This window comes from Amia ocellicauda, chromosome 22, assembly GCF_036373705.1.
Source record: "Amia ocellicauda isolate fAmiCal2 chromosome 22, fAmiCal2.hap1, whole genome shotgun sequence".
NCBI classification, from domain to species: Eukaryota; Metazoa; Chordata; class Actinopteri; order Amiiformes; family Amiidae; genus Amia; species Amia ocellicauda.
The window spans coordinates 4,364,403-4,508,581 of NC_089871.1; the positions used below are offsets into that span (position 1 = coordinate 4,364,403).

Consider the following 144,179-nt stretch of genomic DNA (forward strand, 5'->3'; position numbering starts at 1 on the left):
CAGCTGGAGGGGCAGTCCTGTAGCTGTCAGCCCTGTGTAGCAGACAGCAGTGGCACAGGGGGCTTTGATTTAAAAAGTGTTGCCCTGGGGCACTCGGTTAGCTAATTACAGAAAACAGAAGCCTGCGTCTACCCTCTGTCTTATGATTTTTGATAAGGCTTCGCACACTTGTCAACAAGCGCATATTTAATTAGTGTTGATTGTTGTTAGCGTGTTCAATAATTATTAATTAGGACGGGGAGGGGCCCGTGACTTGATTGCACGCCCGGAGCGGTGCCTTCTTGTGCCGTTCCAGTCATTGATAAGTCACGTGTGTGACACAGATGCAGAACGAAAAAGAGGAAGAAATACATTTTCAAGGATTTAAGGGCATCGGAATAATTTTGCAGGAATTTCAAGAGGATGTCAGCATTAGGCTAAGTGGAAGGTGGCAGCCTTGTCGTGGTCCATCTTGGCAGCTGATTGCTTAAAGTGCTGCTTCCTCACAGTCCTGGAGTACGAGCAGATCAATGACACCGATAGCTTGCTTCCCATCTCATATCAAACAACAATATCAATATCACAAGCACTTATAACACCTGAAACTGTAAGAAGGTGATGTATAGCGATTGACAATATAAGGCATTGATACTCCTATATCTTCACCAAAATTGGGATCCCCTCTCTAATATCACGCTTCTCAGCTTGCACTCTATGCTCAGTGACTTTTTACCTTTCCAGCACGGCTCTCCTGTGACCTGGAGATAAAATACCTCATTAGCCATCACCGCCCCGGTGCCGCGGTGCCCTCCAGTTTAATGTCAGTGTCCCTTTAAAACTATGACAGGGCTTCAGTTCAGAACATGCCCTTTGCTAACTGTTGAAACAGGGGCGTCTGACAGTGCAGTAGTACAAAAAAAAGAAAAAAATACCCCCCCCCCAGCCTTCTCCTTCGCGTCCGGTCTCTCTGCCTCCTTTGTTTGGTGGTTAATGACAGCGGTGATGGAACTGTCATGGTTTGGTGAGCACGGGCTGTGAGCCAAGGCAGGAGTCAACCAAAGAGACGGCGTCATGTGAAATCTACATACTGTATTAGCCTCATGCTTCTCATCATGCACTGCATTTCTATATGCATATTTGTGTATATGCACATATGTGTGTGTATACAATGAAGCACAGTTTGAAGAGTTCTGAGGCTAATACAGGAGAAGAGACCATCGCTGTGAAGTAGCTGCTTACAGTCGAGGTTGATTATAGTCAAACAGCATTGTTCTGGATTGCTTTCTCCGACATTATTGCCTTGCCTGGCTTGGTTCCGTGATATTTCTGACACAAGGGAGCGCCGCACGAAAAGGAAATTTCCAAAGGCATGTTGGAAGTGTACGTACACAGCAGACAGAGCGTTGAGAGGGACAAGGCAGTGGGGGCAGGGAAGGGAAAGGGGGCGAGCAAAAGCGAATGGCAGCCGAAGCTTGGATGCCTTTGCGTTTGGAAAGTGTCACATCAAGTGCAAAAGCAAATCAAAAACATGTCCTGACCGCACAGCGCTTGATTATGCTTTGGCAAAGGAAAAGGCATACACGATGAACCAAGCAATCTGGAGTATTATGACTTTACACCACATGGGCTACAGCGGCGGTCTCCGGTGTATTCCTGTGTATGAGGTGCAGAACTTTATTGATCGGACATAGAAATATATACCAGGCGACACAAATAAAGCGAATGGGGGGAGTGTTCTGCAGATCGCCTGCCTTGTGTTGGAGAGGCATCAAGGAGAGTTTCTCAGGAAACCAAGGACTGTATGAAAGTAACCCAAACCTTGCATTCGACCGCCTCTTCGCATTATAATTGTCCCGGGGGTCCTTGCAAACTTTTCCGGCTCAGTCTGACTCTTGCTGTTCAGCTGAGCATGCACCCTCATCGAGAAGCACCGAGCTTCTCCTCCTATTAAAATGTAAATTCCTGCTCTGCGTACGAGGGCCAGACAGCTGTGCTCGGCAGGTGAAGAGGAGGGGGACTGCTGCAGTGATGGAGATATGTCTGCCTATCCTCCTGCTATAACCCAAAACTGAAGGACAGGCTGATACTGCTGACTTTGAACACAGGCCCACTTGTGCATGCCTTCCCCAAAAATCACCATGGAATCAGACATTTGTTACTCGTGTCAATGCAATAATATGTATGTTTTTAAAGCATCGTCCAATTCAATGTGACTTTTAAAACAAGAATAATATGGCGCTGTTGCACGCTATGTGAAGTAAACATGCTGCCCACAGCTCTCTCCCCGCGGCTTTGACAGAGCAACCCTGCGCTCATCGCGGTGCACTTGCAAAAATAGAAATAAAATAACCTTGACCCTGCAGCCAGATGGGTCCCTCTGTTGTGCAGAGCTCTCCCTGCCGGCTCTACGCGCATGCGCAGCGCTACTGAGTTTCCTCCACATGTTCATCCGTAAGGAGGGAAAGTTTGTTTTTGAAGTACATGTACAGGTAAACAGAATAAATGTAAAAACTATAATAGTATATTATTGTATTATATTTGCATTCTTTATATATACAAATGTTTTTCGTATTAGAGACGAGGTCCGTGACGTAGTTTCCAGGTGTGTTCCTGTGTCATGTGACCTGGGCCGCCGTTGACGGTACCCATCAAACATCCACCTGTAAGTTCAATTAAGAGATTTCTCAATTATATATATCTATATATATATTAAGAAATGCTTTATTATTATTATTATTATTATTATTATTATTATTATTATTATTATTATTAACACCACCCCTTAGTTTTTAAATGCTTATATTATGTCTTGGACACACAAACAGAAGTATTTCGGCCACTTTACCAAAAGTGTGCAAGAAACACAAATGTCGGGGGGAAAAAATACATGATTTAATACCATTTGTATGATATGATACGTAGTGCATTATAACTGGAGTATTATCTTAGTTTCTCAAGCAGGCGATGCGCAGTGCCTGGCAATGGGGCTGCAATACAATTCCGCTACATTTCCCCCGGTTTCATTTAATTTCCTCTGAAAAGTTTGGGCCGGAATTGATTCTGTTTGAACATAAATGCCGTCACTCCCTTTAAGAGCTGGATTTAGCAAAATAATTGGAATTCTGTTTTTATCCACCCCCCCAAGTTTATGGAATGATTTGAAATGTTAAATATTTAAATTAAAATTCAATGTATGAAATGTGATAATAATTTAATTAAACGTCGTGCTGGAGAGTCCAAATGTAAAAAAAAAAAAAAAAAAGAAACCCATCTTAGTTGGAGCTTAACTTAATTAAGATATTCTTTATGTCTTTTTCAAAAGTAGCCGACTGTAATAGATCACAATATTGCTAATAGCCCAACAGCTGCAACGAAATGTGTTTATCAGATCTGTTTTGAATCGGAGACTCGGTGATAAGATCACATTTCCTAATGGGCGTCTGAAAATCCAATATTATTTCTTAAAATGCGCTTCCATGGCAAATGGCGAGTTTTTAACATTTATTTTTAGCTTTGCGTGTGTAGCCGCTAATGGCACAAGGCAGGTATTTGGCTGGTGCTGTCGTTTTTATGATTATTTTCATGTCCTAAAAGACGACAAGTGATCTGTGGTGCAAATGCAACGATGCACGATGCACCCCCACGTCACTCGCTCTCCGCGGTGCTTGCTCTGACGTCACTGGCCGCTGACGCCGCTTGCTCTGACGTCCCTGTCTGACGTCACTGGCCGCTAAAGCCGCTTGCTCTGACGTCCCTGTCTGACGTCACTGGCCGCTGAAGCCGCTAGCTCTGACGGGCCGGTCTGCTGCACCGTCCCCCGCCAGGGTCGCACTCCTCTGCAGATCACAACGTCTGTATCCGCAGCCAGCCAGTGCACGGCTCCGCTCTCCCATCTCCCACGTCAGGATTCTCCAACACCCCCCCCAAGGCACGGCTAGAAACTCCTTGTCTTAATTACAGTTTTATGCACAGGGTGATTAATGTGCTACTGCTTCGTGTGTTTTATAAAAATGACACATAACCTGTTGCTTATATATGGGAGCAGTGGAGTATTGTAATATGTTCTTATTTGTCCATCACTGATTGATACACCAGTGTTTGTTTTTTTTCTACATTTGATTTGAGTCATGTTCCTTAAACAGGTTTCCTTCTTTAAAAAATGTATTTTATTTAATATGTATTGAGTATGCATATATCATCATCATCATCAGCCTATATCGATCTAGTGCTGGATGAAGGATATATACATGTATAAATGCGTCGCCGTTCAGACTAATTCCCTGGTATATAGACTTCTCGCCCAGTAATCTACTGAATAACTTTCATTGGATGTGGTTTAGTAACTGAGCTAGTGCGTAGGTATCTCTGGGAGACTTTTTCCAACTGAATTATGTTTCTTCTGTGGTTCTTAAAACTCACTCAGGATGCATAATTTTTTGGATGTATTGGCCTGCAGGGAACATAAGTGCTTGTCTGCACAGTATCCAGAGAAAGAAGCGCCAGTTCATTTAAAAATGCACTAGATGGAGCTGTGATCTTTATATACCAGAGCTTCTCCGACTCCATGTTGACACTGGATCCCTAAACCTCTAACCTAAATTAGAGACACGGGGGTTGGATTTTAACGGGAAAAGTTATTGTGCGTGTATTAGTACAGTGCTTTTTTTGTGTGTGGGGGGGATAAAAACTTAGAGGCACTGTATGTCTATCCCCTATAGAGCTGTAGATGCATTTAAGCTCTTACATTAGGCAAACTAAGGTTTCTCTGGTAAGTATTTGACCTAATTATTTAGTGGTTATACTCATAAAACGTTTTCAGGTTATCAAACATTATTTCTGTTATTTGGCATCTTTTATTTTGATGTCTTTAGGTGTTTTGCTGTTCAAAAATGTACAGATTTGAGAGTTATATATATTTAAATACATGCATTGTGCTTTAATTGGCTTCTTATCTAAACTCATATCTGCAAGCAAATGCTACAAGAAACATATTTTAAGTTACTCTTCGGATTTGTTCTTGTTCATTTTGTGTTTAACTAAAGTTTGCCAGTGTTAGATTTTTGTTTGTTTTTACTGGAGGTACTTATGACATAAATGTGTTTTAATTGAAGTGTAAATGATTCGGTACGTTCTCCAGTTCACAAGCATGTATTCACGTTGAAGGTGCACAAATATGCTGTGTGTGTTGGTAAGATCACATAAAGCTTCATTATAGTTGCTTTAGCCAGTGGTTTGTTTTAATCAGTGAATTGACTTCAGATCTAAGTGTAAAGTTTTGTGGGGGGCTTGAATCTGCTTTGTTTTGATATTATGAGTGAACGGTTTTGAAGAGGTTTTTTGATGAGGAAGACAAAAGGGCAAATGTGACACCCACGCCAGCGTTAAAATACTGCCACAGTAAAAACACCCTCAGCGTTGCCCTTCCTCCCTCAATCCCACCACTCGTCTGATGTGCAGGAAAGACCAGGATTTGCAAGGATTTGATGGAGTAAGGACAGAATTATTACATCTCTCAGGGGTCTTTCCTGTAAAGGATAGCTGGGTCTAATCTGCACACCCACTTTAACTGCACTACTGCCCATTGTTTTACAATAAGCAGCATTGATTTAGCAGTTAAAAACTGATTCATTTAGCATACATGTCAGTGCACTGTTATCTGGTCCTCCAAGGACTGCTGTAAGTGTCAGATTTGCTATGGAATTAGTGACAATTAATAAGAACGCATGGCTATGGTGGAGACCACTTCCGCTGACTCTACATATGTCACCCTTACCTCTACATCGATATCCTCACATCTGCTTGTTCATCTGTAATAAAAAGAAATGTGATATTGTTTTATAATGGGGGCAACCGATTCTATAACTGTCCTGGGTGTTAACTGGTGTAATTAACTGAATATTGAGGATTATTGAAGCAGCTTGGAACTTCTGACCAAGTTTTGGGACTTTTTACGGACAATGTATTTGGTTTATGTTTGTTTGGCTCGTTGAATGACCTTTCTGAGCCATGTTGTCCCCCTAGACTGAAGGCTAACAGTAGACACCTCTGCTAATGCTCCTGTCAACAGACCTGGCTTTTCTCTCTGACTCAACTCTTCACATTTATGATAAAGCAGCTCTTCCAGCTTTTCTATGTAGACGCCCATCTGGGCATTGTCACAGATACCCCAGTGTCTTTAAACCTTCCACCATTTAGTAGTCAGTGCTGTTTCCATTCCTGATTAAATTCCCTGTATAGAGTTGCACATAGAGGTCCCTTGCTTGGCTGGAGTGAAGACCGAATGGACAGCCCCGGCGCGATGCAGTCAACTCACTGTGCCGAAGGCTCCCAGCCTCGATTGACCTGTATCAGCAGCGACTAAAGAACCTAGGACACGGAAGGGACTTAATCTTGATAACGGAACACAGAGGAAATGAGAGGCGACTGTAGGGGCTGCTCTCGCCCGGGGCCTGTCGCAGGGCGGTCACGTCCAGCCTAGGGTGACACCAGACAGAGACGAAGGACTTGCATCACAGAGGCTTAATCGGCGTCTGTCTGTCCTCCACAGGTGAGACCGCAGAGCCTGATATAAAGCCTCTTCTGAGGGTGAGAGGGAATCGTCTTATCGTCTGATCTTGGACTTAAACCATGAGAGAGAGAGCGAGAAGGTGTTGTTATCTTCTGGTATTGAGAGGTAAGGTGAATTCCCCCTTCCCCTGCCAATCTACTCCCCATGTTGTTCTCCTTGCCTTTTGACTTGAGGAGATATAGTTGCAGTCTCACCTTGCCAGCAGAAAGCGAGTTTCCTGCTATTTCCTCAGCTGACATCTTCATATATTCCTTACACATCTCCCGGGCCAATCAACGATTGCGCAGATTGATGCCCAAGTGTTTAAGGAGGCATCTGAAGGTGGAGAACCTAGTTCATTTTGTTGCTAATCCATTTAGTGGAGTTAATTTGATAGTGGACAAAACGGGGACGGTGCCGCTCATAACAATGAACTGTCAGTGTCCGCTGTGAGAGATTACTGAGCAGTGGCAGGAGCTGAAGTGGGCGCTTCCTGTATTTTGTGTGCGTCCAGGGCAAGGAGGTTATAAGACAGTGGAGGTTTTAGAGACCATGCAATTCAGCTTTGCAGTTTCTCAAGCGTGTAAAATCACTCATGTCGAAGTCCGCTGTGGTCACTGGGCCGTCTTCTCTTCCAGAACACACTGGAGGTTCAATTGATAATTTCTTTTTTAGACTCTTCAAATTAGAATTAAGTTCTTTCCACGAGCACGATCAGTGGAGGAGAAGTCGATGAAGATATAAAAATGGATATGAGCTTTTATATTCCTTTATTTATCTATCAAAAGTCATTGGAACAAACAAACTAACAAACAAGTACACAAATACTGCGACTGTGAAAGTGATTTTCAGGCCGTTTGAACCCAGAGTTCAAATATCATTGATGCAGTCTTTCTATGAGTAGTAATTGCCCAATACTGGTGTTATTGCTGATTGAAAAACCACAAGGACCCTCATAAAACCACTAAAGTGCCCTACAAAAATGATATAAAATATTCTGCTGTCCCTCTTGTCAAAATGTTGTGTTACACATTTGCGGTTCAAAGCACTCAGGTTCCAAACAAAATGATTACATCCAAAAATGCTGCTTTATTGCCATGACTGTTTGAGATACAGAAGAGGGGACTAAAGCTTAGACTAAGGACCTTTAACAAGACCTCCACATAATACCACTTCCTGTAGGTATTTCAGCGTGTGGCTGCTTTTTACACAATCATTTCCTCAGGTAAACCTTTTCATTTTCACAATAATAGAAGTACCCTTGCTGTTATGTTCCAAAAAAAAAAACCTTTGTATGCGTCTAGTTCAATAATTAATTGAGATTTTTTTTGAGTGTTTTTTCCTGTGCTTCTGTAATACATGAGATAGTGGGACTGTTACATCATTTTATACTGCCCTGCTGTCTGTGTGACTAAAAATAATAATAGCAGGCTTTCGCTGTGGCATTAGTTGTGCGTTTTATACTGCAAGTTGCATTATGTAAAAGAAAGTTGCACCGTTGTATGTGCTTGCTGCAAATCTATTTATTTTCTAGTAAATTGTTGAATTCGCAGCCTCTGTTTTCATTCAGGCTGCGGTGTGACGCCAAACTAGAAGAATGGACAAACAAACAAACGATTGCACTTCTGTTTTTGTTCACAAGCCTGAAGTGAAAGCACAGCAATAGTCACCTATGATAACTTGATTAACAGAAAAGCCAAACTAGTGTTTTTCTTTTACTTTTGGAAAGAGACAGAGGCCACTAGATTTATTTAGTCATTTAGAGTTACAGAAATGTTCTGTCCTCCTCTGATTAAGGTGTTGGTCTGAGTAAATACAACATATACATACATACAATACATGTTTTAAAATGTCGTTTAGAGGGATAATCAATTACTGAATAGGCTATATCCCTACAGCAACCAAGGCCAAGGTGCAGATTGACACACTTTGTAAGTTTAAAAATGAGAGACCCCTCCAATGTTTATTTTCTTACGAAAGGGTTAAAAGGGACTGTAATTTACAACATTTTAGGGTAAATCAATGGTTTAATACACACTGTCATATTTAGTGTAGCAGATACAAATCAGTGGGGGAAATGCACTGTTTTGCACTGTTTCTCTTCAGCCACGTTAGCTTAAAATTGAAATGCAAAACAAAAGACTGCAAGCAAAGCATTGAACTTCCTTCTCGGGTACGTTTCCCCTCCCGAAAAAATCCCTTCTGCGGTGGGTTTTGGTTTCGCCATTGGCAGAATGACATAGGGTTAACCATAGACCCGTTTCCTCACCGCAGCGTGTGACACACAAAGCCTTTATTAGTTCCCCTCAGAAAAAGAAGAGGTGCCGGCGCTCTCTGCTCAGTTAAACGCATTGTGATTTATTGTGGTTTAATTTGGATGCCCTCCATTGTTTGCTGTTTGCGGCGGGTTGCCTGCTGACAGTAATTTCGGTGGTTTGTGTGATGCTGCCTGAGCTAATAGCACTCTCCTTTACTCCATGTTTAGCCTGAATACGACAGGGGGAAGTAGGAAATAAACAGCAGTTCCTATTTACCCTGCCAATTTCACTTGACGGCGCGCGGCGTATTGAAATTAACTGGGCCCCTGTCTAATACTGCTGAAAGGGCGAGCCGGCAGTGGCAGAGATAGATTGTAGCAGGCAATTACTGCGGTCCGGCCTCTGATTAGAGAGCTGCCCGTTACGCAGCCCGCCTCACTCCTGCCTCTTACCGTGATGAATTTGGGATTGGCCTAGACATTGTTTGACTGCGCTCAGACACATTTGCCAAATCCTTCACACTCGCGCGGGGCTCCCAGTCTCCTAGACATAAACAAACAAACAAACAAACAGAGTGAAAGTTTATTTTTCTTTAGTTTTCTTTCTGTCCTTTCTCCTGTGAAAGAAGGATACTGTAAAGGATTTCTCTGATTCTGGGACAGGCATCGGATAAACACGGGGAGTCGAACCTGTTGTCCAGGAATGAAATTTCTTCGTCGTTATTATTGTGAGAGAGGGGTTGGTAAACTGCCATGGTGTGTAACGGTTTATCTTTCTCTTTCTCAGCCCCGTATTGCAGAGTTGCTTGAAGCAGAGATTGTAATCTGACTGTTTGTGTACTTAATTAAATAATGGTAGAACAATCAATTAATCATACTTCTGTTAATTAAAAAATAAACTCTAATTTGGAAATTTCCAACGGTTACCTGTTCCTGTAAATAAATGTTTTGTCCGTTTAAAAGTGAATCGAGGTGCTGCGGAGTGTGTAGGGTTTGTCCATCAGCACTCTTTGGAGAAAATACCCCTCTGCTTGTTTTTTCTTGAGAATGAAGTTTGGACTGTAACAACTGGATTGTTCTAGATTTTCACTTTTCCATTTTAGGATTCATATGTATTTATACAAAACTATAATGCAAAGCTTATTTGGACGTGACCTTTTGTGTTAGTATGGTGTGGTTCGGTGGAGCTGAAACGCTGGCTGGATTCTGACCACATCTCTCCCTCTCTCTCTGTGCCCTGCCTCGGGGAAACGCGCTGGGGACGTCTTGTCTTATTACAGCATAAAGAAAGAGTTTCAGTTATTAAGGGCGTTAAAAAACATTCAGGGAAAATAGCTTTGAAATGGGATTGGATTGGATCCCGATTGGATTTTCCATTCAAGGTATTTGTGTTGATGTTATTATTGCCACTAAAACCAAAAATAAAAACAAAGAAATGTGCTTGAAGGATCCGTGGCAGGCTTGGGAACTTAATGAGAGAAAATGCAGAGGATGTGTTTCTGGGGAAGTTCACTATAAATGGCTCTATTCTGGAAGCCCAAAAAGGTAATCGGGATCCAGGGCTTAGCCGGGCAGGTGATGCCCAGTAGGACATTGGGATCTCCTCACTCTTTGGGGTCGGTCTCTCTGCAATAGATGGACAGTAACTCCAAAACACAAATGGGACTTTATTCACAAAGGCTGAACGAGCTCTTCCTGCTCCACCATCGAGTTGCTAAGGTTAGGGTATGCTCCTTGACGATGCACTGTTCTGTGCCATGTGTCAGGAATGATCCTGAGAAGAGTTTGAACCCTACACTTCTCCCCGAGGCAGAGCAGATCACGGGACACGTGGTTTGAACACGCAGGCGCGCAGATTGGTGCACAATCCCATTTTGTTCTCCTTGTGAGTTTGTGACTTTGCAGGTGCTTTTTAAAATCAAAATATTTGCTTATTCATGCTTTTAACTACAATTTATAATGTTGTTTCCCTGGACAGTTCACTGAGATGATTGATAAACATGATGTGATTTACTGCTCTAAAATAAGGAGTTTATTTTATGGTATGAAACCCACTATTGTCTTCAGTGCCATTCACATTGTTGGTTTCCAGTATGCATGTTTAAATAAACCTGCGGCCAGCGAGTCTTCGAGGAAGCTGCATTAATGAGCTCTCTGTATACAGTATCGAGTGGTGTAAGGTTTAATTTTCTTATCGTCATGCGTGTGTATGTTATTATTTTCCTAAATGCCATTTAAAGTTGCACCACTGACTCAAACCAAAAACCCCATTCAATCGCAGCCCAGCCCAGCGTTATTAAAGTCCAGTGCAAACCTAGCATTTAAGGAGCTGCTCACGAGGAAGCTGTAAGCACTGATCCCAGCTGTGTGTTCACGGGCCCCCAAATTAATCCCAAGCAATTTTTCTGCACCACTTGTGCTACTGATAAAGAAGAAGGAAAAAAAAAAAAGCTGAAAAAAAAGCCAGTGCATTCAAATGGGCAGGTCCCCGGTGGCATTAACTTCTTACTGTAGCAGCCCCTGGTCAGGTCTGTGCAGTGGGACCTGGTGCTGCTGTCCTACGTCTGGATTAACCCCTTTCTCTTTGATTTTAAAGAGGTTTTTAAATCCACAACATGACAAAAAGACACTTGCGTAACCATGTAAGCTTTCTGTGCTCGGTTAGATCTGGTGAGGAAAGAGTTATTCCCAGGGATTCTGCGAAATCGGCAGCCCCGGTGCCAAAGAGGTACACAGTGAAGGCTAGTTGCTCAATTTTAATGGATATCAACGCCATCTCCGCTACAATAACACCAGCAACGAAAGGCGAAATGCAGTGCAATGTACCTAGACAGAAGCACTATCAAATCACTGCAGCATCACTATTATATGCCTTCTAATAAAACGAAATAGTCGGATAGCATATGCCGTCCATTGTACAGCCATAAAGGTCAGTAAAGATATCTGAGGCTACGGCAGGAAACGTGTCTTTTTTTAGTTTCTATCTTGAAGGTAACATGCATTAATGCCTCTATCAAAATCAACTGGCTTTTGTGTGCTCACTGAACCGCATTTTTAACGCGTGCATGTTTGGAATGAACTAGAAGCCGTGATATTTAGAGTTTTATCGAGAACACATTGAGATTTTTGTTTGAGTGCTCATTTGCTGATAATGCTAAGTAGTTGTGCCCACAGATATTTTAGTTACTGTATTATACTGGGTGAAGTAGCGTCAACTTATAGTTATTTTAGTCAGTTTTGGGGGCACTTATATAGCAATATTAAAGACATATTTTTAATGTCTGTGTGATGAAAGAGAGAAATCTCAATTGGTGTTAAATGTTCATACCTGATGCGTTGGCAGTTAAACTTCTCCTTTTCAAAATCCATGTGTCTAAATTGCAGTCTCTGATTTAGTACCTTAAACTGCACATTTAAAACAGGGTCTTTTATACTTCAAACAAAATTGCATGCTAACCACGTGCTGATAAAAGTGCCTGGCCTCTGCTCATGATCTAAGCATCTTTGAGCATCGCGTGTGTGTGTGTGTGTGTGTGTGTGTGTGTGTGTGTGTGCAGGTACTCCACTCATTAGAATGGGTTTTGGTACTTTGTTCAAAGCAGAGATTACAACTTTAGTTGGGAGTCTTAATAGATGGGTTAGAGGCTGCAGTGATCGGTCACTTACAAGAAAATGAGATGGCTGTTTTAAAGATAATGGTAATAGTTCATCGATTTGCCCTGGTATGTGTTGCAATGATTGTTGGAAGTGAAGCAACATACTTAAAGCAGTCCAAATGCCTTGTTGGGTCATTTTACCCCCCACCTAATTATAGACCTAATGTTTCACCTCTCAGACCTGTCTGCAGACCCAGTTCATGCCTGGAAACTAAATCGTGTGTTCATGGGAGAGTGTGCTGTGTAATTCACTGCCACGCCGTATTAATTTGAGCAGTAGATTCCATGTTTGTCTCATTTATATGATAGAAAAGTAAGCTAGATTACACTGTATAATTAAATGTAATTCCATCTTACCAATGGCTGTATTTTCCTGGCTGAGCTAAAAAAGAAAAACAAAAGTATATGCAAAATGAAACAATTGTCATTAGTTTCTCATTAAAAAAAAATCTATTCTTGCTTTTGCCTCCAAGGCTTTATTTCCTCAAACAAAGCAGCGCGGGCTGTTCATTGTGCTGGGCTTTAAGGATGGTTTGCATCTTAAAACATTTTCTTGTGTGTGTTTTTGACATTTTTAAAACCTCCTGCATGTGATCCTCCATTCTCATTACCATTAACATTTAAAATACTCCAATGTGAAGACGTGATGCTCTGCAATATGAATTAAACTGAATAACATTGTTTAGTCGTGTTTAACAAAGCTGATCTGGCAAAGTTTTATTTAAAAAAAATATTCTTGTTTTCAAGTTATAATTATTATTCTTATTACAATTGTTATTATTCTTGAAGCAAAGTTGGACATTTGAAAGGATGAAAAAAGATATCTGTGTGTGTTTTTAATATCTTCAACTCCTGTTTCATGTGCGGAATATTTTACTTCTACGGACTGGTGCTCAAGCTGGACTTGAGTTGTAAAGTAAAATACCCAATAAGAAAAGACCAAAACCATTGTAGCCCTGAGAGATGAGTCCCCACTGATACCAAAGAACAAGTAGGGCATTAAAATTCTGTATTGTTCAGTTTTCTGCGCAGTATCTTGATCGCCGTGCATCGCGCCTGTAATAAATGATAAAAAAAAAAACGTCTGGAAAAAAATGCAGTGCAACTTCACGGCACTTTTTGTTTTAGATTGTAAACAGATCTCCAGATACTGTATCTCTTATCATACGGACCACATTATACTCCACATTCTCCTGCAATCTGGATTTCCCTGCCTTGCAAACACAAGAAAACAAACACACACACACGCAGACGCACACACTCAGTCTTTTGCAAGCTTTGAAAACCAGAGGAGGAGAAGAAAGCCAGCGAGCCAGCAGAAGGGGACAAGGCATCTGTTTGAAGGCAATCTGCATGAGAAAGGTTTTTCCTTGGGTTGGTGCGTGATGCTGGGCGCGCTGACGGAGGACCCCACCTGAATGACATTTACAAATTACCCAGCCGAAAGTGCTCAGTCTTCTGACCCGTGTGTTTCTATTCAGCACAGAGTGAGATTTGCAAGCATTTTGTCATATAATTACTGCAAATCCCTTGAAAATTTCCCCCAACACTGCCCATCTGAATAGTAATGTGTGATGAGCCTGCTGCCGGAGCCGTCGCTCTCACAATGAGGAGGATGCAAAACAGCATCATTTGCAAAAAAAAAAAAAAAAAGAATCGGAGAAAGAAATCAACAAAGAAATGAGCCGGACTAGCGGGAGAGTGATGTCTGGACAGCGCTGAGCTACCCTCGACGTTCACATGCTTACACACTACATATTTATGCTGATTTATTTATTTTTCTTTTCCTTTCTTTCATTGGCAGTTTTTTTTTTTCATCTAGCTATTATTTCCATCTCCACACAATGATTTTGTCAGCAATCTTTATAGTTTGAAAGCAGCCTTTTGTAGGACAAAAATGGCAATAATACAACATCATAGTCTTCTGCATTTTTTTTTTTGTGGTGAAATATTTGTTGGTGCCAAATGATTTGTCCTAATTTCTCATGACTTATTTATTCATTACATTATTTTCAATGCGTCGTCACATTTTCAGACAAGCTTTCCCTTTCCTCGCCTGCGATCTATTCTGCGGCCCTGTACCGTGCATTCGAATCGCTTCCGTCCCTTCACGGAAGTCTAAATATCACTATTTAAGTTTTCTCTTCGCCTCTCCTGCATAGTGCTCTTTCTCTAAATCCAAGAATATCCTATTGGAATTCAGGAGACCACAAAACCTTCAATGTGGACAAAGTCATCATTTTGATGTAAAATTGGCAATATCTTTCACGTAAGAGCGGAGTAAAGGTGCAGCAATCTCTTAGAAAACCACTGTGTATTGCTTGTGTGCCTGTGTGGGTGTGTGTGTGTTCTTGCTTGCTTGTATGTGTCTTTTATTCTGATTGCACACCAGAAAAAAGAAATGTAAAGGATAATCTAATTGAACAACTTTAAAGCTGTGTGGCTGTTTCATGTAGTCCTTTGGAACGGACGTAATTTGTGCGCTGTTACCCACCCAAGCGTGTCTGCACTGAAGGTCAGCTGTCTGCAAACAGGAACATGCAGAAAATGTAAAATCAGCCTGTCAGACACGTACACACACACACAGACACACACGCAAACACAAACACAGTAAATTAGTCAATGCTTATACTGAACTTGATTGCCCTCCACTGCACTGTTTGTCCTCTCTGAACCCCCGTGAACTAGTCCCCAACTTATTACAACTGTTCCTTTATATATAAAGTATGTATTTATTTTATGTTCTGTTCTGAGTACCACAGTATTACCGCTGTGTATCTGTCGAGCCCTGGCTCAGGTGCAGGCAGAGGCACAATAATTACAGCCCCCCGTTCCTGCTAGATAGGTTTGGAAACCATTTTGCAAATGGGAGAGTTGTTTTAATATTTATTTTTACAATGAAATCACTTACGTTCTGTGCTGTGTCTTGGCCAGATAGCCCACTTGTTCTTTCTGTGAGATCTGGGTTCTGCGCTAACGGACCCATTGGAATTTCTGTCCCCATCGCTGGGAAATTACAGTCTAGGTCTGTAACAGAACTAAAATAAATAATCTTTGAAGTGCATATTTGTTCTGGGTTCTCTCCGTCTGTCTAAATATAGTTGCATGAGAATACAGAAGTGTGTGATTTTATATTATATTTATATTCATATTTTTGGGGGTGATTTTATTGTGTTTTTATGGGATCTGTGGAGCTGTGGTTTCCAGTACAGGGGCTGTGTGCACCAGTTTCCTGGAGACCTCAGCGCTGAGCTTAGTGTGTAGGGTGACATATATTTGTAGCTGGAGATCTATATGTGCGTGTGTGTTGTTGCGTGTGGGGATGCATCCATGTTTGTGTGTATAGGCGTTCAGCTGCACTGATTTGTGAGTGAGGAGAAGGGCATCAGTCATTGCGTGTGTGTCAATCTATCTCTTTCCATACACACTAAATTACTCCGAAGGGAAGAGGAGGTGGGGGGGGGCGCAGTAAATATGGTGCCGTGAGGCTGAAGAGGGTGCCGGGTGAGGATTTACTGTTGTGAGGGCAATTGAAGGGTTAGCAGAAGGGAGGGGGGGTGTGCTGTAACATCTGTCCATGATTTCTGACAGTTTTGCTTGTGACCGATCCCTGATAGTCCAGTAGATTGAGTGCCTCCCCAGATCGCTGGGGTGTTTTCCCTTAACGGGTGGATTCTGTTGTTAATTGAAACGTGTGCCGGACTGGGTGATGTCCAGCCTGCGTTGCATAATGCAGATCAGACAGAGCTGAAGATGACAGCTTTAGTCAAGAGCAGACGAATCTTGTGCGATTGACAGATTTGTATTGTATTGCTGTGTGTCCATGTATGCGTCCACCCGGAAGAGAGCTTAGATTTTTTATTTTAAGTTGCAGTTTCAACCTCAAGAGTTAGTGTCCTGCTGGCCTGGGCCCCATTCAGGTCTCTAATTGTGGACAGTGTGTTTGTCTCTGAGATGGACAGGCAGGCTGAATTCAGGAACATGCCGCGCTTCATATTCCTGCAGTTAATCTTCTGGGCTTTAGTATTGTTTTATAAAGCTCGTACTGTACTGATCTCACACTTTAGTGCTGCACATGGATGTCAGACCTTTTCTGAACAGGACATTCTGGATCTCCAAAACTGTCTGTGGACGGTGAACTTTTTTGGGTGGGGTGTAAGAGAGATCACACTCTGGATTCATTGCTTAGTATATTAATATCGTCTTTGAAAACATAGAGGGTTTGACAGCAGCAGGACATGGACAGTTTCAGGACGTTCTCTGAGCCGCCTGTGTGGAATGAATGCTGCCCTGCGCCCGACCCCTTCCCCTCTCTCTCTCTATTACCTCTCGTTGTGCTGGCCTCCTGCCTGTTAGTTGAAAACCGGCGTACACATGGGTGTGCGGCTTTCTGCCCTTAATATGCAGGGTAAGTCATTGGTGTTTATGTGTGCAATGCATCACTGTACCTTTCTAGCCTTTAAGTCCATTGAGCGTCACTTTGAATGAGGTTACCGGCTGAACAGAGTAAACAAGATCCGCCAGAGAATCGGCAGCATTCAGAATACACAATTCTCAGCCCCAAATAATGGGGCCGGCTCTCTGTACTGGCAGCACACAGCCGGTATCAAAGGAAATAAGCTCCGTTGCGTTACATTGTGTCGATGGGAAGTCGACAACAAATATGAATGCTGTGCCACAGAGCATTTTCAGCAGTTTTTGTAGTGTACTCTTCTTTATTTGGTGTACTTTTGCTGCTTTCTAAAGCTCGTGCCTGGAAACAGACCATGTTTATATGAGAGATAGTCTGCCTATTTTGATTACTCACTCTAAATAAAAAGGTGCCACTTAAAAACATGAAAAGGTATTTGTATTTTTTGTACAGATTTAGTACTGATGTCTTCGTTTGTGACACTGTAGGGAACGTGTACTTGTACGCTGCGTGCCCAATGTGCTGCTCATGTTTTCGCTGCGTAATTATTCCATTAGCCTAATTGGACTGAGACTTGTGACCGGTACCATCGGTAGTCGAGTGTTGAAGACCTTTTCCTGCAGGACACAGAAGCAGCTGGCGAAGCCGTAACTTCCCTCCCCGCCTTTCTGCTTCCCCGGCTTGAGCTGGAAGTTGTTCGGCGACGGCCCGGGCACGCGGGCTGGCGACGGCCCCACGAGGGGGCGGGGGGGGACGGGCAGAAATCTAATATGAAAATGAAAATGTAAATGCGAGAGCAGCGAGCGGTCTTCCAGTTGCCCTAATCTCCCCTCTGCGGGGCTGAGATAGCGATCGCTAACAGGAGGCTCGCGCTGGGCTCCTTTGAAATGCAGAGCGGCTCCGTGTGTAAATTGGCGTCGCGGTGATGGTGCCGCGAGATGACACATTGTGCCGCGACCCTCTCCCCTGATTGGGGCCGAGCTCAGCAAAGGTAAATCTCGCACATCAGACAATTTCATTTTCGGCGCAGAGGGGACGCACAACACAATGCCTGCATCTTTTCAAATGATAATCCCCCCCTTTGAGGCATATCATCATTTAGATTTTTTTTTTTTAATACCAACTCATGCCTGAAGAAGAATAGCAATGTGTTGCTTGAATCGGACTTAATTTTCTACCTTTATATAAACCGCCACCTAATATTTGTTTCCTCCGTTTCCCACGGACGCACACTTGCACAAACAGATGACGTGTGGCGTCGTCTAATTACCCAGAAGCCTGCCATGTAGCGTGTGCCCCACCGTGGCAGGCCGGCAGACATCACTGGGCCGGCTCCCAGGGTCCCTCTCTTCCACGGCTCCAGCCTGGAACGCCTGTTTGTCGTAATTCTCCCTGCGCTGCGCCGTGCTCCGTCTTCGTTACACGACCCGTTTCTGAGCGCTCCTCTGTGCCACGGAGATACAGTTCAACAGGAGATTGTTGAAAAGCAGCCCGAACTACTCCATACCCCGTCACAATTTGGCTTGTCTTTCTCGCCACCTTGCGCAGTGTGTCTGCTGCCAGAGAAGGCTGAGTGGAACCCTGTGCTAAATTCAGTACATTTCACGGCAGCTCATTTTACATCTCCCTACAGTACACTATATTCTCTGTATTTCACACTGGCTTATATCGCACAGCTCCTGCACTCAATTTTACAGTATTGGCACTGGCTCTTATTAAACATATTGAGCGGGCCCTTACGGCATACCCGCTATATTTATTCTCTCTCTCTTAAAATTATGATTAAGTGATTGCTTGGCGGTGGAGTATATGGCGTAAACAGACACAATGATCTTATGGCAGTGTGTGATCCTGCTATCTTTACCTAATAAAATTATTATTATTATTTATCTGGGGTTCTAAGACTTGTATTTAGGAAAGTAAGGCAATATGAACTTGTTTTATTTTTTGTGGTGTTTCCTTCTTGCCTGTTTTATGGTGGTACAATATTATTCTCTTTTTCTTTCTTTCTTTCTTTCTTTCTTTCTTCCAGTTCTGTTCTGGATCGTCTCTAAACTGTGGATATCATAATTTTCAGATTGTACAGTCAGGCTGTCATTCAGGGATAAATGTGGTGCGTTACTCTCTGATTAATATTGGTCTCTTTGGTGCTTTGAATACTTTTCTGTAACTGTAAAACAAATAAATGATTCTTTATAAAAAACGAAAAAACCCATCAAACTATGAAGCCCCTCTTTGCCACCGCCCGTGTGCGTTTGCCAGCGCTGGGGATGCAGTGCTGTTTATTAATGACGGTTTTAGCAGGGAGATAGCGGCCCGGCGTCTCTGCTAACCCCCCTCTCACCTCGCCCGTATCAGTTTATTGATGAAAAGTGACACTGTGATTGTGCACGGGCCGCAGCGATGCACAGATGAGGGTGTCACTTCTGCCTAGGCTGATTGCCACTTTCTCCGCACCACACCGAGGAGTTAAATTGAGGGAGAAAAGGTCAGAAGCCAGTGGTCATCTGCTCTCCTCTCTCCCAAATTACTTGTCCCCTCGGAGGAGAATGAGAACAGACAAGCCTGCTCGGTGGCGGAGAGGGAAGAGCGTGGGGGAGAGCCGGAGAGGAATGTAAACGAGGCAGAGGGGGTGAAGGAGAGGAAAGAGAGAGAGAGGGAGGGAGGGAGCTGAGAGGCGGGGGATAAGATGCAGGGATATATATATATATAAAAAAAAAGATGACAGAGCAAGGCATGAAAAAGAAGGGCTCGGGGTAGAGGGCAGGAGAATGATGGGCAGAGCGCAGTGAGGAGGCTGATGATAGGGTCACCACATCAATAAGAGCATGAGAGCTGACCCCGTTCTGGGCTAACAGCCCACTCAGCCAGCCCGGGGTAGAAACGACGACAGAAACCACTTCTTTATTGCCAGTCCTCCCAACAACTGGGCTGGGATAGCGTCGGCACTTCCGGAAAATACTCTGCCGCTCACCGAGGGCTGTGCTAGTTCGTTAGTAAACAGTGTGCAGTGAAAGACAGGAGTGCGAGTGAATGCAAAACTCCCCCCCCGCCCCCCCGGCCCGAGCGGCACTCCAGTAGGTGGCGCTACGTGCCAGCCGCTGCTCAGCCACGCGCCACGTGTCACGTGGTCCGTATCAGTCATTTAGCCGCGATTGATGCCCCTGAGACCGCCTGCTCGGAAGGGTTACGGCACAGGACGGTTCACAATTAAACTAAAACTGGCTCCACTCATGAACCAGCCAAGACGGCAACAGGGCAATTAACCCACTAATACACTGGGCTATTAGATCTCCCTGTCTCCTCTCGCAGCCCGAGGACATGGGAGAGGCGCTGGATTATGTGATATTAGAAAAGATAGTTTAATGTAATGAGCCATCCTATGACTTTGACTATTAAAAATGATTTGGGGTGTGCAGCTACTGCAGGATTTCCATCCTCCCCCCCCACCCTCCTATTTCCACAGAGTGCTTAACTCTCTCCTGGATGTTTCGGAGCAGTTGACTGCAGTGCCGGGCCTCGTTTGGGCTGAACCGGTGTGAAATGGCCTCGCAACTAGAAATGTACCGGCTCTAGACGGTCCTCGTCCGCTTCCTGTTCTGTCCCCTCTACCAAAACACATGTAGGGCGTTTTCATCGTCTCTGCGACGGGAGGCATTGATTTCTGCATTTCGTCTTTTTATATTTCCTCCAAAGTGGCATGACTGAGAATCTTAAGGGAAGTGCTTGATTACTCCAGCCTCTGTTCTCCCCGAGATGCGCACTAAGCAGAACCATAAATAATTTCTTGCGGAGACAGAGTGCAGGTTCACATTAGCTTTTCTTCATTTACCGGATTTGCACTGAATTATTAGACAATGCACAACCGTGTCCAGAGAAGAGACCCTTTTCTGTGGTTCACGGTGGCCACTAGAGCACTGGAGTTTATATTTGCTCAAATGCTCAAGCTGAAAAGACGCCTGTATTCTCCATGTCGTTTGACTAAACGGTGTTTATTTTTGGTTTGAGAGAATAAAATGTCCAAAAGATCAACATACAAGTAATAGATGTCTGAATTAAACTGAAAGGCTTGCATTGTACAGTAGCAAATCCTTCTAACATATGGGTAAACTGTAGAACTTCAGAGGGAAACTTGGATTGGGGTCAGTAGGGCACAACATTGACTTTGCAGGCTTGTGTGCTGTGGGCAAGTGCCGGGCGGGGGAGGGGAATTGGTGGGGGGGTCTGTTTGTGAACGAATGGTATTTATTGCCTTAATTGCAGCCTTTCACCTGGGCTAGCTTGCCTGGTAGCTATTCGTATTGTGACAGCTCCCGTCGCCTTGTGCGTTTTTCCTTTTCCTTTTTTTCCCCCCTCTTTTTCTTTTAACAAGCGAAAGATAGAATAAATATTTACCATCTGTGTGGGTTTTTTCTCTCTCTCTCTTTTTTTTCCCTCCATGCGAGATTCCAGTGTGTTTTATCAGCTCCGGAGTTCAGCCATGGGCTTTTTTAATTTTCTGGTTTTGTGTTTTTAGCGGAGATTGACAGTCCGCGCTCTCCCCGGAGCATTGTTCTATTAATCTGTTTAATATGCTACAGAAACACTCGAGTGCTGGAACAGGCAGCCTGGTAATGGAATCGCAGCAGGTAAAACAGGCTCGCGTATCCTGACTGCGCGCGGGGCACGGGCCGTATTACCACCTCTCTGCGTGGCAGTGTGGCACCGTCCTGGGCATCGGAGGGGCACGCGGGGACTCCGGCCCCCCGCCGAGGCCCTCCGCCGCGACGGACAGATGGACAGAGCAGCAGACGGATGGGGGCCCTACCTGAGAAACTGAACTCCCCCTCCTGCCTCGAATGCCCATGTCTCGCACAGTGCGGAGGCCCCCTTTTGTCGCCGTGCACTGTCCGCTCAGAGCCGTGTGTTCGTCTCCGCTGGGGACTAATGACAAACAAATACACACACTCACAAAACACACACCACCCCCAGAGAATCTCCTGTAAAGCCAAGAAAGTTCTCCTAACTGCTGTGTATATTGGGATCTCCTTGAAACGGTTCTTTGTAACAGAGCGAGGCAGGGCTTGTGTTTCTCATTTAGGTCATACCCTGTGGATTGGGGGTATGAGAGGTACGTAGGTTGTGGTCAAATACCTGCTGCTATACAAGTATATATATATATATATATATATATATATATATTATAGTATTGGATAGGATAGTGTGTTTCCCTAATTGAGACGTAAATTAAGCAAAAGGGAAGGCGTTTTTTTAATTGACCTCAGTGATTCGTAGTCCTGTAGCTCCGCCTTTGGACACACAGTATGTGACAGGTTGATGAGATCGCACATGGAAATAAATATATATATTTATGTACTTTTTGTATTTTTTCTCAACCAACAGACAAGCGGCTAGTTAATTAACCCAGTGTTAATAGCTGTGCAGTGCGAGGTTGCAGGTACGGCACAGGGAAGCGTGGCTGTCACCGAGAGATAAGATGGCTTGTGCGTTGGCAGGCCAAGAGAAAGTTCGCTCCTCCACAACACGAGTGTGCGAGGGAAAGTAGGTTAGCTGTTGATGTTGTAAGCTGAACAAATTCTTTAGGAACAGCCTTGAAGTGATGAAGCACACGGTGTATGAGAGTGTTCGTCAAGAACCGCCCGGCAGAGCCAGAGCAAGCTTCCCATAATAGCCTGGCCATGGGAGAGAGAGATCTCTTTCTATTAGTTTTGTTCCCCCCTATAACCGTGCCACACTGAGACTGAACGGTGCAAGAAAATAGACAACAATACCTTAGCACTTCTCCCCTCGATGGAGACCTTGGTTTTCCTTTTTCTCCTTCGTGCATCTAGCTGTAAATACTGTTTGCATTTCCCTGTAAGTGTCGGGTAAACTCCTCTTTTTTCTGCCAGTTATTTGCTTGCATATCCTCCAACCTACAGATAAAAACCCAAAACGCCACTCGATCCCCAGGAGGAACAGGGGGCGTGGCGTGAGGGTGCCTCCCGGGCCGGCTGGCCACTGGCACAGGCAGATCTGTCAGTTTCCTTCCTTAGAATTCAACCTCCCAGCCCGTAATTGAGTGCCTGGTTTTATACTAAGTGATTTGTGGTCAGTCTCGGCTCGCGCTGTTTTTCACGGCGCTAAACGAAGGCCTGCTTTATTGATCGGCCTCACCTCAATCTGAGCAGGAATGAGGAGCGCTCAAAGCATTTTTGGGATTCCCGTCACAGCAACTTAATTCTCCATTCCCTCCTGCTCTCGCTTTCCCCCCTTACTTTGGTGTTCAAAAGGGGTCCGATCCTGGTCCTGCTGCCCAATAAGGGACTCTCCCATTTGGACTGGCTGTGTTCCCCTTTTCCCTATTCCTGTTCAACGTCTCGCATTGGAGAAAAACAACTGTCACAGAAGAGCTGTTGACCTCTACTCAAGTGAATGCAACAGGCTTGACTCAATGAATGCTCCCGAACCCTTATTTCTAAAAGCACTATGATCCTCTTGTTGCAGTTTCTAGTTTCAGAGCATCACTGGAAATAACAAATATTGGTATATGATTTAAACATCGTTAGCAGCACATATTACTAAAAAAGTGTTTTTCAGAACCAGACGACAAGCTCTTTAACTTCCCTGGACTGATAGAAGCCCCTTCAGTCCCTCACACTAACTTTTAATAAGGCAAGGACGGAAGAGTGGCAGTAAATCCTGGCTTTGTTGATGTCTAACGTGACGGACAGTGTCTTGTAATGGCGCTGGGAAAAAAAAACGCTCTGTTCCCGACAGGAGTCTATTGGTCCGTACGTCTTATTAATACCGCCGGCTTTATCTCCCGGTAACTGAATTTGTATCTATGAAATAAGTCGAATGCCAAAAATAAATGAGCTGGTCTAATGAAACGAAATCCTGGGGAAGCTGGAGCAGTGTGAAGTGCCGGCTGCGGATCAAAGTGAGCCAGAGGTAATTAGAATACATGCTGAAGAGGAGGCAGTGAGGAAATCAGCATTTTCCTGGAAAATTACCTGTTGAACTGATAAATAAATTAGAACCGTCTGGAGACTGACGGAACCAGACGCGCAACTTCTCTTTTTGTCTTTCCGTTTTTAAATGCGGCAGACTTTCATGTCGCGAATTTGTATTTTCGTCCTGCAACACCCCCCCCTGAGATTAAATAACAGTCTAGTTTACGAAGTACTAGACCTGTGGAATATCTCTGGGAGAACCTGGAACGTCAGGGACTGTAAATTTTCTTGGATGCACTGAAGTGTCGTAAGGAATGGCCGAGTTTGAAAGGAGCTATGAGGCGAACGGCTGACTTTTGTTCTTAGATCCGTGCTACCCGTACGTCGGGCGACATCGCATACCGGCATGTGTATCAGAGTCTCCATCAACGAGAGCGGGGCCCTCACAGGAGTCTAGCCCGTGGGTCCGGGGCCAGCTGCGGCGGCAGGCAGGCTGAGCGGCGAGGTAAATGTCAAAGCGTCAGGCGCTTGTGCGACGGCTGCCCTTGCCAGAGAAAGTGCCGACGTAGCAGATCCTGCCTTTGATTTAGATACTGAAGGCAGTTGAACAGCGAAAGCACTGAGGCATGAAGGTAAATTCTCATAATTCACTGCTGAAAGGTTAGCTGGTGGCTGCCTCTCCTCCCTGCCTTAGTTACTAACAAATGTCACCTGATTGAAATAAGTATAGCTGTCTGTGTGTGTCCTGGGTCCCCCCCCATCCCCCTCTCTTTGAAACTGATATTTTTATTTTTCCAGTAGATCAAATATACAGTAAATCTTACAGGGCCCTTTCTCCCCCCCCACACCTCTGACACGCACACACACACACAGTCTTCTGAAAGGACACTGGAGAGACTGTAAGACGAGGAGTTACACACGCCACAAAGAGGACATTTTGAGGACGTGTCAGAAATGTCCCTCTATCCCCCGTTTCATTTCCTTTCTGCCAGCTTTGTTCATTTACTTTTCTGCTGTGGGGGTCACAACATGCATCTCTGATAGAAACGATGCACCCTTTATTTTGTTAGCTCACATGCATGCCATGTCTGCCAGCAATAAGGCCTAGATAGTGTTATCGCTGTGTAGTGCATGATATCATACGTGAGAGGTCTCGTACATCTGTGTGGGTTTAAAAAAAAATACATATCCCCCCCCCCCGAAAGCCAGAGCTCTGTTTTTGGCACGAGCTCCGGTGTCGGATGTAGGCCGGACTCACACGGCACTGTATTGTAATTGATTGTCTCTGGAAGGTTTTGTGGTAATGGAGGTACAAGCACAAACAAAGCTCAACACAAGGAGGGTGGAACCTCTTTTAGGTTGTTTTTTTTCTCCTCCTGTTTTTTTTCCCTTCCCCTCTCTGCTCTCCCTCCTATCTACTTCGCATTGCTAAATGACTCCTTCACACACAATTGAAAATACTACATAAATTTTACATGACAGTTTTTTAGTTCATTACGGATCATGAGTTATTAGCTAATTTGCTCCATGAAATTCGCAGTCAATTTGAGTGAGCTGGTGTGTCAGAAATGAGCTAAATGCAAAGAGCGTTTGATGCTTGTTGCAGGGAAGTGGAGGGGGTTGTGGCTGGATTAACGTTGTGTGTTTGTTTGTGTGTGTGTGTGTGAGGGGGGGCTTCTTTGTTCTTTTGATTTAAATGTTTAATTTTTTTATTGTATGCATTTTCTTTTTCTCCATTGCACACTGTACTATTTATGTGTGTGAGGGTAATTGTATCATTGTAAAGGTAAATATAAGACCAGAAGTAGCTATAGAAATTAATTTAATCAGATTTACAGTTCATTGTACATTTTTAAAGATGGGTGTGATAACATTTTATTTCATGATTTTATTATTGCAACTAGTTTCTAGGACGTAAACTCACAGAATCCTAATCTTGTCTAAAAAATGTCTAAACAATTAAACATTGGAAAAGGGGGCCTAAAGGTGAATTATAACACACAAGCCGGCCTTTATACTTTTTAAAAGAAACAAACACAAACTCTGTCGCCGTGCCTCTGTCTCTCTCCTCTGAAACCCTTGGATTCCTCGCGACTCTAACGAGCAACTTTGTAATTATCTTTTTGTTGTTGTGAAGATGGACTGCCCTCTGTCACACGACCCCCCGCCGCCTGCCGGAGCGTGGAGGCAGTGCCCCCCGCCGGTGCTGCGAGCGCCGCGCGGTGCGTTTGGAGTTTGAGGGGGTAGAGAAATCCAAGCTGTCAGGGAATGGTGTTAGAAACCTGTTCTGACAAGGCGGCTGGTATATTTACAGTTGGCGAGGGCGAAGGCTTCATCAATCTTTGAGCCGAGCGGAGGGACGCAGTTTTCCCCCAGCACCTGCGCTCCATCTCAGCTGCTGACCTGTAACTCTGCCCTCGCTGCCGCCCACTCTGCGCCTTCCCAGCAGCACTTGCTGCACTCTCCAGCCCTCAGCCCTGAGGCAAGGGATTTTAGGGGAACAAGGGGTGGCTAGTGGCAACATTAATGTTTACTACTTATTTTTTTCCCCCTACCTTTAAAATAAAATGGGCATCTTAATTTAAAATGTGCAGTATGATGTTTCCATCTCAAGACATTTTATTTGTTTCTGCTCCTCTTAAAAACACAGCCACGCCATTTCTGAATAAATGTGTTGATACTGGTACGTTAATGCTTTTATTACTTTATTTGCCATTTTATCTGGTAATCTGGGGCTGGCATATTGTGGGGTCAAGCAGAAGGGTGTGATGGACTGCCTTCTGCTTGACCCCATGATATGTCAGCTCCCGATTCTCCCAGAGTGCAATGCTGGTCAGGTGGGCTGCATCGAGAAGCCCAGCTCGAACAGACTGTCCAAATTCATGGTAAGGATTGCAAAGAGTTGGATACAAAGATGGGAGATGTGGCCAAAACGAACTGGAGAATACAGTAAGCAAGGATCCAGTCTTTGCTTTAACCCCCTAATCTGCAGTTTGCAGTTTGCAGTTTTCCTGACAGACAGTCTTTGACTCTCCTGTGAGAAAAGCCCTACAGCCCTGTGATGGGCTCAGAGCCGGGGTATTTAGCTGGGGACCCTGGCTCTGCACACTGTCCTGACTGATCCCATCTCTTGCACTGGGTGGGAGAGAGGCACGGGCCCATTGTCTCTGATGTTCACTGGCATGTTGCATCCCTGTGATGGCTCTGATGCGATGCAAAGGCATTAGCTGTAGCTTAGTGGGAAGAGTAATATATTATACTGGAATAAAGTGCTCAACCCCGCAGGCCGGTCTGATTGGAGCTCCAACACCTGAGCTGGTTGTGTAGGTCACATGAAAGGGCCCGAGTCTGAGTCATTCCTGTCTCAGAGACTCTAATATCAGGGTGTTAGGTTCATCGCCTACCCCCACCTCTCCCTCTCCGAGCAGCACAGCAGCTTAGCACTCACAGAGGGTCAGCGAGGTGATGGGTTCAATCCCTGATTGGAGACTCATTCTCCAGGCAGCCGCCATGGCCCAGGGCTAGGCAAATCCTGCCAGCCTGAAAGAAAATTACAGCGGGGACCTGGGACAGCCCTCGCTCCCCGTGGTCCCTGTGCTGCACGAGCCTGGATGGAAAGTGTGTGTTGACGGGGATGTGGGGGGGGGGGGGGGATCGCCACTCTGCCAGTCACACGCACATCACGTGACAGTCGTCTCACAGGTGTGTATCCGAGGGACGGTGTGCGCCACAGAAAATGGGGGTCCCTCTACCGACTGGTTGGAGGGAAAAGAGAAGTGGATATTGTCCGTCTCACCAAATGGATCTCCACAGCCAGAGACTTCCTTTAAAAAATATATAATTTGTTTTCTTACCTGCCCCCTCCCTCCTTTTCCTTTTTTTTCCTCCTCACTCCTCACTGTGAGTGGACACAGAGTCTTTACTTAAGACTTTGTGTCCAGGGCTTTCGACTCACACAGTGAAACAGGAAAAAGTGGCTCTTACAGGGGGGCGAGAGGGACCTGCCTCCTTCCCCACCGCTTGGCTGTTAGATTCGCTCCTTGCTTCTCTATTTTTACCTCCACGTCACAAAATCTGTGTGCAATCTGGCTTCTGTTTGTACCTGTGGTCTTGGGGCAGGTGGAGAGCATGAAACAGTCCCCCTCGGAGCGGCCCTGTTTGCTCTGGGCGCTCCCTGTGACAACACCGAAGATCCACCCCCCCCCCCCGCAGCTGGCCCGGGCCCCTCGCTCTCGCCGCCTGCCCTTCATTTCACACCGCGGGAACATTAATCCACCCATCTGCATATGCGCCACATGCCTCTGGAGACGCGGACTGTAAAGACACGCCGGCGTGTGATTTCACATTGTTTTCTGAAAATTACAGCCTCTGATGATGAAAATCTAATTCGCGCGGAGCGAGAATGAAACAGCAGCCGGTCCTGCGGCATGGCAATGCGTGTCTGCACGGCGCCACTCTCGCTCGCACACGCGGGGAGCCTCCTAATACACCAAATTGCTGATACACATGTAAGCAAATATCATCTCAAATTATCCCCTCTCCTCAGACTGGAGCCCTGTGAAGAAGCATGTTATTTAAGATAGATGGTGCAGTCGTTTTGTCAGGGTTTGTTTTGTTTTCGATGGATTTGCAATCTGCATGGCATAGTATATATTAACTCTTCAATCTATGCCCCCTACTAGAAACACTTCACAGTGGCAGTTTTAGCGTCCGTTTTAGTTTTCCCGTATTCAAGAAAATTCCACATCCACTTTAATTCCATGGGAACACTTCCTGGAAACACGGGCCCCCGCTGTGAGGGGCCACAAAGTAACAAAACAAGATACAATTTTTAAGCAGGCTATAGAATTAAAAAACAAAAAATCTTAATTGCTAGAACTGATATCAGGAAAAGGTTGATGTTACTAGCTTGTCGAGACCATTAGCAGTAAAGTACCTGCAGGAACAGGGGTAGTTGAGCACAACCAATTAACATTAGTGTAGCTGAGGACAGAAGTTTATACACCCCTTGAAAATGTGTTTAGATGTAGCATTACTTTGACCAGTATTAGATGTTTATATGTCGACACACTGAACTGCATGTCCTATATTTTTCCTATGGGTAACTGATTGAATTCTGTATTTATTGTCATTACCAGTGTAAACATGTAACCTTTGCCACATTTAACTTCAATTACCTATCCAGTCCCTCCTTCAATATTAGCAGCCCTGCTGGACGAAGCCACGCAAATAAAGCGACAGATCTACAGTTCTAGTGCCTGATTTCATTCAATCCGTCTCCTCAGCCTCTTGTGAATCATAACATGTCCCCCCCAATCATTCAAATCCTCTCTTTTTTTTGTTTTTATTTCCAAACTTCAGCCCGCGCATACAGTAGGTAAAACATCCTCGCGAGGCAGGCGCTTAATCAGAAACGGAGCGCGCGGACTCCGTTTTTTTTCTGAACGCGGGAAGAAAAGAGAGAGAAGGAGAGGGAATGAGAGAGAGAGGGAGGCGGCGAGGTAGACGAGAGAGGCCGTGCGCTGTGCGAGAGTCTGTGTTTTTCCGCGAGGGGCTGGGGAAGTTGTCAGGCGGAGTGTGAGAGCTGGCGAGATGATAATGTGGCATGACACTTCTGAAATGAGACACTGGTTGCCATGGCAAAGAGGCAGGAGGGACAGTCTCTCAAGAGGCCCAAATAAAACAAGCTGTAAATGATGTTTGATTAGAATTTAGATCATGTAACCGTTCGGGACAGGCCTTTTGTCAGCTGCTTGGAAGCCCAGACTGCAATTCTTTGCAGGCTGCCTTCACTGATGCTTATTTATTTTCTCCCTCGCTCTTGCTCGCTCCCTTTCTCTCTTTCTATTTTTTTCCCCAACTCACCTATTTTTTTTCCCCCTTTTCCTTTTTTCTGCACCTTTTCTTCGTCTTCTTTTTTTGAAATCCGTTTCAGAGACCAGAAGCACTTCTCTCAGAACAGAATGTTAATGGGGCGCGAGGAAAATGGCCCCCTTGTTGTAAATTAGTCTTCCTCAGAAAGCCAGGCCTCCGCAATTGAAACTTCTCTTAAGTTAGCCTGCCAGCGGCTCGCCGTGACCCAGGCTTATTAATGGAGAGCGGAGACCCCATTCCGGGTGGGAATACGCCGTACCTTTTTTTCCGCGTCGAGGCAAATGCTCGCTGTTGTTGCTAAAGTCACTCTGGATTTTTTTTAATTAAGGCTCGTTGCTTAACTTGTGGCGTTAGAGTAATATTTAATAGATTGCATGTCTGTTTTTTCTGTGTATTAAGTCAAAGATTCTGTGGTTCAGGTTAGTATCTCTAGATCAAAGTGTTGGTCAACAGGGAGTGCGATTGGCTTCTCAGACTCTCCATATATCATCAATTAGGCTTTCAAATTTACGTTTATTTATTTAAAAAAACATGTTTTTCTGAAGTGCCGTCATCCATTTGGACTTTTTACAAAGCTCCAAAAGGCAGTGTGTCAAATGAACAGATTCCCTCTCCTGCGATGAAGCAGTGTCCGTATCTAATGAAATATGGAATCGGCTCAAACCAGAGCTGAGAGCTGGGCCGAGGACTGACTCTCTCCCTCTCTCTCCCCCCCTCTCTGCTAATCAGTCATATGTTCCCTGTTAAACTTGCATACACACAGACTGACGAGTATGCACACACACTTACAAAACACATGCACACATGTGAAGCGTAAAGAGTCTGCTCGCCTGTATCTCCTTTAGTATGTCTGCAGCTGTAATCTGCTTGTTAAGATGTTTACAGATAAACAGATTGCTTGCAGTCTGTAAAGGGAAAGTACAGATGTATCACTCAGAGCTTGGCTTACTGTCTTACTGTGGGGGGGGTTGCAGGATGTCTCCTGGCTGGTACAGATCCCCAGGAGAAGTGTGAAGAGGGAGACTGATTTGTATTTGCTCCAGCCCTGTAGGCCCAGTAATGCAAAATCCCATGTTTTGCTAAAAGCTTAGTGCTAGGACAGATCTGTGTGCCGTATTGCAAATAGTGCATTAGAGCGTGATTTTGTGCCCATGCATTTCCCACCTTTTTAATTTAAAACTTCCCTAAGTTATTTGCCGAGCAGCCACTGTGACCGCCACCTTTTCACCTCCTTTCTCCTCCCTCCCGCTATATCCCATTACAGAGCGTGGGCGCGGGGGGCCCCTGCCGGCTGCTGTGTACACAAGCACGGAGAGCAAACAGGTGAGGCCGAGGCGTTTTAGCCGCACCGCCCCGAGCCGGCGCCTAAACTAGCCTGCTCTTCCTGGAGGAATATATCAGGGTTTCAGTGATTACTACCTGTATTTCCACCTCTAATCGTTGGTATTTTTTCTTCACCAAATAGGCCTACATTGGGTCTTTGAAGTTTCGCTCAGACACCCCCGGCCATGGCTGTTCCACATGCGTGTGTCCACGTGCCCTGCAAGCTTCCATTAGAGTGAGGGTCGCATGGATGAGGTGCAGATGTGGTGTAGCTTGAAATGTTTTATATTGGCTACAGTTGGAGGTTCTGGCTGTTGTGAAGGCTAATAATCAAGTGGGTGTCTTGACCTTCAACTCCTCTCCCCCACCACCGAAGACAGATCGTATGAAGCCTGTTCGCTTTACTTCCCTATACTGGATGTGTAAACGGTGTTTGGAATGGAAAGCCGATTGAAATGGCACAGTCTTCAACACACACACTTGTGAGTGCATTAAAAGGCTGTTAAAGGAGGCTCGTGTGTATAAATGGTTCCACAAGTGGTACAAAGCTCATATTGAAGGTGGGCCTGGCGTTGTGTCGGGTGGCAGGGCTGCAGCACATTTGATCAATGACTCAATCAGCTATTTTATATATTCGTGAGGTACGCCCTCTCCCAGCACATCATACATTGAGGTCCCTGTACTCCTCAAAACACAGCAACCCTACATATACACATACCCCCTACACACACACTCTTTCCCTCTTTATGTAGCAGACCCCTGTGCTTTCCTCACTCGTCTGCTTTGCTAATGATGAAGCATTCAGTGAGGCCACACTAATCGCAATCGACTGCTCTCTGTCATTGTCAATTACACCGCCGCGCGCCCCTCCGACAGCCAGTGGAAGATCTCTGCGTATCAACCTGTTCCCCCTGCAGCGCGGTTTCTGGTGTAGCAGCAGGGAGCACTCTTTGGAAACTCCGGAATGTTCCAGAGGGGTTCTAGAGGATATAGGGCAGGGTTCCGTTAACGGACCATGACATGTTTTCGGTATCTGTGCTGTGGTGGGTCATGGTGTTGCTAGATGTTTGGGCCACGTCGTAGAGATCCACCATCCATGACACTGGAGTCCAGATCAGGACAATGCATTCTTCTAGTCTTGGTGTCCTTCAGGAAAACCAAACTGTAGTTTACTCATGATCTCTGAGACAGCTTTTTATCTACATAGGGAAGCAAAGTTGAGCTGAAACCACTCTATATACCCATTTTAAACTAATGCTACCCCACTGTTTCCCAGCCCGGTGGACTGACTTAATTTCACACGGTAATCTATGAATTCCAAAACTCCCCAGAAGCCTGGCAGGCAAAGATTTGCAGCTCTGTGCCTGTGATTCCCCCCTGTGTTTGGCTAATCAATGGCAGACATCATCAGCAATCACAACTGTGTGGTTGTGCAGTCTGGGGAGACGGCCGTGAGGGCTGTGGAGAGAGCAGGCTAGCTGGCACACGCCTGGCTATTAATACGGCGCCTGCTCTGAGCATGTCTGTAATGCATATTCAGTGTGATATCTTGTTTGTGACAAAGGGGACTTCATGTAGGAGAGATACAGGCTTTGAGACTGTCCCTCGGAAGCCAAGTGCGCTGCTATCGTGATATTACAATTGATATTAGTGTTAGCCGGGTGTTAAAGTTCACTTGTGACAATGAAATAGGTAGAACATTCAGAAAAGATGGAAGTCATGTCTGTCTCACTCTCTCTCTGTGTCTCCCTCCCCTCCTCCCCGCCAGAGCTCTGTTGGGTGTCTTCATGGCGTCCCAGCTGAGGTGAGGAGCACCTGCCTGGGAAGCAGGGCTCATCTGGTACCCCACTCTCTCACCCCCCCCCCCCCCCTGTTAAAACGCGGCCAAATAAAATCCGACTGTCAAAACGCTCATTAGCAGCCTCTCTTCCGCCTCTGTTGAGAAACGGGGGAGCGGCAGGTCTGTGCTCTTTCAAACGGATATCGTGAGGATGTGTGCTTAAAAATTGAGTTTCCCCTCCCTCTCTGTTTGCTTTTCCTCCATCTCCCTTTCTCCTGTTTTTAATTCCCTCTATCCCCATTTCTGCGCAAAGACAGTGCTGCCACACATCCCTGTCCTGTTCAGTTCACTGAAGTGATGGCTTGAGTTCCTCCTGCTCTGGTCTCACGCGCCCCTGTGTCCCCGTCCCTCTGGACTGGGGGCTGACATGTGTCTTTTGATTCTTGGTACATTATGACGGGATGCTTGTTCCAGTTAGTGTTAGTGTTCGAATTGTGCGTTTCCTGGATGGGCAGGAGGGTCCGGTGAAGACTGAGGTGACTCTCCGTTGGTCTACTGTTCCTGTTCTTTAGTGGCCGCGGTGTGGGTTGGCAAACAGATGCTCAAGGGATGTAGGACAAATGATTGGCCACTATGTAGAGAAGACCTTTATTTCTCTGATGCTCACATATTGAATTTGTTTGTTTAGGTGTTTGCATCCCATGCTGTCAGTTTACACAACACGCTCTAAGCATGACCGACTCTGCCAGGCCCGAGATCCAGCTCGGCATGCGTGTGACTTCAAGCAGTAAGGGAACGGACACCTATCTCATTTGCGCGAAAAACTCATGAGAATATAATACATTTCCGTCTTAGTGCTTCCAGCTATGTTATTTAAAGTAATTAACCTTAATTTACCGCAAAAAAAGGAAAAAAAAACTTTATTAGACTGCTGCCTTTTAACTGAAGCCGCAGACAGCTGAAGTCCATTTCCCTCTGCTCCTAATGGGGTCTCCATTTAATCAAAATTCATCCATCAGATTTCAATGTTAAATCATCTTTTAATTGGGAGTTACATTCTGGTTAATAGTTTTATAATTCACAAGCTCTAATAGTTTTACCGCTGGGATCCGCTCTATTTTCTCTCGTTCTCCTGCTCCTTGCTGGGCTGTTGAGACTGGCAGACTCCAGCCTGCTCCCGGCCTGCCATTAGTCCTGTATGGCGAAGGCCTTCCTCATCGCACTGCCTGTAACGGCCGTTGGGAACTAGGCCACGTTGTCCCGGCGTGTTCTGACGGTGGTGACGTGTATAAGGCTTCGGTGTTGGGGCAGCGGGTCATTCTCGGGCGTGTGATCTATGCAAACTGGGAAGAAAAAGCTTGAGATGATTGCGTGTTCCTGTTCCTCCAAAGGCATTCATGTATTTGCTCAATTCTGCCCATAAGTAACTGAAATAGGAGTCAGCTGACAGTGAGTGTAGCACGCTTCCTATTTCTCGATTTTGTATATTTTTACAGCAAGGGTATTCAGTTTTAAATCAGCAGCGTTCAAATTAAAATAGAAACGACCACAATGCAACTCCCAAGCACCATGACAGTGATCAACACGGCACTGAACAGGGGTGATTTGAGTTGGCGCTCAGAATTGGTGGCGATCTTTCAAACATCTGGCTGGACTGGAGGAGTCCACGATCAGTTTATCAATCGTCATTACTTGAAAGTGAGACCGATAATTAACGGGGGCATAACCGCAGCGACCCGCGAATGACTTCTTTCTTGTGCTGGTGTTGGTTTTGTATTTAGTATGTTTTTTATGCGATTCAACCACACAAAAGAAAGTGTAGAAATCGTCCAAATCTATATGTTGGTGAGCACAATGATGTGGAAAGGCATGAGTACTATCAATCAACAGTTTTGACAGATAAAACGCATACAAAAAAGAAACCAGAGAGGAGTTTAAGAGGAGAGTAAGTGAAAACACTATTAAGGCGTCTTGGAGCCAGTGTGATATACTTCAAAGAAAGCACCTGTTCCCACTTGAAGCCCTTTTGTTTGAAATCATTGTCGGTGTGACATTTTCTTCATGTTAATGTTTAAAAAAGATGTATATATAATATTACAAGAATCCTTGAACTCATAATCGGTGGAGAAGAATGCTTTGGGTGGCACGTGACACAACAGAAATGTGGAGGAAGGTCTTAAGCTTTCTCTCCTTCAGACGTGTGAACAATGCGATGGTTTTTAAATGGCATGTGTACGCTGAGGGCTGAAATAGTTTCGGTGGGTGGGGGGGCGCAGTAGCACTAGTCCTTTTCAAACACGGGGCTGAGTGCTCCGCGCTCCGTTATTTCGCCCTGCTTCTCCTTGCCTCGCTAAGTACCCGGGGATGTTCAGAAATGGTTTCTATTACTGTGAAGGGGAGGCGAGGTGTGCCGGAGTGTCAGTTGTTGTGCGGGAGGCAAGCGGATCGTTCTCTTTGTCTTTCTGCGTCCTACTTGGGACTTCCCATCGCTCCTTGATTTGCTATCGATCCAAACGGGTCCGCTTGCCCTCACTGCAGCGCCAGGCGAGCGGCGAGTTCGAGGCTGAATGTGTCTGTGCCGCACAAATTTAATTAAATTTAATCTCTTAATTGCCGTGATTGGCAGTACTAGGAGAAGGAGCTGTATACCTTCTCTCTGATTGGTTGATTTTTTCGAACAGAGAGGGACAGAGAGGGGCTTATTTAATTTTTCCCGTTTAAGTGCAATGCTTTATGAGATTTCAAGAATTGTCCCAAAAATATCCTCCTTATTTCATCGTTACACGGGGTTCCACACCCGAACGGCGATCCTTAAACGGCAATCCGGAATATCGGCTTCCGTAAAAAAAACCCGTTTCGGCGACGGAACCATGTGGGGCGCCGGTGTTCAAGTTATTAATTTCTTCCCTTGTGTGTCCGGCAGCGAGGACCGCTTTGTCACCGAGGTGAGCATGTGTCCTCCCCAGCAGGTCCGGGCCTGCCTGGCCGCGGCGTTCCCCGGCGGGGCGGCTGCGCTGTGATCTCACACTGCGGCCCGATCTTTTACACCAGATGGGAGAGAATCGATGGAAGGTGGAAATGAGGTGTTCTGCCTGCCTGCTTGTCTGCCTCTCTCCCTCCCTTTGTTCCTATTTCTCATTTTTTTTATTCCCCCCTCCCTCCTTTCTGCCTCCCTGAATTTCCCTCTCCTCTTCTCGGTTTCTCTGACCCCCCCCCAGCGTTGGCTCAGTCTGCGCCTCGGTGTGCGTCCGTGTTTGTGCCACTCCGCTGTCCCTGCTCCTCAGCGGCAGGTTAATCTGACCTCATGCAACAGAAGAGGAGTGATCCGGTTTTATATTTTGAAATGAGGTACATTTAAAATAACTGCAACGAGGCAGAGAAGAGAACATTTGAATAATAATAATCTAATTTAGAGAAGATGCATCCCAGGGATATTCAAGTCTAATAAGAAGACCAACATAATGTCAATAATGTCAACTTCATCTCTCTATCTTTTCTCTTTCTTTCTTTCTCTTTTTCTTTTCCTTTCTTTCCCTCCCCTCTGGTGACCTGTGCTTGCCCTCTAGGGGTTGAGACAAATTACTGCAGCGTATCTGTAGTTTGTTCTCCGGGTGTGAGTGCCAGGTAGCAGGACGAGGGGACTGTCGGATGCATCTGTCCGTACCTCGCCAGCAGGTACGTCTCCTACTGGCACGGCGTCTCGCGGTGCCCGGCCGAACATGACGAAGGCGTTCTATTTAAGGGAAGCAAAAATGTCATTTTCACTTTTCCGCACGTTTGACTCGCGTGTGAATTTTATGCTTCGTTGTGTTGGGCTTTACTTGCAGGCAGTTTGCCATGTGACGAGAAGAAAATAGACTTTCTCGCTCTTTCAGTCCATCTCTTTGGTTTCACTGCCTCTTTTTTCCACCTTCACCCCCCCCCCGCCATCTAATCCTCTTTCTACCTCCCCTCTCCTATCACCGTCTTCCACTTCCTTTCTCCCCCATCCCTCTCTGTTGCTCTGTCGCTCTGTCTGTCTCTCACTCTCCTCTCTCGCTCCCCCTCTCCCTCCCTGTCTGCTGAGCCGACAGTGCTGGCAGAGACAAATGGCCGCCGCCCAGCTTAAAAGTGACCGTTCCTGTCCTCTAGCCTAAGGAGCAGGATTGCCGAGAATCCATCATGGGGACCTGCCCCTGCCGGCTTAAAAAATATCGAGAGCGAGAGGAGGAGGGGAGGGAGCGAAGGAAATAGGTGAGGATGAGAGCATGGAAAAGAGACGAAATGGTACACATTAAAACAAGCTCCTTCCAGAACTGTGCATTTGTACAGTTTACCACTCTTCTGGTGTGAATGCAGCCTGGCACACGAGGCACGAGGACAAGCTACCAGATCCCGGTGTGTTTGAGTGTGCTCCATCCTATGCTCAGTGTTTTGCCGCAACAGTATTATCTACATATCGTAATTATTAGAGCAGGGCTCTCTGTGCAAGGAGAGAGAGAGAGAGAGAGAGAGAGAGAGAGAGAGAGAGAGGGCGAGACGGAGAGCGTGCAGTGAGTGGCCGTCCAGTTGTGTCGAGCGAAGCGGGGCATTAATCATTATCGGCGAACACCTCAGTCCCTCTCGCGTCCTGACGGCCTGTCCACCCCCGACATAAATCATAATTCCCCCACAATAGATCCCCGCTCTGCTACAGTGGGGAAAAGTGTGTTGGTTTTATCGATTCCATTTGTTCTCTCTCTCTCCCTCTCTTCTGCCTTCCCCTTTCAGCAGCCGGCCCCTTCTATATCATTATGAAACTAAACTGATTTGGAATTCATAGAATACTAAATAAACTTTACGAGTTCACTGTAGTTTTTTTTTTCTTTTCTTTTTCTTTCTCCTCCCTGTCTTTTGTGTGTGCGTGTGTGTGATGCATGAGGAGCAAGGTGGGGAAAAATGAGAACTAATGATTTAAAAATTACGCGGCGCGCTCGGTATTATTATACCTCTATTGATTTGTTTTTGAACTGCACCCAGGAATAATAGGAGGTGCTGGAGGAGATTATAAATAGCCTAGAAAAGAGAGAATGGGAAGGGGGATAAAAAAAGAGAAAAGAGAGAGAAAGGTAGGTGTGCCGGAGGGAATGGATTCTGCTCCGCCGGCCCCTTGTTGTTGTGAGCCGTGGTGATCTGCGCGTGTCAGACTGTGGCCCCCGGCGCTGCGCTCACCGCCTGCGCTGCCCGGTCAGGGAACTGCAGCGTGTAGGGCTTGGAGCGACCTTTGACCCCGGACCCCTTGCTGACCTTTTCTCGCCACAAAGGGGTATCGGATTTAGCCGGAAGGTTGTCGCTTGTCAAAGTGACTTTTTTTCTCTTCCCACTTGATTTTTTTTGTCTTTCTTTTGAAAAATAAAATAGGCCTCTTGTGTTGCCGCAGCCGACGCAATTTAAGTTATAAAACACATTGAATCAGCCTGAATAAACCCATCCGACATAATTACAGTTCACATTTAAAACAAGTGGCCTCCCTTTTGCCTTGGATGTCTTGGATGCGGTCTGATGTGGTGCTGATACGTGTGTATATATCTGTTTCCCTCCACTGTTCATTGGTAAACAGGCAGTGTGGCAGACTGTGACAATTGTGATGATTTCAGGGTCATTTTAATTAGGGATACAAATGTATGGTATAACGGTTTCATTTAGATTGTTCAAAGAGCATTATTCCAGGAAATGTAAATACATTTTGCACTGTTATGACTTTAAGGGTTAAAATTAGAGTTACATCTAGGTCTGGATTAGGGTTAGACTCCCCAGTAAACCAGAAATCTTTAAATCCGAAATTCGAGAAGGGCTACTTTTTAATAAGGGATACAGATTACAGTGTAAATGGTCTAATGTATATACTTAGGTAGTTTGGAGAGTATTCTAGCTAAATTATGTATTTAAACGAAGTGTGAAAATTAGGCTTACGTTTTGGTCCAGACTAGGGCTAGAGACCCCAGTCAGTTTAGGCTTTCATTAAGGTTAGCACTACTTTTCTATTGATTTAACTTAATTGGGTGTGGATTTGTTTTTCCATATAAAACAATGATTTAGAGTGAAAATCATTCTTTTCGGCACTGCTATACAGTATCCCAGTCCAATATTATTTATGATTTACTGATTTAAGAGATAATGAATTGCCAAATCTGTATGAAAAGAAGATTTCAATGTCTGAGAATAATTTCATGATCAAAGTAAAGGCAAATGAAAAGACTTTTGAACGGGGTCACGTGCAGTCTTGTAGGTTCACTAAATCTTTGTATTTTAGGTCTCTAGTGCTGACTAGACTTGACTTGACATATCAAATAATACAAGGGTGTAAAAAATGTTGTCTGCTGAATATCACATTCAGATTCCCTCTCCAACACAATAAATATGTATTCTCGTTGTCAGTGGATTGACAGGCACAACCCAGGTCCCTAACTGTTATGGTGACAGTTCCAAGTTAAAGGACATTGGTACCTGGGAGAGCCGAGAGCAGCGAGGAAACAGGTCTCAGTCGTATGATGTAAGCTGCAAAAGTAGCTGCACTACAGAGTGAAACACCTGCGCTGTCTGAAAGTGTTTGTTTATTGGTGTGCATTGCAATAAAATCTGAGCCGCATCTGCCCCCACTGCACCCCGCTTTTTTTTTTGCAAGTAACTGCTTCCAGATCGCTCGGCCACTTGACACCAGGCTGGACAAGAGTGGCCAGAGCCGGGGTGGGGGGCGACACCGGGCAGAGGGATATTAATGCAAAAGCGGAGGGGACAAGGGGCGCTCCCTTCCAATTACTCTGCACCCTGACACCGCTATCCGGGCGCAAACAACAGAGAAGGAAAGGATTAATTGCCTTGGACTCTGCCCCCTCTACAGGCCCAATTATGGAAACATATTGGCTCCCAGCGTTGTTACAGCCACTGCTGTGTGGGGAAATTGTGTGAAATTTCTAAAAGGTTTCAGAGGTCAGGGCGGAGAAGGCAGGCATGGGCGCTGCACGGGGGGGTGGGACTGAGCGGTTCTTGTTCTGAGCAGCCCTGGCGTCGCTAGCGCTCTGTTTAGAAAAATAAACTCGTATGTATTTATCGCATTCTTTAATTACAATGTAAGTTGGCCGCAGTGTTGTAAACGTTAGCCGATAGGGTGAACTGTGGGAGATGCGCACACCAGCTTTAGTTAATGTTGGGTTTCCGTCCACTTATGCTCCTTCGGCTTATCCTTATTTATATTTGCATTTTCCTTACTATTTTGAGCAACCAGTGCAATTAAATGTATATTGATTTAGCGGGGTGCAGTTTTTCTTGTGAGGTTCGCCCCAGTTCCCTCTCGGTAACTCAGTCCACTTGCTTATCGATCTGTTCTGCGATCTGTACACGGCCGAGCCGCCGACACAGAATGCGTTAAGTCTTTCATAAATATATATTTTTGCTAAATGAAAGTAAATAATAATGTGTCCTGGGTCGCTGTGGAAGTGGAGGACGAAATTATCCTCCTGGAAAATGTTAGGGAAAAAAAAAAAAAGGTGTCTGAACTAATGTACTTATAATGAAATGCAGTTAATATTTAATTCCACACCTTGGTGTATAATTAGACATTAATATTTCAGGTGGCAGCCAGCAGGCATTGTGGCCTATTCGGTCTCCTCGCTCTCAGGGAACACTCCGAAGCACAGGAGCCGACCTTCATGGCAAAGCATTTTGCTGGTCTCCCCTCGGTTGGCTTTTGTTCTTGTTATTTAAGTTGCGTTACGAAATCAGAAGCATCCAAATAAATGCTGCACTACTTTTTCTTCAAGAAAGAATTAAAAACTCTGTAACCTGCGGCCGCTACTGTGATATCTCTCTTCATCCGGTTTTACTTCGAAAACTATTTCAGGGGGATCAGTTTTCTGCCTTTCGGTGGCTAAGAAGGTTGTGCTTCATGCTGCGTCATCGTTTAGTGTTCGCCGTTTGTGTGGTAATGTTGTTCAGAGCGGGACAGGAAGACCAAGCCAATCAGCGGTGTCACCATGAATTGAGTCCCCCTCTCTCCCTGTCCGCACCTCGGCTGTTGCTTTTTGCCTTGTTCAGCTGTAACCTTTGCTGTTATACTTGGTCCATCTAGGCTTTGTGTGTCAAGGTTTGCTACCTTGTATCATCTGGATCCTGAAGTTTCATTTCCCTGCATATGTGTGTGTGTGTACATGTGTGTACGTGTGTGTATGTGTGTTCCATGGGAAGAAAAGCAATGCCTTCTGTTCCCAGACGTGCCGTGCCGAGCCCCTGTCTGGCTCCTCGTTCCAAAAAAGCGTTTTAATTGTTATTCCAGACTGAGGGCCGAGGACGCTAAATGAACGCCATAACTCAGGACTCCCGCTCAAGACAAGTCAATGGCCATACAAACTATTTTAATGCACGTTAAGTCAAAATATTAGCAAGATAAATCTGTACAAAAAAGCCATTACAAGCACGATCAATCCATTAAATGAGCTTTCTCACCTTGGGAGGCTTTTGGTGATCACCTTCCAGCAGAGATTCACTCTGCCACAGCAGCACACACATGCACAGGAGAGCAGACCTACACACGTGTGTCCATACAAGTGTACACACTAAACACACGCCCTGACCTGCGCTGTGCTGGTATACGCACGCTACTACACTGCGTCACAATGACACACTCTGTCCCCCACATCCTATTTCCTGTTGTAATCTGAATTGGATTAACTGCACCCACCACAATATGAACGCTAACACAGTTGCCCAAACTGACACTGGCACCCCCGTGTTCATGGATCACATGCGAAGTACAGATGCACACTCTGGCACTTTGTTACAGGCGGTTACAGTCAATATTAACACCGAGGGGAACATGTCTGGGTGCTATTTCTGCCGCCATGACGGTATAACTCCGAGTGGGCCTGTCATGTATAAATGCAGGCACCTGTCTGCAGGATTAAATGATTATGCCAGCAACAGACTGACGTTAAATATTACAATATTAGGACTACGTGAAAGTTTTAAGTGAAGTGACTGTGCAAGATCCTCTGTTTGTTCAAGAGAAACCTCTCCCAGCTGGCTTGGGTTTATAGCCTCGCTGCCTGCCTCTGCAGTCCTCAGCCCCTGCCTGCCAATGTTCATCTGTAAATTGATTTTTCCAGGATGGATTTTCAGGAATAGATTGGGAGATAGATAAATTAGTTCAGTGTCTGGTGCCCTAGTCGATATGCAAACATGGATTTGTGTGGTCGTGTTGTTGCGGTGCAGAGTGAAAACTTGCTTCTCGAACCCATCATGGCTCTCCTATATGGCGCAATTCAATTAATCCGAGCTGGTATTTTCCAGATCCAGCTCTAAATTAAAGAAAAAGCAGTAAAAAAACAACATATATATCAATGTGTGTGGAGTGGAAATGCACTATTGTGTGTTCATGGGTTACTGATGCTCCACATACACACGCAGCCCGTATAGCCCAGTGCATCCACCACGCTGACGAATGCCGGCTTCATGAATTTTGAATTAAATCGGCACTTGAAGAATTTCAAACGTGGCCTCATGTTGCACCGCAATAGGAATTCAATAAAACTACTCCACGGTACAAATAAACCCATACATTCCCGCCACCGACCTGGAGAATGAAACTCAGGTGAGAAAAAATGACTGCGCCACCAAGCAAGAGCACAACAAAAGCAAAAGAGAGAGAGAGAGAGAGAGAGAGAGAGAGAGAGAGAGAGAGAGAGAGAGAGAGAGAGAGAGAGAGAGAGAGAGAGAGAGAGAGAGAGAGAGAGAGAGAGAGAGAGAGAGAGAGAGAGAGAGATGGAGAGGGGGAAGCATTTCACAGCCCTGCACATTACCCTGCTCCTCCAGACTGGAAGGGAACATATTGCCCCAGCACATTGCGCTCGTCTCGTTCACACTTGGAGCTCATCAGCTCCGAAGGACAGAGCGCCCAGAGTAAATCACAGCCCGCTCTCCAGGTTATATTTCCCGTGGGGGCTGCAGCCAGAACGACTCAAATCAGCGAACTTTCCACTCTTTCCAAAGAGAAGAAAAACTTTCCCCCATCAAGCTGGAGAGGAAGTCAAGCACATCTTTTTCTGCGATACTTACCCCACATAATACAGTTCATTTATTCATGTGAAAAAATGATAATAATGATAACAATCGACAAAGGACGTGTTTACAGTTAGAGTCCACAGGTGATTTTTCTTTCCACGAAAGAGATAAGATGGAGTGGGTTTCTAATTCCCCCTCACGATGTCTCCTCTCGCTGTAGGTGAGCCGAGACAGCGTCGGCGGGGACGGGTGAGGAGACGGCCGTCCGCAGAGCCCCTTACGGCAGATCAAATGACTGCGCACACTCCCCCTGTCGCTTCCCCCCGCTGCCATGCATATCCTAATGTGAATAATGTTTCTCCTCAAAGTCCTTAGTAATAAATGGAGTGCCATTTCACACAATGGCAAAGTCAGGCCTGTATTGATTAACTCTCATCATCGACTTACTCCCACTTCCATGATTTACGATTGTCTGTTATTTTTACATTAACTGTCAAATTCATCTTGTCTTTCGTCGCGCGGGTCGGGCTGAGCAAACAGTAAACATTTTCAACGCCGCCGCCGCGCAGGCCCCCGATACGCTCACTGCGCCGAAACATTAACCGCTCGGCGGCGGTGGGGGGGGTTTGGGTCGTGGGCGGCACAAGCGCTTTGGGGGTTTTCGGGAGATGTTGCCATTTCGGGGAGTTCGGTTTATCTGTGTAGCTGTCAGAGACGTCGACAAAACACTTGGTGCATCTCGCGGAGGGGGGCGGCCCTGCTTGGATGCCATTCCTTCCCGCCTGCTGAGCGCTGCGCTGTACGGTTTCTGTGACTGTTACATAAGTGGCACCACACAAAAACACACTACACTTAAAAAGCAAAACAAACATGCATGCCGTGACTTAAAGAAATAGGAATAATGACAAGGTTACAAAGATTGCTCTGTGAATATCAGCAGGGGTTCGGAGTCGCCTTCGCTGTTGATTAAACACTTCACTCCTTCGCTTTGCTTTGTGTGACTGGACAGAGAGGATTAAGGTCAACGTGGCTCTGTTGGGATTTCATATGTGGATCCACTGACAACGAGGCCATAGTCACACCCTGGCACTGGTGGCGGGCAGCTGGTCTGAGTGTCTGCATCCCTCGTAGGGCATCTCCTGGGTCTGCTCTTGAGCGTGACATGGGGACGGGTAGGAAGCCCATTACTCGGCAGTTTGGTTCACTTAAGATTTAAAAAATGGAAATGCATCACTCCTTTAGGTTGTTGGCATCAGTTCATACAGCTTGTGAAGCTTGAAGGACAGTCTTATGCGTTTTCCTGCCGGCTTGTTGTTTTAAACCATTTTTGTGCCAGCGTTGTGTGTATTTATCAAGATTTGAAGTTATCTGAGCACTGTATCATTGATATCTGGCACCTTACTCACCTAACTGTAGGATCGTAAGCCTGAATATTGCAAAGCCGATCGAATGATAGGACTCCCACTATACCTCATGCTTTGTTTAATTTGCATGTGGGGAAAAAAAACAACGAAATAAATTAGTATTTCCTAGCAGACATTCAAACAAAGAAAGTAAAATTCAATTAAATACGTTTAACTTTTCATATTTAGTTGTTTACACTTGTTTATATTTAATTTAATTTTTTTCATGCCTCACTGCAAATCATACCACACTTAATTTGTGTCTTCGGCAGGCGAGGTTTTAAAAAAGTAATATGCAAATGTGTGCCATGCTTCCAAAGTGCAGAACATTTTAATAATATAATATTTAGAGTTATGACATACAAAATAAAGCTTTTAAATTGCAGGAATGTATTATTATTATTATTATTATTATTACATATCATTTCCATTGTATTTGTTCGTGTTGCAGAATTAACAGAAAGGAAGCGGAGCAAGTGAGCACCATTTAAAAAAAGGAAAGAATAAATGTCAAATTGACAGGAAAAGACACCCCTAGTAGAAATATCTGTCTATTTATGAATCAGGATTTCAAAATAAAATTGGACATCACTGCTACTCGGCGATCAGCTATCATTTTAAACACAGTGTCCGGCGCCGTCAATTTAAAACACTGCTATTTCCACAAACTAGATCTAGCAAATGTCAAGGTACACGCCGGATAAGTAATGGTAACCTCTTTTCTCCTGTGTTTTTCCTTCCCGGTCGCCTGGCTCTTTACCCCGGGAGCTTGAAGTGATAATAACAGGCGTGTGGGAAAGGTGTCCAGGTGAAGGAGGGCTCCAGTCTGTAATGGCTGTGCCGTCTGCTCCGCCGGACCTCGAGCTCGGGGTTCATTGAGATTCCATTAGGCGCCGGGAGTCGGCAGCCCCCGGTTTGCCTGACACTTGTGCCGGATCACGACAAATTGGCTCTGTCATACCAGACAATTTTGAGATGTGAAGTAAATTAAACATGTAATCAGGCAGGAAGCACTTTACAAGGCCCCTATCACTCCACTCCTGAGCTGTGCACAGTGAATTTAGAGGGGCCCTCGCGGTGCCGGGGGTTTTATTTCTGTCTCAGGTTTTTCTCTTTTTTTTTTTTTTTTTCTTTTGGTATTTCTATCCGTCGGCTTCTCGGCAGCAGCAGCAGCAGCAGCAGCAAGAACAGTCTGCTCAGAGGCGCTGTGTTTCATCTGTGGCCCGGTTCCTCCTCGCGCTGTGGGTTATGTTGGCAGTGTTTGGACCTGGGATTAGGTGGGGTGTGCCTCGCTTTCTAGCTGAGCCTCCTGTGTGGGATGTGTATTGATGCTAGAAGCTTCACTCAAATGCTACCCAGCTTTAGACTCTATGCTGACTCTGTCTTGTGGAGTTGTGGAGTCCGGTTACTGGGCTAGGAAGAGTCTCGTTGCACCACTTTGTAGGTCACACGGATTTTATTTGATTAAGACACACTATTACCGAGGGGCTGGGGACGCACGTTCGTTCCCTGGGCTGTCAAAGAGCGTGCCGTGGAGAGGTGATGTTTGTGATATTGTCATTTATTGTCGCTCTTGAAATAACTGAAAATGTGGATTGTTAGCAAAACAATTATTAAATTGGAGGAGATGATTGGATTCATGATCGTTTCATTACAGCTTTAGTTGTTGTGCCATTAGAGTCGAAACGCTAAAACGTCCGTCTCGCTGCCCGGCTCTGTGTGGGGTTTACCACGGGTGACGACGGCAATACCGGAGACAGACGGAAAGGCTGAAAAATTAGGTCCCACCTTTTAATTCAGTCTTGAGCTGATAGCATCAGACTCCGGTGGCCTATCAGGCAGGTATTACCACCAAAAGACCGTAATCATTAATGAACCCAGTATTGAGTTTATAAGGAGTTAAATGATGCAGCCCACTTCAGATAAACACACTCTGAATAAACGATTTCTTTGGTAATTGCACTCCGCCGGGCTTCGTTAATGGAGTCAATTCCTCTGATGAAAGGGTTAATGTCTTTCCAGAGGAGTCTCTCGCGCGCTCGCCGCCGTCTCGTTCCTGCAGAGATCTCGCCATTCCCCTGGTTATCTGTGCACTTAAAAAGAAAACCTAATTAGACCCAAAAAAAAGCTTTTTTTTCTAATTAGGTCCTTAACATAATTAGCAGGTAATGTTAATAACCTTCTTTAAAATCTATTAAAAAGCTGTTGGAAAAGAAGTGGATGAGGAGGAGGTCCTATGGGCTGCCGAGCTCCTCCAAGGGACCGAGCGAGAGAAGAGTGCATTCTGGGATAGCAGCTCATCAGGACCACAGTATGTTACAGTAGTCCTCACAGGAGCCACAGAACCTATTAACACCGGCTCCAATTACAGTGGGTTCAAAACGGGCTGTTCGGAAGTCCGGGTCTCCATCATTGTTGTTTTGTTTCTTATTTGTTTAATTGAATATCTTTGTTTCTGTCCAAGTCACAGAAAACCTGCTGGGGGGTTAAAATCAGCCGGATTTCAGGATCTCTGTGGAGGTGGGGGGTGGGAGGGGGTCCAGCAGGGGGTGCTGTGTATTCACTTAAGGGTGAATATGGAGAGGGGGGAAAAAAATCACTATTGGCATAAACTCTGTCAATGCCGAACCCAAGCCGTGCTCTGGTAGAGTATGCAGTCCGACGTGCAGGTTGCTGGGAGCCGCAGCGAGGAGGAGGAGGAGGATGGTGAGGAAGCAGCCGGCGAGCAGAATGTGTCCGGCCCTCATCTTTAATTAAGTATCTGAAACATCAATTTAAATGTAAATATCAGCGGTGCAGCTCCACTCAGGCGTGAAGTGGAGGGCTGGCCTAGCACTTTCATTCCTCTCTCCCAGGTCCCCTCTCACTTACTCTGACATCTGCTCATGGCTGCCAGGCTGTGTGCGTCCCCCCCGCCTCCCTTCCCGGTTTCCAGCCAGCCAGCTCACGCCATGTCCATTGTAGATAGACCGAGGGACACACGCGTGGCTCATGCTAATGTCCTACACTAACTTCTTCAGCCTGCGTTGGTTACTGTGTATGAAATTCCCAAGGCACGCAAGTTAAAGGAAGACTCTTACAGATATATATCGGACTTCTCTGTGGTGTGGTTCCGTTTTAGTAATCAGGAATCAGTCAGTGCGTCGTTAAAATGAATACATTCAATAAGCTCATATATAAATCAAAAAACTATCAAAATACCTCAGTTAGTACGTGGAAAAAAGGCCACCAAGCAGAAAGTGGACCAGAAAGATGACAGCAGCTTGTTTTACTAATCTGCGTGCCACAGTGGTCTTGGGGAATGTTTGATATGTGTCTGACTGACGATGCCGTGACACAGGTGGGCAGCGGAGAGGGGTTCTGGCGGGTTCTGTGTCTTATCCTCCCAATTCACCCTTTTTGAAGGTGCCTGGCAGACACAGCGCCGTGCGTCTGGATTTCTCTGGTGACTTGGCGAATTAGCAGCTCAAGCCTCTGTAAAATAACCTGCCTTGCTTTATTTATTTTATTTCTCTCTCTCTCTCTCTCCACTGGCTTGCCGTCAGACCTTCTATCCTGCCCACCCGACCGTCCTGCCTCCAATGCCACGACGTCTTGCCGTGGGTATTGCTCCGTGACGCGGAACGCGGCGGGAGGCTTTTGGGAAATCTGCCGCTGCGATTACCGCCCCGCGAGCGCCCGTGAACCGGAGCCGCAGGGCTTAAGCGGCTTGTGCCGAGAGAGTGAGAGGGTGCGCTCGCACAGACACGCTCACCCCTGTGGCCAAGGGGTTATTTAGTGGGTCTTGATTTCAGGTCAAATGTGCAGAATGGCTTTGGGGGAAGGGGGGGTGGTAGAGAAAAACATTTGCTCTCCAGGACCCTCAGGAGAGAATCTTTAACTGTATTCTTCTGTACTGCACTTTCCTCTCTCAACGGACAACAACACAGGGTGAGTTGCGTTCTTTCATGCAGTGGCAACACTTCCACAGGACAACCAGGTGTCTTTATTATTTGTCCAAGAAGGTCTTTCCCTTCATTAGTAAGCTGGCAATCACATCATGTCTAGAAGAAATGCAAATCATATCTTCTAGTTTTGAAGTAAAATCTTGAGTTCCCACCTTTTGTTGTGCTGTGGCACCTACACCTGCTGACGTAAACTAGACAGTATTGCTGGAACGAACTTCCTCCACAAACCAGCAGCAAAACAAACACACTTGTTTGCATATTTTGAAAGTTTTGCCTCTAACCTTTGCTATTTCTGTATGTTATTTGCAGAAACTTTAAGCCTAATAAATCCATCGTTGAAATAATGTCTGGTCTAATGCAACACTGGAGGCAAAGACTCTTTCCAGGCTGAGTGGATTACTTCCTCTCTTCAATTTGTACGAAATTAGCTCCGCAGTAGCTCGGCTGGTGAGACTCCGTGGCTTGGAGCTCAGTCTGAGCCTCCTACTGCAGACGTCTCTGGTTCAGATGTGTGGCTCTGCTGTTTGGTCTGAGACCTTGCTGTGTGGAGAGACGTGGCGGTCCTGACAAAGACAGCGCGCCTTTTGCATGTGTTGACTTTAACTCTCACACCATTAAAAAAGCAACGAAAGGAAGGAAATAAGAAATGAACACAGTAACGGGAGCTTAAATTCTACAAAGTGAGGCATCGTCGTCCACAATAAATCCCCCCATCCATCCCCTGTCCCACGTCTCTCCAGCGCCTGGCTGAGTGGCTAGCTCAGGGGCAGAGCAGTGGAGTGAGACCGCTGGCCTTTGCAGCGCTGCCTCTTAAAGATCAAGACACACCTCATAAAGAAATGTCGGGAGGTTTAATGATTTAATGGGGGGACAACCAGGGAGCAGAATCTGGTTACAGCCCCCCAAGGAATCCCAGCCCCTCATACATATTACTTTAGCCTAATGGCCTATGACTGCTTTCCTGGTGACATAAGACGGTGTTCCGGTACATAGCCGCTGTAACCCAAAGCCGAGCTGATTAAACGGCTAATATTCAATAATTTAAAAGAACGAAACGGGAAAGAGAAGCCCACACAGTGGGGAACAGAGACCTTTTCATCATTTTTTTTTTCCCTTTTGCTTTCTTTTCCTGATAGTTATAAGCTAGATCATCGTATTAAATGGTGACACAGTTGTAACGCCTTAAGAAAATCTTAGCAGAGCATGTAGGAGCTTGGCATTAAAGCGGTAGTGCGATGTTCTCTGCGAATGAATGCCACCTGAATTTGGTGCAGCAAAATCAAACCTTACCGCGTAAAGTGTGTGGTGCATCTCTGTGAAACTTTTCTATAGAAGAATGCCTTTCCCATTGGGTTCCACTTTGACATTGATTTGGTAATTATTGTATGTCGCCATGGCCGTTTTTATTTCTTAAACCCTCTTCTCTTCCTGAGCCGTGAGTGTGAACACGTGCACCACACCCCGTTTGTTTGTTGCCTGGCTTAAGCCTTGCCGTAGCCGCCTCGCCGTAAACCTCCCCGGTAAATTGACTGTGATCTAGTTAAACGTACCGTTAAATGGATGTGTAGGCGCTATAAACTGGGGCTGTAGGGGAGCATGCGGTGCAAACAGTGGCACACCTGGTTAGATAAAGTTAGGACCAAGGATTGATGTGTGAGTCCTGGGATCTGTGGTCCAGGATATGGTGGTCAGATGGGGGCACCAGCTGTGAGACCTCTTGACATCAGGACTGTAGTGAATACATGCATTTAATGTAGATTACATGTATAGTGACATCATAGCCCAGTATGGCATGGTTCCTGATTCTTGCGGATTGAAAGACCATACATAAGTAACGTAAATATAACGTAAATAAAATCCAAGCTTCATCGCGTGTTCCGTGCTCCGGAGTCAACCCAGCGATCGAACGCTTTGGCTCTCGGGTCGGGCCCTGGTTCTGCGTCTGTTTAATTAAGATCGTGGAAAGGCTGGGGGGCGGGCGGAGGGGGGGGGGGGAATCACGATCCGTGAGAAATCTGCAACTCTGCGTAGTGTTATAATTTGTGAGAGCGCCGTATTGCGACTCGGGAGGGAGAGGACTGGCCCTGGGGGCGAGGGGAGCGCGTGTCTGCCAGCCCATCGCGTGTACGAGTTGGCAGCGGAGGCAGCTTTTTGAGGACCACCCTACTCTGGTGAATAATTCCCACGCGCTTCCAGCAGACTGAGCTCGGTGGATTCTGGCAGGCCTCCGCGGCCCATTCTCTCGCAACAGGATTAGGCCTGCTTATTGCTGGCTCTTTGGAATCACCTCCACTCGGCATTGTCTGGGTACAAAACCGGCTCGCCAGTTTGGCTAGGATTCTCATTTATTTATTTGTTTTTGTGCGTTTGTTTCTTTATTTCTTTATTGATGTCGGGTAATTCATTTTGTTGGGTGGGATACAGAAATAATGCTCCAGAAATTAGACCATGACCCCGTGCGTATTAGGCACGCTTGTGTACAACATTACCTTCCATTGGACCCGTTTGAAATGATCATCGTGAAGCGTTTGTAGTTTCCATTTTCCTCCTAGGATTAAGTTAAGAAAAAAAAGGGAGGACATTTATTTTTGCTTGTTATTATTTTTTTAATTACTTCCTAAAACCGCTCAGAGAGAGAAGCCTCTTTGAATTGCATTCACTGATCTTGATGTCGTGATTTGCTGGAGTCTTAAAAGAAAATGCACGGGCTTCAAAAATGGTGCAAAAAACAATGAGGACAATGTAGCGCACTTAAGCAGCTCTTAACAGCAACCTTTAGTGACAATAAAATAACGTAGCGCATTTCTACTTTTTCCTTTTGTATTAGCCTAGAAGAAAACGTGTTATGACATTTCTCAAGAGTTCGGTTGTCGTGATGTTTGGATTGTCTTGCAGAGCTAACGTTATTTAAGTGAATAGAACTTGGAATTTTTATTTGAGTAATTGTATGTCTTTAATAATCATAATAAGTGTTTCCATCTTAGACAGGATGCAGTTCTCCCAGGTGTTACAATTGAGAGTGAAAATGTTTTTAATTTATATTTATCTTATTTAACACGAGTGAACTGATGTTGTTGTTTTTATACCTTTGTATATAGAAACAGACATCTGTGGTCGAAGTGATTGTCTGTTTTCGCTAATCTATGAATCTTGTGGGAACTTTTCTATGGTTTTCTATTGGCTGTACAGTGAAAGTTGCACCACAGACAGAGGGAGTGAGTGGGGAGACGCTTCCAAATAAGACTTTTATTATTGTTGTATACATCCAGTAATGTTTTACATTTATAGTCTTGCTGTGGGTGATGCTTAAAATGAAAAATAATGGGGGTAAACCAGCGTCAAATCCCGAGCTCTGTTCCTTGCTATGGAATTACAGGTGCTGGGTGTTTTTTTTTTCTATTCCCCGTTACACTGTCTCTGAGCAATATCTCCAGACTGCTCAGCACAGTATTTTGGTTTTAAATTGTGTCTGGTGCCATTTATGTCACATTTAAAATGCTAACGGTACAGAATGTCATTTACGGAATCGGGGCGTTTGCTCCAGAAAATTAATTCGGCTTACTCCTCTCGCCTCGCTCCTGTCTCCAGGCCAGTATTATGCTACTCCTTTGACAAGAGTAATATTTAATGAATAGGACTATTAATAAAGCCAAGGTCTCTAGGGGTCTTTCTAGGTAACCAATAGGCATAGACAAGATTACGTGTGTGTGTGTGTGTGTGTGTGGAGGGGCGTCTGTGTTTTTGTGCACACGTGAACAGGATTGTGTGGATTTTTCCTGGCTTACAATATATTGATTCTGCCTGTGTGTTTATTGTATACATGTATGTTTTTGTCTGTGTGAGATAGAGAAGGCAGAATGTGTGTGTTTTCTGGACCTTTGACTGCCTGTGTGTATTTACATCCCTCTGCTTTTGATATATGTGTGTGTGTGTGTGTGTGTGTGTGTGTGTGTGAGTGTCTGTGTGTACATGATAATAATCACGTGGTACAAGTTAATGTTCCATGAAAATAGCAGGCAGCAGTTTAATTATGGACTATGGGGGAAAATGCAGCCCATGAACTTGCTAGGTATTTAAATATTCCTTATAAAGGAATTTTTCATTTTGGTCAAAACAAATGGCATCTTTTCGGGGGGGACACAGAAATAAAGTTGTTCAGTTCCTTTATCTATGTATCTGTCTAAACTGTTTACCTTGAGTCTGCAATGCCTCTGTCTTTACTTCTGAGTTTATATAACTATATCTATATCTATGTCTCTCTCTCTCTCTCTATATATATATATATATATATATAATAATTGCAGTATATGAGACAATAATTTAAATTCTATAAATGCTGGAAACATCTTTAAATTTAGATTCTTATTGTTGTTGTTATTGTTATTATTATTTAATTTTTGCAACAATACTAATTATTGTTACAAATTAAAAAAATGGTGATTTTGGAATCCGCTTCTATGTATTCATTCTTACCCGTTAGTTGCATCAGTGTCCTTGACTGCTGATCCCAGCTTCTGTAAATCAGTGAAACAAGCAATGTGTGTGTTTATTGGTGGTATCTTAATATAAAGCAGGCTTCCTAAAATTTAAGTAATTAAATTCATAGAAAGCTCCCCAAAGCTCTACTTTCATGTATAATTGGTAATAACATATTTTCTTATTTAGTTAGGAAATTCTGAAATAGCTGATCATACGCACATGATGTATGGAGACGTACAGCGGCCTGCACAGCACAGCTCATTGCATCTGTAGTTTTAATTTGTTGTGCAAATGGAATCAAACCAATGCAACTGAAAATCCACGCAAATTAATGACTGTCTAATTGTATAGATTACTTTAATATACTACCCAGCCCGTGTTAGACGGGAAACCAGCTACAAACGGCACGAATGGATGGACTGAGGCAGTGAAGGAGTCCGCTGTTGATAATCTTCACAGAATAGATGGAGCTGTGTGTAACTGGGCCAAGTTGCGGGCCAGGCGTTCTCCCGAGTTCTCTGCGGCATATTCGTCACCCACGCCGGTGCTGTGTTTCAGGGCAGTGACTGTCACTTGTGTGGGCTGTGCGGCTTCGACCGTTGTGGGCGTGTCTGTCGGCCTCCAATCCGAGGTCTGACTACGGGCTACAGGGGTCCCTGGCTCGGATCAGACAGACTCGAGCCTCTCTTACGCTGGGGATGTTGCCGATCAGATAGGCACTTAAGAGGATGTTGACTCCAAACACACACACACTCATCGATCTGATCTTGGTTTTAAATTAGTTTAGAGTAAGTTCAATTTGGCATATTTAATCTCTGTGGCAGGTTTTTTTTTTGTGTGTGTATGCAAAAATGATTAGATGACTGCTCTTGAGGTATAATTATTGTACATTACACTTCATACAGAAAAGTCTCTTTATATTTTACTATTTACTTTTAATGATTTATTGATCTAAGGATGCATTCTGGGAAATGTACCATAGTGCCCAACGAAAGCACTGGAACCTAAGCCCGGACCTGGCCGCAGTGCCCACTCGATGCCCGTCGTTTGAGGTGTGTGTTTTAAGACTCGGCCCCTCCGTCCCGAGTCGGCCCGGTGTTCACCGCTGACCCCTGCGCGTCCTTCACAGCGAGCGCGGACCACCTCATAAGCGCGGCTGGTGGCGGCTTAAAAAACGCAGAATAATAAAAGCAGGGAGAGATCCAGTGAATTACGAGGAAATATGGCCTTCCTTTACAGCAAGGGCCGTGAATGAAGCCATTAAATTATGAGCAGTTTTTATGATGGCCCATTGAAGGGGGATGCTTGTATATTGATGGTTCACAGGCTGTATCCCTCTTCCCTCCGTGCCGGGGAAGAGCTGACGAGAGGCCCCTGTGTAACTATTTTTCATGCATTTAATATATTAATTATCCGGTAAATGTTCCCCAGGCAGTGCTTGGGATGCTGGAGAGTGACAGTTTTTCGATGAAGCTCCCATGCCAGCCCATCAGCCTGCAGTGTATTATGTGGGAGAGGTCAGGCTGGGGTTAATGTAACTTTTTATTTGCTGATTTTTCATAGGCGGGGAGGGAAGCAAGGAGCAAGGCTAGTTTAAAAAAAAAAAAAAAAAAAAAAAAAAAGGGAGAGCGAGATGGCGTACAGGGACGGAGAGATAAAGTCAAGGCAAGGTGTTTTTCTTTATTTTATTTTTTTTGTTAACGCCGTGTCAGATATTTTCTTCCCGTCACCCTTTTTACCGCCAACGACTGTTCCACGTTGTCTGGGGGGAGGGAAGGTGAACGCGGAGTTATGTAAGGAGAAAGAAAATGGCCTCCGTGTTGGTCTTACTCGGTGTCTGTTACCACAATCCCTATTGACAAGTCATTCATGATCTATTAAGTGTTTCCCCTTGTTTTCCACCTATCCTAAAAGCCACTTGATCAAATACAGATTTAGTTGCACAACAGTCAAGCTTTCGTACTTTACCTCGCCATTTTTACCTCATGGCTTTAATTTGAAAGTGTTTGGAATTAAAAACAATCAATTAACCTTGATCCCCTGGCAGAGTCTTATTTTTGGCATCTTTGATTAAGTGAAATGTGCAATCCTCAAATATGCTAATTGGATATAAACATTAATACGCCTGAAAATGACTTTGTCAATGTTTACTGTCGTGTTTCTATTGAAAACGGTATGTCCCTAATTGATTCCACTGTGAGATACCATTATGGGACTGTTTAGTCGCACTGTTTCCTGAGCATAAAGAAACGTCTGTATTTGTAACGGTGATTCTGAGTGAGATGGAAATGAATCGTATTACCCCACGTGGAGTTCCCCCCACATATAAAGTGCCTTTTATAGTCTTGCAATTTTAAGGCTGCGCAAATAAAACTCCGAACCCACAGCTCCTGGAATGCAGATGCGCCGAAATCCTGCCTTTTGTAAATCGTTTGTCACAATAAAAGTGCTGGGTGATGTACTGTACGACCCATCAATATGCAGCGCGGAGGAATTTGGAGCCCAAGCAGTGAGAAAATCATCCACCACCGTTTCCGAATGGCCTGGCGCCACGCTGGGGCCGTTTGAGTGACGCGTGTCTGACTCGGCCTCCCGCTCCCCCCCTGTGTGCGCAGAGAATCCGGGCACATTTTTATGCCTCGGTTTATTTTCTTTTTTTGCAGACGTGAAATTAGCAAGGTGGAAAAACACACAGCACCCTTCCTGGACTGCGTGAGCTTCTACAACACGTCTGATCGATGCTCATATTGTCTCCTGCATCTTAAGCCACGTACACAGAATATCGCCTTAATGTGGCAAGACTCTTCCACAGACCTAGTGGGTGGGCACCTGTCCCAGCCTGGCAAAACCTGACCGCACACAGGCAGCCCCCCCGGCCTCAGGGGGCTCAGCTGCAGAGGGCTCTGCATCGCTGCCCGTCACCTTATAAACTGCTCCCCCCCCACCTCTCGAGCCGCAGGCACCATTAACCCCCGGATGGCTTTCTGTGAGCCGCTGTGTGTTTAAGCACCAGCGTTATCATAAAAGATGTCCTGGCGTCTGGAATGAGCTTTGCACAGTTTAATAGAGGTCTTTAGGTCCACATTAATATAGTAAGCAAGGTACCTGCGCATCCTCCCCCCCTCCACTCCACTCCACTCCACACCAAAAAGGCTGGTAATGACTGAGCTGCAATAACCCAGGACTGACAGGGCTCCCAGGGCCGGGGCGCTCGGTCTGTGTGTCTGCGTCTGTCCGTCTGTCCCTGAGGATCATTTCCTCTGTGCCTCAGGAGCACAACCAAGCAGGGTTTCTGATCAGCTACAATTACATTTCTCAGTGACAAAGTAATTTAATCCACACACACTTCTATTTCAACGCAAAGGAAGCATGTGTAATTAATATGTGTAGTTTATTTTTTGTGAGTGTAGGCAGTTGTGGTCATAACTGATATACAAATCTTATTTACAGCATTATGTACAGAACATTTTATATTCAGAGCGCTTCTGTGCTGTGTTGTTTTTCCCCATATAAAAAATACAACCTCTTTTATTCTTACGTACTGCCTTAATTTAGAGCATCTTGGATATCTCTTGCCAGGAGCATTTCACTGTGGGGTCAGCGTGTCTGTTCTGTTCAAGATGTGCTCGAGTCTTGTATCATTGTGTCCACCTGCTCTTTTTTTTTTTTAAAGACTGTTATAGAGGGGAAAATAGTATAATTTTGGCTTCTCCTTATGTGCTATATATTTTTCAGTATGAAAGCTGCATCTTTCTAGTGTTTCTCCATCTCCTCTTTCATCGCTCCCTCTCTCTCTTCTTTCTCCGATTTCTCACATTCCCCACCGTCTCCTTCAAATCCTTTCTATTCCTGTCCTTATCGCTTCCCAAAATCCACACGCTTTCTCTTTCTGTCTCTCTCTCTCTCTGTATTTTCCCACTCTCCCCCGCCTCCTACATCCACCCTCCTCCTCTCTCTCTCCCTCTCTCTCAGTCTCTTTCTCTTTCTCTGGCTTCCTGTTTCCCTGCCTGCACAGCCGTCAGTCTGAATTATTTTCAATGAGCTCCTTTATATCAGCCGCCAGATCTCAGCTCGAACCCCTCACCACGCAGCGCACTAACCCACGCGCTCTGCATTTCTATCAGCCTTGCGCTTCAGCTTTGCTATTAACCTCTCTCTCTCTCTCTCCTTCCATTCCCAGCACACCTGCCCCCCCTCCGTCACAAACCGAAACTTGGCTCTGGTGAAAATAAAGAAGTAAATATGGCCTCGGTAGTCGAGCGCAGATACCTCCATGTCATTACGGGTAACTTTTATGCTACATGAGAAAGAAATGACTCACCTGAGCACCCCCTCTCCGCGCTCCACTAACTCGGCCGTCCTGTCTCCCGGCAGACACCCGTTTCAGTCCAAGAAAAAATAAAAACAGCAGTGCAGGCAGTGGGAGTGCTGTATCCATTAAGATCTGCAGAGACTTGAGATACGTGAAACATGTAGCGGAGAGCTGGAGAAATGGGAAAATAAAGCAGTAATGCTTTCAGGAGGTATTGCTGCACATTTCCCTAATTTTGATTTCTGGTTTAGTGAAAATATTTGCATCTGGGAATCTACGTCTGGTCGTTTCTCTCACTCTCTCACCGTTGAATCACGTCTATTCCTGTGACTTGCGTTGAGTTGTCCAGCTCAGGCCATAGACACTGTGCAATGAGAGAGTCTCTCAAAAAAATGTTGCAGATTAAGATTGAAATGGTTTTACAGTTACCTTTAGGCAGCTTTCAGGTGATTGTTTTCAGTACTTTATCTAAATGTTGCACGGAAATGAACTTTAGAGATTAGATTAGGGTTACAGTTCCCAGTACATTTCCATTAAGTCAAGGATTGTGTTTCTGCCGAGATGACTCCATTGGGTATAGAAGTTGAACTTTTGACGTTGGGTAGGGTTGAGGTTCGGGCCGTCGCCAGGGCTTAAAAACAATGTAGGTAAGAGACCGTGAGCCGCGATAAACAGCAGACCGCTGTTGTGGTTTGATTTTACACGATGCCGACAACAGATTAAAATTAATTCCTGTTCCACGTTTCTCTTGTTCATCACATGTCATATTTTCTCAGCCGCTCTCACACAATTAAGACTCAATTAAATTGGACTAGATTGTGTTGCTTAAACCAATGCAGATAAAGGCTCTGTTAACTGGGCTGCCATCTCGCGCCGCTCTTGGGCAGGATTAGACGGTACTGGAGCAAAGTTTGTCAGCCCTGGAAAATGTTTTTTAAGTGTTTTTTATTTTTTCTTCTACTTCTTATTTTCAACCATTCCCTACAACGCCATGGCACGTACGGTGCCTCTTGAAGATACTAACTGTACCCCCGTGCGCTGCCATTGCCTCAGATTTTCTTGACTGTTGGTTAACAACACACTTTGAATGTAGCACATTAATTAATAGAAGAACTCATTTCGACGGAATGCCAGAGTGGCAATTAGTGCCAGCTGTATAAATGACCCAAAGGGGGGAAGGCTGTTTACTCCCAGCTCTTTCTCCTCTGTAATGAGCCGTTTGGTTCAGCCGTGATCCTGTAACACAAGGGGGGTGTCCTGTTCCGACTCGGGGAAGATCTGTCAAGGCAGGAAACGGGTGTGCGCCGCGGTGAACACTCGAGCGTCTGAAGCTGCCACCGCCAAGAGGGGACTTTCATTAAAGATCTCAGTGCGTCTCTTCCCATCCCCTGGAAAAGTTAATTTGTCCAAGTAAATTTATAACCACCTACAGTGCCGTGAAAAAGTATTTGCCCCCTTCCTGATTTCCTGATTTCTTGCATATTTGTCACACTGAATGGTTTCAGATCAAATATATTTTTATATGAAACAAAGAGAACCCAAGTAAACACAAAAATCTGTTTTTAAATGATAATTGTATTTATTTAAGGAAAAAAGTTATCCAACACCAGCTGGCCCTGTGTGAAAAAGTAATTGCCCCCCTGAACTTGCAGCAACAACTGCAACCAAACGCTTCCTATAATTGGAGATCAGTCTTTCACATCGCTGTGGAGGAATTGTGGCCCACTCTTCTTTGCAGAATTGCTATAATTCAGTGACATCGGAGGCTCGTTTGAGGTCCTGCCACAGCATCTCGATGGAGTTCAAGATTTTTGGATCATTGTCCTGCTGCATAACCCAATTATGCCTTAGCTCCGGATCACGGACTGATAACTGGAGAGCAGAATTCATGGTTCCCTCTATGATGGCAAGTCTTGCAGGCCCTGAGGCATCAAAACATCCCCACAGCATCACACTACTACCAACATGTTTGAATTGTTAGTATGATGTTCTTCTTGTGAAATGCTGTGTTAGCTTGATACCTGACATAATGGGACCCGTGTCTTCCAAAAAGTTCCAGTTGTGACTTGCCTGTCCACAGAACATTATCCCAAAAGGCTTGGGGGTCTTCAGTGTGCTTTTTTGCAAATGTGAGACGAGCACTAATGTTTCTCTTAGTCAGCACTGGTTTGCACCTTGCAATTCTCCCATGAATTCTGTTTTTGACCAGGCTTTCTTATTGTCGAATCATGAACGCTGACCTTAGCTGAGGCTAGAGAGGCCTGCAGTTCTTTAGATGTTGTCCTGGGTGTTTTTGTGACTTCCTGGATGAGTCGTCGCTGAGCGCTTGGGGGAATTGTGGTAGACCGGCCACTCCTGGGGAGATTCACCACTGTTCCAAGTTTTCTCCATTTGGAGATAATGGCTCTATCTGTGCTTCGCTGGAGTCCCAGAGCCTTGGAAATGGCTTTGTAACCCTTTCTAGATGGATATATCTCGACAACTTTTGTTCTCATCTCTTCTGGAATTTCTTTTGATCGCGGAATAGTGTACTGCTTGTTCAGACCTTGTAGCTGACTTCACATTGCTGGTAAGGTCCTATTAAAGTCATGTTTAGATTCAAGAGGGCAAATACTTTTTCACAGCACTGTATCTTCACGTCTGGACCTATACATCGTATACATCTGTGGATGCTGTGGTTCTCCGCTCCTTCACTTTCCTGTGCCCGCCGGCCACAGGAGGGAAATCCGCTCCTATTATCTCTTAATCAGAGCTGAAATCAGAGTGTCTTATTTACCGACGGATCGCAGGTCACTGCAGGCAAAACAGGCAAGGAAGTTAGTGTATCAATTGTCCAGCGATGCTTCCTGACCCGGCGATCTATAAAAACACACGGGCTCATTATTACCTGTCGTGTGAAGTGGGTTTGTTAATCGTGCTCTCAGTGTATTTTTAAAAGCTACTTAATTATGAGAGCCGCTGTGTATAATTGCAGTAATTGCTGTAACTTTGTGCCTTAGCTGAAAGGATCCCCCTTGTCAATGAGATGTTCTTCACTGGAGGGTTCTCACTGTTAATTAAGCTGAATTGATTTCTGTCAGTAGACCTACTGCTGTTGAATCTCGACGTGTTTTTTTTTGTGTAAACGATGTATTTCAAAGTGCCAGTCACTGAGGGTGAGCGTGAGATCGCATGGCACTGATTGTGAGGTCGTTGTATAATTATAACTAACATATTACCCATGGATCCTTGCGTTTATAGCTACACTGATTTGACCCCTTGGCCTTTTGTGGAATGCCACACAAAATGGGTCGAGCCTCGGTGAGTAGATTGTGCCAGGCTGGCTGTGTGCATTGTAGATGTTTGTGTCTGTGCCCAGCAGCGTGTATTACTATACTCTGCACCCACAGTCACCTGGCCAGCTGTGGGATTGTATCACAGCAGATTATCACACCGTGACAGAAATGATCACAATCCTGTAGAACACCTCTGGGATAAGCTCCAATGATAAACAGAGCTCAAATTACTAATGACTTACTGAATGAGGGGATCGGCACCGAACTGGCCATCTCTGAGAAGACTTGCAGCAGTCGCTGAAGCCGAGGGTAGGCCTACTCGGAGAGACTGAGGGAACTGAACCTTTTCACCCTGGAACAGAGGAGACTTCAAGGAGACAGGAGAATTCAAGTCTTCAAAATCATGAAAGGCATCGACCACATCAAACCAGAGGAGCTTTTCCAGATCAGCAGGGACACACGCACCCGGGACACAAATGGAAATTGGGCTTCAAGGCATTCAGGACAGAAAACAGAAGACACTTCTTCACACAGAGAGGCGTCACAATCTGAACAAACTCCCCAGCGATGTGGCTGAAGAGACCATTTGGGATCATTCAAAAACAGACTGGATAGGATCCTTGATCACTTAGTTATTATGGGGCGAATGGCCTCCTCTCGATTGGACACTGATAGGGATTTCCACATGTCTGCATGGTGGTTCTATATGCACTTTGCAGGTTAACGATCCAGGAATATGCCTCAGTTTGTGGAAGTCCACGAATCAAATGACTGTGGGTTTGAGGGAAACTTTGAGAAATGGGGCACTTCTGCTTTTAAACAAGAAATAACGCAGCCTCCCATTAACTTACAATTCCACCTCACCCTGAGACTGAGAAAGAGAGAGAGATTATCATAGATAGAGAGAGAGGAAGGGGGGGTAAGGGAAGAGTTTAGCTTCTATTTGTGTACTCCACTCCAGATGTCATCCACACAGAGAAAACACAAACAATACATAAGCGTTCACAAAGAAACTTCACTGCAGTTACAAAGAGGTTAGGTTAACAAGTACTACGGGCTAAAAAAAAAATCATATATATATATATATATATATATATATATATATAAATAAACCTGTAAAGTGCAGGAAATTGCAGACTTCACAAAAGACAGAGGGGAAAGTGAGGTCTGCATCAATAAAGCTAGGGGTGATTATAGCAGAAAGTGGCAACTATTGCATATACCCCCCCCCCACCCCCTTCGCCAGCACCAGGCACAGAAAGCCTCTTCTCCAGTAATAACAGTTTACAGAGCAACATTGTACTGCAACATAACAGCCGCGTTATAATTTGCTCTAACAACTCCAATTATGCCTCTTATTGATTCAGCCACACATTTAATAGGAATAGCCACACCTCTTGCATTACAAGTCATTAAAGGTGTTGAACAGTGAAATTTTAAAATTGTCCCTTCTTCAGTGGATGTGTCTGCGACAGCATAATTTGTCCCTGATTTCTGCACTGTAAACACCACACAACAGTTATTTCAGCCCAGCCTTTTTCAAAAGAAAGACGGAGAGAGAGAGAGAGAGAGAGCGAGAGAGGGAGAGAGAGCACAAAAGCTAGTTTTTGTTGACTGAATTCAAACAGCTCTTTTCTTTTTCTTTCCAAATGCTTTAGTTGCTTCTAATTGCTGTTCATATCTAGCAGGACTGGTTTGTAAAGCACCGTGTTCCTTCATCTTCAGTAACAGCCTGCAGTCTTCAGTGGAACACTTTTCTGTTGTCTAACCCTCCGTATTTTGGCTTATTTGTGAAGGGGCTTTTTGTAAGAACGGCACCGAACCTGTTGTCGTTTCGTTCACTGGTTTTGTGGCCGATGGGGAAAGATCGCAAAGTAAAAAGTCTCAGGGTCTGAATCCGGGCTCCAGGTAGCTTCCCACCGGACACACTAGAGACCAGATATCCCAACCTAGTGAGCTGCTGCTGGGAAGAAAACACTTCTGTCTTACTCGTACCCGCGCCAGGACTCTGGCAACGAAATGTTTGGTGTCAATGGGGATCGTACTCCATGTACCGAATGTTTTGGGGCAACAGGCAGCATTTCCCACTGAGTTTTTGAGCAATAAGCCAAGCATAAGGACAGTTTAACCATTTGAGGAAACTACTCATGTAATATGCTAATTTGCCCCCATAGAATTCCAGAAGGGCTGTCTGTTCTAGATCTTGCGGTTCCAGCCGTGAGAGTTTGAAGTTCATTCCAGGCCTGGTTTCAGTGAACACTGAGTCGACGCGCCGGGCCGTCCACTTCTCTCTGTGGCCAGTTTGTTTAGATGAACCTCACATGACTAGCCCTTTAAAACCGTGCCCTTCACATGCCCCGCGCTCACTCCCGGCTATATTTCATTTTCAATACGCCAGCAATAAAAGAAAAAGATAAAATATGGGTCACCTTCAAAGCGCTTACCTTGGTTATTGGCTAATTCACCATCAAAGAAGTGTTTTATAACGTTTTTTTCGCCAACTAACTTTGCCCACGCCGGGATCTACACCTGTGCATAAAACCGTTAATGCACCTCGCAATCGTCTTTATAGGAGACGGACATAAAAATAAAGATTTGAGCGCCGGGGTTTAATTGAATTCGTTTGAAAAGTACAAAGTGCACCGCGACTCCTCAAGTCTTCAGCCAGCGCGGTAAAGCTCCTCGGAGCTGTCGGAGCTGCTAATTCATTTCCGAAGACCTTCACCCCCCGTGTTAATTTATCTGTGTTGTTTCTCTGTGTCATTTGCATTTTCCAGCACACGCTCTCAAACAGCTGCAGAAACGCCAAATGTGCTCGCAATCCTGAGCGGTTTGGAAGGTGAATATTTTATTTGTAAACAACGGGGATGAATGGCGTCCTCTGTGTTTGAATCGTCTGCCAGGAAAACGCCAAAAACATAAAATGAGATTATGGAATTGAAACGCGTTGTATTTCAGTGAGTTTCTCGACATCCAATCAGGTGCTGTGGAATCTCGATTGATACGTTTTCCCTACACTGCAACGTGAACTGCAGTATTTTGTATTTCTTCCAATCGCTACTAAGCTTGGGTTACGATGGGCGTTGTGTTAGTGTGCAGCCACCCTCTTCTGGGCAGTGGCATTATTTGAATAGCCTCCCGGATACCCTATCAACACCTGCCGGGAGCTGTTTTTGGGGGGAGAGGGGGACAGGCCACGCTGATCACACCATCCGATGGCGCGGAGCAGCTCCCTGTCACTCGCAGGCAAGTGTGAAAGCAGCACAGTTTTGCTCAGCTGGTGTGGAGCGTGTTTGCGCTGTCCACACAGGCCGGCTGTGGCGTGTCGGTGCGAAGGCCTCGGTACACGTATCCACATGGCTCCCAGTGCCGCGTCCCGCCGCCTCACCTCACACATAGCCCGACCGCCGGCTGGGAGGGAGCCTCTGTTTAATTTGCAGCCTCCCTGTGAGGTTTGGCAGAGCTGCTACAACAAATAACATCTAGGTATCGCCGCCTAGGTGTCCTCCAAGAAGGGGCCATCCAGATCTGTGTGTGTGCGCGGCAGTAAACAAAGAGAGGACGGTTTTCTGTGTGAGTCGCGCTTCGTTTGTCTGGGACTGTCTCTGCAGCATCCACGCGAAGCCTGGTCGAGAGCTGGTGTGTCCGCTCTCTCTGGACGGTCAAGGGGTCACTCCGCACGGCTGCTGCCCTCACCGGCTCTGGGTAAATATCTCTCCCAGGCCCCTGCTCCGGCAAAACACAACCCCCACCTTCCCCAATCGCACGCACTTTAATCCCACTGCTCGGTGTGAACTATATAAACTATTAACTGCACATTCAGTAAATCCCACTGCAGAAAGGCCTGTAAAATTACATCCCCCTAGCAAACCTGCTCAGTAAAGTGCCCTTGCTGTATGACATGATGGGGGCCAAAAACAGTCATTTCCCACAACAGGGTTTTCAAATTGAGTCTTATCCACTCCTCCAAGCATTCCCACCACCCACCCCCCGTTAAATCGAGCCTTCATCAGTGGCAGTGAGATTAGGTGGAAAGGGGCTGACCCTGGAGATGGGATCTGATCAGCTTTAACTGCACCTGGTCTCTTGTCAGCCTGGCCGGGTGGCTTCATTACCCCCCCGTTCTCCCGATTCCGGGCCCAGCGCCCCGCTCCCTGCACTCGCTCTTAACCTCTCCCCTCTGCGCTCAGCCCACACTCCCTGCAGGAGCTTCCAGGAACTGTAAGACAGTGCTGCATGTCTCAGAAGTAGTCAACAAATAACATTTTCCCTGTATCTGAGGGGTTGGGGGGTGCTCCTTTTTTAGTAACAACTTGCTCTCAGTATCAGTGACCTTAACGTGCTCTAAGCTTTCCTAACATGCTGTACGAAGATTACTCATCCTATGATGCTGAAAAGACACTCAGTAAACAGAATTATATTGAAGCACTGTACATATCAGTCATTGAGCATTAGAAAGTAAAAAAGTATCAACTTATTATCCTCACACACAGGAGTACATTACTTATGTGTAGGTCAAATTAAATATTAGTTTTAAATTGAGCGTTTTGTTACAGTATAACCTGTAGGAAAACGTAATTTAAAAAACAATGCACAGACGAGGTAATGCAAATAATGCCTAGTATTTTTAAACAAAATAGGGCTATTAACATACATTCTGAACCCCTCAAACTCAATATCTGTAAGTCGTTGTGACCAATGGAAGTCCCTTTCGAATGAGGTCTAAGAGTCTCTAAAGCACTCCATCCCCCGAACTGCCCTTTTAAATCATGGAAATCTGCGTCGGGTCTTCGGCACTGAAGATGTGGAGCGGGCCCACAGTTTCTCAGTTTATTTTTGAGTCTGCAGCGCTTCGCAGTCCAAATACCCACCTGCCCTCGCCTCATTCCCCTCAAATCTCTCACCCTCTGCGTGTCCTCGCCGCAGGAGGGCTGCAGTCGCATTCTCTGTGCATCCCGCCGCTGACCTGAATATAGGCCGGCCTGCCGGTGTGAACACAGCCACCAGAGCTGAGCGAGAGAGAGAGAGGGGAGTAAATTAAGAAATAAACACTAAAAAAGTCCCAGAAATAAATTAATAAAAGACACCTGGTTCTGCAGCCACCTCTCTCTCTCTATCTCTCTCTCTCTCTCTCTCTCTCGCAGGGCTATAGTCAAGCCCTGTGAACACTGAAGTAAATTAACTCCTCTGCTCAAATCCTCCCGCACTTGGGAGAAGGGCAGCGCTGTCGGCCCACAGCAGAGCGCCTGCGTGCCCCTCATTCTCACGCACTGCCCCTTACACGGGCTTCTGAAATGGGAATTTCCTGAGCCGCGCACGCTGTGAGTATTTTGCCCTCACTGACATAACAAGTTTTTCTTTTGTGTGTGTGTGTGTTGTGTGTGTGATTGAGAGAGTTTTCTTTGCCCCTTTTGATGTGTTGTTTTGTTTTTCTCCCCTCTTCCCCTTTTCCAGTGTCTAATTTGATCGTTTTTAATGCCCGCCTGAAGTGTGGCTCGGCCGAAGCTGGATCAGCCATCTCCAATTTCCTCCTCCCACCAGGGCTTCTCGTCGTCAGATGAGTCCTGCGAGGGCGGGAGGTCGCAGTTGACAAGTGGTGTTGGGAAGACAATCAAGAATCGCAACCGAAAGAAATGCTTAAGAGCCAAGAAAACTCTGCTTGGCGCTGGCAGTGCGTTGGGGGGGAGTCGTACTGTAGGTGGCACACTTCTCTCTGCACCGGAAACCCCAAATTAGGGACAGCAGCTGACATCTTTTGAGTGCTGATGACTTGTGATCATTAACCACACTGTGATATGCAAGATTTAGGCCCCTAACTTCTAACCTCAGCGCCCTGGCTAATCATATCGACCTTAATTGTCTAATTCAAGTCCTTCTTTCTCAGTGGGGCAATGGCAGGTCCCTTCCTTTGCCCTTTGGGGTTCTTTGGGACGGAAAGCACAACAAACAGAAGTCATTATTAAGGGTATGTTATGATGAGTTATCGTCGTGATGTATTATTGTAGTTTCACAGGATTCCCCCATTGAAAGCCGAGTGACGGGGGCTTTGACGGGGCTTTGTACTCGCTCTGCGGAATGCAGTCTCTCATTGTCCTGGGAGCAGTGCACCCCAGCGGGGCGCGGCCGGTACCCTGGCCTTTGTGATGTCACAATCAGTGTGGCCCCTGTGTCTTTCAGATTAGGGGGTCTGATTGCTGTTGGGGGATTGGGACCAGAGAAGGGGGGGCTTCAAACCCCAGCAGGCTAAAGTCGCGCAGCAAGGCGTCTGCTTTGCCATGCCTGGGAGGGGGGGGTCGGCTGCTCTATACAGCTTCTGATTGTAATCTCATTGGCTTGCCTCCAGAGACTCAGTCCATGGGGGTCTTCCACAGTAACAACTCGGCTTCGCGAGCGATAAACGCATGAGAAATGCAGAGCTTGTTCTTATTTTATTTCGGCTGTATAACAATATCTCTGCCGAGTGGCTGCTACAAACACGTCTCGGGATACATCCACCGCGCTGTAACTCTCGCGCCAGTCCTACAGTCTGTACTCCCAGGGGGCTCCGGTGCATATTATGTGAAGGACTGTGCACTTCGTATCTTTCCATACATAAAAGATGTGCCCTGCTAATCTTGCTGACTACTACTACATCTACAATAACTACAGCAACAACAACAACAACAATAATAATAATAATAATAATAATAATGCAGTGTGTCAGCATTGCAGGTGGCTGTCTGGCTGATAATAATGCAGTTAAAACAGTTATAGGACATGTCCAAGTGTCTGCAGTAGAAAGTGGACACTATAGACACAAAACATGCTGTATCTTGCTGCACATTTATTTTTTTACTTCACTGTATCATTTCAAAACTGTTACCCCCCCCCCCAAAAAAAAAATATATAATATAGATTAATGAATGATAATAAAGTACTCCTCTGATTTGAACACACTTTACTACAGAGTTTGTTTCAGTGGAGTCATCTCACTTTTACAGGAAATGTCATCTTGAATAGGTTTCAGATGCAAGTCAACACACAGAAGAGTGTCTTCACGAGAGCGAGGCGCCTCCAGCCCCTCAGTCCTTCCTGAAGGCCCAGACCGGGTTGGGATCGTGGGCCCGTTCCCGCGACGGGAGCAATAACAGTCTATGCACGACACCACCACCCGCCCCCCCCCGAAATCAGTCCCGAGCGAGAGCGGGAGCCGCAGCCTCGACCGCAACGGCTTTAATTTGAAGTCGGCGTGGGGAGGGGGAACAAGGAGGGGGGGGGGGAAAGAACAGAAAAGCCGATTCGGATCTCCGTGCCTCCTTACAAATGTCCGCGTCGGTTTCCTTGTCTAAGAGAGGAGCTGCTAAAAAGGTACGAGGAGAACACGTGGGGAGAGAGAGAGAGAAGAGAAGTGATGTCCACAGTTCTCTCTCTTCCCTTCTTTTTTTTTCCTAAACTGTAGTGAAAAGATTAAATTGTTTACGAGCTCGGAGCCCGGCTGGCTGCAGCGGATGAGCCAAGAGCGACAGAGATAGACATTCTAATTCGCGGCTGTACTTAGCGCCCCGGTCCCTCTGTGCAACCACTAATTCTTTTATCTGGCTTCAACACTCCAGGCAGCAGGCACATTCATAATATAAAAAAAGAGAAGAAAAAAAACTAAGTGAAAGAGGCAAAAATTACTGTTTTATACGCCGTACAACTGATAAAAAAAAAAAATCTACTTGAATACTTGATTTTTTTTCTCTCTCCCTTCCCTCTTTCCTCTCCTTCCTCCTCTCACAAAGAGGCAGACCGACTGTAGTCTGTAACCCTTAATCTTAACCCAGCAGAAAGACATTCACGCCATCTTCTCGCCGAGATTTGTTTTATATTTTTTGGTGGTGGGGGGCAGGATGGGACGGTGTCAGGGTGGGAGCGGAGGGGGGGGGCAGGCGACGGAGAGAAAATACAGCATACAGGAGAATTACTGTTATCTCTGAGGCAGAAGAGGAAGGGTACAGATAAGAAACTGCAGCAGCTGGAAGAGAAAAAAGAACGCGGGAGAGAGAGGGAGTGAGAGAGAGAGAGAGAGAGAGGTGTTTTGAGGGGGGCCTCGACTATAAATTCACTGGATATTCACAGCCAGTCGGCTCTGCTTGTCTGTCACCGGGGGTTCACTCTTTTTCCTTTTTTTCCTTTCTTCTCTTCCCCCCTCGCTCTCCTTCCCGAGGTCTGCTCCTCTGATAGGGTATTGTACGGACTCCACTATATAGAAAGCTCATCAGGAGCTTGTTGCCTGTTGGGCGTTATCGGCGGGAAGGTAACTGCGCGCTTATAGACTGTGCACAGATAATAGCGCCAGCATAAAAGAGATAAAGGGGGGACCTCTTCTCATTAACAGCTATCTCCAGCGCTGCAGACACTGCCAGTATTGAGTGGTTAGTATGCCTGGCATAAATTAAAAGCCGAAACGGGCGGCCGGGGGGGTGGGGGTGGGGGGGTTGGGTGGACAAGAGCAGACAGTAAATGAGTCGAGGAAGGGGAGGTGGCGCCCCAGGTTAACACGTGTGTCTGTCACTCTGCCAGGCCGGGGTTCGCGGCCGGCGTTTTTAAGGGACACGCGAAAACACGTGCAGGCGCGTCTCCGCTGTCGCCGGACGGATCGGGTGACTGAAGGAGCTGGGGGCGAGGATGGAGGGGTCCGGTGGGGGTCGGGGGTGGTCGTCGCTTATTAGAGGCCGGAGGAAACGCGCTCATCTGTCTACCTGGATCCTAAACGAGGATTAGTTCAGTCTAAGCAGGCGTACGCATACCTAGGAGATCCGCCTACTTTTATATGTATAGGACTGAAGACACTTACATGACTATTTAAGTATTACAACCATCACTGCGGGGTGAGAAATCCCATCAACACCTTGTTCAAGTGCCAGGCTGTCCCGGGGAACTCGGACACGATCCTCCTGACAGTTTTGGGGACAACTGACTTCCTCTTCGGTATTGTCTTCGAAAATTATTTGTTTCTGTTTCTGTTTTAGGCCACTGTAGAGAGAATATGAATACAACAAAAAATGTTCTTCGCCGTGTGATTATTTTCAACCGCAGTGTCGGAGAGGGCCCATCTGAACGCACGTGACCCGCAGGGCAGGATGCAGTCTTGTCAAAGGGATCCCGAACCCTCACCTTTCCCAGTACACTTAATTAAATCTCACGGTCTAAATGGGCTGTGGTTCGCTAAGAGTTAATTGTCTGAAATCATATTTACATCAACCGAATTTGAAACAACCCCACGGGTCTGTGCAACGCCACCGCTTCAGCTTCATTTTGAAACACGTGAAGGCGTTTCCCTGTTAACGTGATGATGCGTTTTTAAATAAGGAGACCCCAACACGGGGAAGAACAAAGCCAAACAAAAACACGACGACGTCGGTCATTTCAAACAAATGAAACCGTACAGCCCGACGGCAGTTACCCATCGAAAGGCAGCCGTGAAATACCAGCAGCCATGCCTTGTTCTTTATTAATTCATGTATTCACTCATTGAGTTGGTTAATGTATTATTTTATTTTATTTGCGAGCGCGGCGGATGACCATGGGGCTGTAAATAACACGGCTCCCTGCCTCCGCGTCAGCGTGAATGGACAATCCAGGGCTGTGCAGGCAGACATGTTCCTGATAAACTAGTGCTCTCGTGCAACATTTACAATGGGACTGAATTCATTTGCATGACACAATTGGCTCTCGGTGCTGATGTGTTGCGGCTAGACAAGTGTAACATTACAGAGAACAAGTTACCATGGGGAAGGTTAATATAGACAATAAGGGAAGCAGATAATGTGAATTGGGTTCCTGTTTTTCAAACCTCTTATCTGAGAGCAGAAAAAAATCAGCCTGCTTTGAATAGAAATGGCTCTTTTAAAGGGACAGTATGCTGGCAGCCACGGGTCTCCGAACGCAAGCCCTCCGCCTCAGGAAATCGTGGCTTGTTTGTTTCTACGGTGCTTAACTTATTTTTGTAAATGTATTATGTATTTTTATATGTATTATTTATATATATGCTGGCTTCGGTCTATAGTTCGCATCACGCCTGCAAAGTTTATTATTTCATCTTCTGTGTGGTGATCTTTTTTTGATCTCTTGCCATCCATTCAATACCTTTTCCATCTTTGATCTGTTCCCGTTTGCAACGTGTCCGGCCCATTGCCATTCTATCATACCTTTTCAATCTTTCTCTCTCTCATATATATATATATATATATATATATATATATATATAAACCACATTACAACCATAAAGGGGCCTTGACATTCCTGTGTTTATCTCGTCATGTCTCCTAACTGCCTCTGCCTTTCCTTGATGGTATATCGTGGCCCTGTTTCACTGACAGGGGCAGAATTTTGATTTTCTGATTTATTATTAAAGGACTGTGTGTGTTAAAAGCAAAAGTACAAGAACAGTCAGTTCATTAATATGTTTCAAAGCTCGTCATTAATAAATCGGGGGAAGATTGTTTTTTTTTAATAATAGAAAAACTGTGTACTCGCTTTTATCATCTGCGATTATTACTGTGGACTGGGGGGCATGCTTGTGCCGGGGTATTATGGCAGGGATCACAGTTAGCTGGTACAGTCCCTCTCCTCTGACCCTCGATCCCTGAGGCATACCTGTGACAAGTCTCGGTGTCTGGTGTCTGGACGTCGATTTCTCCCGCAGGTCAGTCAACTTGACTCTTTCCAGTTTCCCGTAGACTCTGTCCGACTGTGAACTTTCAAACTATACAGGTTTCTTCTACCCTGTAGCAACAGACATCTGCTTTGCCCCTTTCTAGGTCAAAATGGGTAAGTGACCAGATAATGATGAGTTGTGTGTGCTCCGTTGTGTGCTTGGTGCTGTGCTGCAGCTGCATTTTCTCTCCTTAGTATATAAAATATGTATTTTGTATCAATACAAAGATGCATTCTCAGATAGAGGTTTTCTGTTGTGAAGGGGCTATTATGAGCACTGAGAGCCTGCCTTAATCAAGCAGATTAGGGCTCTGGCACAGGGGTGCGTGGTATTTAAAAGGCCTGCCTCTCCTTTCAGCTCACTGTCAGACAGGAGGCCCTGAGCAGCGCAGCAGGTAAACTCTCAATTACCATCCTCCACAAACCTGGTAACAAGGCGACAAAAGGCACTAATTTTTAATTTAATATTTGGGCCTCTGACGAGCAGCGGCGAGAAGCGGAGAGGAGGCTGCCTTCCTGGAAGAGCTTCCCACCGTCTCTCCAGATGGGGTTAGCTGGCAGAGAGGTTGTTAAGAGGGACGATTGAGTACCTTACGTTTTGAATTAAGTTTGAACCCTGGGGTGTCTGGGCTGCGCGGAGAGCTCGCTCGCAGGCGAGAGCTATAAATTACAGGCGCTGGGCCTCGGCTCCCATCAAGTGCCTCCCATCATCATGACATTTAAACCATTAATTAATTAAAAGGCATTGTGATGGGGAGTTCCCCCCCCCGCTCCCCTTGTCTTTATTAAACAAGAATAATGAAAAAAAAATGTCTCCACCCTTTTGGTAAATATTTAAAACAAATTGAGTCATGGTTGTGTTTGTCAGGAGTTTATATATCTTTATACACACGTTTAATTAGTGAAAGTGGGGCTGTACTATCTATCCACCTAAACTGAGTGTTTATCAGACTGTGACGCAGAGGAGGAGGGCTAAGCCAGACAGAGGTGTGTGATCCTGCCACTTTGCTGACATGTAAAACCACTTCCTACAGACCAGTGCAGGCCGTGTTCTTGCTTTCAAGTGATTTCAAATGGTAACGCATGTATAAAAGTGTTGAAGATGTATCACACGTCAGAGTTACCCTTTCTCCCTGCGTCTGTGTCATCTCTGTACCCGTTTCTCTCCCCTTGCCTGTCCCAGTCTGCCTGGAGAGCATGTAGTCCGCGTTGCCAGAGAGTGACGCGTCTTGCTCTGGATGTTGAAACATTGATATGATGCTTCTGTGCGTGTGCTGTGAAAGCATGTCTGACTGTGTGTGTGTGTGTGTGTGTGTTGCTGCATTTTTATCCATACCTGAGGGTTTGTGGCTGAAGGAATTGATGGCTAAAAATAGACGAACCTGGGATAGATTTCCTCCCCAGGATGACACCCCCATTTGTTTTCATTTTCTTGATGGGCCTCCCCACCAGATTACACGGCCGCTCGCTCACCAGCCCAACCAATCTCATTCACCACGGCAATTCGGCAGGTTATTATTCCTCAGAACTGTATCGGGGGAGAAAAACATTACTTTATGAAGACAAGACAGTGTGTTTACCTTTGATTTATATATTTATATATATTTAGGTTGAACTGAAGGCTTGACCAATACTGTATCATTGTGCTTTTATTCTGTGTGTACTCTTTTGTTCTTTTTAACTTAATTGAGACTAATATTACATTGGTCTTTAAATATGAAAAGCGTTTCATGTATTATTCTCAAACAATTTCATTTTTTCATTGAAGTGCCAGAAACGTATATTTTTCTTTCATCCGAGCTTCTTCATTTTTCCTTAATTGGGGGCCTATAGCATGACTATGATCCTGTTGAATTTACAGCAGCCCCTCGCTGTATCCAGCCCACGTCTTTAATTAGGATTGTTTTATAATGTATTTATTAGCAGGGCAGCAAAAACGTTGCAATAAGAAAAAAAATATGAAAAAATAAAATATACGTTCTAATTAAATTAAATTAAACTGTTTTACTTTCCCTCGTCTTTACATGCCTAAGGGCCGCTAATAGCGATCTATGAACCTGTACATCGTAGGGGTTACATTTATGATTAGAAGAATTTACTCAAAACGAAGCCGCACCCGAATACAATTTTGTTGTTTTTTATTAGCATGGATCAATGTTTTGATTTAATCCTACCGTGGATGTCCAAGAATAATTTTAGAGTAATTTAGCCAAATATTGTATTTAAACGAACTTAAGTGTGAAAATTAGGGTTGCATTTTGGTTCTGGCTACATTTAAGTTTAAAGTCCCATAGGAGACTTAGACTTTCATTAAAGTTAGGGTCTGCCGAATCAGTTCTGGATTTGTATGGGCCTAGGAGTTGGCTAAGATCGGGGGTTCAGGCTGTTGTTGGAGCCTAAAAATAAGCCAGAAATCTACTGATATAAAACAGTGGTTTACGGTGAAAACTGTCTGTATTCAGTCATGTAATTTAGTATCACAGTTAGGAATAACGACTCTCAATAATATGTGGACGTTAAGCTAATAAATTGTCCTATCCATGTTAACTGATAATTTGGATGTTTAAGACATCAAATTAAAGGAGTATCCAAAATTCAGATTATCTTTCCGTTAGATTAGTTAATTTTCCTTCCTGTATGAAGTGAATATTTTGAAGTTTAATGTACTGTATGTAGGTGATACTACAAGGCACTTTGTCTGAACTGAAAACATGTTGTGGTTTGATTCATTCGGTCAGTGTCTAATCACATTTAAATACATTAGAAGTTTATTCTTATTTTTTTGTTTTTCTCAGGTGTGACTTTTCCAGTTCTCCCTGGGACCCCCGTTCAGTCCGGAGGTGCGTCTTTGCTGGGACTCTATGCTGACTGTCATCCCCGTCGCACAACTGGATGTGTTAGGGATAATATTGCAGTTCTGACTTTGGCATTTGAAAGCAGTGAGTGGTAGTCAGTCTTATTTAAAACGTCCCTTTTCCACTTCCCCCACATTTTCTTTCCCTCAAGAGATGAAACCAAGACCTAAAGCCTGATTGTGCTTCTCATGTTAATTTCTTCTCCTTTTTTTTATCCTCATGTTTTGGGAAATTGTCTTTTTAAGTATTAATAAAAGCAGTGGGATCATTTTCCACTCAAAGGAAGGTACAAACCTCATCGCCTCCGCCAGCCTGCAGCACTGATAGACTTTCGTCTGGGTATTGATTGGGCAGCTGGCCCAGGTGTCTGTAATCATTGTGTAGATGCTCGGTGAGGTGGAGCGTGGAGGAGGCTGGCGGGGAGACCTCCACAGAAAAAATAAAAAATAGAGAGGAGGACTCGCCAGCTCAGTCCCCGGTGGCTTTTTGTCTGAGGCCTATCATTAGAGGAACTCTGCTGATTGCAACGGAAGAGTGGAGGTATCTTCTCGGAAAAGTGCCTCCTAAACTGGAAGAATTATTCCAGGGATGAAACCTGTGTCCCTGTTGGTCGGCGGAGATAAGAATAGAAATATGATCCTTCGCTTTAAGCTCAAGCCTGTATGGTGTGACTTTGACAAGTGGCTGGATTTAGCCCCTGCCAATTTCAGCCAAGCCTAAAGTGCAATATTCAGACTGACAAGTGGCCTTCAAAGCAAGACAGACATGGTAGCAAATTGCACGGTAGAACGTGAAGAGGTGCTTTGGTGACCGCGTGCTTGGCCCCCATCAGGATTGCTTGCAGCGCGTCAGTTTGGCGAGGATTGCCCCGCCATGTCGGCCGCTTCCGGCCACTGGGAGGTCACTCCTGACCCCTCGGCCGGGGTGCTTCACACCGACAGACTGTCACTCCTGCCTCCTGTCTGTGGGATTCCCATTTCTGTTTGACACGGTGTTGTTGTCTCTCAGTATTGTATTTGCACGGCCGGGCATTGTAATGCTGAGCGATATCGACACCCTTCTCGCGATTGACTCATCTCCCGTAAAGACGAGCGCCGCTTTGTTGTCAGCAGTGATTAATTTCGCAGCCCATCCCAGTTGTGCGTTTTGCATACATCCTCCTGGGGTTGTCCCCTGCACCAATTATTGACCGTTAAGCTGTCAATTAACACATTCACTTCTCCCCCCCATGACAAGCCCCCTTCACATTTTATAAAGGGACCACTGGAGGAGATTTATGTTGGGACGTTTCGCCTTTGTCTTTTCTCTTTTTTTCCCTCTAAAACCCTCTGACAACCAATACATTGAAAATATCTTCCTTTATCGAATCATTACAACCGGGAAAAGAAAAAAAGCACTTAACATCCGGAGCTGGCACTTAAATTAATCAGGACGATTCCTAAATCTCAGCGGATCTGGAAATAACTACCCAGCCGCCTTTGTAGTTAACAGGAAGATGAGGTTTACGACCATTTTATTATAAATTAAACTGGCATCGGTCATGGGTCGTCTTCAGGAAGCCATAACCTCTCTCTGGTACACATCTCCGACTGTATTCAGACAGAAAGTGACAAAAATGAGACAGTGCTGCCCCGTCCACTGAAACAGGCCCTGCGCTCCGGGTCACGCTGCGTATGAAGATGAAGTGTACAATCCCAGAATGTCGTTTGAAAAACACTCGGGGGTGGGGGGGGGTCGGGGGTGTGTAGAAAGCTTCCATCATCGCACCCCAGGATAAAAGGCATAATTTCAGAGGCTTTCATTGCCCATTTAACTATCCTGTGCTCCCTGCCTAATATTGCCTGTAAATTATCATTTCAAATCTATACAAAATTGCACGTGAAGCGGCGTAGCGGGCAGAGCGGGCCGACCGGCCGCCCCCTCGAACGGCGCGGTTTAGAAACCCCGGCCACGTTCCTCAGCAAATTTCCCAGATTAGATTTGTAAATCAAAAACCAATATATAACATGCAAGAATTAATCTGTTTTATATTCCTTGGTTACATTTTTCGTGGAACACATTTGGAAGATTTAGAACGTATTTGCGCCTGCTGCTTTCAGCCATTATATGCTTCAGTTCATACATCTATTTGTGAGGCTATAAAACAGGCATTGACTACCCATGTAAATTGTGTTCCCCACAATAAATTATATGCATACTTGCAAAAATACATAACTGCTGTCGGTGGTTCCATGTTTCCTGAATACTAATAACATGCTGGCTGGAGTTGGCTACTTTTTTATTTATTTTATTGTAATTTTTGTTGTTGTTGTTGTTTAAGAACCCCCCCCAGAACCCCCTTTCTCATACCAACTATATATCTGTGCTGCTCAACTACGGGATAAGTCCGTAGGTGACTCTCCAAAACTAGCTCAACAACGTACAGCCCTTCTCCCCGCTCTCCTCCCTCCGGTCTCACTGATATTCCCAACGCCAGCCCCTGCACTGTTCGCTCACCGCGTCTCCCCAGTGTGACTGCCGCGCTTTGGAAAATTAATGCAATGCATGATTTAGCATCTCCCGATAGCATGTATCTGTGTACATACATGCAGGGTACAGGCGTGCATTCATCACACTCAGTGCGTTCGGCTGCCAAGGTGCGTTAGGAAGCTCTGTGCTTAGGATGATGGACTGCGGGTGGGTCGTGCTGGGAGAAGTTCGGTAGTTCCAGCAACGGCTTATTTATTTATTTATTTATTTATTTGCTCGCTTATTGACATTTGTATTAACTTGGCAGTGAATTTGTTATATGGAATAACGTGCCATACATGAGACCCACAAACTGAGGTAGTCATTCGCATCGAAGTACTGGAGCATCTGTGGTTTTTGATAAGATCTTTTGATCGTATAGATGGTGACTGAAGCTGCTGTCATTCAAGGACAAGTTGGTGAGATGGGGCTCCCGGACATGACAAGCAGGTTGTTGTCGTTTCTGTCCTGCCTCTTTGGCGTGAAGGCCGTATTCATTGACTGTGCATCTGCGCTGATCTTCTGGGTTGGCGCTCTCTGGAGGACGTGGCCGACGCTCACACACCTGAGTGGGGTCGTCCTCCCCGGCTGGGCAGAAACCAATAAAATTGCAAATTTTCCCAAGTATTTCTCAATATCCTAAATAAACAGTAACAGGGCACACATCTCTCTCCCGGCATCAAATATTAATCTGCGCGGGGCTGGGGCTGCGTGCGCCGCCGCGGCCGCCCGCTCTCTGAGTAAACAGTCGAGAGATTGCTATTCACCACCTCTCATCCACACGCAGGCTGGAGAGCATGACAAATTCGCCTCCTAATTACACCCTGCTCTGTTTGCTCTCCAATACTGTAAATCCTCCTGCGCTGATTCCTTTAAAATTCGGGATTAAGACTCTGTGCTTTTTGCCAGCTGATTAGGGGGAATATGCATAGTTGGGTTTGTTCTTGGGAGTTAGTTGGCCAGGAGTCACCTGATGCCAGGCTCATGCCAGGGGCCAGTGTGGTTGACTGAATGCGATGTAAGGGCATCGGGATCCCAGCAGGGGGCAGACTCCTGCAGACAGGGTCGGGGGCACTGGTTCCCATGCTTTGAAGTGTGGCAGTCAGCGGCGGTAAAACGGGGATGAACAAGGATGGAGATCAGACTCCCTCTGCCCTGTGCTGACCTCCATTTCAGGTTTTTCCAGCTGTGGGATGTATATTGCATGATTATCACTTTATTTTGGGTAGATTAATAGATGAGCAGATGTAGCTTTGCTCCTTTATCATATAGTGTTTCGAGGACCTCATGCCTTATGGATGAAGCTGCAAAGCAGGGTCTTGTTTCCTCCCTTGGTACAGCAGAACTTGTTTTGTGGGACACTCTCTTGAGGTTTTTGGACGGTCCTTGGAAGCAAAGCTGCTCCCACATCCACTCACATTTCATTACAGATATTCTTCGACCTTCTCCTCGAATGCCTGCCCCGTACTTCTTCAATGACGTGTCTATATGTTCTGCGAAATGTCAGTCAAAGAAGGAGAACACATGGAACATCTTGTCCTTACATTTCCTGGGAGAAATCTTTGCAAGGAACTTTAGCAGCTCCTGTAAATAGACATATCTCACTGCAGTGTCTGCTTTTACCACAAGGGGCAGCAGAGCACACAGCAATCCTGTTATCCAGAGTGCTGTGGATTCAAAACAAGTGTGTGCTCACTTTCACTGGCTCAGAGTGTGCTGGAACAGTGCCATTGAGCTGCTCTGATTTATTATTATTATTATTATTATTATTATTATTATTATTATTATCACTATTAATTATGTTTTGCATTAATACATGTACATATTCATTGCACATAGTGCCCTTTAAAGTTAAACCTGAAGAGATGTGATGTTGTTCGTGTTTGCTGGTGGTCAGGACACAGACTGTTATTGTCGTGCCGTGTCCTACACACTGTCCTTTCTGCCCTGGGTGTCTGTAGTTGTAGTTGCTCTGACACCAGGGATGATATTAAATAATCCACAGGCTTTTACAAACATTAATTATTTTACCATCTTTAGCCCGTTCTAACATGAGCCCTGTGATGTCAACACTAGTTCCACCTAAAAGTAGTAGAATTGTCCAGTTTTCCCAAGACCACAATATTGTAGTATAAATTTACTGAATTATTCCAGTAACACAAAAGGTCCCCTGTGCTCACCTTTCTTAACATATTAAATAAATCACTGGCATGTTGTTGTTTTGGTTCACCCTGCATTCGGATTCTTACACGGTTTAAAACGATTGAAAACGTGTTCTCTGCGGATGTCACTTTTTTCTCTCACGTGATCCAGTCAGATTCGGAACCTGAGACGACCACCGGCAAATGCTCCTTAATTTAGTGTAAGAAGAAGAGCCACGCACACCGCAATTATTAACGAGGTGCATGATTAATGAGGTGTTGCGAGACAGTGCTGGCACATGACCCCCAATGAAGACGCTTTGTTGTCAGAATGACGTCTTTCTCCCGTGTAAGAATTAACGGACGACTGGGCCGGAGCGTGCGCGACTAACCTGTGATTTAAGTAATGCTCCTGTCTGTGTCTACCTTGTGTGAAATGCAAAGCAGTGACCCAGAAACGGCTCAAAATCATAGCAAAGTGCTGATTTCAGCCCTGGTTGCGTCCCACCTCCTACAGTGTCGATGAAACTGCGGGCCGCAATACATCTGCGCGGCCTTGAGCGACAGAGACGTCCCGGGGCCCTGGCCGGAGGGACACAGCCCGCCACCACCAGTACGCCGGGCCCTCAGTGTCCCCGAGAGCCGCGTCACACTCGCACAGCCCTCGTCTCTCAAGGCCATTACCTCCAATTTAATTAAACTGAAGTAATGGTGAAACACTCCCATGTGTTTAAACAGACACGCATTTCTGTCACCTCCACTTCGGTCTTCCTCCGTCTGCTAAGGGTTCGATATGAATAGCTGTCTTAATAGCGGGCGCGTTAATCGTCAATATTAATAACGACAATCAGTGTTCATTAATCATTTCATGGGAGACTTGCGTTGGTGGTGGTGGTGCCATCCATGACTTGATTGGAAGGTGTCTGTATTGTGTGTTGCGTTATTAAAATCCCCCCAAACATCCACCCAAAACAAAAAAGTTAACCCATTGTCTCCCATACACTGCATGTGTGTGTTTGTACATAAAAGCGTTACGTTCAGGAAACAACCCCGTCTTCTTCCTTGTCTTATCACAGTCCTGTTATTTATTCTCCTCGTTCATGTACGAGTGTAGTCGGAGCAGCACCTACTTCTCCAGTTTCCTTCCTTCCTAATTTCTCTCCCCAGTGATCAAAGACGCCACCCCCACCCGGCCCGTCCCCGCCGCCCCCGGAGTGTGCGATTGTCTTACAGGCACACCGCGGCCACCCTGCGGGGCCCTCCTCCCCCTCTCGCTCTGATTTACTGGGATTGGCTGCCTCTGTCACAGTGTGTGATTGCGACCTCCGTTTGACCCGCCCGGGATATATATCGTCCCAGGTTATCTACATAATGCACGGGGAGAGGTTGAGAAAGCCATTAGACGGAGCGGGCAGAGTTAGTCGTTTTAAATAGACAATGCCGTCTGTTAAATGACTGGAAACAAGCTAGTTTCTGAGGGCTGGAATGAGCCATGGATCAATGTGCTGTGGAGGGGAGGGCGAGAGCGGCGCGGCAGCGATGCAGAGCTGTGCCGCCGGGTCTGACACCGAGCCACGCTCCCCTGTCTGAGAATAATGCCCCAGTACCACCGAGCACCGGATCAGAGATTTATACACGGCCACGGCAGGCGTCCTTTACTCGAGGACATTACTGCAAAATGCAAAACCATGGCACTGATCATAACACACAACTGTACTTTGTGATGGATTTTAAGAATATTGAGAACTCAGAACGTGTGCATTTGGTGGTGCCACAATCATTAACGTTTGTATTTATTACATATTTGTGTATTTATGCAAACAGATTCTTGCTAAGGAGTATAATTATGCAGCATTTCCCTCTGAAGTTTGCAGATTTGTTTGATATATAGGAAAAACAGACTCTTAATAATATAACAGAACATTTTAGAAGTTTATACTGCCAGGGTGGACTGCTAAATCCATTAATTTACTTATTACACGTTCCAGATTCGATATGTGGAATTTATTACACACACAGCCATGTGTAAAGTGACCGGGCTGGGGGGTCTTCTAGAAATCTGTCTCTGATACGTGACAGGGCGTGCTGCTGCAGGAGTTAAACGTGTGCCCCGATGCTGTTGACATGCAGAGCCGTCGCCGCGCTCCTCGTGCCATTCGTAATCACAATTACGACTTCCAAAACAGCTGAAAGTAAGCAGTAAGTGAAATTACAATGAGATAAATGTTTATGTCGCCCAATAAAGAAAAAGTGTGCCATTATGATAAATTTTCCACTCTAACGATACTGCATTAGCACATTTCCATATGGTGCTAATACTAAATGTCCCCGACAAAGAGCACTTTGTTTTTCCGTGCCATCCTGGATGCACACCCTCCCTGCGCAAGGTTACGAACGCAGATGTTTAGTTTGTGTTTATGTATCCCCATTTCCCTCCCCTTTAGAGGCAGTCCGAGAATTAATTACATCATCTGTCTGCCGGTAAGGTGTCGCTCCATTGATATATAGAATAATATTAATGTAGAATAGCTCTGCTTGTATTTGATGGGAATTAAAACAATTTTGGTACAGTGCTTGCGAACTGTGCAGTTTGTGTAAGAGAGGCCTTTGCACTAATGGATTCCTCTCAGGGAAACTTTGCTGCTTTCTTCCGCTCGGATTACGAGCCGTGGACGGCCACTGCCAAACTGATACTCGTTTGGAAGCCACATCCATAACCAAGCATAACAAACATACCACGTCCTGATCGGGGGACTGCCGTCGAGCTCCGTAGTGCCACTTGCGCATTGCGTTATCAGCGTCTGTTTCACACACGCCAGTTCTAATTGTTCTACACACACTGGCTTCACACAATTAGAAACATATAATCTATTTCAAACTCTTCATTATAAAACTGAGCAATAAAGAGGAAAGTTGATTCTTCTCCGTGGCCCCCTCCGGCTCCCCGTGCCATAGGGCACCCCAGGAGGGAGGGAGAGAGGAAGAGAGAGAGAGAGAGAGCGCAATGGTGATTTGATTTTTATCACGTTCTCATCTGAAGAAGCACAGACTTGTTTGCATGGATAATCATCTTTCAGCACAGGACCTGAATGAGAGAGACCGAAAAAAAAAAAATGAAACCATGGAAAACAAAATCGTCCGGGGAGAAAAAAAAACAAGCAAATAAATAAATGAAAACCAGAACAAAACGAGAGTGAAATTAACCCTGCTGGTGTGAAATGGAAGTGTGTCTTTTGCAGCGAAATTGGTGTGAAATCTGGTGTGGTGGAGAGCACAGGGAAATTGGCTGCATGTATAAGAGCTCCAGTTATTAACTGCTTTGGCTGTACTGGTGCTCAGTGTAAGTATTTTGTTTTCTGCAAGAGATGAAGACAATAGGGTTTTTGTCTTCTTGTTTGTTTCTCTCTTTCTGGCTTTTGTTTTTTGGTCAGAGAATGAAATCGGCGCTCAGGAGAAGCTCAAAAAAACCAAAGCAAGGATTTTATTTTTTTTCCGAGGGAGAGAAAGCAGGAGAAGACTGGAGACAATGTTGGTATCCTTGTCTTGTTCCACAAATACAGCGTTTAACCCAATCTGTTTAAACAGCGGTGCCCGAGGCCTTATGGCAGTGAGAATGAACATCAGTGACACGGTGCCTCATAATGATCTTTTATGTTTTCCTTGAATTAGAAATTAGAAATCGTGACAATGCGGACGTCTTACCGCACAGCTTAAGTGTGAAGCGTGTCCAAGAGTAAGCTAAACGGACTGACTCTACATCTTCACAGTGCAGAATAAAAACTCGAGCGCTCTGTTGTGTTTGTTTTGTTGTTTTTTTCCCTTCATTGTTTCAGCCACAATGGGGGAAGTTCAGTCCTCGGCAGTGTAGCTGCTCCACTTAAGCATAATGTGTGTGTGATTTCCCGGGGAAAATAGTGCATTTAAAAAAGCGGGTGGAAAATGGCACCTGATATGACCTCCATTTTAGAAAATGGTGTCAGGATAATGGAAACCCCGGGAGGTAGAGAGTGCCGGCTGCTCCTGTGCCCTGTGACGAGACCCCGGGCCCAGCATTAGTAGGGATGAATGATAATACTGGGAGCTCCATCGCTGCTCAGCCAGCCTGCCACGGCGAAGTACTCCACACCGCACGACGAGTTTGTGTGTGTGCGTGTCAGACCGCCGCATCTGTATTCTCTCCGCCGGGATCGGAGCGGAGAAAACCAGTTCATATCTGAAGGACGCTTTGTTTTTTTCCCTCTTGATGAAAGTGTGTTTGTGTGCGTGTCCATCGATGCAATTTTTTTTTGTAAATTGCAAAGGAATGTTTCCATTCCAGCCGATTTCATCACTTGCATTTTTATGTATCCAGAAACAGAATAAGTAACATTTAAACTAGCCCTGCGCTCCACAGATTCAGACAGGTTTGGACGCTGGTGTCCAGAATCAACCCGTTCCGATGCCAGTGCGTAAAGTGTGCTATACCCGTGTGTGCCATTCCCCCGGGATGTGCCAAGTGAAAGAGAGCGCCCTGAGTTGGGTATTGTGGTCTTGTTCACTGCTTGACCTGCATGAGATTTTACCTTGATGGTCGGTAGTTAGAACTGGGCTTTATTGGGTCCTATGTGAAGACGTACAGTGAACTCTAGGGAGCTGAGAGCAGAAGGCATGTTATTAGTGCACAGGTGTGGGCATCTGTCTGTCTGTCTGTCTGGGGTCTAATGCCCTGTATATTATAATGTCTGTGCGTTTATAGGTTGTGTTTTTCTGCACCGTCACAGGGCACTGTTTTTTTTTCTTCTCCACGCACCGTAATCAGGAAGACCACAACCACTCGTCCGACTATTAGACACAGATAATCTCCTGTGATTAGATTGGTTGTATTTTCCAATGAAGTCTTTTTTTTTTTCTCTCAATGGAGCCCCGAGTGCCTTTCAGGGCCGATGAATAGATACTGGAAAACGGCAAAGTCGCAGAGCACGCCAGCCTTTTATACCCCGGCACACACACTGAGCCCAGAGCCGGGGCCAGCTGCCTATTCACACACCGAGCCAATTAGCCCAATTAATTAGGAGATGCCTCTCGTAAGAGGTTGACTGTTCTTCAGTGTGGGAGAATGGGGGAGCCACGGGGATGGAGGACTCCAGTTCTGATTGGTTTTATTTCGATGCAACATGAGATGGACAAGTGCCGAATGAGACGTTGACTTCAGCCCTCTCAGATAGGCCTCGGCGTACGGCTGCTGCTTATGACGATAGTAATAATAGTTAGAAGAAGAAGGAATAAGCAACAACATTTAACACAGAGGCTGTCCTTACTAAAAGCGAAATAGTTCCTATGATGCTCATTGCTAGAGAAGACCAAACAATAGCCTCAAGCAGATTATAAAATGTAGGACTCTTTCCCGTCCCCGTCCCACCCAAATTCAACCCCCAGTGCTGGTTACCCTCAAGTGTAGGGGTCGGGGGTCACTCCAGCTGCGACCGAAGGTGCTGCTGTTTTTAACACGCATGATTCGAATAATGAATAATAATTCCCCCTTTCTCCCGGTGACCTGCCCCTCCGCGGTTAATGTGTCGGTGCAGAGGGTGACCGCGCGAACGTGTGGCGTGTTGTTGTGTTGTGCCGTGTGCGTCGGCAGCTGTGTGAGAAGAGGCTCGGGGTGAAAGGGTTAAGACTATTACACTGAGCGCGCTCGCGTCTGAAGGCCCTCCGTAATAGCAGGCAGTGGAGATGTCATTAAAAGTCTGTGCAGTGTATTCACTATGGGTAGAGCCGTGGTAATAGATGATGTGACCAGTAATTAGGGTACAATCCTGTGTTAAAATGTCGAGACTTTGGGAAACAGATTTGTGAAATAATTAGTCTCCAGCAGTTTATTGATGGCACTTTTATACTTTCCAATGTGTTCCTCCAGCCCCCAGCCCCCATTACGAACCCTCTGGGTCTACAGAAACAGTCATCCCATCTAATTAATTGAAATTAGGCCAGATCAAATGCGTTTCCAGTTTCTCATATTAAAATTACCTGGGGGAATGAATTTCCAATTTAGAACTTGGGATTTCTGTCTTGTTAAACGGTGTTAAACGATGATCTTAATACACACGCTACTGGTAACGCGCTGAAGTAATGGCCGCGGATTGCCGCAAACTCCGAGGGCATTTTTTCTTATTTGTGTGTTGATTCATCGGAGTTCAGAGGCATTCGTTTCTGGTGACAGCGCCGGGGCCTGATTGAGTCGCCAGCAAACTTCCTCTCCTCCTCCGCTTTGCAGTCCTCTCTCCAGCGCGGGGGAAAAGGGGATGAGGTTCAATGGGAAGTTTGTGGCCACTCTGAGACTCCACCGTGAAGCACATTTGTCCCGTCCCCCGCCTTTGTTTATGTGTCGTGCGTTTCCTTCATTTCTCTCAGTTCAATTGCGGCCAGTGTGCTCTCTGCCCGGTCCCTGGCTCGTTGTCGGCGCGGTATTCCCCGCCATGAGGAGCCTTGTTGTGCGTTTGTTGCGTTTTCCTTCCCGTTAGAGGCAGCGCTCTGCGTTTTCTGCTCATTTGTCTGATTTTGTGGAAGCGCTTTAGTGCCACCAGCCTGCCTCTTACCATTTATGGCTCCTTGTATTTTAATATATGTCGGGTGGTAAACTTGAAATGTGATTTTGCAGAGGGTGGCGTGGGGGGTTGATGGAGGTGGTATACTAGGAAGGAGAGAACTGGGGGGTGTGGCGGGGTTCATGTTACTGCATAATGCATAACAGTGCTGTTTAGAAACAGTGTCTCTGCCTGCCTCTGACTAGGGCCTCGATCAGTCCTTACACTGCAGTGATAAAGCAGCTGTTACGAGCTGTCACTGCAGCCCCATCGCACGGCAGCCTGTCTCCCCGCCGCTGGAGAGAGAGAGGGAGAGAGAGAGATAGAGAGACTGGGTTGTCCACTCCAGAGCTGAATATCAGCCTCCCCATGCAGAGCAGGGTTAAACATTTCAGGTTTCACCAGCGGCAGCCTGTTTTACGCAAACCACCAGCAGGAACCCCTTGCCATGCTTGTTAGCTGATTTTGGCGACAGATGCATGCTAGTAGTATAGATTCTCTTCTGCTTAGTCAGTACTGTTTATACAGGTGGTAAATCCTGAGGTCCACCCACTGAGCCACGTCCAATTCCTGCAGCAGAAGACGATGCGTTCTACCTGGTGAGGGGAATCGTCTGGAGATGCAGGTGTAGGTGTGCAGGTGATAATGGCCATTTCCCCCAGCTCAGAGTTCGCCTGTGTATTCATTCATTGATGTATTTATTTGTTATTGTCATATTCAGTTATGTGGGAAATGACAGGCACAATATAAGGGTACAGGCTGATCGGCCGCTGGTTGGGTTGTCTGTTCCTCACACCAGGCTGTGTGTGTTTCCTAATGAAAGGAGTAAAAACTGTGTATCAGAAAAAGATGAGGGGGGTTTGGGTTGATGAGTTGAAAGAGAGGGTGAAAAAGAAAGAAAAGCGAGAAACCGAAAGTCCATTTCTTCCTCCTTTGTGTCCTTATTAAGAGGCATTATTGGCATTTACATCTGTATTAACATCACAACATGACCCTCTGTGTCCGGGCTGAAGAGGGGACGGCAGATTGATTCACAAAGGCGCCGCGGCTCTCCTCTCTCTCTCTCGGCGGAGGGCCGCGGCGCGGGGGCCCGTGCCAGAGGACCCCAGGGGAGAGCGACCGTTTGGCTGAGTCAGGGACCCCTGGCTGTCCCCCCAGCCCCAGTGAGGGCCCCTCGGCGGGGGCGGGATTAGCCCGGCGCTGATACAATAGGCACACATGTCCCCGTGGCCAGAGCCAGGCTATTCAGACGTGCGTTACTTACACCCTAATAAGGATTAGGCTTAATGAACTGGAAGGAGTTAACAATAATGAAGAACTCCTTAAGCAGGCACTAATTCCATTTTGTGTCGTGTCGCCTTTCTTTCCCTTTTTTCCTCTTTCTCTATTTGAACACAAGGTGTAATCCTCTTGAATATCAAAGGTGGTTAGAGAGTATGAATTTAGACTTCCCATTCCCAGTCCTGGGAAGATTAACTCCCCAACTGAATGTTTCTGTCCAGAACCCAGCCATCTGCTCGCTCCGAGCCACCGCTCCCCCGCACTTTCTCCCTCTTTTTCTCTCTGTGCCAGATAGTTTTTTCTTTACAGTTTTCATCCTGCTAATTGTATATTGGCTTTCCCTGCATAGCTCTCCACCGTCATTTTTTTTCTTTAACTCGGTGTAACGGCCATCATAAAGTTAAACAAGAAAAAAGGCATCTATCCTCTAGGAAGTTTTCTCTTGTTCCGGGCGCAGAATCGATTGCGTGTTTTATGATGTTTCGGGGTGATTCTGAGGAGAATTACAGAATGATTACGGATTGATTATGAAGTTACTTATTTTCATTGTTTCTGAGAAACGGTGATACTGCAGAATACTAATATTTAGGCAGCTGACAATTGGAAAGTCAGCAATCTAGACTTTGACTGTCGCATACATCTTTTTTTTACGCCGCTTTCTGAATACATTTCACAGATACTACTGTAACTTACACAACGGCCTCCTCCCCTCAGCGCACTGACCCTGCAGACAGGGATTTCAGTGTGCCGTATAGCACCGATTCCTGTGAACTACCATCGGCCGGATATGAAGCCAGGCCACTCAAACGGTGGCACTGTGCGGAGGTCCCCCTCATGTTTTTGCCCAACTGTTTACATCGAGAGCAGGGTGCCCTACAGAAGTCCCCAGACCCCGTAATCCAGGGAACGGCGGCAGGGCTGTGCTGTATGTGGCTGAAGCAACATGACGACGCAGAATCAGCCCGATGTCCTCAGCAGCACAAACCAGATTTGACCGGTTTCTAAACGGTAGAAACAGATCTGCTAACATTTCCAAACCGAGAAACCGAGAAAATAAAACGTGCATTTCCTCTGAACTGCATGCTTGTAAAGCGAGAGACTCTTTACACAACTTTAAGATTTTTGAAAAAACGATTAAGTTCATTTGTGGTGTTTTGTGATTTCTTTACCCAGTATGTTTAATTTTATAGCACCTCTAAGGCTTCAAAGGGGTGAACTAGGGGAATTTGAATCTCTCTCCCTGCCCCCCCAGTCACCCTGGCCATGACATCTGCCTGCTAACAGACTTCAAAGGGCCCCCGGGCTCAGGGTGAGAGGGGGGCGATTTGTGACGTGACAGAAGTCACCCTCATGGGCGGGCAGCGGGCTCGGCATGGCTCTTGCCTTGCACTTGTAATCAGCGGCTCTGAGTTCACCGAGCGAGCTCCAACTTTGTGCTCTCAGCCATTTAATGTAAAGCAACTTTATGGCCGTTTTGGTGTCACTTTCTAAGCGCCTGCAATTCAAATGTAATTACATCCAAACTAACACACAGGTGTCTGCTGATTGCAGATAAGGGTTCTGCCCAGCGCTTCCACACCTCACACACAAGCGCTCTCAACTTCTCCCTCAGGATCCCTGTAAACAAACACGCCGTTCAAAAGGGTTTCTTGCTAAGGACAAACCTTAATTTGATTTGCTGAGATCTGATGATACGTCTCGCACTGATTAGATCACGGTGTGAAATGCGTGTGTTGTTTGCTTATTTGCATGCTATTTAAGCATGCCTGAACAGAGATGCAGAGAAGAGAGAGAGAGAGGGGGAGAAAGACTGAAACATTGGGATTCCCAGCAGGCAGTTCACTGTATATTGATTCCAAAACAATGAGAAGTGAAGGGAAGACAATTGTGTGTTTGTTACACTGTGATCTCATTTATTTATTAATGAAACCAAAAAGCAGTTGAACAATTCCACTATAAATGTGTGAAATGTGTCTCAGAATACTTTTCTCCCAAACACCCTATTTATTTAATTTGCTGCAAAATAACTCTTATAATTATTGTGCCACATTGTACAACAAGCACATTGACTGATTCACATTCAGTTATCAGCTGATGGTGGGTAACATGTGAACATGTAAACGTTTGTGTTCTTGTGTGTCTGTTTTAGTTTTGATTTTATAAGTGTGAATGAATCCATCAAAAGCATTTAAATACAAAATAAATGTAGTCCAAGTTTAATTGAACACGTTTGCTTGTCACAGCAACTAAATAGGAGCCACATTAAATGCATGCATACATAAATAAACATAAAACACTCAAAGAGCGAGAGTACAAAGTCACGCCCCTCCCCTCCTCACACGGAGCAGTACACAAAGTGGTGGAGTAACAGGTCTCAACGCCGCGGAGGCGCGAGGGACCCGGGTGGCACAATCGGGCCGGCGGGCTGTGGGAGTTGTCACTCGAGCCGATTGGTCATCTGTCGCCTGATTGTGATCTGATCACAACAGCGGGGGCAAAGGGGCCAGCAAAGGGTTAATCGCCAGCAGAAGTAGCTTGTGTTTCTGCCCTGCTGCTGAGTGAGCGGCATTGTCTAGAGACTGGTCAGCCCATACAGATGCCGGGACACCGGCCTGGGGAAGCAGCGCTTTGAGGGAGTCTGGCAGCCCTGAACACTGCAGAGCAACTGAATTGTCAAGGTGGCCACGTTTGCATTTACATGGACTGTTTTATAGCACTGCTTATTGCGCATTTACTTCTTCCACTGCGCCGTGATCATTATTGAGCCCATAATGCTGTAAAAACAAGCTAGCTATAACATACACTAGACCTATAAACATACACACTTTCATTTGTTTGTTTCTTGTAGCTGTCTTGGGACGAGGATCTTGATAAGAGCGCTCATCTAGAAACGTTGGCCGACCTTTCAAAGCCACACCTATTCAACATCAAATTTGGTGCCAAAACCGTCTACCTGCCCACCCTGTTATAAACTTAAACTAAAATATTTACTTTTCGTGAGAACCCTGGGCCTGTCCCGATGTTCAGAGTCTTGTACTTGTGAGAGGGTATAATAGGTTCTCCTGATTGGCTATTCCACAATTCCTTGTCATGCCTAAAATTAAAACAGCTGACAATAGAAAGCTTTTTACTTCATATCAGATTTTTTTAATTAGATTCCAATTTTTATGAATTCTTCTCCGTTTTCCAAACCCAACAAAAGCCTTCAAATCATCCTATCGGTGCATTATCATATTCCTAATTATTTGCGTTCCGAAGTGGCGTATGTTCACGGTGAAACATTCCTCAGTCGTAGTATTAATACAACACGCTCTGCCAAATTATATTGTCATTCCTAAAAGGCAAATTTCATATTTACACAACGCATAATAAAGAAATAAAAAATCCTCCATCGCTCGGGAAGCACAGTCCGAGCAATTACAGCTGTCACCGCGAAGCCTGCCGAGACACAGGTACGCACATGCAGAGAGGGACGTTTTCATACGTGTATATATTTATTTCCCCGCGCCTGACGAAGAAATGTTCTCAAATGTTGACACCCTAATGATGGGCCTCGCGGATGCCACCTGTCCGGCAGCCTGAGTGATAAACACGCGCCGGTCCGAGTTCCAAAGAATGGGAACAAGCCCTCCGCTGATAAGTACCTCCGGCAGCCGTCACTCTCCTGACACCAGGCAATATTATGCAAATAGCGTCAGTCTGTCAGGAGCGCGCTCGGGGTGTCACATCTCGGCAGCAGATTACTGATCACAGCCTTCTCCGCAAATTCAATGGACAGTGCTCTGAGACTCTCTCCCTCTCTCTCTCTCTCTCGTCTTTTAAACGCATCTTTCTTGTTCTTTTTTTTAACAAGGCACATTCACGGCTGACAGTGATTATTGTGTTTCAGGCGCAATTACCTGAGCAGGCCTCTCAGGACAGTAGTGTGAGCCGGCTGCGGCCCCCTTCACAGGCACACGATGACCCCGTGGCCCACTCCCAGCATGCCAAGCCCGAGATCCCTGCCTTCACATCCACAAGTCACCCCGTTGGCTTTACTTCCTCTTTCCATTAGCTTTGCATTGGTCTTGTGGCTAGTCTGACATTCCTGTCCACAATCTCACTCACAGAAAACCACCCTGGGATTTTACTGATAGGCGTCCATAAACCAAGTTGTCCCCTGTTCACCATTTTGATATTTGTTTAATTACACTCTGGTACCAACCCCATTACAGGGATCTTGGCCGTGAAGTTTCCCCGCAGTCCACGGAGACATTGTCAACTGTATGGAAGGTTTTAATGATGTATCCGATGCTTATTTCTACGAGCTCTGTGACTTATTGAACTATGCTGCTCTCTTTCTCATATCTCTGTATCCCCTCTACAATATGTAACCTTGGTGCCGTGTCATTGTATTACAATCTCTTCCTGATCGTGTGGCCAGTGCTCTCCGCTTAAGGAAGGACAATTATAATATTGAGGTGCGGGTCTCTCTGCTTTGGGCTTTCTCTGCCAGACAGCAGCACTCTGTCTACAGTGAGAGGACGAGGATGGAGGCTTTGGTCTCAGTCTCTGTGGAGTTGTGTGGCATAGGGGGACGCTGCCGGGATTAGCTGATTAGAAAACAGGTGACGGCTCCTCCCTGCCCCGGCTGATCCCTGCGGACTCGGGGGAGGTTTTCCGAGGCACCGGGCGCTGGGTGTTTGTTTGCGAAGAGCCAGGGGTCTCCCTCCCAGTCCATAACACGTTCCCTTCCACTCTCAAGTTGCTAAGACGGGCCTCTGATCCACCAAACACGACACCTCTGCGTACTGAAGCGCAGTCGACCCCGGGGACGGCTCGGCCCGATAAGAAATTCCGCCGGGTTGAACTCTGGCCTTCCAGCCGCCACCTGACCTCGGTGCCGTTTTGAATGAGTTTGAAAAAGCGATAGTTACAAATAACCAGCAGGGTGGCGTTCTCGTTCCAAGCAGCATTTCCCTGCAAGTCAATTCTCCATCCACATGGTGTATTATTATTAGCGTGGCGATAATTATTCCCCGTTTGATTGATTGGATTCTGTTTTGCTGGAAACTTTCTTCAGAAGCCAGCTGTTGAGTGTGAAAGATTAAAATGGCCAGTGGTTTGTCACATCTGAACACAAATAAACTGCTCCCACAGAAGCCCCGTAGACCCGGGTAATGGACAGAGCCGAGTGTGATGTGGAGTGATACATCACCCCTGACCGCCTGCCACTCTCTACTGGCCTGAGAGTGCGCCCCAGACGTCTTTAATTATTTAACTGTGAAGAGAATTGTCTGAGAGAGAGAAAGAGAGATGCAGAGTTATCGTGTCTCAGAGTGAACTGTGCAGACTGTGTCGGTACGAGAGCAGGAGTGATTAAATCTGTACCAAAAATGGGCTCAAGATTACTTTTTGGGGCGTTTTATTTTATCTTCTTTTTTTTGCCTTTCCTCATCAACCCCCGCCCAGACTTAAGACCATTTAAAGGCAGACTTATTAAACATAATCTAGTGAAGTTATTAAAAGGAGCACAGCTCACAGGGATCGCAGCCACAATTCAATTACCTGTGTAGCTGGAGGGAAACTCGGGGAGAAATTAGAAGCCCGTCCGTTGCAGAGAGCTAGTGAGGGACTATAACGGGGCTCCTAATTAACACATTAGGGACAGGCCAGTAATGAGCTTTGTGGGGATTTCACAAGATAATATTTCAGAGAGCTCAGTGTTCGGGTGTCTCCACTTTGAGAAGTTTTGAGATAGTTCTGAGAAGGATCCATCTGAACCAGCTTTTTTCTTTCTTTTTCTCTCTGTCTCTCTCTCTCTCTCTTTCTTTCTGAAAAACCCACTGACGTTACAGATCAGACACAAACCGAAACGCAATAATCTACATTTTTAGAAAAGTAAGCTTTGGCAACTTGTGCAGATCTCTGGAAAAGAACTCGTGGAGTGACCGTCCGTTCGGTGATTTTCTCTGGAATTCCAGATTACCGCTTGTAATTGGATCAACCCATCTGTCATCACTTATCTGTGTTTGTAGATGTTTTTGTTTTGATTCCCCCTCGTCCTTATATCCTCAGTAGCGGGTCTTCACACAGTAATCCCTCGGTTAGGTAGCAGACGGATTGTATTTCTGAGGAGGGACGTCTGAAGCCCTCGGCCTGTTCCTAAGCCTGTGTCAATACGAGTGGATATACTATAGGCGAGGCAGACCTAGAGGGAGGTGTTGTTTTGGCCTGCTCCTACACTGCGCTCTCACTGAAGTGTGAAGGAGTTTGTGTAACTTTCCTGGGAGGTCAAGAGCAGGTCAGCCTAGGTCCCAGCACAGGGCTGTCCAGGCCACTTCCCAGTGAGATACCAGACCCACAATGGAGACAAAATATAGCCAGATGATTCATGACGGAGTTTCGGATGGAGCTGAGAAAGGGTTTAAAGCCGCAGTGAGGATCAGGTTGTTCCTGAGAAGGGGCAGAGTGGTAGGGGGGTGTCTGTTTAGTTAGCTGCGAAGTGAGATGAGGTCATCATACATTTTTATCGCAGCTCCTTCCCACATGTTGGGAGATGCACAACAGTTGGTGTAGAGTTGCTGCCACGCGGTGTTGGCCATGTGGAAAGGGTAGACAATCCTACAGAGGACCCTCATGTAGACGCTCACCCTGTCTTGGCTAGTTTTTTGTTTTATTTACCCGAACTGCATTCCATGATTGCAAGTCCATTCATCTTTCCTGTTCTTTTCTCCTGGTTCTTTCCAATTCATCCTGCCGATCCTAATACCGCTGTCCTGTCTGCATGGAAAATTCCAGTCTGGAAGGGGTCAAAGCCCGCCTATGAAAAAGGGGCTTAAACACTTAAGACTCCATCTGGGGGGATATTCCTCATAAGGTACGAAATGTGTTCGGCTGTGGCCAGGTGACCTGCGGAGCACCAATCGCAAAGCTCTGCCTCCCCCTGGGATGCCCCCCCCCCACCAGCCAGCACCACCCGAAGGCCAGCCGCATGACATCACACAAATAAACAGCCGCTGCCAGACAGGTGGCTGTGATTGGATGGGAGCCGCTCTGTTATTCAGCGCAGTGATGTCATGGGATCCCGATTGACCTCTTTGCAGCCGATGTAATGTGTATGGCAGTGTCCTGTCCCGACACCCTGGACTCAGTGCCCCCCCACCCCTCCGGACGCCAAACTGGGAAAAGGCCTAATTGAATTAGGGGGGGGAATGTGGATTTCACATGCTCCGCGAAAAATGCCTTGAGATCTGATACGAGTGCTTCGTCTTGCCAGGTTTCTGCGTGGTTTTGAGCCAGGGTGGAGGGAAGGGAACTGATTCTAAGATGGATCACGGCAGTCAGATGTCGGGGGGATTAGTCTCTTCTGTTTTGATTTGTGTGTGATTTGGTTATGTGTGATTGAATACTTCAGCAGAACTTCTCGGCGTTTGCCAGGTGTGGTCAGGCAGGTTTTGGTCACCATCACCACGTGAGGTCGGCTAAAACATCACACCTGCAACACCAGGTGGAGATCGCGAATCTCAGGAATGCCGAGACTTGCCATCTTGTCACGGGGGGATCCTAATTGATCTGTCGTTCCAGCCGGCTGTGATAATGAACTGAGTGAAGGAGAGCTACAGGTGGCGCAGGGGTGACTGGTGCGAGGCCGGTGTGGTAAACACTGCCACGGAGGCGGGCGGAGAGAGGGATGGCGTTTGTTTGTTTAGAGTTGTTTATTTGGGGGGATTGCCTCACTGTTTGCTTTCATTTCCGTACTGTTTGCCAAAGAGCTTTTCCAGAAGGTGGGAGTCCTTGGGCGTGCTGTGCTGAGACGGAGGACAGCGCAGGGAGGCACGAGACGCAGGCCTTGACCAACAATAGAATCTTTTCCAGACATTTTTAATGAATTCATGTATTTATTAATATTTGATGGTTGAAAGCAAAGACCTAAAAAACAAAAAACTACAGCTGGTTTAATTTCCCGTATGTGTGACACATAAAAGACATTTAAATGACCTCGGCTTGGCCTCCATTCCACAGCGATGCAGTGACCCGTCTGTAAGCAGGTTGTTGGTTGTATTGTTGTTATGAAAATAGTGATGTTCGTCTCCGGCTGTTCACGTGTTGGACCAGTTATAGTTTGGACAGTACAGGGGGGACATTTTATCACGTTGGTTAAAAGATTTCTACTCTTCTGGGCTCTGTAGTGCTTCGGTTTATTGTTACTATCATTAAACCTGTCCGAATTCCTCCTCTTCCCTCAATCATAGTCTTCTGTATTCAGATTGTGAGTTTGCTCTACTTGCACAAGAGATGGTTGTATCCTCTGGGTCAATCCTCTAATACAGGCATTAGATTGTCACTCATCTGGCTCTTCTTTGTTAACTTTAGGAAGTTTTTATTTATGTATTAACAGTTCGCTGATATCTTCTCACCAATAACTGGAAAAGGAATGGGAGGACTGATACGGCCGAGCATCGCGCTGTTTGAGCCCTGCTTCTTGAAGTGCTGTTGGATGCAATATCTAATTCAATCAGTTTTTTTCTTTCCCTTTTTTTCCCCCCAGAAAGCTTTTAGCCACATTTTAGCACACAAAAGCTTCTGCTTTCTCTTTTGTAGCCTGAGCTTCTATTTAAGAAGGTAAGGGAAAAAAAATCAATAAACTGTTCTGGCTCTCAATCTTCCTGGCCTGCAGAGAAGGTGTTTTTGGGGGGATGTTTTTGTCATTCATAAGCTTTGCTGACAAATCCTTGACATCATTTGCGGATTGTATCGATAACTTCTTCCCTTGCCGTAGAGGACAAATAGAAATCATTTATCTGTCTGAGCTTGGGGAGAAACAGCCAGAGACAAAGGGCTCTTGCCAAGCGCCCATGACATTGGCAGCTGAAGGTATTAGCACAGGGGTCAAGTTCAAAGGTCACCGGGACAAGCAGGTTGTCATCAGTTTCTCACAGCCACTGGAGTGGAAAGAAACAGCTGCCTTTTATTAGCCCTATGACTTGGAGCCGAGCACACTCGCCGTGCATATTACCCCGGGCCTCGTGCCCAGTATGTATTTACTTATTGTCGCCCCTCTCCATCGGCCGACAGGATTGGAGCGATGTGCGCAAACTTCAGTAGGCGATTGCAAAGGACACAAGCAAGTGATGTGATGCAAAGTGCGTAATTACCCCCTGCTCCCTGGTGCTGCAGTGCAATGCGCCCGGTCCACCCAGTACTGTAAAAACAAGTTTAGTCGTTTGTTTGTAGGAAACAGAAACTATTTAAAAAAACTAAAACTGTGAAAATAATGTCATACTGGATACTTGATGTATTGATTTGGGATGTTTCCAATGCTTTTTTGTTGCGGCGAAGGCATATTTAAGGCAGGATGTTGTCGAAAAATGCAAGAAAGTTCCAGAGAAACACCTGTTGCCAGTTTTCTTGTTGACGTAGGACACCCCTCTCTGAATCGCCCAGCTGGTATTCAGGCCTCGCTCAGGGCAGTGTGACTGGGCACTGCTCGGCTGCCCGTCCGTGCTGAGATTTCTGTGTTTCGCACACGCACACGCATTCCCACACTGCTCTGTGTCCCCGAGTCTGGGGGGGTGGAGAGCAGTCACAATGTAAGAGCAGGACATGCCTTTCCACCCCAGTGTTTGTACAGTTGTGGGGTTGAGTAGAGAGGGTATAGTAAATCTTTTAATCCGCCGTTATTAATAAAAAGAAACCAAGTGGGGCTAGTGTTTCCACACGTCGACCTCCTCCTCCTCCTCCTCCACCTCCTCACTGAGCTGCTGAAGAAAGTTAGTGTGTGAAAGAGGGAGGTCTTTTTCTGTGCGCTATACCTCTCACCTTCATCATCATGCTAAAAATAAAACCTCAACTTATTCTGCTGTAGTATTAAAAGACGTTTCTCACCCGACATAATAGAAGCACATTCAAATTATTTACTAGGATCTCCCCATTTCACTACAGATACTATATCAGTTTCACGTTGGAAGTCCTGAGGGCTGGGGTTTGAGAAGTTACTGCCGTCTCCAGCAGCAGGGTGCGCGCCGGGGCCGAGAGAGACAGTGAGACGGTGTAAATGTGCCAGGTGTCTGAGGTGGTTAATTTTAGCAAACTCGTCCAGTGCCAGGGAGCATGATTTAATCAGACTGACGAGCAGCAGTGAAAGGTCACTGAGAACAGGACTGAACACGGTGTAAGCCCTGATACCAGACTACGCACTCGACTCTCCTCTAGCCTCAGTTTCAGTGCAACTTTCTTCTTCCAGAATGCTTATTTTGTTTCCTTTCTATGCACGTTTAAGGGGAAAAAAGCCTTATTTGAAAGCCCAGGTTCAGCAAGTACATAGTCAGGCCATGGCGGGAGTTGGCCGCCAGTCCACAGCCTGGATTTAAGCTCCTTGTTTTGTGTTGTGTGTTTGATTCTGAATTCAAATCTATGAAATGTCCTGCTATCGTTCAGTTGAGTTGGAGGGTCTGTTTGCAGGCAGTTGAGTGCAGATTGTACCACTCGGAGGGGAACAGAGATTAAACTTTTACAAATAGACCTGATAGTCTTCTTACAACCTCCCAAAAACATCTGTGATTGCACCTAGAGAGCCCATGTTGGGCCTAAGGTCTCAACTAAACCATCTAGCATTCCCGAATTAAGGACAGGTATGTTGCTGATGCTAAAAAGTTTTGACTGTTACAATATCGATCAAAGGACTCTGTCTGTTCAAGGCTTATCCCAGTCTTCCAGTTTCACAGAGACTGTTACTGGCCATCTGGAAATGGCACGGGATTGTGGTTGGTTGAAAGAGCCTTGTGTTCTGTTGCCATTGAAGAAACTCCACGTTACCGCAGCCATGAATTAACAGAAAGAGGAGAAAAGGAAGTTAATCAGAAGCTGGACAATGTTTCACATTAATGACTCTGGTCTTGAGTGCATTGTATTTTAAGTATAAATTTGACCTCTCACCTTATAACCGAGAAATGAGAGAGAGAGACAGCGTTTGTTTGTGGGGAATCGCTATAGGAGAAAGCCAGCAAGAAACAAAAAGGAGAGAATGAAAGCAAACGGGAAGTGAAGAAAGAAATACAGAATGAAAGAGAGAAGGAAAGGATGAAAGAAAAGTAGTGAGTGGCAAGGACAGACGCAAGGTCAGAGGGATCGTCTTTGAGAGGAAAGTGCATCAGGGATACAAACCTATTTCTCCACACCATTGTTGTGCGTATCCTCTTGTGCATCCAACTTCATTTCCACTTCAATTTTTATCAACCTTCTGCTCGCCTCTCAAGGAGATAGGATACAAGCTCTGACATGAATTAGCCCCCAGATTGACTGATACCGCCTCGCCCGGGGGACGCTGGGTAAAAAGCTCCTGCCTTTTTTTTTTTTCCTCTCTCCTCTTCTCTTTTTTTCCTCTGCTCCCCACTCTCCCGCTCTCCGCCTCGTTCTCCTCGGCTCCCTTCTTTCTTGTTTTCCCCGGATGCCTCCTTGTCAGTCACCTGTCTGTGCGACATCACCCTCCCCTTCAGCCTGACGGACAGGCGCCGCTGGGTTCTGACGGAGTAATTTGCTCCGAATTTACAAAAAAACGCGCGGCATCAAAGATGGCAGCTGGGTCGTGTGGAAGTGATTGCATTAAGAAGGCGAGTTGAGAGGTCTATTTCCATTCATCACCAGGCCTGACAGACAGACCCCCGGCTCTATTTTTTTTTTTTGGCGCATCTTCACAGTCATTGCAAGTCGTCTCTTCAGCCCCGGGCTCCCTCATTACCAGAGCGACCTGAGATTACAGACTTCTCTCTCCCCCGACCCTGTAAAAGTTTACGGCACTCTCCACAGCTGGCACTAAACACTCGAAAACCTCAGCTCTATAAAGCCGCCGCTACTTCTTTTTTTAATTTAATTTCCTTATTTTATTTCCGGACATCACTTTGGAGCAGGAGAGGTGAGGGTGTTTGAATGCGAATACAAGACAACAACAACACAACCATGGTGGGCTGGTCCTGGCTGTGTGGGCTCTCAAACTTTTGTATGTTCAGTACTGTTTACGGTGGGCTTCCAGGGCCGTGCTACACAAAGCGCACAACGTTCGCACTGTTTAACATACAGTTTAACACAGATCACAATAAAATGGTACATGAAGACCGTGATAAGAACCATAACATGTTACGGGAGCAGCTTAAAGGAACTGTCATTAAATATCCGTCGGCTCGGTTGGCTGTTTTCTCTCACAGGTGCACAAACTGCTGGATGTTGCTCATCTAAGGGCTTTTGGAGAAAACAAATGTACGCCTAAAATGTTGAATTAATGGATCTCACTCACTGAAGTAAAAGAAGAGAGAGGATGAGAAAGCTCGAAATTAACACAATGAATGACACCCAGCTGAGAGTCACGGCTTCGACAGGAAACTCTTTAGAACAGGGTTAAATATACTCTCCTAATTTCTTCAATCAAATTAATTAATTACCTGCAGTCGTTTTATTGAGAAAAGGCACATTTTTTAATTCCTGTAGGGACCTTTAATCACCCTACAGTGTGTCATAATACAGTGTCATTGTGTTGTGTCTGGATTAACTAAGAAATGAAAATACTAAAACCGGGTGTGAACATTGCGCAGCGGTTAATGGCTTATAAATATGGCCCCGTGTCTCTTATTGATGACCCATTTCAGGTCTCATCCTTTGCTGTCCGGCTTTGGGGGGATTCCTCACCAATATTATCGACTGAAGGGAGAGAACTCATTTATCACCGGCCGGCTCCGAGCACAACCAACCGCGGGTTTATTGCTGAGTTGAAGCATTCTCCCTTGCACTGTAATGCCATTCGGGGCTATGGGTCAATTCTGGGACCTTTTGGATAGAGAGCGCAAACCTAAATCTGATTCAGCATTAATAAATAATACACAGAAAGAAAGAACAACGACCCAGAAGCCGGACTCTGCGTTAAACTTTCGCCCAAGTACCCAGGCCGCGTGTTGAATCTGGAGCTGGTCGCTGTTATCGACGTACTGCTATCAGTTACACAGTGAAGCGAGATACAGCCACTACAACCGCTGAGATAAAGGATTACAGCAGAATATGCCTGAATATGACACGTGTGATCACCGTATGAACCCTAAAACAAACTCAGGCCCCACTCTTAACCCTTAATTATCTTGAGGGTTACAAATGACGGATTTCTCTACACTTGTAAAGAAGCACTTGGCCCACTAAAGCTCCGCATCTCATTTGTGCGATCCCGGTTTGGCTTTTATGAGGTTAATTTCTTTTTCTCTTTATTCTGCTTCCCCCAGCACCAGGAAGAATGGCTTCTGCTTAACGATAAAATAATGAATGTCATTTTCAGGAAAGAATAAAGCAGCAAAAAAAAAAAAACAGCCCAGTGCATATCAATGTGGGGACCGTGCCCTGTGCCAGTGAGTAAATTTAAGTGAAGCCGTGCGATGTGACATCATTTACTCAGAAATCCCTCATTTGTCAGCATTAATATTTCAGCCCCAGCATTGCCTGTCATTGAGTGCCAGAGATGACTGATCAATCTATAAAAACGGCCGCGGCTAATTTATTGAATATTTATGTGCAATGTCATCTGCAGGGTGCGGGTGGAATTTATTTCACTCTCTCTGCTTTCTGGTTGAGGACTTTCCTAACTAATCTAAGTTTTAAAGATTGTACAAAATAACATAATGATAATATTACAAATAGGTTCGGCGGGGGGTAGTAGTTTTGCGTTTACCCGTTCGGAAGACTGCTTTTTGCAAGATGTCTGCACAGTTTTCCCTGCTGTAACATGGAGTATGTTTGCAGGTTGTGTATAGTTTTATCCTCTTGTTGTGTAGTATTTAAAATGAGTGTGTTATTTTATTGTGGAGTAGTGGGTTACATTTTTGATAGTTATTTAATACTAAAATCCATATTTGCATTTAATTTGACTAATGCTTTTGCCCAAGGAATCTCGTTTAGACTTAAAATCATACAACATCTGATCTATAACTAAACTGGTCTTTCTTCATGTACTTTTATATATTTTTGCACGTTCACTGGCACACTAACGCCGTGTCTCTCCCACAGTTAGCTTCCAAAATCCACACGCAAGTGGGAAAACCAGTGTATCGAGCGGATTTCGAGGCCTGCTTTAAAAAGAACCAACGGAATCGTCCTGGAATGTCTATGTGCGTCTAAAAATATCATTTGGGCACTGAAATTAGACCAGGGAAGACGTGGCTGAGATTCCCCTGCACAACAATGCAGCGCAATAACTTGTTTTAATTGTTGCATGGCGTGCCGTATATGCATGCTTTTGCAAATCAGTGTCTTGGTATAATTCTAGAATGAAATAATCCTGTAAGAAAGATCTGTGTTGAGCATTAATATTAATAGTAGTATCTTATTTTATTTTCGTATCATTGTTATTAAAGCGCATAGCTTCTGATGAACGGGAGGGTGCAGTGCGTTTCCCAGCGCAGGTTCGTCTGCAGACGTTTCGGGGCGCCGCGTGCCGTCTGCATGTCTCCAGGTCTGTCTCGGCTTGGTACAGTACAGCAAGCAAATCTATTCCTCCTCCACACCCCGTATTAGCCCCTCCAATACCCTCATTATACCGTCACTAATTACAAATTCTCAAGTCAGTGCCAAGCATTAAAATAAGACAGTGCACCGAGCATATGGCATAATATCCTATTAATGAACACTCTAAATTCAAACTCAGGTCAGCTGCTCATTTCTTGTTCGTGTCACTGATCCAAAGGGAGGAGAAGAGAGAAAAAAAGTGACCTTCTTTTAAAATGCACAGACTGATTTGAAGGGAGGGAAGCCTCGGGCAAGCTCATTGTTTTACTTGTTTAATTTTTTCCAGCAATTATTGATATAATATTGTGATGGTGTGGCAAGAGTTTTTTTTTTTTTTTTCAAGGAGCAAATGTTGAGATTTCCTCCTAATAATTTGCGTGATGATTCCTGACTCACTGCCTCTTCTCTTCTCCTTTCCTCTCCTCTCTCTCTCTCGCTCGTTCGCGCTCTCTGGGGAAATGCCAGGTTATTTGCATTCGCTGTCACAACAATGTGAGAAACAAGTTCCCTTCATCCCTCTCTCTTACGTTTCGGTGTGGACTGTCAAACAGAAGAGAGATGGATTTTTTTCTTTTTTTCTCTCTCCTTTTTTTTTTTCCCTAAACGAGGATGCAAATAGACACATTTAGCGTGATTGTCTGTGGCCGTGATAGATGCCCGTGGGGTGGGTGTGCTTGAGTCTTGTGTTCCGAGTTAATCTGTAGAGCTGACCCTGTCTTGTATGATGAGAAGTGAGCGTGGGGGGGGGAGTGTTTTGCGGTAAGGGTTGAGAAGACCCTCTCTGTTTGAAGACAGGATGTACTCAAATACTATTCCTCATTTTGGTGCAGAAGTGGAAATGTAATTAGACACTGCAGTGTTGTGTTTGTAATTTATACCACAAAAGAGAAGTACAAGCTAGAATAACGGGTGTGAGCAAAACACATATTGATAACGGTCTCTCAGTTTGTCCGATCAGTCTTTTACCTCCTATGTTTGCACTCAGAGTGAGTGAGAGACAGACAGGCAGACATTAAAGCATGGCAGTTTGGATTGTGAATGTGGAAAGTGATAGACACTCAAAAAGTGTTTGTTTTTATTGTTGTTGTGATTCTAGTTTCAAAACTGTCTGGTACATCTGGATTTTCTCCACCCTGAGTTGTTGGCTATTTAATGAAGCTAATAATGGACTTAATCAGTGCCTGTTAGCATGAACCCGACAGGTGATGCATTGAAGAGATCTATAAACCCTGCCGGATCCATCACTGCTGGACTGAGTCGTGGAATACCCCTCAGCTTCTCTCCCACTGACCCAACTTCAATTGGCCCTAGTCTGAGCGAGATGGTGTGACATTCATCTTATCTCCCGTGCATCGTGTCCCGGTGTTGTGTGTGAGAGCCGCGTGCTCCTGCCCCCCCCCGGCGGCACAGTGATGTATAGGGAGCTGAAGAGCAGGAGAGAGCTTGTTGATTGGCTTGCCCAAAGTGGATAATCCTCTTCAACAGCTGTCTGAGATTAAGATTCAGATCAGTCGAAGCAGAGCCGCTGGAAATCTCGCCCCTCAGATGATGGAGAGCGCAGGTGCAGGGGGAGCACAGCCGGGCCCCGGCGCAGATGTGTGCCGTGCCGCGGCCGAGGGGTCTGCGGTCTGAAACCAGAGGCCGAGACGAGGGCTTTCAGCGATTACTGTCACTGAGAGCTGGCGCAATCTGCAGGCTTCATCAATGCAGCTCAAGGCTAGGCTTCACAGGGCAAAACATGGAAAAGAGAAATTACGTAGATTGATAGATGGAGCAGATTATTGGTTAATTGATTGATTGATTGACATTATATTTTTCTTATGGTATAGTTTTAACAGCAAACCAGACCCCAGAGTCAGTTCTAAGTGTAAGTGTGGGCTGGGCTTGGCTATGGCTTAAAGTTTGGACTTGACTGAAGAGCTTTATTGGCTTGTAGTTACGTTTAGAGCAGTTATTCAAATGTTTTTGGACCACAGACCACTCAGCCGACATGAACAATTCTGCGGACCACCTAGCCCTCCAACCCTGGAGACAAAACCCATTCTCTCATCTCATGCTTTATTTCGCGCTGTGTGGAAATTTCATGCCAATATGAAGGTGGTCTGCGAACAAAAAAAAACCTAGAAAAAAGGAAAAGCCAACAGGAGCTGAAACGCAGAGAAGACGGAGAGAAAGGGGGGGAGTGCAGGACGAAAGTGGTTGATGGAAAAAAAAGGTCAAACTTGTCCTGAAGTAAGCTGAATTTACAGTGGAGGGCAGCCGTGGAGGACTGATAAAAACGACCTCAATAAAAACAGCACAGCCTATGCAATATGTAAATGATCCCGTACAGGCTGGGCTGCTGTGCGTCTGTGTGTGTGAGAGAGAGAGAGAGAAAGTGTAAAGCACACACTGAGCCCATCACTCTTTGTGCCAACTCTCTTTATAACCCTGCTGGAGTAGGACAGTGGGCCTAGATAAGGAGATTGAAATTGCACCTGGGGGGGAGGTCACCTATCCTCAAGGTGAGGGCTACGCAGCTCCACTGACACCCTGGACCCGCTGCGGACTCTGCTGCCAGGGCACAGATTCCTGTCCAAATCAGCCCCCAGTAACGAGCTGTTTCAATTCCCCAGATCAGATCGAGGGGTAGTTGAATTTACTTGCAGCGATGATTTACTAGCCCGAGAGCGCAGTGTTTTTTTTCCCCACCCCAAGTTCTAAACATCCTCGGGATTGAGTTTTTATTTGAGTATTTATTTAGTGTCTTTATTTCATTTTCTCAACACATACTGGGAATCAGCCCTGCTTTGATGAGCAGTATGTGCATCTTCAGCACTTCGGTTCACTCCAGAGCCAGAGAAGAGCATTCGAGACGTTTCTCCGAGTCCCGGCGACCCCGTACGATGACTCTGAGATGAGCTGTGATGGGGAATCTGGAGTAGACCTACCTATCTTGCAGTGGCCATATATCAAAGGGATTGCAGCAGTCATTGCATCACGACGAGCTGTGTTGGTCCCATGTCCCAATACGGCGGACTGACCCTGTCACGGCCTGCTTTTCTCCAACTTCCACAAAAACAACTCCACTGCAGTTTTGGGATAATGTCAACTTTTCCAGTTGTTATTGTTTGTTTGTGTCTTAAATTTAAAAAAAGTCAATATTAATTTTCCCCTGGCAATCAGCCTTTTCATGCTTCTGAAATCATCTGTGAGCATCGAGCGATTGTGCTATTAGGATCACGCCACAGCAAGAAGATCATCAAATTACCAAATCTATTAGCGGCTAACTGAATCTATTATCATTAACAGAGTTTAATTTGTAATAAATAAATGTGTTAATGAGTGTTTTCTCTTCTCTTGGTGGCTGATTTATTATCTTTCAACATCACGTAGACGGTGGGGAAACTTCTCTGGAGTCCAGGCCTCTGTCTCCTTCCTCCTGTCCTTATTGAACATAGTGTCCAACCCCCCCAGCCTTTTCAACTCTAACTAATCAACTAATTTTTGTATTAACCCTTTGTAATACACGTAGCCCCTGGTGGCCTGCTTCTATCATTGTATCCCTCGTGTTTTGGGCAGTTTTTAACAACGTGGGGCTCCGATGAACATCTCTGGTCATCTACATCTGAAGGTACATCGAATAAGTCTTTTAATTGGTCCAATTAAGGGAAAAAGATAGTCCAATTAGGTGAATTAAGAGCTTTAAATGGAAAACAAAATACCCCCCAGGGCAATCATGTTCTGGAGTCGTGCCCACCGCTGTAGCCATAGAGAAGAGCTGCAGTATTTTGATCAGGGGCTCTAATGGAAAATAGAAAGGGTTAAAAGACTCGGAGATCAACAATTGCAGACTCTGCCCACCTCTCCTGCCACTGCGTGTGTCTGTCTGGAGCAGCCGCTGAGATACAAAGAGGATGGATCGTTCCGAAGGAGAGAGAGGGGAGACAGTCTTGGGGGAGGCTGGCGTGCGGATGGTGTCATTGGAGTGGGGTGTGAGGAAGAGGGAGTCGGGGGAAGTGGGGGCTGAAGACATTCTTTGGCTCAGGCTGCTCCCCTTGGCATGCCGGGTTGCCAAGTTGTAGGATTTACCTTGGAGCCCGAGGGCTTCGGCATGAAAAGACCTTTATCGGCTGGAGACCCCGGCAGAACGCTTGAGGGAGGCTTGTCGTGGCCGTCGAGAGGGGAGCAGACCTGCCGGATGAATGGGAGACAAAGAATCGAGTCTGAAAGGCGAGAAAGGAGGAACGAAAGAGAGGGAGAAAAGAAACTGTCATAATTCCGAAGATGGGCCGGCCTGTGCCAAGCGGCGAAAACAAAGAAGACGAGGAATGCTTTGGCACACAGAGCCCGGTCCCCCCCTCAGAGCAGCAACAGCACACGCATGTGGCTAGAAGTCACAGACAGGACAACAGGAGAGCGAGCCTCAGCCAATAAGCATTATTGCATTATGGTGTAATCCTCTTGGTTTTCATTGTATCGACCTGTCTTCCAGGAGGCTGTCATTGTCTTCTTGGTCATTTGTGTCTCATTAGGGATGCAGAGGACGGTAGGAGTGGTCTGACGGGTACAATGAGGTTGTTTAGAGACCGATAATGTGAATAATATGTCTAAATTGTGCATTTTAATGAAGTTAAGTGTTGACATTAGGGTCGCGTTATTGTCTGGGCCAGTTTTAGGGTCTGAGTCTCCAGTAAACTTAATTGTGAACCAAGTTAAGTAAACTGTGTGTACATTGGTATGGGCCTAGTTTGAAATTAGGGTGCTTTTTAATCGACGTATCTCCATAGTGAATTTTAAGCAACGGAGTCTGTGAGTTTCCAGTTGTACACTCCGAGTTTAAGTACATGGAGATGGAGAATGTGTTTGTGAGTGACTGAATGGGCACAGGACTGCAGGTGAGCGTGCTGTTCTGTAAGAGGCTCGCTATCTGCCCGGCGCATCGTCGCTGTGTGGCAGGTACCTGCTCCACGCTGCTGTTTTTCCGCATTACAAGATAAGGACGCGTCTGTTGTTGTGGGGGCCAAGGGTCAAGTGGTCAGCAAATGGGAACAGAAAATTGCTGCCGGTTGTCGAGGGCTGCGTTTCAGCGCAGGGGTCACGTTATCTGTCCTCTTCTGAGATGCCGTTCCGGGGCCCGGCGTCGGAAAACGAAATGAGGGCATTAATAATAAAGCAAAACAAAACAAAACCGAAATGAAACGGACAAAATGAAGAAACAGACGTATGTGTCGCAACAGCACGCTGCCGCTGTCAGGGGTCAACGGGGGTGATTTTGTGTGAATGACGAGAGGGCATTGTTTTGCAAATGGAGGGGATTGCACACGGGCTCGGATGCATTCGAGAGTCCAATTGTGACGACATGTAGTTGAGATTAGGAGGCAGGACTGTCTCTGAATGTCTTCTCGCCCTGGCTGTGTGCTAAGAGCTGCCTTTGCCGGCTCTGGGAATCGTGCTGCAATACTCGCATGGAGGATGAGGAAGACCAGCACTCGCTATATCCTCAGATAGAAGTGATACACCTCTTTAGTTTTGCCAGGAGGTGACCCCCCACACCTCTGGATGTCCAGCATCCTTCAGCACACACATCTGCCCAGTCAGCCTTGGCCACATGCTGCTGTTCTCAATGTCATCTCTGTCGGGCAGCGCGGGAGGGAAGGTCAGCACAGAGAGAGAGCGAGGGCGAGGTGAGGGGTGCTGTGTGGAGGGGTGCCGTGGCTCGGTGTCAGCACTTTTGAGTGGCAGTGGAAGGTGCCCCTCTCTCTCTCTCTCTCTCTCTCTCTCTCTCTCTCTCTCTCTCTCTCTCTCTCTTTGCCGCAGCCCGCCCGTCAGCCCTGCCGGATCACTGTATCACCGGATCATGATGCTCACCAGCCCTCCCCCCCCGCAGGACTGTCGGGCTGAGGTGGTGTCAGGTCACAACTTCCATCCCAGAAACCCGGGAGCTTGCCGTGTTGCCCGATGTCCTCTCCTTCTTGTTTTATTCCATCTATGGGCCTGCAGCGTGAGAAGCAGTAGATGGCCGGACCAGTGGTGGCCGAGGGTGCCTGACTCCTATCACAGAGTCTTCATCTCTTCCATACTAATAACACGTTCTGAGCAAACCAAGAATGAGCGATTCCAGATTTTGAGGAGGTATGACAGCGATCCACAATTTGTAATCTATTCATAAAATAAAAACGAGAGAGAGAGAACACACACACTAGCTCTCCAGAACACTCCCACTCTGAAGAAGATCTGGTCTAGAACATTACATTCTAGAACCGTCTCTATTCTAGAACACACTCCATGGATGATCTGTTCAGTTCTCCAGGCAATAGAGCAATTTCTAGGTTTAATTCAGCACCACCATGACATGGTAACTCATACTGGGCTCGAAAGGAGAAGACTCTGCCTTCTGAGGGCTCCTGGCCCCTCTCAGTCTGTGAGATTTTTTCCTAGCTCTAAATACCTGCAATAAATACAATTAATTAAAAATTAATAACACGCCGTATTAGGGCTATTGATCTTTCAGTGAGAAGCCAGCTGTATCCTCAGCCCTGATTGTCACAGTTTGTTTGAATTATGTGGGACGTGTTGAATCTGCAAGAAACAGCCCTCGATAACTCCAAACACTAGAGAGAAATTTACTTATTTTCCGACACGATGGGTGTTTTGGTTGAAAACCCTCTTTTTACCCTCTTTCATTCTTTCCCTTTGTTCACTTCATACCGGTTCAGTCAAAAACATCCAGCTGCTTAGCCCTTAAGTGCAAACCTGAGGTATACCTAGTTAAGATCAGGGAGACTTGGCTCATAGTCGCACAGCTGCAGTGTCAAGGTGGCAGTCCCAAATATGATATAATCTTTAAGAATGATTGTAGGGGATGGCAGGATAGGCATGACTCTGTGACCAGAGACTTCCCTGTCCCCGTTTCCCCTCCGTCCTCCCTCTCCCTGTGCTGTGACCGAGGTGCGTTGCTTGGCGGGCGTCAACGCGGTGCAGTGTGTCAGTGCGGGGCTGCGCGTACACGTCCACAGTGGGCTGCGTACCTCTCTCTCTCTCTCTCCGCCGTCATTAGTGCGCTCCATCCTCCTGTGGGGAGCTGGGGGAGAGGAACTTTATAAAATTCTCCACAACCAGCCAAGCGGAACCTATTTTCCTCTCGACGCAATTAACTGCACCAACATTTACAAAAATATGATTACAGCCACTTTGGTGAAGTCGGAGGAAGGAGGGAAGAGAAAAAAAAGAATATTAGGTATCAGCGAGGGGTTGATCGTAATGGTCCTATTTTCAAGAGTCTTGCATTTTCTTTGAGCAAATAAAGAGCTTCTAAATTCTCCTTAGGCACTAAAAACCAATGCAGTGGAACCATGATAACAAACACCAGCAACCACTTTTCTTTTCGCTCTCCTTTTTTTATTGTGGCTTCTGCCTTTCTTTTTCCTCCCTTTCCTACATACCCCAATTAATTAAGCCTTTCACGGGCATGTAATTAGGAACATTAGCAAGTCATAAAATTGCCACGAGTCTCTAAATTATGTGCAGGCCCTCAGCAATTTGTTTTTAATTCCTTTTCGAAGACAATGACACTGTGGGGTCCAATACATCTTCATTGCAGCCTACTGTGTCCTCCTGGCGGTTCGCACTGGGCCCTCTCCCAGACGCCGGCTCAGGGCTGCAGACGCAGAGCTGTTGTGCCGAGAGACGTCCCTCTCCGGGCAGAACTGTTCTCGGGTCTTCGATCTGTCCGAATATTGCTTATCAATCGAGTCATTCTTTACGTGAATGAATACGAATGCGGCTCTACAAGCTCTGAACACCAGATACAGTTGCTGTTCTAGCGAATGAGTCTGTTTGTGCAATTCTCAAACAGCTTAGCTTTGGTATGTTTTCCTCAAAGCATTTTAACCCCCCAATACTGGGAGAGCAATGGAAGGTACTGGTGAAGGTGAAACCAAGTGTTTGAAGAGTTAGAAACCCTACACACATCCATAGTCTTATCAGGTGCTGGGCAAAAAATAAAGTTGCGTCTCCCAGCGAGCTCTTCCACAGAGAACTACAGATAACAGCCCAGCGACACAGGAAAATAATCAACATCCAGTATTTGTTGAACGTGCTAAAGCAGACCACGCATGACAAAAGCAAGGGATAATTCTGAAAAGAGATTGTTGTGCGGAGTGCTTTTGTGTGGCGCGTGCTGCAGGGAAAAGGTTAAAGGAATCATTAGTACAAAGCAGGGCTATTCTGGAGGCATCGTGGACTATGAGGACCTATCAGCTCGGCGTGCTCTGACCCCGTAATAACCATATTCCATTGTTTCTATTTACCGCCTGTGGAAAGAGAAAAAAGGAAAGCAGCAAAAGAAGAAAGAGGAAAAAAACGGCAATATCGATTCGCATCCCCACATATTGAAACCAGATATTGATTTTCTTTCTTTCTTTTTTTTTTTGAAGAAAAAGCACATTGTTCAGCTAAAGGAGATTTCTTTTGGGATTTCGCTGGAGAAAAGCTGAAATGAGCATCCCGGTCGCAACGTTGTCTTGTTTAGGAGCGGGTAATTGAATTTAAGGCGCAGTCCTATGCATGCGAGATTCCAGTTGTGGCGGCGGAGGTGGACGGAGAGACGGCGGTGGCTGCGGGGGGCCTTCTCTGTGCTTGTTCACGTTAAAACTGCTCGGCACCGCAGTGTCGCAAAATCCATTAGGAATCAAGGAGACATCTTCTGGTCTGCTGGAAAATCTGTCTTCTCTGTCTTTAAACCCTCTCTATTCCTCCGAACAATTGCATGTGTCCTGCATCTTGCGCTCTGTGTTTTTTTTAAATGTGAGGCCTGTGTGTGTCTGAAGAATCAGTGTACTGTCTTCTATGGGCTTTTTGTTTTGTTTTTTTGCACTCTCGTATTTAAGAGCATGTACAGGTTGTGCTTGACATATTTCAGGGATTGCGGCCCATATATTTCTCAGGGCAGTAAATAGCTGGACATAGCAGCTCTTCACTTGCCTCTAAAGTTGTGACTAAGCTTAGATGAGTTCCTATTGGTGTGGCAACGGCCCCAGATTGGTGTTGGTGCCGGTGCAGCTGTCAGCCTTCAGTGATACTGTTGCTCAGTCATTTTGAAATTGACAGCATCCACTGGATGTTTTTGTCCCTGCCTGTCTGGCGAACCCGGTGTGTGCATCTGCGATCTTCTGGACTCTGTTTTGTTGCACCTCTGTGTCCAGGTTGCTCATCCTATCACGGAGCCCTGTACCTATTTATCAGTTTATTCTGGGTTTTATTCTTGGGAATCGGAATTGCTGGACGCTTTCATATTTACAGCAAACGGTTCAATTCGGTTCAAACTGCAGCTGGGCACGGTGAATCTGAGCACACTTCTCCCTAACTGCCACCCCCCCGGAGCCCTGGTGCCCCGCCGTGCTCCACGGTGGCCCCTGTGCTGTGGTTCAGGGCGGATGGCGGTGGCCTTCGTATCCGCACCATCTCCTGGGAGCTGTATCAGTGTGTGGCAGGGGAGGCAGCCGCGCACGGGGCACGGGGGTCTGATACAATCTACGCTCCCTGATTCGGCCTCCCTGCAATCTCCCCCTCCGCACATTTCCAACCCCTTCGGGACCCCCAGGCCAAAGCTGATCACAGGCTGGGGGGCAGGAGGGGGCTGGGGTCACTGTAGACGATGAGGGGGCCGGGGGGGCACTAGTGCTGCATAGTGATTTGCTCACTGTCAGAGTGATACCGTGCCGTGTATTCCAGTATTTGCAATAGGGCAATTTAAAACTGCAGGCACTATTCCCCACTAGATTACTCTCTCTGTATCGACGCGCTCTGCTGGTTTCGTCTGCTCCTTGTTGTAAAGTTTCATTTATTTATACATCAGTGTAGTGTTTAAGAGGAGCCGCAATGGCCGCTGTACGCACAAGGGGGTCAAGCTAGTGAGGGATTGTAACAGAGGTCATGTGTTTCGTAGAGGCTGGATCCTTTGAAGGGCATGGTGACCTCGGCACACAAGGTGATATTTTGGACAACAATGCTCTGCTGGTGTTGGTGGCATGTTATGGTGAGGGCTTGTGCATCTACCAACATGATAAGGTGTTGAAACAATTGAAAAGTCTGTCAAACCTGCTTTGTTAGATTAAGTTTTTTGTTAGACTTCTATGCACTACCTTACTTTCACACTTTTTACTTTTTTCAGGTAGTTGTTTAGAGTGCAGCGGTTAAGGTGACATGATTACAGAAATTAGACAAATACATATTGATAATCATAATAATAATAATACAGGGTCTCAGACTAGGCCAGGACAGTGCTGTCTCAGTGGACACGACAGACTGTGGATTAGGGTTCTCTCTCTCTCTCTTTCTCTCTCTCTCTCTCTCTTCCTGCCCGGTCGGAGAGGAAGGTCAGCGGCAGGATCCTGCCCTTGATTTCCCCTCCAACCCCCAGCGCTGTTCCGCTACCTGCTCTCATCTCCTCCACAGCCCGCAGCCTGGGAAACTGCTGTGAGCGCAGAGCGCGAGAGCTGGGCCATCTTCCACAATGAGAGAGAGTGAACAGTGCACTGAAAACACAGGGATGGGGTGTAACCCTCTGTGCTCGGAGCAAGAGAATAGAAGCGGGTGAAGAGAGAACTTTTTTCTGCATCGAAAAGGCAATACACTGATTGGTGTACACGTCACTCCAGTAAACAGGTAGAAAGAGCCCTGTGCTCCTGGGAAATGAGTTTTCTGGGATCTGTAAGGACTTGTGTTCCAGAATGTTCAGGGAATGTATTTGTTTCTTTGTATGTGTGTGTGTGTGCATGCGTGTGTGTGTGTAGGGGAGTGTGTGTGTGGTGTGTGGGTGTGTGTGTAGGGGAGTGTGAGACAGTAAGGGCTGGCAGGTCTCTCTCTGTAAAGGGCACAGAGCGGGGACATGGAGCGGAAACACAAACACCAAAAGTGCAGCCTGTCCCTGAGAGCCAGCGCGTGTCTAGGCCTTGCAGGAAGGAGGGTGTTAATAGAAACCATTTCCCATTGCTTCCCATGTCAGTAGCCCTCTCCCTGCCTCCCACTCCCCTCCACCCCTCTCTATCTCTCTCTTTCTCTCTCTGCCTTTTTCACAACCCGTTCATCACTGCACTAAACTGTTACACCTGTTAAGTTGACTCCTGTTAAGAAAACCGCATGATGAACTTCTGAAGTGTCATGGCTCTTTCAGGGGCGCTAATTGAGTCCTGAGTGGCAAACGTCAACTTTGATCACTTTACTTTTAATTGCTTTTACTTTACTTTTGTTTTTTGTTTTTCCATTGCTGGGTGTGATGGACCCCTGTACTCATGGGAGGCTGTGGACCAGTGCTTAGGATGCCAAGGGATGCCAGGGCCAGCTCATGCGCTGTCACACGAGGTTATACCTCACTGTGGAGGGAGGGGAGGAGGGCTGTTATGCCTGATCTTGCTTCATGCCCAGCATGTTGGCAGCACCGCCAGCAGAGCACAGAGAAGCTGGGTTGGGGGGGCAGCTTCATTAACAGCATTCAGGGCTGTAGGAATCCTACGAGGGCCGATTTTCATATTTGCTTACAATCCTCGACGGCGCGAAAAGGCCTCTTCATTCTCTTTATAGCTCACACGCTGTCACAGACCTCCGCTCGTCTCCCCGTTAAGAGCAGTTTACAAGCTGTTGGAAAGTAAACTGTTATTGCTATCCGTGCGCGCACACACACACACACAGATCTGTCTGCGTTTACAGAGATGCTGGGAAGCGCAAATTGACTGAAAGGATGGCAATATTGGCACACAGTGGGTGGGGCGGGGGTGAAGGTGGAGGGGGTCTGTGAAATTACGCAAACAAAGGCAAACAAGAAGAAATATCTTCATGGAAGGTAAAGATGAGGCCGTGTCTCCTGAAAGACAGCTGGAGGTGTCGAGGGAAGGGATTAACGCAGGGCTGGTGGTTGTAAAGAACTCAAAATGTGAAAAATGAAGGCAGGCGCACGGGAGGGTTTTGTTCCGTCGAGTCGTTTGTATCTCTGGGTGAGGAGCAGAAAAAAGCGTAGAGCGAGAGACAGAGAGACAGCGGTGTCACAGATCATACACTGTCATTTCCAGAGGGCACCGAAGGCAGGGGCAGCGTGGAGAACAAGCCCGGCCCGGCGGCGTGAAAGAGGGAGCAGCATCTGCCCCCTGCCTCAGACAAGCCCCTGTCTCTTTAAATGAGGAGCACGGTGAGCCCGAGTGTGGATGTCAATGACATAGAAAGCCATTTACTGGCTAAGAGGGGTGGGTGAGCAGAAGTCACTGTTGATTATGATATAATTCTGCTTTCCACAGTTTTATAAAGCCACCCTGCGATGCCCCTCGCGCCGGCAAAGGGCCACGCTGTGCTGTGTGATGTGTATTAGAAAGTCCTCAATTTCACACATGCTTACTCTTGAGTGAGTTTCGCATAAAGGGATTAAGAGGGGAGGAAGTGCAGGGGAAATGGGATGTTAGACACCCTGTTTAATGGACTGACAGGCCTTGGCTAGTGTCCTTTTCTATTTCTAGTTCCCCAACGTCTCTGCTCTGGTGCACTGGCTTTTCTAATCCACGGTGCCTGCTCTCTGCGGATGGGAATAAATGGGATCCCAGGCCCCCCATGCCAGTGTCCCCAGGGAGGCTCTGCCCCACACTGACCCCCTGCCCATCTCTCCACAAACGCTGCCCAGGTCCTCTGTGGACAGCCTGGACTGCGCCATCGTTACACCGCTGTGATTTTCCGGACTGAATTGTACACTTGCCCTGAAGTGTGGCCCCAGGCTGTCCCCCCAGGCCCCAGGGAGAGATCAGTGTCATTTTGACCCAGAGATCTGCCCAGACCCCTCCCTCACGAGTCACAACACACAATGCCCTCAAGGGACCGTTAACTCTGTACGTTTATTCATTAAACCAACAAGTTTTTTTTTTTAAAGTGTCGGCATAAAAATAACAACCACAGAAAAACACAGCACCCTATACTTCCTACACTCGATTCGTCAGCCTGTGAACGATCTGCCGCGAGACCGGAGGAGCTCTCACAACCCGCCCCGTCACACTGCCCCCGGGGTCTGTGTCTCATTAAGTAAAAGCCTCCTGGTTAATTAGATGAATAAACAAACGAGTGAAGGATGAGGGAAGGCCTTGGAAGTAAATCAGTCAACGCATGAAAGAAGGGAAGTGGGAATGAAAGAAGGAAGGCAATCCCCCGGTCAGCCAGCGATCAGGTTAATGAGTGACTGCGTGGGGGAGAGCGGTGTTTGGGAAGTGCTGCAGGTCAGGTCCGGTGTGGGGAGAGCGTCCCAGTCTGTCCTGGGAAACAGCCTGGCTGATGAGCTCCACCCAGGGCTTCTGTGAGTGTGTGTGAGTCCAATCGCTATGTCCCAGCAGCCCTCTTTCCTCTCCCACATACATACACATCTCTCAGTGACCCTTTCTCTTTTTCCACCTCTTTACACTCGCCACCTCGCCTTCCGATCCCTTCTCTATTTGTCTTTCTGTCGGTCTCCGTCTCCCTGCGTGGGAAATCTCATCCCTCGGCCTTCCAGCGTGGGAAAGGGTTAACAATGTGTGTGTGGGTCCTGGGAGCCCAGCCCTCACACTCAACTACACCCCGACGCTCGCACAGGAACCAGCAGGAACGGGAATCCCAGTCCCATGGCTCACGGAGTCAACAGGTGCTGTTTGAATAGGAGATGTTTCAGGTGGCCAGGGAAGGTGCACCTGATATTTGTACAGTGGGATGCAGATGAAAAAGTACCGTACGGAGCGCCGTGTTCAATATTTTCTCACTTCTGCCGCTGTTGCGGAGTATCATTTTTCAGAATGCCAACGCTGGGACTCGGAGTGGCCTGAAATAGATTCAATTAACAAACAATCATCTATATTTAATTAACGTTTTAATAATTGTCAATGAGCACTAGTTAACTTTTAATAAGTACTGTCCTTAAAAGATAATTTACTTGTTAAGTAATTATCGTTTTCTATTAAATCCCCTAATATGGGCTCCTACCAGTCATTTTTAAACAATCTGTGCAATATTTTAAGTAACCATCTTGCAATTTGGTAATTAATTTACCCTTTAATCAGATAATTGGTCACTTAATTAAAAATCTATTAACTTTATAAATGCCAATTAACATTAGGCAAGTGCTTCCTGAAAAGTTTACTCTTTGTAGACGTATCGCGTAGTGTTTCTCTGTTACACGCGCGGGGCTGACGGGCCAGGAAGCTACAGGGATGCACTGAAACACCAGAGTTTGTGAAGATCTGTTTCAGCGAGATAAGATGCTCTCTGATAAGATAAGGCAGCTCCTCTGAAGTGATTCTGGTGTTTGCATGCAGATTGGATTGGGAGATAGAGTGCGGTACGAGTTATTTATTTCTTTTTGAAGAAGATCGTGTACACACTGCGATGGCTGCATGTGACATTCATCCTAGTCGCAGGTGTGTCATCCCATATTCTGGAATAATGATCTGAGTTCTGTGTAAGACAGTGAATACACACTGCTGTACTATGAGCACAATAGGCATTGTACTTCAGTAAGTGGTGTGCACTGTGACTAATACTCACTTGAAAGTTAGAGAATCCGATATGGTTTGCTGTAAGGTACGAATGGACTTACAGAGCATTGTTTTGAGTAGCTGAGCTAAATGACGCACCACAATTAAACTTAGCGATCATTTAAGGCACATATTTTGGTCCGGGCGAGGGTTAGGGTTAGAGTAAACTACACTTTCTACTGATTGAACTGAATTGGGTAGACTTGTATGGTCTACTGATGTAATGCAATTGTGTAGTCCATCAAGTCTTTCCATTCTGCTCAGCAATGCAGTATCATAATTAAGAATAAAGATTCAGAATATTACTTATGGTGTAAGTTTAATTATTTAGTTTTTTTAGTTTCATTTAGCTAGGTAAAAATGTAGGTAATACAATAAGGCACACCTACTTAAGTTAAAATATTCTGTGGCACACCAATCTATATTAAGTTCCTTGAGGATGTTATTTGAATAATTGAGGTTTATTATTTGGATTTCCTTAGTTAGTTAATTAGATAGTTAATAGTTTTCTTTTTCTCATGTCTGGCACATTTTCAGTGCACACCTGACATACCTGAAGGCACACTGGCTGGGAAGCCCTGTACTAGACTATGATAATATCTATCATCTATCATATTCAATGCTTACATTGGAGATAAATAAGTGTTACGGTTGAGGAAAAGGCGCAGTCGCGATTATGCAGATTTCTCTCGGTGGTAGACCTGCGCCTGGGTGGAGCTGGGCGTCCCGGACGGTGGTGTGGAGAGACAGGAGAGGCCGACAGCGAGGGCACGGGCGCTCTGTTCCCTGGCGTCTCCACACGGCCGACCTAATGAAGAATTCCCGCTGCCAGGCTTGGCTATCTGTCTCGGACAGTGTAAATTTTTCATCTTGTAATGTGTGCACGGGTCATTAATTGCGGCTTGCCATGGGTCCAGTTGTCTTGTCATTTGGGTATAACACATCTATACATCTGCTCCTTGCCCCCCTCCCTCAATATGTTTACCATTAGCGTTCTGGCAGCTCCTGAAACGGTTTCACAGGGGAGCTATCCTACACTGGGCTGACCCACTTTTATTTCCCCCCAATTTCCCTTTCTTGCTCTTAAACTGAAAAGGTTTTTTTTTTTTTTCCTCCCTTGGTTGATGGCAGCTTCACAGTGAGAGCTCATGTTGGCGAGGGTCCGCGGTGTCATCTGGTCACATCTCGTTTTCACCGGTCGAGTCCGGTCAAGTTGGGCTGCAGAGCTAATGGAACCACAACAGGAGGCAAAACTCTGACTTTTTGCCACAACATGCCCTATTTATACAATAACAAGTATGACTTTCTCAACCAAAGTAACAATAAGTGACTTTTTAGTATATAACGGTCAGTACATGGAGGTGATAGCATCCTATTCTGGACAGAAAAAAGCTATAAGTGAGTGGATTGACTTTTTAATTCTCTACACTGGAATGTTGTGTTATTTTATACAGACTATAGTTCCGTTGCAGTGTTTTCATTTCTTAGTTGTCCTTGTTCACTGGGACGCTGTGTCAGTAAATTGGGTCTCCACTGCCCAGCACTGCCAGCCAACATCAGCAAATGGGCACAACCTCCCAGTAACGCACTCCCCTTATAACTCACAACTGTGCCTGAAAGCACAATAAAGCTGTGTCTTACTATGGAGAGGAAATGTGGCTTTGACATTTGCACAGGGAGTCTCGCTGAAGCACATTTGCAAACATGACATATTCTTCACATGCACTTAGTTGTGTGCGGTGCCGTTCCTCCGTGACCAGCAGCTCGCACGTGTGTGTGTCAGTGTGTCAGTGGAGGGACAAGCCGTTATCCAAGCTTACAAGAGATATTATTCCTTGATCCGGCAGTTTTTGGAGGCGTGCAGCGCGTCCCCCACCCCCCAGCCAGGGTGTGCCTTCAGGCAATGTGCCGAGTCTGTGTACCAGAGCCCTGGCCTGGGGCACTATCAGTGCGGCTCTGGGCCTGCTGTGTGATCTATTGACTGGGGGAGACAACGCTGGGCTCCAACGGCCGCCCTGAATGGGGAGCGAAGGGGGCCAAGGCTATTTGTCTGATGTGTTTTGTCACAAGCATCTGTTTAGTCACAAGATGTAGAATAATCACCAAAGCTCAAGCCCACATCCAGGATCGCTGTGCGTTTCCTTCAGCTGTTCACCTGCGGGAGTCCATTAACACATTCACCCCCTCGGCCCCCTTCCCCTCTCCCTGGGGTCTTTAATAAGGCTTCAGCCCCAAGTCACACTTCTATAAATAACTGATTTTGGAGGATTTAACATTATGGACAGCAATCAGTGCTTCCTCTCTGCACGGCTACTTTTTCACACTTGGTTATGCGTTTTAGTGTTCATCAATTAGTTTCAGGGGGATACAAAATAATAACCGGAATGTATCGGCAGTGAAGGGTGAATGGAAAAGAGGAGAAGTGAGCATTTCAGAAACTGATCGAATAAAATGCACTTCTGGATCACGGACAAAATGTGCGTTTTAGAAGCTGAACGTTCAGTTTAGTGTTACAGCCCGATCTGCCCCAGCTTTAACGAGTGTAAACCCAGGCCAGGGTCTGGGGGGCAGCGCAGGATGGAGCCCCACGCACTTTATCCCAGCACAGATAGAAATGGAAAAAAAATAAAGCACAATAGCCGCAACAGATCACCAGCTAAGCTCCTTGTCTCCAGGAACACCCAGAGACTGGTGCTGCACAAACCCGGAGATGAGGAAAATCTCCACAAACCGTTTTTTCGTAATTATTATTTTTTTTTATTTCCATGCTTAATTTGCTGTGGAACACCGGAGATAATTTCCTAAACAAAATCTCTTTAATTAGCATCGTGCCAGCTTCCAGAGCGTGGATTCTCTGTTGTAACTCTAATTGTGTGGCTTTTTATTATTATTATTCAAACGGGAGGCTCCCCACTCCTCTCCTCTCCTCACGCCGGCAGTAATGGTTGTTTCAGGAGCAGCGATTGCGTGGGTAGAGGATGGATTTGGGGCGGGGCGGGGGGGGGTCGTGAATGTCAGTTTTGGGGTGGGAGGGAGGGACAATTAGAGAGGAGGTGGAGAGGGGAGGGGGGTCCCAGGAACATCTGCAAGTTGCCTGGATGGGGGGGGGGGGGTTCTCTAACACAGTGCATCCCTCCCTACTGTGGCCAATTAAACAAATTGCGGCAAAAGAGCATTTTATTAGTATTTGCCCACAGCCGCGGCACATTGCAGTAAATTTCCTTCAGGCACGCTGGAAAACAAATTGGCACATTAACTTGTGAATGGCTAAAGAGCTACTCCGGCTTCGCCTCTGGGGCTGCCGGGGTATCAAAGAGTCGGCTGTTCAGAGCAATCTGTCTGCTTTATCGTGCGCTCGCCAGTGCGGTGACACGGGCCCTGTGAGTACAGGCCCAGCGCCGTGGCGTTTAGTGAGGCATTAGCTCCCTCTCCCTTGGCAAGACCAAGCTGTTTGCCTTTGTGAGGAGAGAGTCTTCCCCGTTTATCTGTTATTATATTTGAATTGGCAGATCAAGCGCAGAGCCTTTTGCACCAGTGCTGTGGCCTGGCCTAGGCGCTCTCTCTCTCTCTCTCACACACACACACACACACGCCTATCAGTGTCTGTTTACCGAGGGTATTGTGTAGTGTGAAGTGGGTACATGTTTTGTGTCTTGAGCGCACAGCCAGCATGTGCACGTTCATTAGGATCTACGTTCCCTGGCAGAGCTTGCGGTGCCATAATTAGTCGTTGCACATTGTGTTTGTGTGTGCGCCGGTAATCTTGATTGTCAATATAAACAAGGGCAGAGGTATCTGTTTGCTGTGAACCCTGAGTAACACAGCTGGTGTTCATCCAAGTAATGCTAAATTTTAATACCAAACCACGTCAATAGAAACTAGAACCAGTTGAGCTGGCGACTTATTTTATTTTATTTTATGCCTGCCGTTCCTCACTGCCGATCACGGGGCTCTGCGGCTTCTCCTGAGACGTCCGTTTTAAAAAACAAAATAATAAAGCCGAACACCCACCCAGCTGATTCGATAGAAACAGTGATTGTCTCGGTTATGGAATCATGACTTTCTGAGTGCAGTGGAAATCTATCCGTTCATTTATTTAGGTCAACCGTTGTTTCTCACCGATCTTCTCGACGTCCCTCAAGCTCTTCTGGAATCGGCAATCAATCAATCAATCAATCAGTCAATCCTTTGGACCACTCTTTGTGTTGGAAAGAGAAACCGCAGTCCTCCTCCTGTCACTGTTTAAACCTCCCTCATCTTTCGAACAGTACTACCAGCCAGACACCCCTACGCTACCCTCACCCTGAAGTGCCCCTGTCTGCTGGATCTCCCTGGCACAGGCCCGGTGTCGGTGTCTGTTCCCGTGGCGTGGGTCGGGAGTGGCACAGTGGCAGTGGGGCAGTGTACCGTGGCGCTGCTCTGTTGCTCTGGCTGCGGGTAGCAGACTGCCCACCCCCACAGTGGAAGTCAATTCATAGGCGATTTGCCACGCTGCCAGTCTGAATGAAGCCATGAAAAGGGCCAGGCTCTGGGAGGGGACAGGCGGGAGGCGAGAGGAGTTGGCATCGTGTCGGTGTTGCCAGCAGTGCAGGAGAGAGATGTAAAGGGAGCAACCTGTCCACTGTAAGCATGTGGTTTGTTTGTTTGTTTGTTTGTTTGTCTAAGAAGACAGACGCAAAAATCAGAGACTGGTGATGAAAAAATATTTTACAAAATTAAAATTTCTAGTCACGTGTTGATTTTATGAACTACATGAATGCAGAGGCACGCACTGCTGATCTGTAAAGTGTGGCCTGCGCACGCAACAAAACACCAAGCACAAAAAGGAGTACCCTCTAACATACATATATCCTTGTAGATTGGGGATTGTGTGCTATGCCGGAGAGCTCTCTCAAAAGGAGGCAGCTGGGACACAGAGGGAGTTAGGGGGTTAAACTCCATGCAACATGGCCAGCACTTTTTAACGCTGCCTCTTATGCAGGACTAAATGAGATCCTACAAAATCCATAGCACATCTTTAAAAAGAAATAACTCTGCCTCTCTCACTCACTCCCTCCCTCCCTCTCTCTCTCTGACATTGACCCGTTGAGTGGCGTTCTGGTTCAGTGCTCAGACCCCGGCTCCGAGGGGACGTGCGGTTTCAGGCCCCGGGTTTCGGCCGGGGAGATGAACGAGGCAGGCCTGGACCCCAGGTGCACGACGGCCTGCCGTTAAATTTCATCATTAGCCTTTCTTCCCCACGTTGGCTTTTTATAGGCCTTTTACTGCGAGCGCTAAAGGTGCCGCTTGGGTCCCAGTAGTGCAGAGAGAGAAAAAAAAAAAGAGAAAGAGAGAGAGAGAGAGAGACTGGGACATCACTTGTCAAGTTGACTGCGGGATGATATAAAAACAGCAGCTAGGGCGGAGGATAAGCCCGATGATGAATGGGCTTTGGACGTTCATCCATCCAGTTGAAGGATTTGCGACGAAGGAATTGTGTACAGACACTGAGATCTGAGAGAGAAAAGAGGGGGGAGAGAAAAGAAGAAAAAAAAATGTGTAGAGAGGGGTGGTGTCGGAGAAGGAGGGGGCAGCATTAGGAAGAAGGACACAGTACAATAAGATGCTCACAGGCCCTCTTCCTGCTATGAATAGACCAGTCAATGCGAGTGCCACTCACTCTGGCAATATTATGACAGAAGCATGCTGGTGCTGTTTGCATCCTCTTTACAACCCCCTTCCCTATAGCTCCCTGTTATCTCCGCCAGCCCCACAGCGGAGAGCCAATTCAGCCCACCGACGCCACGGCACGACCCACGGCACAAGCAGGGCTCTGCAGTGGATCTGTAACCGAAGCACTTTCGCCTGGATGCTTTCCTCAGAGCGGGCAAATTCTCTGTAAACTTCCCTTGCTGTGTCTTCATTAGCCGCTCCACAGCCCGAGCCCGGGACGAGACGTTTACATCGTTGTGTTGCTGTCGCCAGTCCAGTAAAAGGGCGAATTCAAGCTAAGATCCACACCCACCCTCGCCACGAACGCGCAGACCTCTCTCCTCTCTCTTTTTCTCCGGGGTCTCCGAGACTCTGCCCGGCACACGCTCTCCACGTGGCTCAGCCATTAGATCCAATTTGCCACCATCTGCTGGGCCCGTGCTTAAACACAGCAGAAAGGTCATTGTGTACAGCACTCCGTCTCCCGCTTCCGGCCCATTAAAATTCAAATATTGCCATTAAACCCACTACGGCCCATAAAAAAGTATTTAAGCAAAATCTCCTTGTTTTGCGGTGTGATGAGAAAATTATGCTTATAACTGGCATTTATTCAGGAGTAATATGTTGTGTCTGGCGGAGAAATAAATTACAGCCTAGAAAAAGTGCGTGTGGGGGGGTGCGCAAACAACAAAGACACCATAAACAGAAAAACTTGGATGCGGCAGCAGCGTCTTGTTAACTGTTTCTGTCTTAGAAGATGACAGATCGCTGTGAAGCGCCCAGGTCCCCCTCATAGGTGCCGTTTGACTAGGGAAAGGATTTAATCTTCACTTTTATTTTCAACTGATTTAATTAGACCGTCTTAGGAATCCGTTAATTGAATTACGGCACACATCACACTGTAGTTGCTGTATGTTGTAGAATTATATCAACACTCTGCAGACGTGCGGCACGCAGACCTCGCTGCACAACGCAACGCTGTGCAAAGGCAAGGGCTGCAAACCGAATCCCCCGTCCGCGGCTGGAGGAGCTCAGGTAAAGAGGAATCTCCCGCTGGTTGAAAATCACAGAAAAGAAAAGCACCATCTTCACCAAAGAAGCGTTAAGGAAAGTACAAACCTGTTGTGTTTATCAGAGGGTGTATGCAACCTCCTTCATAACGTTTTTATTTTATAAACGGCACATCACAATTCTACCTGCGATGGTCAGTATAGTCTGAGGCAAAGCCTGCCTGCCTGTAAGGATCAGAGAGGTGTGTGTGAGTGCTGTGTCTGTGGTCGCTGTCCACGCGCTGCCGGGGGACTCATCTGTAATTGATGCGGCTTCAGAAACGACAGAACAGAAGGGCTGTCCCATGTTTGTTCTTGTTTTTTTGCTTTGGAAAAAGCCGAACGCTCCTCCCAATGCTCACATACAATGAGCACAAATTAGTTTCACAAAATCCCGTCTATATTATATATATATATACATTTGTACAAGACTGCAGGGTACGGTTCAGGAGCGGGGTGCGTTCGTGTGCCGGGCCGCTGCAGTGGGCGTCTGGGTGGGAGTAGAGAGGCCTGTTGTAACGGCTCTTTGAAAGAGATAAATGGCTTACAGATGGCCCAATCAATATATTCAAATGAGGGATGTAAAATAACAGTGGTGATCAGAGAGCAGGCCGAGGTATAAAACTCCCTCTGACACCGTCCTCCTGCTTGGGTTGCCTGTGGATGAAAGTGTGGTGAAATCCTCGTAAGGCCAGGAGAGAGATATGGGCAACCATCACACAAATGCTTAGCTTAAGCGTGGAGAAGACCACAGGAAAACTGTGAAATCACTATGCAAATGCACTGCAGTAAACTTACATAAGAGTCGTCCCGTACGCACTCTGAAATAGCAAACCACTAACCATAGGGGAAGAAGACAGATTTATCAAAAATATAGTTCTTTTTTTAAATAGTCTTTAGTCCAGAGATAATTAGGACTAATATTATAGTGTATTTTTTCCTCTTTTTGGTTGGCCATGTGGCTGTAGAACCATTCATTAGTTATCAACTTGTTAATTCCACGTGCATTGACATTTAATTTCAAAATAAAGTTATTATTTTTTCCCTGATGCTCAGAGTTGGGTCCTGCTGTAGATTTCAGCTGTGACCCTGTCTCTACACATCTGGGGGGGACCAATTCATCACTTAAGAGATGCAAGAGACACTTTGACAAACCCAGGGATAGGAACCTCAGTGTTTCTGTGGCCGGGCGGGTTTCAGGGTGTGTGTGTCTGTGTCTTGGTCTGTGTCTTCACCTACTGGAAAGCAGGTTTAGAAAGTGAAAAAAGTATTTAAAAAGTCCCAGGCACGACACTTAAACAGCTGTAGCAACACGTGGGCACAGTCACCTTGTGAACCCCTGAGTTAGTCCGTGTTATAGAGCGTGTTGCCGCCGTTAGAGCCCATGTAGTGACCCGGGAAAGGCAGGGCCGTGCTCGGTGTGCGAGAGCTGCAGGCGCTGGGTGTGAGTGCGCGTCTGTGTCTCTCGTAACCCAGTAACGGGGGCGCTGGCCTATTAATTGCATTGACAGTGATAAAGGAAACAGGAGGGGAAGCTATTTGTCTTTAATGCAGCCCCTCGCATATTACCCCAAGATAAATGGAAACTGCTTCTTGACTTGAGTTGCTCTAATTTTTTTAAACCCTTTGGGGCGGGGGGTAGTGGACGTGTGCAGGGGGAAAGTATAGAGGCTGGGGGGGCAGTCTCGGCTTGTGTAATGTGATGTCACTCACATCCTGTCCAGGGGTCAGTGCCAGGGAAACACCTGAGGTCAAAGATCAGGAAGAGGTCGTGTGGTCAGTGGGCGACTGCTCCCTGCTGAATACACAAACACACGGGAGGGCGGGGGAGCGCCGGGGCTGCTGCCGCGCCGTAAATGACCATTGTTAATCCTGACGCTGAACTGCCTGGCAACGCGTGGCCCCTCCGCCTCCCCGCTTTGTGTCCTGCTCCCGCTGGCCGCGCGCTCTGCCTCTCTCTCCCTCACTCTCCTCCGCCAGGCCCTCAGCGACTGACCTTGGCTCCCCGCAGCAACAAAAGCTACGGAGATAGATGCTTTCAGGGCAAGTGACACATACTATTATGTACAGCACTGTCATTACCCTCAGCTCTCCTCCGAACGCAGATGCCAATGAAGTTACAAAAGACCGTCGGCCCCCAGTGAATTGAAAGTCAACTAGAAAGAAAGAAAGGCAGAAAGAAAGCGAGAAAGAGACAGAAGCACTAGCCTCTCTCTTCTTGATTAGCTGCGTCGGTCTCCTCGCTGAAGCTTTGAGTGTTTTTTTTTGTGTTTGATTGATTCAAGATGCCTGAGCGGTGGAGCTGCGGTGAAAGAGAGAGCGAGAGAGGGCAGATCTGGGGCATAGGGTCTGGGCACCGGGAGAGTGGCCAGGCTGTGTAGATGTGCACTTAGCAATCTCGGCCTCCCTGCACCGCGCTAATCGCTGGCACACCCTGAATCAATCGTAATCTGTAGACTGTAGTAGATGTAGTAAACATCGGGGTGGAGGTTCAACCCATCACCCAGACAGGCCAGACTGGATGGGTATCAAACTCCCAAAGTGGCACGTCCTATAATCCAAACGAATAAGTCTCCCAGCTACTTCCTCTTAAGCAATATCTTGAGAGTAAATATTTTCCTGTATGCCTTGAACACATCATGTCTCAGCAATGGCTTTCTTGTTCAGTTATGGCCTTGATGTAGTTATGAGTAATCAGTCCCTTGTTACATTAAAGGTTATTGCAGCTCGATGTCAGTTCTGACACGTTATGAATAGCCACCGCAAACCGGGGATATGTTTATAAAGCAGGAGCTGTAATCCTGCACCCACCAGCACTATTTTAAAGCTCTGCACACTGAAGACTATATACTAGCTTGGTATCGCACATCCCGAGTCCTGGTTTCTGTGCATGTTTTTCCATTGTTTTCGTTTGTGACGATCTGCGCTCCTCGGGTATGTCCGTGCCGCCGAAGTTCCCACCTGGCTAATCCGGAAGAGCCCGTTGATCTGCCTGCTTGCTTTCTTCCCGGCGAATCATGTCTGTTTGTGGATGCCAGTGTGAGTGGAGTCGCGGGAAGAAAAAAACGACACCTCGTCTATAGTAATAGCATTCGCCATGGTCCTTGTGTCGGCAAGCGGCGAGCCAGGCGGTGGTGTTTGTCGGGAGACGGGGAGTGGGGGGGCGCAGGGCCGGAGCAGGGAGTCCCCTTCCTTAACTTTACCAGATCCTCTGTGCGTCTCCTAAAGGCACACTTTGTTAACACATTCAAATGAGTCTGATATTCAATCAATGAAGATTAACTTGCCCAAGGTAAGACCGCTTTTTACATTCCGAGGAAAAGCCAAATACGATTATGCATATGAGGAAATTATACCGAGATGAGTACAGTTTAATATATGGTAATTATTTGACAGGATATACTTACACACCGATTAGCATATCTTGAAGACCAGACAGAGATAGAAAGCCAGTGTATGAGGAATGAGAGAGGAGCGCAGTCTGATAAGGGCTGTTTTATTTTTTTTCCTCTTCCTCCAATGTAGATGAGGAGTGGGGATCCGGCTGCACTGGGCTTTGTTCTCACACGCGCTACGTGTTCGCCAGCAGATAAACCATCGCAAAGATAGGGCCGGGAAAACACTAAACACGCTAAACATTGCGCTGTGCATAACATACAATGCCAAACCAGGAGGGAGGAGTGGGTCTGCAAGCGAAATGACTTTCCCCCTCCTAACCCTTTCAGACGGAGACAGAGTGTAAACCTGTTTACACCGGGAAGATACAGTGCTCTCCCACATGTAAACTTTCAGTGTAGAAAAGTGACTCTCCATAGCTTGAACACTGTTATATCCCCTTGCTGTCTTTATTTTCTATTATATGACCTATTACTTTGTTAAAGAATACACAATATCAGATGGTCTCTAAAAGTGGTAGCTGCAGGTAGCTGACATATTGGTTCCTGTCTTCTGTTCGGATTAATAATGGAGTGGGTAACCTATTGGCATCATACAGAAATGTTTAACGTCACGTCTAACTCTAGGGCATCGCACTGCACTGCCAGAGAGAATAAAGATCCCGTGTATGATCTGGTTGTTAGGCTTAATTCATCTTTCACGCCGTATTAACTGTCAAGTGTGCATGTTTTCATGGGGAAAGAAAGCATCTCTTTAAAAAAGTGGCATATCTTATGTCAGCGTATCAATGCATCTGTTCACATGTCTGTAGTATGTTCAAATCGACATGCTTCGGTCGCAGGCGTGGGCGTAGGGGCGATATTGATCCCTGTGAGACGCGCCTTACATTTCACCTGACTAATATCATCCGCAGCTCGAGGAGAGCACTGGGTGTGAAACGCTGTGTCTGGTCATATTGACAAAGTGGGATTGTGTGTTAAACCGGCGCTGGTTATATGTCAGACACATCTTCTCATTGTTTCGACCTGACTGGTGCCGGGAGCCCAGGACACATCTTTTCAGTCATTGTTTGAATGGCGCTGAAATGATTTTAAATGGTTTTAACAGAGGTCTGTATCCCTTTCTGTACAAATGCATTGAAATAAGAGTGTTTTTTAGGCATATATATAAAACACATATATAACATACACCTTCACACAACACCTTGATGTATACAGTGTATCTCTGATGCGGAGGAAAACACCGGATCAGTCCTGTGTGTTTCACCAGGGACTCGGTTTAAAACCCTGCGTTCAGTGGTGCTGTTTTCTCCTTTTTATTCCATCTCCCTGTTTTCCCTTCTTGTCTCTGGTTTGCTTAATTATTTATATTGGTTTCAGATCCTAAATCATGTGAAGCACAAGTCAGGAAGGATTTGTTTCTCTTTTTTCCCTCTCTCCCCTTTCTTTTTTTTTTTCCGCCCTCCCATAATAATTCGAATTTCTCCCTCAGCTGAATTAAAACCCTGCGTCTTGCACTTTCCCTCTGCTATTACCTCTCTCGCTCCTTGCCTGGTAGTGTTTAAATCCATCAAGTGCACATGATTTTGTCAACTGTGACATCTAACTTGAATGCTACAACAAATCTGGCCCCAGAGGATATTAAGCAAAGACGCATGAGCCTATAATTTTCTGCTTCCACGTGTGAGATGCTATAATGATCAAAAGAAAATGACTTTCTAACTACACCATCTCTTTGTGCTGCTTCCTTTCATGCCCACTGCACTAATTGAATCACCATAGAGTCACTGTATCAATTCTAACTTTGGTATTAGGATTTAATCAGGCATGTTGGAGACCAGCTTGGTGAGGTGAGGGGTCCTTTGTGAAGCGCCCATCTGTTTGTGACACAAGGCCCAGTCGGACCCCAGTGGGCCAGATGAATGAAGCCGAGCCAAAACAACAACAGCACACCGACACCCACCGCTAACTCCCCCAGCGCCAGGGCGTCCGTCCGCAGAAGGGCCTCACCCCGGTAAAGAGGGCGCCCATGGCCGCGGATGTGCAGCTGTCTGTGGTGATCTGAATGGGTCTGAATTAATTGTGCTAAACGTTTCTACTGCAGACTTCTTCAGAATATATATATAATTCCTCGCCCTTACATTTGTATTTTGCTTTTCAAGAGAAAAATCATTATTTATTGCTCTGGCTGACACCTTTGGCTCAAGGTGTTTGCACGGGATTAAGCTTTAATGCTTTATTTACACAAAGAAAGCACGGTCATGGAAATGGAATAGGTCTGTAGTACAACAGAAAAACTGCAGTCGTTATAGTAAGTTATAGGTCTATAACCTACTACAATCCATCACCTTATGTTGTGTGTTCGCTGTTTCTCCTATTATATTTTGCATCGGCGTCGTAATTTATTGTATTGCATTATTGATCTCCTTCTTTACCACTCTATTCAGGTTTCCGTAAGTTTAAAATGCAGTTATACCGGTGAAAGAGAGTCCGCATGGATATAGGATCGGCCACGTAAATACAAACGTGTCAGTGAAGCACGGTGCATTGTATTGCACATATACACACCGATGCTGCACAGAAACAACACAACACCGCGATCTCTCTCTCTTTGTTTCCAGTTTGTGTTGTTCTGTGTCTTGCGCTGCCTGCACTGCTGTAATGGGGCTGTGAGGAGTGTTTTTTAATTCCAACAGCAGCTATCGATCCCAGCAGTTACCCCCCACCCTCCCTAGCAGGGGTGTCGTGCTGGTACAGTTGATAAGCTGCAGTATAGCATCCATATCACTCAGCTGGGATCGTGACCCCAGCAGTACAGGAGAGGGTGGGGGGGGAGCTTGACATCACACCTTAGCCATCGTTGCTACCTGGCTCTAAACAAACTCCCGGTCTGAAATGGGAGTTACAGACTGGAGGGATACGGATTGGATGCTTTTATAGAAGAACACTAAGCATACCTTACCTAAATAATGCTCACAATATAGTTTAGCATCAGATTACAGTCACAGTTGAGTCCAGGTTAGGGTCAGAGCTCATACTTGTGACTAGGATTGGGGTCAGGGGTTAGGGTTATGTGATCACTGAAAATGTTATTTCCGTTGGTTTCATGTATTCATTAATTTAGAAATGATGCCCATGTTGGTAAGGCATCACCCTCACTTGATTTACTGCATCGGTGAATAGTATCAAGTATATTTCCCCCTTCCTGGCTGGGCAGGGTTTTATAGGCTTGAACTCTCAGCAAAGAGTGGGGGAGACGTTATATACGCTCAACAACATTTGAACTGAAACTGGCTCGTTTTTGTTTTAAATGATTGCATAAAGCCACAGTTAGACTGAACACACGGAGATGCGTATTGATTCAGGCCTGAATAGGGGGTCTGTTAGGTTTATAGAGGTGCAGATGGATCAGAGTTAACGGGGGGGTTGTTGTCTTGCACCATCTTGAGAAGGGTTAAATATTATGCAGGCGTGCTGGAGTCAGAGAGGCAGTGGCACACTCCGGGCCCTGTCCTCCCAACCCCCCCCACCCCGTCCCAGACCCTCCGCCACTTCGGCAAAGCACCATATGCCTCCATAACCACCCCCCCCATCCACCACCTTGTCAAAACGGCCTCCTTCCAACACGCCCCTCTCTCCCTCCCCACACTGGCTGCACAAATTAGCACAATGCAAATGCAGGAGGGCGGGGGTGGGGGGGTGTGGGGGGGTGGACTCAGCTGGTCTCCACACCCCACTTGACACAAGCCTGACCTCGCTGTCTGTGTGCCTCCCCAGGCGGCTGGGCATTCACACAGCGTGCCTGTCACTCCGACGCCTCTCTCTGCCAGCCGCCGGGGTGTGTGTGTGTGTGTGTGTGTGAATGGGGGGTGGGGGGGCAGGCTGCCAGGCCTCGGGAGGAGGAGTGGTTGGGGGGGGACAAGGGGGAAAGCCTGCCTAGGTCACCCGGTCAATTAAATTCACATTCAGGATAAATGATTTGCAAATGATATACAAACAAGTAAGTGTCCCCCTACTTGAGTTACATTAAGAGACACTCTTTCACAGCCCACAGACACCGGGGTGACGTGTCCGGGTGCATCTGGGAATCTCGCATACATCAGACGTTAATGTGCATCAGTGGGTGGATGCATATGTCAGGAGCCCGCCAGCTTGGACAATATATTTTCTGATTCCCTGCGTTGTACACAAGTGATAATTAGATCCCCCCCTTAAAAAAGGCAATAGAAAATGGCAAAATAAGCCCAGACATGTAATACATATATCTGGAGGTAAGAAAAGTAATTTAAATGAATTATTTTGTGTGTGTGTGTGTGTACATGTATTATTTTAGCCAGCTTCTCCTACACAGAGTCCTAAAGTTGCACACACAACATGAAGCGAAGGCCATCGCCTGTTGTGCCCGTATTTTGTGAGTTCTGTATTTAATCAGGTGTCCGACACAACTTGTGCATCAGTGTACTTGTGTCAGGTCAGCATGTGTGTAACCTCTCACATTTCAACACCTACTCTATAATGAGGTCCAGCCCAGCCAAGCTGCCAGATCTCGAGTCTGTGCATTAGGAGCGTGTAACTGTCCCCCCCCCCCCCAGTCTGGGAGGCCGCCTGGTCTCTCAGGAGCTGATGATACTAAAGACACTAAAGAGAATTCAGTCTCTGACAGGGGGGGGCCATCAGCGTGATGTGTTTCTGCTCTTTTACAACTTTACAAAATAGGCTTTTAATTTTCCTCTGTGGCTGGGGCAGCTCGGCCCTGCCTGCATCAATCATCATCATGGGTTTTCAGCCGCGCGTCCCCGGGGTCCTCTCACGGCGAGGACCCCTTTTCTTCTCGGTGACGGAGTGGTGCTGGCGGTGCCCACAGCGCCTCTCTCAGACTAATTGCTGATTCAGCTTCTTCATGATGATAAAGCTGGTGTCAGTGCAGCCCCACAGTCCGCGATAAAAATCTGCTTCCCACTGAAGTCATGCCAGCAGACGCAGCCGGGGCCGGCCAGGAACGACTCTTCTGTCCTGTGTTGCCTGGCCTCTCTCACTCTCTCTCTCCTTTATGTTCCCGCTTTCTTTACCATCTCTCCTACCTGCCTCTCCTAAATGTCTCCTATTCTCTTCCTTCTCCTCATTCCCCCTCTTTCTACTACTCTTTAACTCCCATTCTCTTTTTCTGTCCGCATCTACATGACAATCCTCCCAGCTCCTTTACTGTGACTGGATTAAAGGGTTTTGTTTGTTTGCGTGTTTGATTTTGTGTGTTTGTTTTCTTCAGCTACCACTGTGGCATATTCTGCCAAGACATCAGTGAGGACGTGTCTTTCTCTCACGTGTTCCTGTTTTCCTACATTCGGAACTGAGAATTGGGTCCCGGGTTTGGGGGGCTGTGCGAGTACCGTCCCCCCACCCCCGCCGCTGCCGCCCGTGCTGGAGGTGGAGGCGCGCGGGGGTATGGTTAGGGTGTTAAATTGAGCGTGAGGATGTGGAAACGCTGCCTGCGTATGATCACAGCGGGGGAGCGCTAATGTGAGCGAAAGTCATCTCGCTAAAATACTAGGCCTGAAAGTATTTCTTAGAAGGCAGCAAAACGTGTCTTGAAATCCCATTGTCTCGGTGTCACGTGACCACTCCCTCCCTCCCTCCTATCCCAGAATGCCCCAAATTCTCTTCCCTTCTCTCTGTTCCCGGGGGGTGCTTGGTTCCCCTTCTTTCCACAAGAGGATCCACAAACCCCAGTTTCCTTGGTGTGTCAAAAGCGTCAGTGTGTTTTAAATGTCAGTGTCTCTGTGTGTTCAGTGTGTGAGAGTGTGTAGGTGCATTCGGTGTCTCTGTGTGTTCAGTGTGTGAGTGTGTTTCAGTGTTTCGGGTGTGCTGCTGCATTCAGTATCTCAGTGCCTCAGTGTGTTCAGTGTCTCAGCCCCAGTCCGGTGTTTGCTCAGTGCCGTTCAGCATCTGTGGGTGGCCAGGTAACGGCGCCAATCAAGTGTCACAAACATTATTTAATTAGCACATAACGGCATAATTATCCCTAATCACTGTATACGATAATTGTGAAACAGCGATGATTTAATTTAGTATGAAATGGGTTGCTGAGTTGTGTGGTGGCACTTGTTTTATTGAAGGTAAATTTATCATCATTAAGACGGAGCTGAGGAGCTCTGACTGTCAGTGGCTCCCCACCCCAGACCCCAGCCTGCAGTCCCTACACCTCCTACCCTTGAGAGAAGACTATTCAGCCCTTTTTGTGCACAGCTAGGAGGAAGTACAGGAGCTGTGTGGGATTGTACTCTCCCAGCAGTCAGTTGGCAGTGACCTCTGGAGGACTCACCTGAATGAACTAGTGCAATAGTGCACATGACATTGAATGGCACAATGGAAGTTCCCCAGAGACCAATGAGGTGCCAGAACATGGTAGCCTTTTATTCACAGGGATGTTAAGTAGTGTAATGTTTAGGCGCTGGCTGAATGAACTAAACAAACAAACGGCTGGTCTGTTTGAGGTTCCCCAGGATAGGATCTTGAATAGAGGACATTACGGCAAAGGCTGCTGCCCCAAGCTGATCCTCAGTGGCGCTTTCCCTCAGCCTGACCTGTATTTGTTGTGTGCCGACCTCCAAAAAAATCCCCCACAACAGGCCGCTCTCACCAGCTCTGAACTGGAACAAACAAGACCACTTGTGCTCTTGCTTTGCATATTTATTTACAGTCCGCGAATTTGGCCTCATGCTTCAATACCTGGTGGTCAAATGCAATTTCAGGGGGGAATACAAAATTAGAGAGTTTGGAGAATATGATAACAGGTGGCCAGGGACTGCTGTGTCATGGCTTTTTGATGAACTTCCAGAACCACATCCACGGAGGCGTTCTGGCGTGTGAAATGTTCGGAGCTCCTTCTGACTTCCGCGCAAAGACAGCGCTCTCCAATTCAGTGGTTAAAAGTGGAGGAGTTGGAGTTTTGTATTATTAGATGAAGCATGTCAAAGGACATTAGATGGAAAGCCAGGATGTTTTATAATTTGCTGGGCAGATTGAGGGCTCAGAACCGCAGCCAACTACAGTACGGCGCATTATGTTGCAAATTTGTGCTGTATAACTCCGTTTAGAGTGGGAGGGTGTTGAATTTATACTGCCTGCCAGATAAGGGCCAGTTTGATTCTCTATAAGGCTCTTAAGTTGAAACAGACGACAACAGCGAGGGCGTCACACAGACAGGAATCCTCCCCACATGCACAAACACAGACACACACAGATCCGCGCACACACCCCTCCAGACAAGCTGCGTTGCTCTGGAGGGTGGGTGTGCGGCCTGGCTGTGGGTGTAGTGTGTGGACGTATCTGCGAAGTGGGGAGTGGGAAGGGGGGGCGCACTTGTTTGTATTCTGTTTTTATGTCGGTAGCGCAGACCCTATTAAAATAGGAAAAATGAAAGTAGATAACCAGAGGAGAAACAGCCAGTCTAGCGTATTGTGTTTTATTTTGGGCCAGCAGATTGCCCTGTGTGTGTATGTGTGCGTTTGGGAGTGGGGGGGGGGTTATCTCAGCATTGTGTGTACTCTGTCCCCTCCTCCTGCCCCCTCACAGCCAGCCTCCCGCTCTCTCCCAGGCCTGGCTCCTTTTGGGGCCGAAGATCAGATAAACAGAGCCAGGGGCTGTGATAAGGCCGGGCCCCAGGGCGCCATTCCCCCTTCGCCCTGCCGCTTACTATGCATAGAGTCAGGCTATCTGCTCGGCTGCACCTTGACACACGCTGATCAGCAACCCAGACAAAACCTGCCTCCGCTGAATGCCCGCGCCCCAGGCATGCAGGCCTCCACACCTCCACACTGCAGGCATGGAGCAAGAGAGGGAACGAGAGAGGCAGTGAGGGAGGATGAATGAAAAGGAGGAAGGAGAGAGCGGGAGAGTGCTATACTCTAAACCCCTCTCTCTCTCTCTGGTCTGGTCATTTTCCAGTTCACATTAAGCCTTTCCTTTCCTCGCCCCTGTGCTGTGCATCTGCTAATTGGTTAATTGATCCAAAATGGCGTTATCTCTAATACAGTGCCAGGTAATGTACCCTTGGATATTACCACCATTGATCCTACAGTCGCAGCCATTGCCAAAAACCATTAAAACTCCATCAGGTAATCCACACTTAGATAATACAGACAGGTTTAACACAGCAATACGTGCCGCAGACATTGCCAAGAAACAATAGCACTAATATCAACTCAACGGACATATTTTCATGGTCTCTCTTGATTGGTTCAGCCTTTGTATGAACTCTCTGGTATTTACCTGTGCTTGTATCACCTATCCAGTTGGCTGTGAGTCATCTTTTGTCCATTGGTGTCAGATTTTGACCCTTGACTACTGACTTAAAGGAAAAGTGTGATCTCCGTCCGTGTCCTGTCCCCGGCGCAGGAAGTTGAACTCATCAGCCCTGACTCACTCTCCCGGGAGTTGGCACAGCATGTCCTCCTAAACTTGTGTTCACCTAAAGCCTGCACCCAAACCCAGTGATGTATTTCAAATCCTGCGTATTGTTCATTCCTCGATGGTTACAGAGCTGGGCAAAGCTTCATTGCCCTTAACAGGATAACCCTGCCGTGCGGCGGGCCCGGGATTAATATTAAAGAGTGCTCTCTGGTGTGGACGGGCGGCTGTGCCCTAGAGGAGGCTGCCTACATCGTGACAAGAGCCTTGCCTGGAGACGGAGACGGTGGACTCGGCTGTACGCGACTGCCAGCTCTGGGTCTTTGTGGCCACACAGGACTCGGGTGGTGACCACAATTGAGAGAGGCTGTGCTAGACTGCTCTGTAGGCATGTAGACACAGGAGCTGCGGCAGTCGCCCTATTCCCAGGCAGGCGCTGCTAGGACAATGCGATTCCCGATTCTTCTAGCCGACTGCATCCTAATTATAGCTAATATGAATTAAACATGATTTCTACCAAATGTAGTAAACCCATGTTAAATTCATAACAATACAACTGTGTTTGTCGTTACGATTTCCAATTAATTCTTCACTTTTTTTCATGCACTATTTCCAATCATAGTCACGGCGATCGTTTCCAGCAGTCCCCCCCCCACCCTCATGCTCTCCAGTTTATAGGAAGTGTGTAATGTGCAGCCCCCCCCCACACCTCAAACCTCTCTATAAGAAGCTGTGGCACCGGCTGATAATGGATCTAGAGAGAGATCGCTCCTATCTCACAAATATGGAGCTGAAATGGGATTTCAGCGGGTGTGTGGTGGTGGTTATTACAGATCAGACTGGCCTGGGCTGGTATCGGGGCTCACAGGGGGCTGGGGGGGAGGCGGGAGCAGGTGAGTGGGGGTATTTGTTAGTTTTTGCAAGCTGTGGGAGATAAGACAATGCAAGCGGCGTTTGGTATTCCTGTCTGCCGCACGGCCCATTAAAGCCCTGCCCTTATCTGATCGCCACTTCAAATTCTCACCCCCCCTTCCTCCAGCTCCGCGCTGCGCTGGCGACACAGGGGCCATGCCGAACACACCGGCATGCACACGCACTTAGTGGCATGTGCCCGCCGTGTGATCTTGCCATGACAGGAACGTCTGTGAAACAAAAAAAAGCAGGGTTTTTATTAGCTCTCTTTGGCCCGCGCTGTTTCTATTTTCTGTCCTCCTCTGTTCAGTTTCTGCACTGGTTTGTGCATCACCCTCCTCCTCCCGCTCCTCGTCAGACGTTAATCAGAACCCAAGCCAGCTCCCAAAATGATCGTATCGACGTACAGCTCACGGTTGATATGAATGCGAGCCCTGGAGAGCTGGATGGCAGCCGTACATATCATTTTTGACATGTCGTGTAGTCCACATGGCTGTCAGTCTCAGCGCTGGCGTGTACTCCTGTGCTGATAGAACAAACGCAGAGTGGTGTCTGGACCCGGTCCTAATCTAGCTCTTGTGCAGAACGGACTCTGATCTGTACGTGTGACTGAGTGCCACAGACTGATTCCCTACATGTGTCGACACTTCGGAGATTGAGAGCAGCGATTTGCCTTGAAGGAATTAAATCACAGACGTGGGCAAAAAAAGCCGGTGCATCTTTTTGTGTCGATGAACATAAGCTCTACAATCCTTTGATTCTTATTTTTATTCCTACGAATTCCGTATTCTGTATTTTGATATCTCAGAAGTGAACAGAACCTGATCGGGCTTCCATATAGATAAAACACTGATAGTCTCCCCAGAAACCTTACGAATCTGCCTCTGCACCTGCAGTAAGTAGAGCATTTGCATCTTATTCCATGACACTATGGGCGCCATCTTGCGCAGGTGTAATTGGGTTTCTGTCCCGGAAAGTCATTATATCGGGGACCACCTGTTTTTGTGATGATGCGGTGAGAAATGGTGAGCGCAAACCGAGTCCTGCAGTCGGTGTTAACAAGGTGCCAGTCTCTTACACTGATAAGAGGTGATGAAGTTTTCCTTCTGCTCATTCTAATCAGTTACCGTTAGAATGGAGTTGCTGTACAGGTTCTCTGTCCACGAAACACAGGGATTTCAGAAGTCGGTTGCAGTCGCCTCTCTAATGTGTGTTTTAAGGAGCGTGTCCAAGTGCATAACGCGCCACGAGCGGCTTAATTTCACACCCGCTCTCCACACACACATCAGGCCACTCTGATTGTGCGAGAATATCAAAATAACCCCTCGTTGCTTCCCCGCGTTTGTTTTTTGGGGGGGAGTTGTTGTCGCTCTTGTTGTCGTCGTTGTTGTTTTATAAGCTTAACATCCATTCTGCTGCCATTTAGGCCCGAGAAGCCGAATAATTAAGGCCGTATTGAAAACTAATAATGATATGGATTAATGTGGGAGAACTTGACAGAGGCACATCATTGAGTGAGACAAATCCATGATATAAATTGGCAGACAAAGCAAGGAGCAGTCAATACGGATTACAATTAAGCCGCTCCTCTTGTCGCCGTTCGGACTGGCATTGATTGGATCTCACAGGTCTATGGCGTGTGCGTTCTGCCAGAGATGGTGTGTGTATGTAGGGTGTGGGGGGGTTGGGGGTACAACATGGGGTGCTGGGAGCGGTGCCACCTCCCTCTCTCCCCTGGGCATGTCCATGGTACGGCCACGCCAGCCCCTAAGCCAGCTGAGCAAACACTCTTCCACTCATTGACAAAATAAACACCCTGCAAACAACAGAGCCAGCCGCACAACAAGAGCAATCTGCATACGGTACAGCCTCGTCCTGAGATGCAAATGATGGAGAAGCACAGGCGCTGGAGCCCGGAGATACGCAGGGCTTGTGTTCTGAGATTATTTTGTGTTGTATTTATATTATTTCAAATCAAACGTATATAAGGAAAGCTACTGAGACCCAGACTCTTAAATGAGAAGCCTTACATACATATATATATATATATATATATATATATATTTGTTCCATTTCAAATATCTTTTAACAGATATTTCAGCTAGGTGTGAACAATATCCCGTCAGAGCCATGTTTGTGAGTGCAACTGTATCGCCGCTCACGCCGCTTTGTGTTGATTAGTGTGGAGCATCTCCGAGATTGATTTTCTATTACAATTATTTCTGGATTTTCGAGTGATGAGTTTTCACAGGACCACTGGTACCTGTGTTCGGTGTTACCCTTTCCGGGACACTCACAGTGGCCCCGAGGAGGGTGCTGAAAGACAGGGGCGCCCAAAATCCAGCGCAGGTTTGATCAATTCTATAAAAGACCACGTACAGAACGTGTCTGTTCGCAATAATGAATACTGCAGGCCCATCTTTGGCCTGAATGTTGACTGTAAATCCTTTCCATAGATTAAAGTAGGAGCACTGGGGCCTGCCTCCCCCAGCACAGTTTGGAGTACAATGAGAGATGTCGCTGTCTATGGCCTCTCACTGATTTGCTTTTCAACTTCATCCCAGAGGTGTTCTACGCTATCGAGAGCATCTGAAGTCTGAAAGAGTCTGAAACCTTCCCGATATGCCTTGAACCACTGCGTTGCACTCCCGGCTCTCCTTCTCTCGTTTCACTTCAGTGATCGACTGTTTGCATCTGTCTTTTCTCGGGAGGCCTAGAAATACGGGCCTCAAACCTGAGACAGAACCCCACACTCTCTTGAGCAGCATTCGTGAGCTGTGTGTTCGCTATATGTACTTAATTTGCATTTACAATTCTAGGGGATAAAGAAAATAATGAAAAGTAGGAGTGTGTCACCGCTTTGGCTTCAAACTTGAGGTGAACACCGGCAAAGCTAGTGGGTCTCTCCCCCAAAGCCTGATAAACAGCGGCATCACTGCGAGGTAAAGCCGGGGTTAACACTCCCCAACACGGCGCATTACTTCAGCCGGAGTTCTTTCCCTGTTTATCAGCTCCACAACAGCCGCCTACAAGGAGAGGAAGAAGAAAATCATCCAAATCCAAATCTGTTTACATCTATAAATACCAGCACAAGCACAACGCGGAGAGAGCCATGCACGTGTTTTCTTTTTCTTATCCTGAAAATTGGGGGAAAACAAGGAAATCAAAACAAATAATCCAATAATACACACACGCAGGTCCTGCTTTTGGAGGTGGGGGATATTTGTATTCATTTTATTCATTCATTTTTTTTAATTCTTTAATTTTTATGTTAATGGCTCTTCATTCTGCCCAAATCACAATTTTTTTTCTTCTTTTTTTTTTTTTTTTTTTTAATGACATATCTCCAGTCTAGATCCTGGCCAGCTTAGTCTAAGGACAAAAATAGCCGAGAAATCCGTTGAATAATGGGAGAAGGAGGATTTGGTTGCAGCTGAGGCTTTGCATTCAAATCTGGGGCCGTCTCCACAGAGCCCCGCGCTGCTTTATCATGTCTTTACAGCCAGCAGCTTGTTTATGAATAAAAAATGTGGCATGAAACCAGAGGAGTGAGTTGTCTTTGTTTTGTCAAGTGTGCCGAGACAGAATGCTTCCCGCGCGCGACTCTCCACTCCGAACATGTCTCTGGGGACCTCCGGGGGCAGCTGGACGCGCACCCCCTACCTGCAGAGCCGTTGCCATGGGAACCCTCCTAACCCCCCCCCAAATCACCAACACCACCCTCCTCTCCTCACTCCAACAAGTCCTGTTGAATATTCATGAAGCGTGACTACAGGAGGGTCTCGGTCTCTCCTCTGTCTGTGTGTGTCTCTCTCTTTCTCTGAGTGTCTGTTTCCCTGTCTCTTTCCTTCGACTCCCTTTTTCCCCAACTACGTCTCTCTCTCTCTCTCTCTCTCTCTCTGTGTGTCTCTGTATTTCTATGTCGGTTCCTCTCTCTTTCTCTCTCTTTCACATATTTTTCTTCTTTATTTTATGGGTAGGAGCAAGTATAACTTGAGTATTTGCCAAGATCAGTAGGCCTAGCATTCCGGAAAAAAGGCCGCGACTGAAATCGATTCAGAATGAGTGTGAGGAGTTTTGTATCGCGCTCGTCCGCACTGTGTCTGTGATCCCGTGGCAGGACACGACAAATCCCCTCTCTGTCTCTCCCGTGGGGGCCGATTTCCTCCGGAGTCAGTTGAGGCCTGTAGTGACGGAAGCTTGCTTTATTACAACTTTATTACCACTTTATTATCTCTGGTGTTTGACATTATTTTGAGTAACCCATTGATGTCATACAATGAGCCACAGCTGCTTAATTTAAACTATTTTACAGTACACCAATCTTTGTTTAATTCTGTCAGGAAATTATTCTTCTTAAGTAAATGAGATTTTAATTTTCTCAGGTGTGACTTTTCTGCAATCCTATGGCACTTGTCTTCCTGCCTGCGGGCACAACAGTGTCTCAGTACACTGGATAGGATATACTGGCCTAGATCTTTAGATTTAGTTTTATGCATAATTCTTCCATTCGGGGGTTGAGGTTATTACAGGCTGCATACAGTGGCTATTTGTTATTTAATTATTTATGTGAAGATATATATAGTGGACCAGGATTACAATTAAACAGGCAGGAAAGTTGACAGTTTGTGGTAAATGTTGAGATGAACCAGGCCTTCATTGATGGGAACGTACTCACTTAACATTCGGTCCCTGTGGGTTTGACTCGGGGTGTTTCAAGACCTCGGTTGATACATTATTACGCTCAGTTAGAAGGCTGGGAGTGTAACTCGGTGGCTGAAGGAGAGCAGCATTGAAAACGCTTCATGGCCCGGAGTCGTGACCTTGTTGTAATAGAGCACAGCAGGGATGCACTGTAAGCAATAATATAGTGTACTCTGGAAGCTGAACACACACGGGCCTATGTTTAAAAAATTGTGGAGGCCTGCCAAGGAGAGAAGTTAGGAAGGGTGAGACAATCGAGAGGTCTGGAAGTGCATCTGTGCCCCTTCAGCATCTCTGAGAGTCACTCTGTTGGCCCCACTTTTAAGGGATGGTGTTTGGGGGTGGGGTGAGGTTTTGGAAGAAGTTGAGGGGGACCCCCTTTGGAGGAGGAGGCAGGCTGGCTGCCCAACACTCCCTGGCACCGCCACGCGCCCTGCCACTGTGTCCACTGCCATCCTGCCTGCTGAACCATCTGACACTCATTCACACCCCGCGCTGCCGGACACCGCGCTGCAGCCTGTGCGAGTGCAGAGTGAGCGAGTGCGTTATATATAGCATCCCGTGTGTCTGTGCGCGTGTGGCAAGTGTGGCCGATGGTCAGAGGAATTCTGTTTCTTCAGCAGCGTCCACAAACTACTAATCTGTCTTTGACTCATATTCATTTTAGAAACTACAGCAGTGGAGAGTTGTCCAAATGATTTTTGATCTGATTAGCCGTTTCGCTCGTTTACATTTTCCCGAGGTGTTTTTACTTCCAGGCCATCGTGGTCTCCAGGTGGTGCTGTGCAGAGAGATCCCGTGTGTCTTAGCCCTCGAGGTGTAAATCACAATCCAACACAGTCAGACCGAGAGCCACCTAGGCTGCCCATCGCTTCGTAATCCTGTGACCTCTCTCTCCATCCGCTGCATCATGGGAGTCAGGGTGATGGATAAACAGTCTGTCTGGGAGTGGGTGGCACTGCTTGGGTATTTAAAGATCTTGCTGCAGCTTCAGACTCTGCTTGTTCTTCAGCCTTACCCCTCTCTCTCTCTCTCTCTCTCTCTCTCTCTCTCTCTCTCTCTCTCTCTGTTTTCCTTTCTCTTGCTTTCAGTCCCGCTCTCCCTCTCCCTCCCTCCCTCTCTCTCTCTCTCTCTCTCTCTCTGTTTTCCTTTCTCTTGCTTTCAGTCCCGCTCTCCCTCCCCCTCCCTCCTCTCTCTCTCTCTCTCTCTCTCTCTGTGCCGTGCTCAGCAGTGGCTCCTCTAATCTCTCCTGCGCAGGCTGGAGTGCGGCGGCAGGCTCCTCGCAGGCACACAGATGCCCTCTGTCTGCAGGGGCACTTCCTGCGCAGGTGTAACGGTGGGCACTGCCAGTGTGCGGGAGGCGGAGAGGAGCCAGTGAGGCCCAGGGAATGATGTGAGAGTGGCGCCGAAACGAGCGAACGGGCCAGCAAGCCAGCCACGCAAACAGATGCTGTTTAATATTTCACTCGGTTCCTGTGTGATTCTTTGCAGCATGTGTCACATTTTCTGCTGACTTGATCGAATTTTGATAGTTGTACTTTTCCTGTAGCTGGCATCTCTTAATCAATGTTAATTGGCTCTAATTAGCATATGTTAATTAATGATATTTACTACAAATTAAAGGTATGAATGGTCCCAGAGGGTTTCCTGTTCATCTAATTAGAACCAATTAGCTGCAATTAACACGTGTAAATGAGATGCTATTGAATCCAAAACAAACAGTGTGTAGCCTGCTCGTTTCCCGTGCAGTTTAACCTGTGCAGTGTGTGTGTTGCTGAGTGACAGCGAAGTGGAATCGGCGGTTAATTAGAGACGCTCGTTGCACAACACGGCAACATGGCACAGCGTGGCCAGATGAACGGAGAGTGGACAGTACCAGCACTGCACCCGGACCTTGTCTGAATCATTAGGAGTAGTAGCATTGATATTGTTATTGTTATTATTATTATTATTATTATTATTATTATTATTATTATTATTATTGTTGTTGTTTTTGTTCTTGTTATTATGATTATTATTATTATAATTGTGGATCCCTTGCATATTTAAATTAGTACACAAAGGTAATGAAGCTGTGACAAAACACCGAGCATAAAATGGAGCAAGCACATACCTCTAGGGTCTGTGGTTGAATTACAGAGGGGGGGAAAAAATATTATTATTATTATTATTATTATTAGTGGGCTTTTTTAGTTAATAGCTGGATCTTAAATCTACAGTGTCTCAGCCCCTGAGCAAAGCCTAAATCATCTGGAGCTGCAGAGTTCAATTATACACACTCTCTGTATCGGTAAATACCTAAAGTTGACATCATTAAGTTTTGATGCTTTTTTTTATATATAAATCTGAATTGTGAGTGGATCTGCATTTATATGATTTGATGTATTTTTCCCCCTCTCTTATAAATATATTTCGGGGGGGAAGGGGGCTTTTGAAATGCAGGTTCGGAGCGAGCTCTAATCTGAGTTTGCAGTTCTGGAGAGCGCTGACAGAAATCGTCCCCCGGCGCAGTGGTTGTGCATTAGTCTCCTGGTTTTACAGTGGAAATGTAGAACGCTTCGGATACTTACTGTTGTAACAATTGGGGGTTTTCTGAGCTTTGCCGTTGAAAAGAAGCTGCTTTGTTGTGTGATAAGAAAAAGGGAATACACGCGCTGAAAAAGCAATCCACGAGCTGAACAAATCTCGGAGCAGTATTATAGGATGGTAAACACAGCTCCTCTAAGAGCCCTGGATTTGGCGTTTTCTTATTTTGGGAAGTGCTGTATTTGGAGTGGAACACAAAGAGCAGCAGTATTAAGCCCGGGCGAGATGCCGAAGCACGGTGCTGGAGAGAGAGAGAGAGAGAGAAAAGAAGGGGAGAAGAGGAGGAGAGAGAGAAATGAAGGGGAGAAGAGAGAGGGAGGGAAAGCCAAAAGGAGTCAGAGATGGGAAGAATGTGAGGAAGCTAACAAACTAGAGGGGCCCATTCTTTGGCTAGACTTGATCATATCATTTATAGGTGCTGATCAGGGTCCGAATTTTCAGTGGGAGGGGAGGACAATAACCAAGAGAGTTGGACTGCTTTAAGTTATTATAGGGGGGATGCCGGGGGTGATCTACATTATATTCTAGAAAAGAGAAAAGTGGAAAAGATATGAGAAGCGCTTAGCACTGTAATGAGAAGTGTCTAATTAATATCTTTCCTTCCCAACATCAGGAGAAGAATACTGCTGGAGAGAGGGGCAGGAGCAGGGTGGGGGAAAGGGAAGAGGCTAACCGAGTTGTGGGAGATTGTGTACACCACACGGGCGGTCCGTTCCCCCTCAGTGCTCAGTTACTCTAATTCACTCGGCTCTTCCTCGCCATCCTGTCTCCCCACTCCCTCTCTTCTCAGTTCAAAGCCATCTTTCAGAGCTGCCGTTGCACGCTTGCCAGTTTGCAGCGTAATCGGACTGAGAGGCAGGAAATGTGCTTTATCAGAGTGCTTTTCTTTTTAATACAGACGCTCAGGGGTTCATTTTTAAACTTGTTCTTAGAGTGCACCGCTTTACTCTCACGCTTGCTCAGCGCCACCGGAAAAACAGATCGTATTTGAGATGGAAGCGTGGCAGATAAAATGGGAGATTCTGCAAATGAGAGGAGGACAATTAGCTCAGTTTTGTCTATCCCACCCCTTTCCTCCACTGCGTCTTCCCCTCTGATTGTTGCCACATCGTCGAACTATACCAGATATGGAGGTGTTTCTGTGGACTCCGTTTTGTGTTTGAAGTTGCATTGTATTTTTGCTAAGACTGTTTAACTGAATATGGCAGAGGCCTGTACATCCTACAAGGTGTCAGTTCCAGAATCACTCATCTCTGTCATCGCTGTCCGTTCATGAGAATAAACAAACAAAGCAGGTTTAATTGGGAAGCAATGAAAAGAATGACCCAAAGACTTTGTGGATGATTTGATTCCTTTATTTAAAAAAAGCCATACATGGTACAATAAGAAGTAGAGCTACAATATTGCAGAAATGAGTTTAAAACATTTAACTTGAGTTTCATATAGCGTACAGCGCCACCCGCTGGCTGGAGGATGTAAACCACTCCCGTTAACAATGCAATGTTACGCGCATGGAGTTAACTCTGTAGTGGGACCCTGGGCTCATAAATCTTTTTTTTTTTCCTGGAGCACATTTTTTCGTCTTGCAGATAAAGCAGTTTGTAATCTGCTCTCGCGGGAGCAGCAGGTAGCGGGGTGTAATCTGCGCTTGATCTGGTGCTGTCTGTTTAACAGCGGCACAGACCGCGCTCACAGCAAGCCCTATCTCTCCTGCGCTGAAGAGCACGTTTGGTATTGGGAGCGCCGCAGTCAGCAGTTACACACAGTTGATTTATTTATTCTGCAGGTTTTCAGGGCCACGTTACATAGCAATTCAGCTGTTAGCCCAGTGGAGCATACATGGACAAAAGAGATTAGCGCATTCGGAGAAAAACTAACTAACAAAGCTCTATAGTCAGACTGAAGACAGCAAGTCCAAATTCCAACCCCCCATCTCCCTTTTTTCCTTCCCTTTTTTCTTATACTAAGGGATTAGAAAGGTGAAGGTCTGAACAGAGCATTGTTGCCGCCTAAATCCTGCTTCCCAGCTAATGTTTTCACTGTTTCAGGCTTAAGAAAAGAATTGAACTCTCACCTTTTCTCTCGTCGCTGCCTGGGAGAGATAAAAGTTGTTGTGGTTTTTTTTTTCTTCTCCCCTCTCTTCTGCGGCTTCGTCTCCGAATTACACAGCGGAGTCGATAACG

At 46.3% G+C, this 144,179-nt stretch overlaps 1 long non-coding RNA gene across 1 annotated transcript; it reads left to right on the forward strand.

The window, feature by feature from the left end:
• Window positions 1-2,596: 2,596 nt before the first annotated feature.
• On the forward strand, window positions 2,597-73,995 carry LOC136717665 (uncharacterized). Its single transcript, XR_010805236.1, has 3 exons — window positions 2,597-2,641; window positions 6,527-6,652; window positions 73,668-73,995. It is a non-coding gene; the product is annotated as an uncharacterized LOC136717665 (long non-coding RNA).
• The last annotated feature ends 70,184 nt before the right edge of the window (window positions 73,996-144,179 follow it).